At 38.2% G+C, this 119,127-nt stretch overlaps 6 protein-coding genes across 6 annotated transcripts; 4 read left to right on the forward strand and 2 right to left on the reverse strand.

The window, feature by feature from the left end:
• Nucleotides 1-28,720: 28,720 nt before the first annotated feature.
• On the forward strand, nt 28,721-60,609 carry LOC145788184 (beta-arrestin-1-like). The gene is made up of 13 exons (XM_082599872.1): nt 28,721-28,815; nt 31,633-31,663; nt 32,202-32,262; nt 36,548-36,592; nt 36,896-36,993; nt 37,621-37,722; nt 38,405-38,532; nt 44,629-44,764; nt 46,113-46,270; nt 46,790-47,014; nt 49,372-49,539; nt 50,116-50,183; nt 56,057-60,609. Exons 1-13 carry the CDS (start codon nt 28,799-28,801, stop codon nt 56,095-56,097), a joined length of 1,278 nt encoding a protein of 425 aa, XP_082455998.1. The 5' UTR covers nt 28,721-28,798; the 3' UTR covers nt 56,098-60,609.
• Nucleotides 60,610-67,023: 6,414 nt separating this feature from the next.
• On the forward strand, nt 67,024-68,427 carry LOC145764601 (proteasome subunit beta type-4-like). Its single transcript, XM_082576231.1, has one exon. It carries the CDS (start codon nt 67,112-67,114, stop codon nt 67,886-67,888), a length of 777 nt encoding a protein of 258 aa, XP_082432357.1. The 5' UTR covers nt 67,024-67,111; the 3' UTR covers nt 67,889-68,427.
• A 2,989-nt stretch (nt 68,428-71,416) lies between these two features.
• LOC145764798 (putative E3 ubiquitin-protein ligase HECTD2) lies at nt 71,417-92,338 on the reverse strand. Its single transcript, XM_082576475.1, has 19 exons — nt 92,199-92,338; nt 87,831-87,924; nt 87,088-87,356; nt 86,627-86,745; nt 85,467-85,577; nt 84,568-84,700; nt 83,686-83,750; nt 82,598-82,753; nt 81,900-82,048; nt 81,484-81,607; nt 81,076-81,198; nt 80,701-80,796; nt 80,082-80,187; nt 76,356-76,463; nt 75,442-75,723; nt 74,816-75,027; nt 74,277-74,421; nt 73,723-73,895; nt 71,417-73,383 (listed from the first exon to the last, which is right to left on the reverse strand). Exons 1-19 carry the CDS (start codon nt 92,238-92,240, stop codon nt 73,263-73,265), a joined length of 2,628 nt encoding a protein of 875 aa, XP_082432601.1. The 5' UTR covers nt 92,241-92,338; the 3' UTR covers nt 71,417-73,262.
• A 2,624-nt stretch (nt 92,339-94,962) lies between these two features.
• LOC145788402 (protein FAM200C-like) lies at nt 94,963-96,220 on the reverse strand. Its single transcript, XM_082600171.1, has 2 exons — nt 95,711-96,220; nt 94,963-95,163 (listed from the first exon to the last, which is right to left on the reverse strand). The coding sequence occupies exons 1-2, from the start codon at nt 96,218-96,220 to the stop codon at nt 94,963-94,965; spliced, it is 711 nt and encodes a 236-aa protein (XP_082456297.1).
• Nucleotides 96,221-98,151: 1,931 nt separating this feature from the next.
• Nucleotides 98,152-102,198, forward strand: LOC145785665 (methionine--tRNA ligase, cytoplasmic-like). Its single transcript, XM_082597354.1, has one exon. The coding sequence runs from the start codon at nt 98,202-98,204 to the stop codon at nt 100,878-100,880; it is 2,679 nt and encodes an 892-aa protein (XP_082453480.1). The 5' UTR covers nt 98,152-98,201; the 3' UTR covers nt 100,881-102,198.
• Nucleotides 102,199-102,202: 4 nt separating this feature from the next.
• On the forward strand, nt 102,203-114,471 carry LOC145785656 (pre-mRNA-processing factor 6-like). The gene is made up of 18 exons (XM_082597342.1): nt 102,203-102,358; nt 104,023-104,191; nt 104,428-104,640; nt 104,748-104,902; nt 105,509-105,668; nt 106,649-106,900; nt 107,460-107,622; nt 108,338-108,504; nt 108,968-109,122; nt 109,437-109,519; nt 109,802-109,925; nt 110,143-110,310; nt 110,677-110,833; nt 111,158-111,319; nt 111,687-111,823; nt 111,960-112,166; nt 113,417-113,543; nt 113,798-114,471. The coding sequence occupies exons 1-18, from the start codon at nt 102,261-102,263 to the stop codon at nt 113,948-113,950; spliced, it is 2,850 nt and encodes a 949-aa protein (XP_082453468.1). The 5' UTR covers nt 102,203-102,260; the 3' UTR covers nt 113,951-114,471.
• Nucleotides 114,472-119,127: the final 4,656 nt, after the last annotated feature.

Consider the following 119,127-nt stretch of genomic DNA (forward strand, 5'->3'; position numbering starts at 1 on the left):
AACATTTTTGGATCATATTATGCAAAAATTATGCTTTATTTAGTAATGTCCTTCACATCATTGAAATACTTATTTTATTACCTTGCCGTCATTGTCAACACATGTCGAAAGTTGTTTTTCGTTGCTAAAAAGAATTCTAGAGGAGTGGCGAACTTTAAAATCAGCCACATTGGAGACACTCGTGCGAGTGTCGTTAGATAGTCCCGCAGTACTGGATTACAATCTATTGCGTGGTGCAACGATTCTATTGTAGGACGTCGCCCAGGCCCAGACTTCAACAACGCTAAGTGATCATTTTAGCACTGTTGCAAGTTTAATTCTATTTACTTGTGCTATCGTTATTTTTTTTGTATTTTGGTCTCCAAGCACGCAGATTTGGCCGCCGAGAAGGAGCACCCGGTAGGCCACGATGGCTGCCGGTAAAAAAACGAGTTTTAAGGCCTGTAGCCTAGTGTGTTGCAAAATTTTGTGCCGTAAATATTATTTTGAAGCAAAAATGAAAGATTATAATTAGGCTAAAAGCGAATAGCAGAAATTGTTATAATGCAAAATGTGCAGTAGCTTACATGACTTTAAAAGGGCACCATTGCCCCCCCTGCCCCTCCATCTGTAGAAAAACTGAGGGCAGGGGCCCCGCCCCGCCCCCCTTCCCCCCCCCCCCCCCCGCTGCCGGCGCCCCTGACCCCACTGCGGTAAAATGCTGCAAACTATCACCTGCACAAACAAGTTTAGATTTAATTTGCTACGTAATCGTTCAAAGTAATTCGGGAAGTGATAAGATACATATTTGCATATTTGTAGGCCTACTCTGATAATTTCAAAGTAAAAAACTTGGCGTTTCATTGCTTATAACCCTCGACGAGTGGAAGGAAGCTGATTATGATGAACAAGAACGTTTATGTTTTAAACAAACTTGTAATGTTTCGTGCATCTACAGCAGGGGTGTCCAACCCGTGGCCCGCGTTGACTCGTCCGTTCACCTTTTTTTGTAGTCACACTAGTTATCTCCTTTACTCGTGGCCTGCGCAATCATTCATACTCAATCATAAACCACATGTGGCCCTTTGGCCAAAAAGGTTGGACACCCCTGATCTACAGTGATGAAAAAAGCTGTTTTTATCCTAGAAAAATTAAACGCCCTACTTGCAATAATAGAACGCTTATAGTCTTAGACTAAATGTTAGTCAAGTATTAGGTATTGTATATTGCCTGAAAATATTAAGGAACGAATGTCCTTTGGACCCTTGACACAAATACCACTCCATCAAAAAGAATATTTCATCGGATCGAGAGGTTTGACGTTAGTTTTATAAAAAGCGATTCCAGTTAACCTAGCTTTGCAAAAGGGTAGATGGTTTGAGCCGCTTTTACCAAATCCACAACATCTCGCTGGAAAGCGTCTTTGTCAAAGCTGCCATAGGAGAGGACATCGTTTGTACCTAACGCCAACATCACAACTGATACATTCCGGAATACATTTCCTTGCAGAATCTTTCTTGTTCCATCACACAATCTCCCACCAGGCAATGACATAGCCGATAGAACAAACGGGCTTGAAGCTGATGGACGAACGACCTGTTGTTGAAAAACATGCTTTACTTTTGGAAGGTCTAAATAAGACGTAGCCTATCTATGGCAATACATCAATCACGCATCATCGAAAAAGCAGTGGCGCCGCCAGACCTTCAACAATGGGGTAGGCAAAATATTGAGAGTACAAGACAGTAGCGTAGTCAGAAATTTTGAAAGGGAGGGTGTTGACGGCCGACGGGCAGTGGAGCGGAAACTATTTTTCTCTAGGCGGGGCCGAAGCTTCCGTAGTGTTGTCAGCTTCTGGGGGGCTTCGCCCCCCAGACTCCCCTTATGCAGGTGAACTTTAAGAGCGGGTTGTAAAAATTCGGTCTCTTCCTGTGCAAAAAACGACGCCAAATCACACACTTTGTTATTGTAACAAATGAAGAACGGTAACAACAAAGCAGCTGTTCAGGAAATCAATATGAAATACGCTTCCGAAGAGTGTTTTTTGCTCAAGTGTTTTTTCTATAAACTGTGTCATGAGTTCTTTGACATCCATAGTGTTTTAGTGGACATAATCATGCTTTTATTTGCGCCCATTGCGATAACATACAGTACACTGCGTTCACAGATGCGATACGACAGGAAGCAGCGAAGTGACATATAGTTTTCGAGTCAGCTGCTCCCCTTATTTTGGCTTGCCTTTAAGTGTCTTTCGCTGAGACATAGCCGCGTGCTCTGGAGCGGTGTCGAACCCACGTCCTTTCGAACGTCGCGCAGACGTTCTCACCACTCGGCTACGCAGCCGACGAATGCCGACGACTACGCAGCCGGACATGCATCAACGCAAGATGAGTAAGTCTTTTTTGTGTCATTGAGCTTCTCAAGCATGTTTTCAGGCGTTTAGAGCAGAAAAAGAACGTTCTGATGATGCAGCTGAAATCGGGAGGCAAACACAGAGCTCCACGAATTTCCGCGTTTTTTTGAAAAGATCTAGTGCTTGGAGGTTTAGTTGCGATAGTATCTCAGCAACCTTTTTAACGGAGTTTGCGATTTTTCCACTTACAACATCGCTGAGCAAGTTAGGCTAAGTTGCGTTTTTAGGAGATTATTCTGATGGCATCGGGTAAGCTGATCTCAGTATCAGACCTTTCGTCACCGTTTGCACAGCTCAGAAGGGCCTTCTCTCTGTTGGCTGCTGTAAGCAGATCCGCCTGGTTGAATCTTCGATCAAGCTCAGCTTGAACCAAATTAAGGGCTTTAGTGTATTGCCGTTTCCACGCTCCTTCTCCCGCAGACAACAAAGCATCCGATTCCTCTGTGTTTCGAAATTTTACTGGAGTTTTGCTCACTCCGGGATCTTTTGGCGTCTTTAGGTTATTAGCAGACGTAAAGACGTTCGCTGCTTCCATAGGCTTGTAAACGAATACATATTTTCTGAGATTTTTGATCCGTTTGTGGAGAATGGTGATGGATTCTAAAGCTGTAGAAGCAGAGATCTTCTTGTTTTGGAGCTACCTTGCGACGGCTTTTGCAGGCTGAAAAACTTTACCGCTGCAGGTAATCGCAAAATAAGGTCGCATCGTGCGTGCTTGTTTTACCAAGCCGAATATCTTTGTACGTGCGTCTCCTCTCATTGCACTATCTTCTGTCATGTCTGTCAGACATTGCAACAGGGTAGGGTAGCACTTAACAACACGAGCGAGGGCAGAAGCACGAACGCACCAACGAGTAAGACACAAACCCAGCAAATTGCAGGCAACTTCATCGGAACCAAAAAGCGACATGAATAAATATTTACGTTTAGACGATTCACGAATTACAACTGCAACTGTTTAAACGAAGTGGGCATCGGCAACAAGCCTTACCTCCTTTACAACGTTATGTACCTTAAATTGTCAGAATTTTCTAGGGGGGGCTGAAGCAATTATCGAAAATTCTAGGGGAAGCTGAATTAGCTCTAGGGGGGGCTGCAGCCCCTTGAGCACCCCTACTTCCCGCGCCCTTGCCGACGGGCGAAGCCCGATGGCGTGTTCGCTGAAGGGGCACTATCATAAGCGTAGGCTACTATAATTTTGTCGCATAAAAAAATGATAACTTTGGCAAAATTCTGAAAATTATTCCGGGAGAGTATTTTTATAAATGCTTAACTGAAGGCCTGTCAAAACGTCAAAATCTTTATTTTTAAATAGCCTAAAAAAAATAATTACCCATTTTCAAACCATTCTGCTCGCGTTTCCTTCGTCTGCCGCACCACGGGATAGCCACCCCTGGAAAGGAAATTTAATTCTGAACACGATTCAAAAATAAAATTCCGAAAAATATTTTGGGAAAATATTTTTATAGACGCTTAATCGAAGGCGTCTATAAACGTCAAAATCTCTATTTATTTTTAAATACGTAAGATATTTACCCATTTTCAGACCATTCTGCTCGCGTTTCCTTCGTCTTCCGCACCACGGGATTGCCACCCCTGGAAAGGAAATTTAATTCTGAACACGATTCAGGTATAAAATTCTGAAAAATATTTCGAGAAAATATTTTTATAGACGCTTAATCGAAGGCGTCTATAAACGTCAAAATCTCTATTTATTTTAAATACGTAAGATATTTACCCCATTTTCAAACCATTCTGCTCGCGTTTCCTTCGTCTGCCGCACCACGGGATTGCCACCCCTGGAAAGTAAATTTAATTCTGAACACGATTCAAAAATAAAATTCCGAAAAATATTTCGGAAAAATATTTTTATAGACGCTTAATCGAAGGCGTCTATAAACGTCAAAATCTCTAATTATTTTAAATACATAAGATATTTACCCATTTTCAAACCATTCTGCTCGCGTTTCTTTCGTTTGCCGCACCACGGGATTGCTAACCTTGGAAAGTAAATTTAATTCTCAACACGATTCAAAAATAAAATTCCGAAAAATATTTCGGGAAAGTATTTTTATAGACCCTCAATCGAAGGCGTCTATAAACGTCAAAATCTCTATTTATTTTTAAATACGTAAGATATTTACCCATTTTCAAACCATTCTGCTCGCGTTTCCTTCGTCTTCCGCACCACGGGATAGCCACTCCTGGAAAGTAAATTTAATTCTAAACACGATTCAAATATAAAATTCCGAAAAATATTTCGGGAAAATATTATTATAGACGCTTACTCGAAGGCGTCTATAAACGTCAAAATCTTTATTTATTTTTAAATACATAAGATATTTACCCCATTTTCAAACCATTCTGCTCGCGTTTCCTTCGTCTGCCGCACCACGGGATTGCCACCCCTAAAAAGTAAATTTAATTCTGAACACGATTCAAAAATAAAATTTTAAAAAATATTTCGGGAAAATATTTTTATAGACGCTTAATCGAAGGCGTCTATAAACGTCAAAATCTCTATTTATTTTTGAGTACTTAAGATATTTACCCCATTTTCAAACCATTCTGCTCGCGTTTCCTTCGTCTGCCGCACCACGGGATTGCCACCCCTAAAAAGTAAATTTAATTCTGAACACGATTCAAAAATAAAATTTTAAAAAATATTTCGGGAAAATATTTTTATAGACGCTTAATCGAAGGCGTCTATAAACGTCAAAATCTCTATTTATTTTTGAGTACTTAAGATATTTACCCCATTTTCAAACCATTCTGCTTGCGTTTCCTTCGTCTGCCGCACCACGGGATTGCCACCAGTGCCGGTCTTTGGGGTGTGCAAACCGTGCGATCGCACAGGGTCCGCAATTTACTCAGAAAATGCAGTAATTTTGTCATTTTCAATGGAAAAATTCAACAAGTGAATTCAACAAAGGAATTAGCAACAAAAATACATAGAGACTTAACGGGTTCAGCCTATTTTGTCCCCTGAACAATTCGTACCCTGAAAATATCGAAAAAAAAAACGACAGAGCCGAGGTCGCTGATTGGAGTTGCCACAAACATTTCAAAATTTCTCTCGATCTTTTCAGGGGACGAAATAGGTCGAAATTTGATTTTGTTCCTCCGATTTCAGGGTACGAATTTTTCAGGGGACGAAAAAGGTTGCATGCAAACTCAAGATAGAGACATAGCTTTATTTCCGAAAAATGCCAATGAAAGCATGATCTTATCCTTTTGCTATGCCACCGGACAGCACCATTTTACAGTAATATTCGTACCCAAACTTTTGTTGAACATGCTCTCAGAATGCCCCAAATTCAAAGTAATTTTTCAAAAATTTCTGGGGGAGCCCCCCCTCACCACTGGGTGTTCGACCGTCGACCTTCAAACTCCTCCCTCTCCTTTCAAAATACCTAGCCACGCTACTGAATTGGATCATTGTCATTGGGGCCCGCAAAGCATATTCCGCACAGGGCCCGAAAAACCGTAAGACCGGCACTGATTGCCACCCCTGGAAAGTAAATTTAATTCTGAACACTATTCAAAAATAAAATTCCGAAAAATATTTCGGGAAAATATTTTTATAGACGCTTAATTGAAGGCGTGTCAAAACGTCAAAATCTTTATTTTTAAATAGCCAACATAAGATAATTACCCATTTTCAAACCATTCTGCTCGCGTTTCCTTCGTCTGCCGCACCACGGGATTGCCACCCCTGGAAAGTAAATTTAATTCTGAACACGATTCAAAAATAAAATTCCAAAAACAAAATTCGGGAAATTATTTTTATAGACGCTTAATCGAAGGCGTCTATAAACGTCAAAATCTCTATTTATTTTAAGTATGTAAGATATTTACCCATTTTCAAACCATTCTGCTTGCGTTTCCTTCGTCTGCCGCACCACGGCATTGCCACCCTTTGAAAGTAAATTTAATTTTAAACACGATTCAAATATAAAATTCCGAAAAATATTTCGGGAAATTATTTTTATAGACGCTTAATCGAAGGCGTCTATAAACGTCAAAATCTCTATTTATTTTTAAATAGCCTAAAAAAAATAATTACCCATTTTCAAACCATTCTGCTCGCGTTTCCTTCGTCTTCCGCACCACGGGATTGCCACCCCTGGAAAGTAAATTTAATTCTGAACACGATTCAAAAATAAAATTCCGAAAAATATTTCGGGAAAATATTTTTATAGACGCTTAATCGAAGGCGTCTATAAACGTCAAAATCTCTATTTATTTTTAAATACGTAAGATATTTACCCATTTTCAAACCATTCTGCTTGCGTTTCCTTCGTCTGCCGCACCACGGGATTGCCACCCCTGGAAAGTAAATTTAATTCTAAACACGATTCAAATATAAAATTCCGAAAAATATTTTGGGAAAATATTTTTATAGACGCTTAATCGAAGGCGTCTATAAACGTCAAAATCTCTATTTATTTTTAAATACATAAGATATTTACCCATTTTCAAACCATTCTGCTCGCGTTTCCTTCGTCTGCCGCGCCACGGGATAGCCACTCCTGGAAAATAAATTTAATTCTGAGCACGATTCAAATATAAAATTCAGAACAATATTTCGGGAAAATATTTTTATAGACGCTTAATCGAAGGCGTCTATAAACGTCAAAATCTCTATTCTTCTTCTTCTTCATTTGAACCTTGTTCTTCGCCACTTCAAGGGTCGAGGGGTTCTGCCTTTTACCACCCTTGGGCAGTGGCGGCGACGCGGTTTAAAATCTAATTAAAATCTCTATTCATTTTTAAATACGTAAGATATTTACCCTCTTTTCAAACCATTCTGCTCGCGTTTCCTTCGTCTTCCGCACCACGGGATTGCCACCCCTGGAAAATAAATTTAATTCTGAACACGATTCAAAAATAAAATTCAGAAAAATATTTCGGGAAAATGTTTGTATAGACGCTTAATCGAAGGCGTCTATAAACGTCAAAATCTCTATTTATTTTAGATACATAAGATATTTACCCATTTTTAAACCATTCTGCTCGCGTTTCTTTCGTTTGCCGCACCACGGGATTGCCACCCCTGGAAAGTAAATTTAATTCTAAACACGATTCAAAAATAAATTTGGAAAAATATTTCGGGAAAATATTTTTATAGACGCTTAATCGAAGGCATCTATAAACGTCAAAATCTCTATTTATTATTAAATACATAAGATATTTACCCATTTTCAAACCATTCTGCTCGCGTTTCCTTCGTCTGCCGCACCACGGGATTGCCACCCCTGGAAATTAAATTTAATTCTGAACACGATTCAAAAATAAAATTCCGAAAAATATTTTGAGAAAATATTTTTATAGACGCTTAATCGAAGGCGTCTATAAACGTCAAAATCTCTATTTATTTTTAAATACGTAAGATATTTACCCATTTTCAAACCATTCTGCTCGCGTTTCCTTCGTCTTCCGCACCACGGGATAGCCACTCCTGGAAAGTAAATTTAATTCTAAACACGATTCAAATATAAAATTCCGAAAAATATTTCGGGAAAATATTATTATAGACGCTTACTCGAAGGCGTCTATAAACGTCAAAATCTTTATTTATTTTTAAATACATAAGATATTTACCCCATTTTCAAACCATTCTGCTCGCGTTTCCTTCGTCTGCCGCACCACGGGATTGCCACCCCTAAAAAGTAAATTTAATTCTGAACACGATTCAAAAATAAAATTTTAAAAAATATTTCGGGAAAATATTTTTATAGACGCTTAATCGAAGGCGTCTATAAACGTCAAAATCTCTATTTATTTTTGAGTACTTAAGATATTTACCCCATTTTCAAACCATTCTGCTCGCGTTTCCTTTGTCTGCCGCACCACGGGATTGCTACCCCTGGAAAGTAAATTTAATTCTAAACACGATTCAAAAATAAAATTCTGAAAAATATTTCGGGAAAATATTTTTATAGACGTTTTTGTGATGCTTACTTTTCTTGCCAAATTACATATAGCAGTCTTAATATACGATTTTATGTTTTACTTTTCGCAGTTGCACTTACTTTATCTTTGACAAGCCGACTTTTTTATTGAAATTTCTGTGTTCACTGTTCATTTGTCTATGAAACTAATATAAGATTTGCTTTGATGTGGTAACGAGAAGTGATTTTATCAGCTTCCGAGTGTTGCTACTTTCATCGCATTGTTTATCGCGCAAATTTTTACGGATCATTTTTTGAGGCGGATCGCGCAGAATTATTCTGCCAGAATGTCGGTGGTGGTCCCGGTACACCACCGTCATTCTGGCAGAATAATTCTGCGCGATCCGCCTAAAAAAATGATCCGTAAAAATTTGCGCGATAAACAATGCGATGAAAGTAGCAACACTCGGAAGATGATAAAATCACTTCTCGTTACCACATCAAAGCAAATCTTATATTTTTTCCATAGCCAAATGAACAGTGAACACAGAAATTTAAATAAAAAACTCGACTTGTCAAAGATAAAGCAACTGCAATTGCGAAAAGTTAGACAAAAAATCGTATCTATTAAGACTGCTATATGTAATTTGGCAAGAAAAGTAAGCATCACAAAAACGATTATAAAAATACTTTCCCGAAATATTTTTCGGAATTTTATTTTTGAATCGTGTTCAGAATTAAATTTCCTTTCCAGGGGTGGCAAGCTCGTGGTGGGGCAGACGAAGGAAACGCGAGCAGAATGGTTTAAAAATGGAAGAAATGTCTTACGTATTTAAAAACAAATAGAGATTTCAACGTTAAAAGACGCCTTCAATTAGGCGTCTATAAAAATACTTTCCCGAAATATTTTTCGGAATTTTATTTTTGAATCGTGTTCAGAATTAAATTTCCTTTCCAGGGATGGCAAGCTCGTGGTGGGGCAGACGAAGGAAACGCGAGCAGAATGGTTTAAAAATGGGGTAAATGTCTTACGTATTTAAAAATAAATAGAGTTTTTAACGTATATAGACGCCTTCAATTAGGCGCCTATAAAAATATTTTTCCGATATATTTTTCGGAATTTTATTTTTGAATCGTGTTCAGAATTAAATTTCCTTTCCAGGGGTGGCAAGCTCGTGGTGGGGCAGACGAAGGAAACGCGAGCAGAATGGTTTAAAAATGGAAGAAATGTCTTACGTATTTAAAAATAGAGATTTTAACGTTTATAGACGCCTTCAATCAAGCGCCTATAAAAATATTTTCCCGATATATTTTTCGGAATTTTATTTTTGAATCGTGTTCAGAATTAAATTTCCTTTCCAGGGGTGGCAAGCTCGTGGTGGGGCAGACAAAGGAAACGCGAGCAGAATGGTTTAAAAAGTGAGGTAAATGTCTTACGTATTTAAAAATAAATAGAGATTTTAACGTTTATAGACGCCTTCAATCAAGCGCCTATAAAAATATTTTCCCGAAATATTTTTCGGAATTTTATTTTTGAATCGTGTTCAGAATTAAATTTGCTTTCCAGGGATGGCAAGCTCGTGGTGGGGCAGACGAAGGAAACGCGAGCAGAATGGCTTAAAAATGGGGGAAATGTCTTACGTATTTAAAAATAAATAGAGTTTTTAACGTATATGCACGCCTTCAATTAAGCGTCTATAAAAATATTTTCCCGATATATTTTTCGGAATTTTATTTTTGAATCGTGTTCAGAATTAAATTTCCTTTCCAGGGGTGGCAAGCTCGTGGTGGGGCAGACGAAGGAAACGCGAGCAGAATGGTTTAAAAATGGAAGAAATGTCTTACGTATTTAAAACTAAATAGAGATTTTAACGTTTATAGACGCCTTCAATTGACCGTCTATAAAAATATTTTCCCGAAATATTTTTCGGAATTTTATTTTTGAATCGTGTTCAGAATTAAATTTCCTTTCCAGGGATGGCAAGTTCGTGGTGGGGCAGACGAAGGAAACGCGAGCAGAATGGTTTAAAAATGGAAGAAATGTCTTACGTATTTAAAAATAAATAGAGATTTTAACGTTGATAAACGCCTTCAAATAGGCGCCTATAAAAATATTTTCCCGAAATATTTTTCGGAATTTTATTTTTGAATCGTGTTCAGAATTAAATTTCCTTTCCAGGGGTGGCAAGCTCGTGGTGGGGCAGACGAAGAAAACGCGAGCAGAATGGTTTAAAAATGGAAGAAATGTCTTGCGTATTTAAAAATAAATAGAGATTTCAACGTTAAAAGACGCCTTCAATTAGGCGTCTATAAAAATACTTTCCCGAAATATTTTTCGGAATTTTATTTTTGAATCGTGTTCAGAATTAAATTTGCTTTCCAGGGGTGGCAAGCTCGTGGTGGGGCAGACGAAGGAAACGCGAGCAGAATGGTTTAAAAATGGAAGAAATGTCTTACGTATTTAAAAATAAATAGAGATTTTAACGTTTATAGACGCCTTCAATCAAGCGCCTATAAAAATATTTTCCCGATATATTTTTCGGAATTTTATTTTTGAATCGTGTTCAGAATTAAATTTCCTTTCCAGGGGTGGCAAGCTCGTGGTGGGGCGGACGAAGGAAACGCGAGCAGAATGGTTTAAAAATGGAAGAAATGTCTTACGTATTTAAAAATAAATAGAGATTTTAACGTTTATAGACGCCTTCAATTGACCGTCTATAAAAATATTTTCCCGAAATATTTTTCGGAATTTTATTTTTGAATCGTGTTCAGAATTAAATTTCCTTTCCAGGGGTGGCAATCCCGTGGTGCGGCAGACGAAGGAAACGCGAGCAGAATGGTTTAAAAATGGAAGAAATGTCTTACGTATTTAAAACTAAATAGAGATTTTAACGTTTATAGACGCCTTCAATTGACCGTCTATAAAAATATTTTCCCGAAATATTTTTCGGAATTTTATTTTTGAATCGTGTTCAGAATTAAATTTCCTTTCCAGGGGTGGCAAGCTCGTGGTGGGGCAGACGAAGGAAACGCGAGCAGAATGGTTTAAAAATGGAAGAAATGTCTTACGTATTTAAAAATAGAGATTTTAACGTTTATAGACGCCTTCAATCAAGCGCCTATAAAAATATTTTCCCGATATATTTTTCGGAATTTTATTTTTGAATCGTGTTCAGAATTAAATTTCCTTTCCAGGGGTGGCAAGCTCGTGGTGGGGCAGACAAAGGAAACGCGAGCAGAATGGTTTAAAAAGTGAGGTAAATGTCTTACGTATTTAAAAATAAATAGAGATTTTAACGTTTATAGACGCCTTCAATCAAGCGCCTATAAAAATATTTTCCCGAAATATTTTTCGGAATTTTATTTTTGAATCGTGTTCAGAATTAAATTTGCTTTCCAGGGATGGCAAGCTCGTGGTGGGGCAGACGAAGGAAACGCGAGCAGAATGGCTTAAAAATGGGGGAAATGTCTTACGTATTTAAAAATAAATAGAGTTTTTAACGTATATGCACGCCTTCAATTAAGCGTCTATAAAAATATTTTCCCGATATATTTTTCGGAATTTTATTTTTGAATCGTGTTCAGAATTAAATTTCCTTTCCAGGGGTGGCAAGCTCGTGGTGGGGCAGACGAAGGAAACGCGAGCAGAATGGTTTAAAAATGGGGTAAATGTCTTACGTATTTAAAACTAAATAGAGATTTTAACGTTTATAGACGCCTTCAATTGACCGTCTATAAAAATATTTTCCCGAAATATTTTTCGGAATTTTATTTTTGAATCGTGTTCAGAATTAAATTTCCTTTCCAGGGATGGCAAGTTCGTGGTGGGGCAGACGAAGGAAACGCGAGCAGAATGGTTTAAAAATGGAAGAAATGTCTTACGTATTTAAAAATAAATAGAGATTTTAACGTTGATAAACGCCTTCAAATAGGCGCCTATAAAAATATTTTCCCGAAATATTTTTCGGAATTTTATTTTTGAATCGTGTTTAGAATTAAATTTCCTTTCCAGGGGTGGCAAGCTCGTGGTGGGGCAGACGAAGAAAACGCGAGCAGAATGGTTTAAAAATGGAAGAAATGTCTTGCGTATTTAAAAATAAATAGAGATTTCAACGTTAAAAGACGCCTTCAATTAGGCGTCTATAAAAATACTTTCCCGAAATATTTTTCGGAATTTTATTTTTGAATCGTGTTCAGAATTAAATTTCCTTTCCAGGGGTGGCAAGCTCGTGGTGGGGCAGACGAAGGAAACGCGAGCAGAATGGTTTAAAAATGGAAGAAATGTCTTACGTATTTAAAAATAAATAGAGATTTTAACGTTTATAGACGCCTTCAATCAAGCGCCTATAAAAATATTTTCCCGATATATTTTTCGGAATTTTATTTTTGAATCGTGTTCAGAATTAAATTTCCTTTCCAGGGGTGGCAAGCTCGTGGTGGGGCAGACGAAGGAAACGCGAGCAGAATGGTTTAAAAATGGAAGAAATGTCTTACGTATTTAAAAATAAATAGAGATTTTAACGTTTATAGACGCCTTCAATTGACCGTCTATAAAAATATTTTCCCGAAATATTTTTCGGAATTTTATTTTTGAATCGTGTTCAGAATTAAATTTCCTTTCCAGGGATGGCAAGCTCGTGGTGGGGCAGACGAAGGAAACGCGAGCAGAATGGTTTAAAAATGGGGGAAATGTCTTACGTATTTAAAAATAGAGATTTTAACGTTGATAAACGCCTTCAATTAGGCGCCTATAAAAATATTTTCCCGAAATATTTTTCGGAATTTTATTTTTGAATCGTGTTCAGAATTAAATTTCCTTTCCAGGGATGGCAAGCTCGTGGTGGGGCAGACGAAGGAAACGCGAGCAGAATGGTTTAAAAATGGGGGAAATGTCTTACGTATTTAAAAATAAATAGAGAAAGGGCCACTCCACAAGTATTGTTGTCTGGTTGCATCAAGATGTGTTTAGTGTCTACGGCACAATCGTCCTTACATAGCCCGTAATCAACCAAGACATTTAATAAACAATCTACGCCGTCACGAAAGAACTTTGAAACATCACTGGACATGCCATTGTTTAATGAATCATAGCAATGTAACAACTCCTTTTGGATGGAAAAATGTAACAAACGAAAATGACCATTGCACAAGAAAGGCAGAAGAACGACGGGTCGCAGTTTGTCCTCGTTTTCTATCATGGCCGTTTTGAAAAATTTTATTGACTTTACGGGTGTTCCTTGAAGAAGCTTGCTTGTGGAATCGCAGTCTAAAGCTCCTATGGCGTTAATGTTGCTCGGTTCATTGACTTTTAGCAAAATGTAAGCGTCTACCAGACGTTTGCTTAGCCAACCAACGGCCGTTGGATTTGTATAGTGCTTTTCCAATTCGCTCTTGATTTTCCTACAGGGGTTATTACACGCCGTAAGTAAATCTAGCCAAGACACTTCGTGGTTTTTGTCTATTACGAGAGCGGCATCAGATAAACAGTTACGATTTATTGCCAAACCGTGCCACACCTTTGTTGAAAATTCTTTCATGTACTCGAAATCTTTTTTTATAGCAGTCCAAAAGTCATTTATCCGTTTGTCATCACACATAGAGGTTGCAAAAGCAGTGTTTTTATAAACAGCCGATGTGGACATGGAGTCACTTATGACATTGCCGTATCGAATATGCTTTTTTGATTCATTGTTAGTGTAAAACCCAGATGAACGACGTTTTTTTGGTTTTCTAAATTTAGAAACTACCAGACTAGTGCAATGGTTTGACTGATCTTTCAATGTTTGGTCGCTTTTGTTTTTGGAAGAAGTGTGAGGTTTTCTGTAACCTTGGTGTATATAATGTGCAGAGTATATTTTTTCACTAGTTCTGATTTCATTTTCATATTGTTCCACAAAATTATCGATACTTACAACTCGCTTTCCTTTTAAATAAATTTGTTTCAAATCCCAAAAATGCTGCTCAATGATTCCTTGAGTTAAGTTATCCTGAGAAATATTTCTTAATTCGGAAGAAATAACATTTTTAAACCAAGAGGAATACCGAAAGTAGAGTTGATCATTTGGGCATTGATGATGAGACGAATGCCGGGATAAGTCTCCCAGAATTAGCTGCGAAGTTGTACTAATTCGACTTAAAACAATTCGAATGAGTTGGGAACAAAAGGTTTTGTCCATATAAACATTTTCGTGCTTTAGCTTTGAATTGCAATGGTTAAGGTGATACGAAAAGTTATTAGAATCTAAAAAAGCGACAAGTCGGTTATGGTAGCGTAAGTAAAATGGAGATTTCAATTCTTGTTTTTGATCCTCACGCATGCTGGTATGAAAATTGTCAGTCAGGTCGTTTACATCGGTTTCTTCAATTTCATTTGTTACTTTTGATTTAGTTTCGTAAGGTTTAACGCCTTGATGCAGTCTGTTAAAATGATAGTCCACTTGAAAAGACGTTCGTTCGCAATTGGTTACCCAAATAATGCTTTCCATTATTTCGTCCAGTTCACGCAGGGTTGTACATGCAAATAACAACGAAATCCAATGCATTGCAGTCAATCTGTGTTGTTTATGTTTGTAATGTTTTTTTGCCATAACTTTAGCTGCACGCATGGCATGACTCAAGCAATTGTGAACAAACGTTTTTTCTAAGTCGTACGTTATTGCCTCGCCTGTAACTACTCTCCAGCATCTGTTGTAATAATCTAACCTTGTCTCATTGCACATAGCACTTAATACAGCATTCCACATAGCCATGGAACCGTCAATCATCATCAATGCCGGCTTTTTTACTTTCCCGCAAATTTTTACAGTGTCCATTAAAAATTTTCCCAGAAAACTCCGTATACTCTCAGAATTATGAGTTGTTGCGATGTTTGTTGCCACCGGGAGCGCTGGACCCCCGGCGTATGGGCTTCTCACTAAAAGCGAATAAATTTGAAAGTCTTTTTCACCTTCTTGTTTTCTGACTATACTTCCAGTTGCGTCGAAATAAACTACATCAATGGGGCATAAATCCCGATAAAGTTTCACTTGTGCATTTGAATACATTATAACGCCTGGTGGATGTGTAGTTATTTGTCTTATAAAGGTTCGATTTTTCTTTTCAAACTCGTATCTCAGGCGATTGATGTTATACATCCAATTTTTTGAGTATCTATTGCAAAGCTTACCTTCACTTTTTATATTTCTCAAAACAGACGAGGCAGGAGCAAAGTTATACGCTCCGTAAAATAGTTCATCTTCAGTTAAGTCATCTACCAACTTTCGGCCAACTTCGCTAGGATGTTTACATTGTAATTGTTCCATAAGTAATTTACGTTGTTCTCCTGCGACCGGCCTTCGTTTAACGCAATGCGATTCATGGCTACGCTTCCCCTTCACACTTACGACTATTTCAACTTTATCAACGTACGAAAATATACGAATGGTCCCCTTTACTGAGCATTCAAAACAACGCGAGTGCTTGCAATACATGTTAGCATGGCCATTGTAAAATTTTGTATCGCCGCTACTTAGAGATTCAACTGCTGCTGGTTCTACCAAATAATGATTTCTGAAACAAAAAACACATCTGTCATAAATTTTTCTAACTTTTTTGCATATAATATCGCGATATAAACCAGATGAAAATCTATGCGCAGTGCGACTGGGAGTCATTTCTTTCCATTCATCTAACGTGAGGAATAACGACTTACTATCTATGTTAACCAATTCACAACGTCGTTCACGCTTTTGCGATACTGGCTCTTTAAAATCCCCTAACTCCTTCAATGTTTCATCAGAAATCCAAGGTTTCTGATTTTGGGAGTATCCAAAAATGCTACCTTCATTATCATTTACTCCGTTTGGGTCATTATTTTTGTTTTTTACATCAGTAAATATTTTTTGGCGATCAACTTTTAGGCCTACATCATCTTCAGCTTTGCCATCAGGTTTTAGATTATCTATTTCATTTAAGGTTTCATCAACTTTGACTTTTACATCAATAAATTTTTTTTTATTATTATTAACTTTTGCTTTTAGATCATCAATTTCGATTATTTTGTCAGTTTCGGTTTTTAGGTGATTAGTTTCGGTCTTTACGAAATTGTTGTCGCAGTTAGATAGAAGTAAGTTTGATCTATTATTAGACAATTGTAAATCATCAGAATTAGTTGGAGAGGCAGATTTACTAACGTTACAAAGCAAATCAGATTTCTGCTGGAAAACTGGAGGTAAGACATTTAAATGTTGAATGGGTTTGTTGCTTACACCAACAAGTTTATGACAAAACACGGAATTTGAAGAATGCAACACTATCTGTTCACCTTCGCATACAAGATGACTATTAGCACAATTCCATTGTTTTTCTGTTATAGCTAATGCCGGACTATTTGGTGAGAATATGCAGCGAGGGTGAAACCATTTCAAGCAAGTTCCGCAGCACACATATAGGGATCCGTCATTAGGCTTGTTACATATGCAGTAGAGAGGATTGTCTTCATGATTTTGTAAAGAAATGTCACTTCGATAGGCAACAGAAACAATTGTTTCGTTTTGATCTGGGTTATTCTGTTGACCAACATCGCAAAACTTTTGCGCACCTAGCGTTGAGGAGATATGTTGAGATGTCACGCCTTTCGCTATATCTTTTTGTTTAGAAGAAACATAATAGTTTTACCGATTCCCTAAAAGAAGAATCACGACGCCATCTAGATTTAATTGTTCTCACTTCAGAGCGAAAAAAGGAAGCAGGCCAATGATTTTCCTTTAGCATTGCTGCGACACATGAACCAGGAAGGTAGTCATCGCGAGGGAAGTCGTCCATATGCTTGCTGATGGAATTTGCTAATTCAATATCTAACTGAGAGGGCACAGTTTGTGATACCGAAGCGGAATTTGTTTTGAAATGATCTATTAAGTTTTTATTTTTTCGACAAAACGTCAACAAATATTTCTCTCGTTTAGAAGCAGCACACTTTGCACGAAAACTCGAAGACGTTAAAAACTCTACACGGTTTGATTTGTTGCTCAGGGAATGCAAATTATTTTTCGCTAAATACCTACCAATTTCATTTGCTGTTTGACTTACTAAGTCATCAGAAGCACCTCCAAAGTTCATTGTCAACACTTTGCTGTTACGTTTCGGAAAGGTGCTCTCTTGGCAAAGTTCATCAAAATGAAATAACGTTTCAAGTGGAGAAAACCGATTTTGCGAAACAAAGCTTCGAGTAGGATTACAACTGGCATCACGCGTCCCTGTAGCAGACCTCACACCATAGGACCGGCACTATTCATGCTTTTAGCAGACCTCACAACAACAGGACCAGCACCACTCGTACGTGTGTCAGACTTCAAAATACGTGTCAGACTTTGTCAGACTTCAATTATTTTGTGTCAGACTTCAATTATTTTTAAATACGCAAGACATTTCTTCCATTTTTAAACCATTCTGCTCGCGTTTCCTTCGTCTGCCCCACCACGAGCTTGCCATCCCTGGAAAGGAAATTTAATTCTGAACACGATTCAAAAATAAAATTCCGAAAAATATTTCGGGAAAGTATTTTTATAGACGCCTAATTGAAGGCGTCTTTTAACGTTGAAATCTCTATTTGTTTTTAAATACGTAAGACATTTACCCCATTTTTAAACCATTCTGCTCGCGTTTCCTTCGTCTGCCCCACCACGGGCTTGCCACACCTGGAAAAGAAATTTAATTCTGAACACGATTCAAAAATAAAATTCCGAAAAATATTTCGGGAAAATATTTTTATAGACGGTCAATTGAAGGCGTCTATAAACGTTAAAATCTCTATTTATTTTTAAATACGTAAGACATTTCTTCCATTTTTAAACCATTCTGCTCGCGTTTCCTTCGTCTGCCCCACCACGAGCTTGCCACCCCTGGAAAGGAAATTTAATTCTGAACACGATTCAAAAATAAAATTCCGAAAAATATATCGGGAAAATATTTTTATAGACGCTTAATTGAAGGCGTGCATATACGTTAAAAACTCTATTTATTTTTAAATACGTAAGACATTTCCCCCATTTTTAAACCATTCTGCTCGCGTTTCCTTCGTCTGCCCCACCACGAGCTTGCCACCCCTGGAAAGGAAATTTAATTCTGAACACGATTCAAAAATAAAATTCCGAAAAATATATCGGGAAAATATTTTTATAGGCGCTTGATTGAAGGCGTCTATCAACGTTAAAATCTCTATTTATTTTTAAATACGTAAGACATTTCTTCAATTTTTAAACCATTCTGCTCGCGTTTCCTTCGTCTGCCCCACCACGAGCTTGCCACCCCTGGAAAGGAAATTTAATTCTGAACACGATTCAAAAATAAAATTCCGAAAAATATATCGGGAAAATATTTTTATAGGCGCTTGATTGAAGGCGTCTATAAACGTTAAAATCTCTATTTATTTTTAAATACGTAAGACATTTCCCCATTTTTAAACCATTCTGCTCGCGTTTCCTTCGTCTGCCCCACCACGAGCTTGCCACCCCTGGAAAGGAAATTTAATTCTGAACACGATTCAAAAATAAAATTCCGAAAAATATTTCGGGAAAATATTTTTATAGACGGTCAATTGAAGGCGTCTATAAACGTTAAAATCTCTATTTATTTTTAAATACGTAAGACATTTCTTCCATTTTTAAACCATTCTGCTCGCGTTTCCTTCGTCTGCCCCACCACGAGCTTGCCACCCCTGGAAAGGAAATTTAATTCTGAACACGATTCAAAAATAAAATTCCGAAAAATATATCGGGAAAATATTTTTATAGACGCTTAATTGAAGGCGTGCATATACGTTAAAAACTCTATTTATTTTTAAATACGTAAGACATTTACCCCATTTTTAAACCATTCTGCTCGCGTTTCCTTCGTCTGCCCCACCACGAGCTTGCCACCCATGGAAAGGAAATTTAATTCTGAACACGATTCAAAAATACAATTCCGAAAAATATATCGGGAAAATATTTTTATAGGCGCTTGATTGAAGGCGTCTATAAACGTTAAAATCTCTATTTTTAAATACGTAAGACATTTCTTCCATTTTTAAACCATTCTGCTCGCGTTTCCTTCGTCTGCCCCACCACGAGCTTGCCACCCCTGGAAAGGAAATTTAATTCTGAACACGATTCAAAAATAAAATTCCGAAAAATATTTCGGGAAAATATTTTTATAGGCGCCTAATTGAAGGCGTTTATCAACGTTAAAATCTCTATTTATTTTTAAATACGTAAGACATTTCCCCCATTTTTAAACCATTCTGCTCGCGTTTCCTTCGTCTGCCCCACCACGAGCTTGCCATCCCTGGAAAGGAAATTTAATTCTGAACACGATTCAAAAATAAAATTCCGAAAAATATTTCGGGAAAATATTTTTATAGACGGTCAATTGAAGGCGTCTATAAACGTTAAAATCTCTATTTATTTTTAAATACGTAAGACATTTCTTCCATTTTTAAACCATTCTGCTCGCGTTTCCTTCGTCTGCCCCACCACGAGCTTGCCACCCCTGGAAAGGAAATTTAATTCTGAACACGATTCAAAAATAAAATTCCGAAAAATATATCGGGAAAATATTTTTATAGACGCTTAATTGAAGGCGTGCATATACGTTAAAAACTCTATTTATTTTTAAATACGTAAGACATTTCCCCAATTTTTAAACCATTCTGCTCGCGTTTCCTTCGTCTGCCCCACCACGAGCTTGCCATCCCTGGAAAGCAAATTTAATTCTGAACACGATTCAAAAATAAAATTCCGAAAAATATTTCGGGAAAATATTTTTATAGGCGCTTGATTGAAGGCGTCTATAAACGTTAAAATCTCTATTTATTTTTAAATACGTAAGACATTTACCCCATTTCTAAACCATTCTGCTCGCGTTTCCTTCGTCTGCCCCACCACGAGCTTGCCACCCCTGGAAAGGAAATTTAATTCTGAACACGATTCAAAAATAAAATTCCGAAAAATATTTCGGGAAAATATTTTTATAGGCGCCTAATTGAAGGCGTCTATAAACGTTAAAATCTCTATTTATTTTTAAATACGTAAGACATTTCCCCCATTTTTAAACCATTCTGCTCGCGTTTCCTTCGTCTGCCCCACCACGAGCTTGCCACCCCTGGAAAGGAAATTTAATTCTGAACACGATTCAAAAATAAAATTCCGAAAAATACATCGGGAAAATATTTTTATAGGCGCCTAATTGAAGGCGTCTATATACGTTAAAAACTCTATTTATTTTTAAATACATAAGACATTTACCCCATTTTTAAACCATTCTGCTCGCGTTTCCTTCGTCTGCCCCACCACGAGCTTGCCATCCCTGGAAAGCAAATTTAATTCTGAACACGATTCAAAAATAAAATTCCGAAAAATATATCGGGAAAATATTTTTATAGGCGCTTGATTGAAGGCGTCTATAAACGTTAAAATCTCTATTTATTTTTAAATACGTAAGACATTTACCCCATTTCTAAACCATTCTGCTCGCGTTTCCTTCGTCTGCCCCACCACGAGCTTGCCACCCCTGGAAAGGAAATTTAATTCTGAACACGATTCAAAAATAAAATTCCGAAAAATATTTCGGGAAAATATTTTTATAGGCGCCTAATTGAAGGCGTCTATAAACGTTAAAATCTCTATTTATTTTTAAATACGTAAGACATTTCCCCCATTTTTAAACCATTCTGCTCGCGTTTCCTTCGTCTGCCCCACCACGAGCTTGCCACCCCTGGAAAGGAAATTTAATTCTGAACACGATTCAAAAATAAAATTCCAAAAAATACATCGGGAAAATATTTTTATAGGCGCCTAATTGAAGGCGTCTATATACGTTAAAAACTCTATTTATTTATAAATACATAAGACATTTACCCCATTTTTAAACCATTCTGCTCGCGTTTCCTTCGTCTGCCCCACCACGAGCTTGCCATCCCTGGAAAGGAAATTTAATTCTGAACACGATTCAAAAATAAAATTCCGAAAAATATTTCGGGAAAGTATTTTTATAGACGCCTAATTGAAGGCGTCTTTTAACGTTGAAATCTCTATTTGTTTTTAAATACGTAAGACATTTCCCCCATTTTTAAACCATTCTGCTCGCGTTTCCTTCGTCTGCCCCACCACGAGCTTGCCACCCCTGGAAAGGAAATTTAATTCTGAACACGATTCAAAAATAAAATCCGAAAAATATTTCGGGAAAGTATTTTTATAGTTGTTTTTGTGATGCTTACTTTTCTTGCCATATCACATATAGCAGTCTTAATAGATACGATTTTTTGTCTAACTTTTCGCAATTGCAGTTGCTTTATCTTTGACAAGTCGAGTTTTTTATTTAAATTTCTGTGTTCACTGTTCATTTGGCTATGGAAAAAATATAAGATTTGCTTTGATGTGGTAACGAGAAGTGATTTTATCAGCTTCCGAGTGTTGCTACTTTCATCGCATTGTTTATCGCGCAAATTTTTACGGATCATTTTTTTAGGCGGATCGCGCAGAATTATTCTGCCAGAATGACGGTGGTTCCCGGTACCATAGTTTTGCTTGTTGCAGGTTTACTGCATTATGTGTTGAAAATGTTTGATGTTAGAGAGAAAAACATGCATGGGTTACAAGGTAGGCTACTAGATCTCTATTAAGTTGACAAATGATGATAGATTTTATTTCAATATTAAGCTTACAGCCTATATTTTATATGGTATGGTACTGCAGTTATTGCTTTGCTCTGAATGGTTATTTCTTCCACCATAGTGATTGTATCATTTTATTGAGCAATTATGCTTTTTAATATAGAAGGATAACACATGGCAAGTCAGGTAACTATAGCTTATGCCTTGTTTATGAGATGCCAAGGCTATTTTTGCAACTTTTTTTACAGCTTCAAATGACTCCCCAAATGAACAAGACTTAGGTATAAGCCTACAGCAAGAGATTTTGAATAACATTACTCATATTAATTTTTTAGTGCAACTTTTTCTAAGTATGTCTTTATGTCAAAAGAAAAAGTAACAAAAAAATGTATTTTTTTACTTTACTGGTACCGTACTTTTGAAAAACTTTTGTTCTATTTTACCAGGCACAACACTTGTACCTGTAGCTGTATTAAAGATTATCATACTTTTTCTTAAGATGGCAAAAGCTTTTTAAATTGCCAACACACCTTGAAAATGCTATTGACTTTATTCTCTGGTTTACCGTACCTTCTGTCTCACATTGTGCTTTGCAAGATTTTGCAATTTTTCAATCTTTGTAATTTAATTATAATTTATAACAACTTCAAATTTCACCAAATTAATATTTGATCTCAAGAATTTTTATCGGTGCCAAATGTTCAAAATCTAATGACCCATTGCGCTGTCTGCCAACTCAGAATTGTTCACAATTCACCAACATGCATAGGCTATATCTTATGGGTTTGGTGGACCCAGTAGACCAGACCAGTGCTTCTCAACCGTTTGTGGTTCATGACCCCTTTTAGGTGTTTAATACAGCCTGCGACCCCCTTCCTGCTATGTTTTCTATAGATGTACAAATTAGCACAAAAATAGATTTCAATAACATTTAATTTCAAAGAACTGCTGAAAGTCACAATTCTTTTAATATATACGATGCAATCAACGACGTCAAATATTGGAATGGATGCCACCGATGTCGTCACCTGGACACGTCGTCCCCCGATATCGTTCCACGCCGATGTAGTCTCAGGTCGATGTCATCCCTTGAAAACAGTGTTGCCAGATGTTTAACTTCTTTTGTCTATTTAAATGTTGATAAAAATTAGAGTTTTTTGAAAGGAACTTTTCAAGTAGAAACAATATTTTTGCCACATTTTCCTTTCTTTTAGCAAACATGTGAAAAAAAAACAGTTAGCCTAGAAATTTATTTTTACTTTTGAGATGTAATCGAATAAAATCAGGGACTTTTAAAAATGGTAGCCTACCAAATTGATTGTTATCACGTGATGCAATCATAAGAGTGCTGACTTACGTAAACTTTCTTGCGCCAGGTAGGCTACTTCAAAGCAAGGTCTAAATGTGACGCTTCACACGAGAAACTCCCAAGGCGTCAGCGCCGCCATATTGAACACTGCGAGAGAATGCTTTGATCGAAGTTCCAACGCCTGGCATCAAACATTTCGCCACACACGTTTTGTGCTATTCGACACAACGGGTTTCTTTTATAGATAAAATAACCGAAGTAGGCTACTTTAATTGTCAACGTGTTTGCAAGTTTGTATTTATGTCTGACTTATGCACTTGTTGTTCCAAGCTTGCAGAAATGTTTTGCAATGTGAATAAGGAATAGTAGACAGATAAACACGGTTGCAACTTGACTTCCATCCACTAAAAGAGTTTCTGTGATTACGTAATGGGCGATTTTGCATTTGCATTCACAAAAGCACACAACCCAGCTGGCAAAACCCGTCGTTTTTACATTGATTCAACGTCTGCAGACGTTGAATCGAAAAAACGAGAAGCGAAAAATACACTAGAGTAGTCTATCACGAGTCACGACCGCACTGTTTGATTTGTAGTGATGTACCAAAAGTAGCGATACGCACGCTGTTACGTTAAATAACTCAGGGGGAAAAGTAAGTTAATTTTGAGTTGATTCAACGTTCGAGTCAGCACAAATCTATTTAATTTTCCTGGCGGGTTACATTGCGTACCCAGACAGCAAAAATCATCATTTTTGCATTGATTCAACGTCTACAGACGTGAAGTCAATGCAAAAATAACGAATTTTGCTGCCTGCGTAACAATGCCCAAGAAGAAATTTACGTTTGTTTTACATTAATTCGACATCTAGCGACTTTGAATTATCATAAAATAACGTTAATTGTTCAACCAGGTACCAGTAACAAATTAATATCTCACTGCGAGATGATTGCCTCGATTTACGTTTACACTAACATAATTTCGGCACAATTGAGATGCCGCGAGCAAACACGAGTCTGTTTGATAAAGAACCGGCTGTCAGAATCGGAATCTAAGACGCTGTATGGGAGGATGAGGTTGTCGCGTCATCACTGAAATACTTGAAGACGCAAAACTGCCCGTTCATGAACGCGCAATGCCATATGATCAGAATCATTATTTTTCTTTTCTGCCGAAGAACCGTTTATCTAATTTCGTATTACTTTTTTAACTTGACCCCGTAGCTTTTCTAATTCCGATTTGTTTCCGTCATAAAATTCTTTACAAATTTTGCAAAATACCACACTAACTTTTCCTTCTGTTTGATAATCTATAGCAGGTAAATTCCACTTTTTAACTGTATCTTCTTTCACGATGATTTATATTCACAACGACACCGGTAAACAATAACCATTCGATGAAAGAATAACATTTGCGTAACAATTAAGCCAGTATTCATAAGGTGGCAAACTTTTTACAGTTCACAAGAGCATTGTCAGCGCATAAAATAGCTTGCGTGATGCTCTGGGCTACCGCCGTGTGACACGCGATGAAGAAGCGCATACAATTTCGTTTGATTAAACATTAAAGCATACGGCAATTGTCGCAGCAATCTAAGGTGTGTTGATTTGGCGACGGCAATGTTTTTGCCGTCGTAGATGGAATCACTCAACCAGCGTGCGATTAAAAACAGTAAGTGACTCTGATACCACACAACTTGTGCGGTAACTCGCGGCCAAACGCTTATAATCTGACTCTTGTGACGTCATATTACTATTCGACAAACAAGCGTAGAATTTTTGGTCGTTCAACAAGAAAGAAAAAATCGCAGCCCTGACCACAATAATTAAAGTAACTTGTGTTCTTCTGGTGACACAGCAATTACATAGCTATTACCTTACTTTTGCAATTCTGCTTTTGTGGCCTACGCTTCAGCAAAAAAGCGTATTCCCAAGGAATATTAAGTCTTTTCGCGATATCGAATCGAAAACACATATGGGGTGAAACTACTTTGCCTTTGCTTTACTGTTCATACACTTATATTTTGGTCAATTCTATTCTTTGACGTGTAATTGCATCATAGCATTTATGACCAGCATGGAGGCTTGGACACAAGCTCCTAAATTTCATGATAGGTCCAATGGTCCATGTGTGTCTTTGCGACCATCGACATGACTAGCTCGAGTGAAGCTGAGCAGTGAGCACTTTGACAACAAGCACATGACACCATTTATTGGTTTACTGAAGGCAAAGTTTTGGATGCAAAAGTTTTGCGGTAAATAATGCCATGAATACTAGCACTAAATGGATTTTATTCTTTTTCAAATACATAACAAAGCCAAATTGCAGTGCAAGCGCAACAAAAGCTCCATCTACTTTTATGTATAACCCTACTAATGTTTCTTAGTTTATGTGAACTGCAATAAATAATGCAGGGCAATGAAACCACTCCACAAAATACTAAATATCATTATACAGCTTGCACCACCAGTGAAAAGTGGTTCATGCCCCCTAGGGGGTGGGCCCCCCTCGATTAAAACCACTGGTCTAATGTGTGCGTTAGGGTGGCTCATTTTCCTTGATGTTCTTTAAAATTTTTGTCAGTTTGGAATAATGTTCCATTTTGCTCACTGATATTTGTAAACCAAAAATTTTTGTTGGGTTTTGACCTTTGACCCTGGTTCACCCAAGGAGAAGTTCTGAATTTTTCTGAAAAATTAGTAAATTTCGAAGTGGTTTAGCAGTATTTGAAGAGAGGATTTCTCAAAATTTGACCACGTGATTTTGACGTCACTTCCTCTGTTAGCTTCCACGTGGAACATCTTCACCCTACTCCAAGTCTGAGAGTCACTAATAGTGCATGCTTTTAGTGTCATTTTAGTTGATTTTACAGCCTTTTCGCAGTCAGTGAATCTATAACATATAGACCAACAAAACAATTTTGGCACAAAAGATGAGAGTCATTTTAGAGTATTTCAGGGCCCCTGATTCCGAAAATGCACTTAGTTTTTTCGAATTGGCTCTAGTTTTCGAGATATTCGACAATGAACATATTTTTGAAATCGTTTCTCAAAAGATTTCAATTAGCAAATTACTTATTTTCAGCCCTGTTCACCATTATGATGTCATAATTGCACTTGTCTAGTTCAATTGGTTCATATTGCACGAAAGTTCAAACCGCAAGCAAAGGTTGAAATGAACTGTGTTTAACCTAAGGGAGACATAAATACTCAATGAAAACAGTTGTGAATCAGTAGGCCTACATCACAAGAAAAATATCCCGAAAGTCATGTGTTTATGAATGCAGCTTTATATTCTTCTTCTTCGTCGTATGAGCTGTTCTTCTGGACTATGTTTGGGCATGATGTCATCAGCCACTCGACAGTCTCGTCATCCAGGGCCTTCAGTCCAGGCGCTCCATGTGGTGGTTGATGGATTGGGCAGTCATGGACGACATGATCTACTGTCTGGTCTGTGGCGCCACACTCGCATCCCGGTGAGGAAGCCAGGCCTTATATTGAAAAGGTATAAGGCGTACTGAAATGGATACTTGTACAAATGAAGTTTTATTCTAAGCCTTTGCTAAGGCCAAGTCTTTGCTGCAAGAAGTTTTTTTCTGGTCTAGCCTATAGGCTAAATAAATGGCATATAGGCAAATATAATATGCCTTTGACAAGTAGGATGCTGTACAAACAACCCAGATGTATTTTGCTGCATGAGGCAACGCAGAGGACCAAGGCATTCTGCGATAGATACAGCGCTATATAAAAACAAGCATTATTATTATTACTTTGACATGAAGCTGGGTGATCAAGATGTCCTGGGTTCCTCCTAAAGTAGGCTATGCAAACATTGCACTCAAACCCGTTTCTGGGCTCAAGGCTAAGAAGTTCAGAGTGCCATGGCATAAAGAGAGCCGTGGAATCACCATGAAAATTGATACTTCTGCACGGTGAGGATGTTCGAAGGAAGTTGGAACATCATGTTTACATAGAGTGTGCAAGGCAGTCATTGCATGGACGTTGCTATTTCTGTTTTTTGTTTGCCCTCTCTAGTTTCAAGTGGTGATTTACTTGAAACAATAGGAAAACGGGCATGACTGAGAGTAACCTCAATACCTTCAGTAATGTTTTGGAGCAAGATCAAGTTTTTTTCTCAAAACCATTTCTACCACCTACTGTAGTAGTTAAAGATTTAGTTATCAAAAGTGGTAGCTGCAATCTTGGCTCCTCATCTCGATCAACATGGCATTCTTGACTCCAAGGCCAAGATTACGTTCTTCCGCAGCAAGGATAAAATTCTAAGCAGCTACTTTACTGAAGAACATAACTTTATATTCTGTAATTATATAAATGGCCTTCGTACCTTGATGGGTGTTGCTCAGTCGGCCAATCATAATAAAGAGTTGCGTTTGTTCATCGATAGCTTTGTTTTGCTTATTTGTCTAGTTTGTTAAGCAAAACAATGTATGCATTTTGTTTGTACTTTGTAGCTTACTTAGTAGCCTAAGTCTGAGACTGTTGAAATCAACAAATATATTAATGCAAAACGCAAGTTATATATTCTACATCTTGTATCCTCAGGCTTACTTCACATCATATTTTGATTGTTACTAAGCCAGTAAACGTTAAATAGCTGTTTGTTTGGGTTGTAATCAACGTGATTGGTTCCAAATAGCGTTTATACAACTCAGAAATGTGCCTGGGATTACTTCCAGTTTTGTTTATGTAGTAAACGACACGACGTTAAATCTATAGGAGCTCAAAATTGCGAAAAAAATATTTTTGCTGTAACTCAAAAATTAAAGCCAATTCGAGAAAACTTAGTGCATTTTCAGAATCAGGGGCCTCGAAATACCTTAAAATGACTCTCATATGTCCTGCCTTTATATAAAAAAAAGTTTTGTTGGCCTGTGAAAATCGATAAACATCGTCAAATGATTCAAGAAACTGAAAGCAGTAGATATTTACTACGTGAAGGGTGCACAAAGAAAATCATTACTGAAATGTGGTAGACTTCGACATTTTGAGAGTAATACATGTGTCAGTGTTCATGGAGTTGCTAATTAAACCACTTTGCTTGCTACAAGTTTGCGTTACTGCCTCTTATTGTGTCCATTAAGATGCTAGAGTGCATTAGAAGATAGCGGGTGACCAGTTTCAGGGATAAGCGAAAATTCGATATTTTGAAAAAATTCAAACCAGGTGAACCAGGGTCAAACGTTAATATTTTTTTGTGAAATTTGGTGTAGGAGATACATTTACCAAAAGGAACAATATTCCAAACTGACGAAAAATTTAAAAGAAAAAAATTTTTTTTTCGAGATTTTGCGCCAGCCTAGTCTGCGTGTTGTTGCACACAATTGATGATTTTGATAATTTCACGTGTAACAAACATTTTAAAACAGGCAGAAAAACAGATCATACAGGTTATCTCTATGAGGTTGAGGTAAAATTTCAGCAATAGAAGAACAAGCATTTTGGTTTTGTGTCAATTATTCTTGTATATTTCTTCAGATTATGCACTTGTCACATCGTAGCTTTACATGCAGAATTTGTAAACAATATTTTGAAGTTGATAAAGTATTTTTGGATTGAAATGTCGTCTGGAACAAAGTGAGTAGGCTATTAGTCTCCAGTACAATTCTCTTACTTGTGTAATAGTGTACCATGTTTTCTCTTCATTATATATATAATATATAATTAAAAAAGTAGTATGATACGGTACCATTTGTAACGTTTTTTTTGCACTGCATAAGTGCATATAATCATGCACTTAATTGTTAATGATGAAATCGCAGTGTTTTACTTGCTGTCTAACACTCATTTAGGTAAAACTGTGTGTTATAATTTTGCAGATTTTTGGAATGTTGTTGGGTCACATAGATACCAAGCCAGTAAAAGCTCAATGTTGCTGAGATTTAAAGTTGTGAACCTGTCTAAGACTTAGACTTACAGATATATTATAGACAAATTAGCCATACGCAATTTATATGGCCTTCTGTTTTCCTAACAGCAACATCCTGACAAGTGCATTTTAACGATTGCTCCGTGAAAGACCACCAGTTGTGGCATGTGTTCTTTCAGTATGATTTAGTGTTGGGCGACATATCGAATTTTCGATACGATATCTTTTCAATATCGTTCGATAACTCGTAACTGCAAACCCCTACAAAAACGTTGCCGAAGCCAAACGGCAAAAGTTGAAATTGCCTCGGCAATTGCTGTGAACGTTTATTACGAAAAAAATTGTACCAAACATGGAAAACGAGAAGCGAAAAACATGCTAGAGTAGTCTATCATGACCGCACTGTTTGATTTGTTGTGATGTATTAATACCAAAAGTAGCGGTAAAACGAGCAGCGCGATACGCACGCTGTTACGGTAATTCACGTTGAATAACTCACGGGGAAGAAAAGTAAGTTAATTATGGGTTGATTCAACGTTCGAGTCAGCACAAATCGATTTGATTTTCCCGGCTGTTTATATTGCATAACAACAATGCCCAATAAGAAATTTACGTTTGTTTTACATTAATTCGACATCTAGCGACGTTGAATTATCATAAAATAACGTTAATTGCTCAACCAAGTACCGATAACAAATTAATCGCTCCCTGCGAGAAGATTGCCTCGATTTAGGTATGCACTAACATAATTTCGGCACAGTTGGGATACTGCGAGCAACACAAAGTCTGTTTGATGAAGAACTAGATGTCAGAATCAGAATCATGAGATGCTGTATCGGAGGATGAGGTTGCCGTGTCATCACTAGAATCGGACACATCAAGAGGCTCATCGCTTGGCTGTAAATCTAGACTGTCCTCGCCGTTCGCAATGAAGCGTTCACGTTTTGCCGTTTTTGTGCTTTGATACCCATCCACACGCCTCTTTCGCAGAGCTCCATTGGGGTGTTGACTAAGGAGCAAATCTATGGCAGTGGCATAACGACTGGGAGGAATGTCTAACCCTAACCTTACAAGCGCTATTGTGGCCTCGGCATTTTTATTGCCGACGCTAATGCGCCATTCATGCATCTGCGTCGGCAATCACCTCGGCAATTGCCGACACTAATTTCGAAGACTGAGTAACTCTTTTCTTAATTATATACAGTAGTACAAAAATATCGAAAAGTATCGAAATACCGAGTATTTTTTCAAATATCGTATTGTTTTGTTTTTTTCAATATCGCCCAACACTAGTATGATTGCAAGACATAATGTAAAACTCACCTGCCTTAGAGTAAAAACATTGCAGATTTCATCGTTATCATATAATGCAGAATTGCAGATACTATAAAGTTAAAACATAAAACACACAATGACAGAGCTGTTGTCAGCTATTTGATGTGTTGATTTAAAAGTTCTAAAGAGACGTAAAACTACGCAATGGCCCGTTTCGGCTAGTCCGATTCGGCTAGTTCCCTATTCGGCTACAGTTTTGAATTGTATTTTGTATTTTATTCCACAATATCGTTTCTTTTATATTAGTTGAAATCATCGAAGCTTTAAATGAGTGGGGTTTAGGCCTAACCACTGAGATCTTAAATCATATTTATGACACCGGAAACATCCCTAGTGATATGGTACGTTCCATATTCATAACTTTACCAAAGAAAACCGCAGCAACAGAATGCTCACTCCACAGAACAATTAGCCTTGTGAATCATCTAACAAAGATCTTACTCCAAATCATGATGATGAGATTGAGACCAAAACAAAAATCGGAAATTTCAACAGCACAGTTTGGATTTGTTCCAGACAAAGGTACCACAAAAAGGAATTTTTACATTAAAAATGATAACAGAGAGATGTATGTCCGATTCTTCTGTTTATTTAGAGAATTTTGTATTTTATTCCAAAATCATTTTATTCCAGAATTTTGTTGTCTGGGTTCGTTCAAAATAAGTGTTTTGCATCAAAACAACATTTTTCATGATTAACAATAGAGGTTAATGAGATAAAGTCTCAGCGAAAACGTGTCAACCAAAAAAAGACAGTTGCCAAATAGCGTTTGACATAAAAGATGAAGTTAAAACCTAAGTGGCAGTTTAGAATAAACCTGGGTTTCGGCGTTGCATGTCGTAGTTGACCATTTAAATGCTTGCGTATGTTCGCAGGTTGTCCGTCAAAAAAGACTGTAGCCGAATAGGGAACTAGCCGAAAGTAGCAGATCCGTAAAACTAAGTATCAAGCTTAAGAAGAAGCTTTCTTCGCAAAAACTCCCGCATGCAATTGTGTAATGGAACGTTTGTGACTGTCTGATAAGTCAAACTAATGTTTTTTATAAAATACCAGTACTTGAAAATCGTACCTCATAGTAAAGTTTTCATCATGATGTTACTACCGTATCTATTTGTATATCCTTTTGCATTCCTTCTTACTTTGCCTATTTGCTATTTATCATTCAACTTATTCTTCTATTTGCTGTTTAGAGTTTTCAAGAAAAGCAGCACCAATGGAAAGGTTTGTAGTTATTTCTTGTTCTGAACTGTACAAGAAACGTTAATTATCAGTTACCTAATGATGCTTACAGTCCTTATTGCCAACAAACATAGCACCTTTGTTTGTTTGGAAATGTTCATTGTTCAGTGATTCTGAAACTGGAGCATGTCATTTAATTTTCCTAAAGCATTATACGAAACTTAGGGTTGGCCTAGTTTAAGACGGTCTCATTAATTGTGTAAATGAAAATTTTTCAATTTTATCTTATGAAACTAATATTATAGACTGTATATATATTGATTTTCTTTCTTAATTTGGTGTCAGTGAAGCATCGCAAGCTCTACAGATTGTGTTTAGCACTGAAATACTTTGAGAGCTGTTAGAGTAGCTGGGTAAGCTAGGAAGGCTTTGAAGCATTATGTTCGCTACACTACTTTCGTAGCGACCAGCTATAGTGAAACCGCTTTTGCTGTGTGCGTATGACAAATATGTTTAAAAATGTGCAATCAAAACCACTTCCATATATTTATGTCTAAACGTTGACTGCCATTCATCCCAGATAACCACGTACTTGGGGAAGCGTGACTTTATTGACCACATTACACATACTGATCCAATCGGTAAGCTGTTGATTTGATATTTTTTGTGTATATACTGTTAATACTGCGGCAAGATTGTGTTTCGTAAAGACCCAGACAGAAAATCAAGGTAAAAAATGACTGATTTGCTGTTTCGTAAAAGTTTGAAGTTACTCAACACCATAGGTTAAACTTCATTTAACTGTGTGGAAACATGAATCTGATCGTAAAAAACGTTTGAAGCCTGTTGCTTTGAAAATATTAATTACCATGGTAGTTTTCTGCTTGATCGGCTGTTGCTTGTACTATAAAATGTGGGTCTGCTACTATTCGGTGAGTCCGATTCGGTGAGTTCCTAACCTCTAACCCTTAACCCTAACCCCAAATCCTAAAACGGTAATGATAATTAGGCTACGGTACCCGATAATTTAAAAAAAAAATCCCTTTAAGGGATCGGACTCACCGAATCGGACTCACTGAAATGGGCCATTCCGATAAAATGTATATACTATGTACAATAGGGTGTACCATTTTGCAAAAAGTTTTTAAAAATTATTGCGGCTATGTAGTACGGGTTTCCACTTTTGTTAAAAAGTATTTTGGTAGAGTTTCAGAATTTTCCCGCCAAAACTGTGGTTCTGCCGCCATTTTGAAAAAATGGCGTCCAGATAAGATATTATGAAAGTCTACAGCCTTAAACTGGCGTAATGTGATCATATAATATGTCGATTACGAAGTTTTTGGGGTCGCAGAACTCGAATTTGGAGTTAAAAACACTCTACGGCAACAATTTTGCAAAGTGAATTTTGACATATAGATGTGACCACACTGTTTTGGACTGCAGATTTACATGAAAAGAGCATCTTATTGTCATTTTAACCTTGAAATGCATGTAGGCTATGCATAAACTTTTCTAGTCGGTGTGAATATATCAATCAGTATGAGGGAAAATTTAACATGTACTTTCTCGTGTACTTTCACATCCGATGAAAATCTACTGACTAGTCCACAGTATAGCCTATAGCCTGTACTTAGTTACTAATCTACCTGCTTATTAACTGATGGACGGCAACAGAGTACCCCACGGCAGACCAAAAAGTTCGAAAAGCCGAAGTGAACTCTCCCAACTGGGTAAATGCTTTACTTCTACACGATGAAGATCATCATTAGCTCAGTGACTCGAATAGTAGCTAGTGATCGTACGCAAGTTACAAGGTTCAGATCAGTAATGCCACTGAATGAGACGGCCGGTGAAGCACATCGCTCACTGGCACAAAAACCAAAAAGAAAGGTCTTCCTCATTGGGAACACTAGCGAAAGACTAGGTGTTCCAAAGCTTCCTAAAAGCTCTGACGTTCTTGCTAGGCTGCTGTTCCTCAGAGACGAAAGTCACAGAACGATCAACCAATCCATCGTGATAGCAAGGGAGGAAATTCCCCTGGTATGGAAACATCATTTTGGCGTGGGTTAGGTATTTGGTAAGAAAAACGAGAAACAATCTGGAACAGAGAAGTAATCGTGAAAGGTTATTGTTAAAAATGCGGATACTAGACCGGCATCTGAAGAATTTGTATGAAACTTGGTATCAACTAGAACTTGATTCTAGGCGTAAGAGGAATAATAGTGATTCATTAAAAAAACGTTTGCGTGATATGGAAGAAAAGCTCAAGGATCCTCTGAATATATGTAGCCTAAGACTACTTCGCGATCAATTCTCATGCATTCCGGTATTATTGACTGGGAGACAGATTTGATACATCTGAAAAATTAGCTCCAGAGAGATCAAGTAGGTTGTGCATTGGGCAGAGATGCTCTGTAGAAGAGACGGGACTGAGCTAGAAAAAAATGACACAGTGCAGCTGGTGAAAGGAAACAGAAAGAGGATGTTGCTGACAATCTGAAAACCGTGAAGTTGGACTTAAGTACAGATGAAGAAACAGAAAGTGACAGTGACAACTGGAAAACTCTTGAATGGAAAAGAAAATTGGTATTATGTCGCCTAGCCTATACCTTCAACATCTGATCGACTTGGATGAGCTATCGGCAAAGAACAATGTTCGCTATGTGGCTCAAGCATCCGGCATACAAGTCGAAGATACTAATATCAGTCACAACAGCTCATAGACTGGCTAATAAGACTATAGGTCCTCTCATTCCCAAATTAATTATCAGAGATAAGTTCCAGGCCCCTGATTTGGCAATAATTCACTGGGCCGGTAAGATTCTGAAAATGAGAGGAAATGTTTCATCAGAACAGTGCTGTGTATATGTATCTGGCGTTAGTTTTGATGATGAAGGTAATGCAGAAATAAAAGCTTCTGGGAGTGCATGAGATACCAGACGGCACCAGATCATCCCAGGAACAGGCCGTTATAAAATTGGTGGAAGACTGGAGAGAGAAAAGTGTCATTGATGGTAGGTATTTGATACAACTGCCGTCAATTCAGGGAAGTGGCAAGGTACTTGTAGGCTACATTGCTGGAGGCAACAATTGGGAAAGCAATTTGGAACTTATTGATCAAGAGTGGCAACAATATGCCAGTATCAGAATGGAAAAATTTCAGTGATTATAAGAAACTAAGCAAATTCGTTTTGAAGGTAAGGATGGTCAACGATATTGTGGAACGCGGGATTAAGCTAATCACTCATTTTATTGACAGGTGTTCTGACGAAAGCCACCGGCAAGCTCTCTTGCTTGTCGTGCAAAGGCACAGAGAACAGTTCTGAAATTACAAAAAAGCTACCTTAGCCAAACTCAATTGTTAAAGAAATTCGTCAAAAATTTAGTGAATTGAGTGTTTGCATAACTCTGATAGGCTATTGTGTTGATGAAATACTGGGAATTGAAATCAATCAGGACTGAAGCATAAGGAATAGCATGCAGAAGAAACAGCGATGGATCGTGTTTGAGAGTGATTAACTCAATTTGTTTGTAAATGAATCGTGTTGTTATTTCAACAGTTTGACAATATTTCAGGAATGCTCATTCTGGGGTGAGGTATTCTTGGTCAGGTTGTGTCCATGTCTGCAAAATTTCACCATAAATTTCAAGTGGTAAAATTTCACTTTGCAAAATTGTTGTCGTAGAGTGTTTTTGACTTCAGATTCGTGATCTGCGACCCCAAAAACCCCGTAATCGACATATTATATGATCACATTACGCCAGTTTAAGGCTGCAGATTTTCATAATATCTCATCTAGCCGCCATTTTGAAAAAATGGCGGCAGAACCACAGTTTTGGCGGGAAAATTCTGAAACTCTACCAAAATACTTTTTAAGAAAAGTGGAAACCCGTAATACATAGCCGCAATAATTTCTAAAAACTTTTTGCAAAATGGTACACCCTAATGTACAATCACATAACACAAAATTCCAGGAATCCATGAATAGTTGACAATGATACTGAATTTGCAATTCTCTCATGCTAAAATAGATTGTGGGTTATCTGGTATATATATACAGTAGGCTACTTTATAACTAGGTTCATCTATGGATGGTTATACATCTTTATGCTTTTGTATTTCCAACTCTTAAACAATTTATACGTGAATATATTTCCGCTTCCAAATGCGACATTGTCTAGACCAGGGTGTCTTAAACTTTTTACGCTGCGCCCCTTGATATCACCTTAAAACTTTATGCCCCCCCCCTCTTTTTTTCTAGTTTAAGTTATAAATCAAAGTCAAAGTATATAAGTTTTACATACTGTATTTTGAATTTTAAAGCAAATAAAGATAGATTATTTTTCATCATATGTCAATCAATAGATTAAGTGGAACATAATGTTCTTTTTCTCGCATTAATGAGAAGGATAAAGCTGATTTTTTGAAGCAATATAATTTAATTCGTGAATTATATACTGCAGTTGAAAATGCACATCGTATGTCAGGTTCACGGTCAACTTTGTTCCGAGCTTGTTTTTTAACAATATTACAGAGAAGCCCCTTTTACACAAAAAACGTCACAAACAGCCATTGTTACCGAACAGTGGATTTTAAACAACATCCGCAAAAATAGGAGCTGGGAACTAAAGTCAAAACCAGGTCATATTTCCACTTACCGACCGTCAATATAATCGTGACAAGGTAACTTGTTACCAACATTTCTGTTCTTGTCTTGTACAATACAGTGGCATGCCAGTACAAGCAGCCTACCACGTTCCCTCCCCCTTTGGAGAATCTTCACTCCCCCCAGTTTAAGAACCACTGGTCTAGGGCTTTAGGGCCTAGAGCCCTAGATTGCCTAGAGTCTAGGCAATCATTTTGTTAGCTGTGAGCATTAACTCCAGAGTTTCATGGTTTCAAAATATTCTTGTTTTTACGTCCAGATGGAGTCGTCCGTGTGGATCCTGAATATCTTAAAGAAAGGAAAGGTAATATCTTCCCATGATTATGTTGTTGAGTAACCCCATGTGTTATATTAGTGCACTGCACAATTGTTGAAACTGTGAGATGATAAACACATCTCATTTGTACGAAAATAAGGCAAGAAAGCACGACTAAGCTTATCGTCATGCTTGCTTTTTTCTATTTATTCTTTTAAATATTTGTCTGAACAAAAAAGGAAAATGTTTCAATTGCACGAGTTTATACTATAGACTTACAAAATGTGCAGCATACAGTTTCACATACAGCAGCAAATTTTTAATTTGTTACCATTTTTTTTTACTTTTTAGTGTATATGAAGTTACTGTGTGCTTTTCGATATGGTCGTGAGGATTTAGATGTTTTGGGCTTAACTTTCACAAAAGATTTCTGCACCACGACAATCCAGGTGAAAAACGCTTTTCTTTTCTTTTCTCAAAATACTTGGTCTATGTACAATATGAAATCAAAGAATGCTGTATATATCTACTTTTTGAGCTTTTGCTATTACTAGTAATAAAAGGTTTCTGCAGACTCTTAACCTCAGTTCTGGCTTCTCGGTGTTTTGGGAATTGCTAATCAAAAATAAAAATAATTGTAGGATCCATGTAAAAGGATTCAACCATAAACATTCATGGTTGAATCCTATTGATTACTACTTTGATTTTTTTCACCTGTGCACTTACTGTAGCTCTTTCAAACAATTCAACTTTACAAAGTCGATTTCATATTTTTACAGTATTTTATGGAACGAACGTAGTTTCAAGTCTAATTCGACGTTCAGCAACAAGGTGTGCTTGCAGTGGCATTACATCGTGCTGCATGCATGACATGATGACCTAACTACGTCATACTTTAATAAACCTGTGGTTAGTTCGGGTAGGCTGCGATCGCGTCAGTGTGTCGTGTGTTCGTATTAAAATTCACTTATTGATTTCGTTTTTAGTTTAACCTGCAAAAACTGACAATAGCAGTAAAATGACATCACTTATATCGATTGGAAATATTTCAGCTTGTAACTGTATTTAATTTGTAGGTTTACCCTCCTATTGACGAAGATGCAAAAAAGCCCAAAACAAAGCTACAAGAGCGACTTATAAAGAAGCTTGGGGAGCACGCTTACCCGTTTTTCTTTGAGGTAAATGACGAAATTTCCGAACTAAGCATCAAAGATTCCGATCATGCACTTTCTTTGGGGCGCATCGTTAGCGATTACTTAGACATGGCGAATGTTTGCCTTTAACTGTGAGAAAAGATCCAACAATATTGTCAAGTTTTGAGAAAAACTCTCCTTGCCCAGCCTCATGACGCCATGGCGTTTCGCCATGAGCCCAGCCTCATGGCGAAACACGTCTCTATCGCTGTCAATTCTTGCTACACTCGACTGCCGAGAAACACAAAAAGAAAGCATAGCCGTAAATATTATAAACCTAATTGCGGTCACGAGTATAGGCTATAGACTGCTGACTGACTGCAACCAAAAACGTGTATTATAAACGTCGTGACACTAACATTTTTGCAGTATATATATATTTGAAGTACAAATATATCATGTATCAATCGCTTTTCTCATCCCAAGAACCTTCATCACTGCCCCATATTATAAAAGCACAGACACTTCCTGACAAGGTTCCTTAAATCCTTAGAAAGTTTGACCTTTGATGGTGGATTTAAAGCTTAATGTCACGCTGTGCCGTCACAATGTGTTATTTCTTTCTGCTGCAACACGGCAATTACCATATAAGTGTTTCATAAACTTTTGGTAAGCTTGTTATAATTGTGCAGCGAAGCACCGATTTAACGATTACGTTATCTTGTAGATTCCAAAAGATTCCCCTTGCTCTGTTACCCTCCAACCCTCGCCTAACGACACTGGTAAGGCGTGTGGGGTTGATTACGAGTTGACCACCTACTGCGGCGACACAGCTGAAGAAAAGCCGCACAAAAGGTTAGCTTTTGTTTTCATATTCCAAAACGACTTTCCGTGTATTTCCTGCAGGATCTTGCATGAATCATATGAATGACGTCGACTGCAAAGCCGATCGATGTCGCGAATTCTTATCAATTGGTTTATTAGATTTTTAGCCGTAGGTTGTGCTTCATGATAAAACAATAAACTTTTTTGATGATCGTGCTATTTTTAGCTACTGCGTTACTGTAGTGTACGTTTCATTGTCAGCGCATTGGGTTGCCTATAACCGTATTGGCATGCGTGTCATCCTTTTTTCTTGCTAATTATGCGAGGGTTGTTGTAATTCACTTGGGAAATTTTCTTGTCGTGATTTTTAATGCATTCTTTGCAGCGAATGTATCGCTCTGTGCCAAAGCTGGGCAATCCGAACATGGTCTTGAACATTGACAAGTTGGTTTAACTATCACAAGCTTTATGCGTAACTTTTTATTGTAATCCCCTCTTCATTGGGTTTCTTTTCCTGAGCTACATCATTTCCTCTCTGCTCACATGTTGTACAAGATGTTTGATGGAGAGTCTACATTGATACTTTTTTTGAAACGGCGTTGTCTGTTGATCAAGTTCGCACGTGTGTGTCATAGCTCGATTATGTGTTTACTTCCTAAACACAAATGTGCAATAAGTCCAAATTGACTCAGCACACACACACACATACTTTTGCATAGCCTGGTGCACAGCTTGATTCTGTGCCAAGATCAAACAGTCTGGTCACATTCACGCCTCAAGTTCAACTTCAACAAGTCACGGGTCAAAAGCATTGAAGTAATTTTCTTCATAATTCAGCTTTTATAGATAAATTTTGCTTGTTTGTGCGTTGGTGCCTCCATTCTACGAATAAAGTAGAATATCCCAGCCAGCAAATGTTACGGTTTTATTACATCATTTTAATGTCTAGCGAAACGATATAAAAATGTGTCTGACTGAGATTACTTCAGTTTTTACATCACCTTGTACGCTTGTCCTGAGTGCAATTGCTCAGGGAAATAGAAAATATTTCTTATGCAATGCATCCAATACTTCCCACATGGCTTTAATAGTCTATTGATTCAAACAAGCGATGGTCTACGTCTGATTTACAATTAATGACGACCGAAAACTTTATCATGCAGTGCACACACTACACTTGGTCTATAACGAATAACACACACTTTATCATGAGACCTCTGATGGGAAATTGGTTTCAAAGTTTCAAAGCGGGTGTGTGGATCACGTCATTACTTCCCCAATCAATACTCTGTCTTTAATGGATTAGATATTGTAGCGTCTTGGCTTTTTAGAATAATCTTTTGGCATCGACTCTAATATGCCAGCACTGTGTAGCGTTTTCTAAAAAGGGAAAATACGTCGTTTCCACGCAACGAAACGTTACAAGAACTGATATGATCACGCTCTGCACTACTCGCATTCACTGTTTTTGCCTTTCAATGAAAACACTATGCGACTTGGTTGATATTTGCTTTTTAACACGAAATCCCGATTTCTTGTAGATCATCAATGACGCGGCATAGAATAGAATTTAGTTTTCAGCACAATACTATCGGGCTAATTTTTGTAACAATGGATTTAACTTTGATTGCTATGTAAAATACAAATGAGTAATTCTCTTGGCAATACGCACTATCGTTATACTACCTCACACCACACGTTTCGTTACACCTCGACCAGGAAAGGGTTACATGCACATTGTACATTTTATTCTTTACGTCAGTGACCAAACATGATTACTTAAAAGCACACTCAACCAACCTCAACTTATAAGTTTTCTCAACGTGAGAAAGAAAGCTAAACGCTATTAATAGAAATTTGACAGTGAGTTTCTTTTAGGTGTAACAACGACCAGGCTATATTTCAAGTGCTTTTGGGGAAAGCAATCAAATCCAAATTTGTATCACATAAGAACAAATACATTATCAGTGAAATTCAATACTAAGCACGCAGACGTATATGCATAAAATACATGTCTAAATAAATTTCTTTGCCATCAAACCTACTTCAGTAGCCTACTGTTGTTTACGGCTGGTCTTGATTTCGGATCAGTCAGTAGCATTTGTGAATAGCATGAATCCACAAATTTGTCTGCCATGCAGCGCACACATTTTCCTTGAAAATGTTGTTATAAAATAAAGAAATCTATGTTGAAGCACCACTCAGGTCACACTTATTTTGAGATTTTGGATTGTGTTAATTTTTTGTGTAATGGTCAAGACACGTCCCCGATTAAAAATTGATTTTGTTACACATTCCCAGATAATATCCTTCAAGGCGTGATTTGCTGTGGCTTTGCAAACATGTAACTTCATTGAAAGGGTTGCTTTCTGACTAACCAATTTGTATTGCTTTCAATGCTTGATCGCTTTGTTGTTATGAACAAAATTAGTTATAAAGTGGACTGATTTCTTCTTTTAGACACTTTGCCATCACCTTGCACTGCAGTTAAAATACATTGCAAATTTGCGTAAACTTTTTTTTCTAACTTCACATCTTGGAAGCGTTGTCATTTAAAAAAAAGTGTGAAGAATGCCTGGAAGGCGTTAGTGGTGTTTCTCATAAAGGAAAAACTCTTAACATTAAACAAAAAATAGGTTATCATTTTTTGGATATATATGTGACTAATATAATGTTGCTTTCTAAACTGTAAGTCAAAAGCTTAAGACGACTTTTAAACGTCTCAGCAAACGGCGAAGGGGCGATGCTTGTGTGCAGTGTGCACCGCTCTCACCCGATTGCAAAAATAGGTTGCAAAGTTTTAAATAAAACAAATTCATGAAAAAAGTTAGTAGACACTTTGCGACAATTACAGCTCTCAGAAAGAAATAGGTTGCAAAGTGATGTCGAAAACCAGCCTTGCAAAATTACCAAACTTTTTCACAAGATCTTATTTGAAATGGCTTATTGCCACCCAGCTGCTTTAGAAAGATCCGCCATGACATTACATTGGATTATAAACGCAGCATGCGAGGTTTCAGCAATATCCTTGGATAAACGAAAGCGATGTGGTTCCAATATATATTATATCTAAACTATGAATACTATACTATTACTACTACAATAAGTGTTCAATGCCAAGCAGAGCGAATCACATCAAATGCAGTTACTATTCACTAAAAACGTTAACCGGCCGTTTCACCCTTTTTTGGGATCATCAGAAGGTTCTTATTCAAATAGAATATTTGATACAATGATATCTATATTACTTTTTAAACATATTATGTGTGATGTTTATATTGAAATCTTATATCATGATTTCAATTTTTGCCTCTTATTTTCTGGCTAATTAAACACAATTTCTGCAAATTAACGAATATTTGAAATGAAGAATAATTCAACATATTGAGTATTGTCAATGTGATTTCTTATTATGTTAACTTACGGCTTTTCAGAATTTCCATACACTTGCAGACTTTGTTGTTGCTAATTAGTTTTTCTTTTCTTGTTTTTATGACTTTATGTCATTGCCACGTGTAAAACATGTAAAGCCCAATAAACAGAGAATATCTAGAATTCCGTATTTATATTCATATTTAGAGGGTTGATTTATCATCTTTTTGTGATACAAAGTGTCGATTTGTCTTTGTCTTGCCTGTGCATTGTTGTGTTGACAACCTTGTCAAATATGTACACAAAAATTATCGACTTTCCGCGTTTCCAAACTAATAAACAAACCTGTTTTCATTCCTTAAATGTAAAATTGACCGCTTCCAGATGAAACCGTTTGTTTGTTTGTTAGGGTTGTTTTGATGACATCCCAGACAGCAGAATGAGATAACAAGTCATGACAAACGAAATATTGAGAAAAAAATTCTGGAATCGATATTATTCGACTATCGCTATTCTGTCCAATATATTGGATAGCAAACAAAATAATGTGCACCGTATGGACTTCACATCACATCAACGTCGCTCTTTTAGGTAGATATTGATTTCGGTCTAACCCAGTGTTTCTCAACCTTTTTTGGCCAAACGCCCCCTTTATGAACTGGCAAAATGTTACCGCCCCCCCCCCACCAACAAAAACGATTAATTACGAAAAGCGAATATAAAACAATAAATACTATTAATACCACAAAAAGTGCTCAATGCCAAGCAGAGCAAATCACATTAAATATAGACCAGTGACTTCTATTTCTATTAGAAAAGGACCTTCCGATAATCCCCCTTTTAGGGTAAAACAGGCTGTAGGCTAAGGGTTTTAGAGACTAGTAACTATATTTGATGAAAAGCAAATATATATTTGCCAGCATGAAAACAGTAGGCCTACTGGTAGTCAGTGTGAACCTTGGGCTTGGTGAGAAAGTGCCAGTTTCTTCACATCCGGTGTAAAGCCAGTGAGAAACATTCGAAGATCACCTCTTATGGATAGGCTATGTCAGGTGGGGTTCGCTGTTTGGTATGTAGCAGAACAACACAGCTGAATCCCTTTTCGACCAGGTGTGAGGTAGGAAATGCTACCACAAAAATACAAGCTCTGACGAAATCGTTACGCTGGGCGGTAGATGGTTTAAACCAGAATGCCTCCTAATGATCAAAACGCCCCCCTTAAGCCGAGGTAATCAAAACGCCCCCCCCCCCTGCAAACTCAAAACGCCCCTTGGGGGGCGGTACCGCCCCCGTTGAGAACCACTGGTCTAACCAAAGGATCGTCATCAACTGAAAAAAAAACAGTAAGTAGCCAACACAATCGCTTCCAAGAAGTTGGCTCAAAGGCTCTTTCAGAGAGCACGTGACAAACGTCAAAAATTTAATGCTTTTTTTCTGCTGTCAGCCAAACTTTCTAAGGTAAAGCCGGGCTGATTTGAAAAGCGATTTAACTTGAACGAAGTTTCGAACACACAACATGTGGTGCAGTAGTTTTGTAAGCTCATGCTCGAGAAAGATGACGCAGTGTATCCAACCCTCAATATGAGGAAGGAACTTAATGATGATGATAAGTTTTGTAAAGGTCAATCGATTGCGCTTGTGCGATAGTTTCTAAGAGCCTTGGTCTTGTGTGGAATAATCATTTTTAACAAGCTCAAGTTTTCCCGTTAACAGTACATATATAATTTTCAGGCATTTTTTATTACTATTTTGTTACCGTATAACGTTGTGGGCCTGCAAATGATTTGCCAGTAGAAGTTAAAAAATCTCTTTGTATAGTCTCAAAACGGCTTGAAAACACTTTTATATTACGTTGTCGTGCTTTCAGCTTGACTGGTGATGGATCTTTGAATTACGTTTGATGTTCAGATAAATGAGTTTGAATTGCAAGACACCATTGGCAATAACTATTTTTATTGGATATTAACCGCGAAAGGTTAAAAGTGGAATAGATACTGAAAAGGTTTTGCCAAACCTCTGATATATGTTTAGTCAAAGATTTTAAACGAAGTTTTCAATGGCATTCAAAACCATGTGGTGTATCTCTTTGCAAAGAAAAATGTCAGTGATATCATGTAAAGTCAGTGTCGAATACTATTTGCAGTATACGGCTTGTGTATACTGTATTTTCTGCTTTAAGTCAAGTGTCATTTTCGTTTTTAAGTCAATTTCTTTCTAGGTTGTTTCTTGACGGAAGCAAACATCCGGTTCATCGTTAGCTTTGCTAATATTTTGCACCAAAGACATGCAAGACACAACAACACAACAGGAGCATAATGAGAATATATTTTACATATTTACAATTAGTTTTAACAGTCGAACGTTTTCAACTTAACTTAAACCCTCGTTAAAAAGGTAAAGGTGGTCCCATGCTTGGTTAAAGTGTCGGGTATGAGAAGATAAAGCTCTCATTGTACTAAGCCATTGGCACTAAGAAGAGTAGGGTGACCAGTTCCTTTCTCTCTGCCCCCTTTCCTTCAGCAATTATGCCCACCCCACCCTATTTATTACTCCCTAGGTAGAGGTGAGCGGTGGTTTTTAACAACTAGCTTAGCTGGGAGTCGATTAACCCTCGTTAGGAATCTGAAAATATTTGTTAGAAATGCAATAAATTTATACTTAAACGTAAATAGCTAACTGACTAAACAACAAAAAATATATAGGCTACTCAGCGTTTTTTTCGAAATTTTCCTGAACTGGCTCATGATATTCCAGGAATTCTGTTCGGTTGGCCATTAGAAAAGTCCAATTCGCCCCTGAGAAGAAAGGTCCACAGCCCAGTGCGGAGATACAGAAGCAGTTCATGCTCAGCGGGAAGCTGCTCTGCTTGGAAGCGACACTCGACAAGGACGTAAGGGGCTGCTTCAATAAATGTTCAATCTAGCGGTTATATCACATGTGCGTTCATTTTCCTTGATGGGCTACCCTCGACGTCCACACTGTTGTTTCACTGTCCGGCGTGACGAGTCGCATTTGTCACACCAATAAGCAGGTCCTCACTTACATAGCTTACTTGCTGAGTGGAGAAATGTGCACCCTTTAGGCCTTAGTATTGTTTTGGTTGAAGCAAAAAGAAAAGTGTTTTGCTGTAAATGCTTTGTTTTTGAGGAAAATCATTTCGCCCAACGTGGTTTGAAGGACAGTTTTCACCTATTTACACTGGTGTCGTAAAAGTTTTTTTGCCGATAAGCTTTTTTAGCTTGACACGTTGCTCACAGTGCGTACATGGAGCAGCCTCAGCTCTTGATCGTTGTGACGTACTTTACTTGCGGTTATGACGTAGCTTTGCTTCACCATGACGTAGGTTTTGCTTTACCATGACGTCAAATTGGAGCGATTGGGATCCGTCTGCTTCGATTGTTCAATGTTCATCTTCACGTGCTCTCGCTTGGACAATCCACCTGCCTCTTCCCAGCCATTAAAATCCGTCATTTTACATTGATTTAACATTAGTCAATGTGAAAAGAGCACGTGCTGTCAGCTGGGTTATGCTTGACAAAGGCTTGGGGGGTTTCTGTTAGTTGCTTGCTTGTGCAGAAAGATAACGAGATATTTGCAAAGTGTTGTAAAAATATATTCTTTGAAGTAGCGCACAGCTGTCACGAAAAGCTGTACCTTCAGTACACTGCAATGCCAAGTGCTATTTTTTCATGATGTGTAGCTCTCAAAGCATATACAGTATACACTCTTGTTGCTCTTCAAACACCACGCGTACGAACCGGCTTCGATGAAAGCGGGAAAGTCAACAGCAGGGCGTGTGTCTCACGTTGTGTGTGCCTTAATAAGATTCCTTTTAAATAGTTCCACGGGCATTTCAATCTTTCCAAACTCGAAAGGTAAACACACTTAGCCAAAAAAAATGTCACTAAAACTGTACTACAGAGCTGTGACAACTCTTCTGCACCGATAAGTGCTTGCCATTGTTCATTTGTGGGGTTGTCTGTTACTGTTAGACACCACTTTTACTTGCAACCCAGAATTCAAGACACTCAGCTGCCAATTTATTTTCTAAATAAAAAGTTTTTAAGTAAGTTCCAAAAAATTGCTTCTGATGCGTATCTGTCTGTTTTGTGCGTTTGTGGTTCAAATCCTTTCAAATGGCATGATTACATCACAAAAAAGGATATCAATTAGCAAATATCTTCGCTTGTGTGTCACATGTTGTTGAAACAATCCAACGAACTTGTCAACGTTTGCAGCTTTACTACCATGGCGAGACTATTAACGTCAACGTGCAAGTTACGAATAATTCTTCAAAACACGTCAAGAAGATCAAGATATCCGTGCGTCAGATTGCCGACATCTGTCTATTCTCAAACGCCCAATACAAGTGCCCGGTGGCTGTGTATGAGGCAGAGTAAGCAAGATCTCTAGTTTATGTTTACTGTAATGTTAGCAGAATTTAGCATATTTACTTTGGTTTTACGTTTGAAAACGTGTAATTTATGTGTAAATATGTTGCTTAATCAATGGTCATTGGTCATACATGTAAAAATTATCGTGCATTAAAAACTGTGTAGTAAAAACTGCTTTCGAATTATATCTTTTAGAATCTAGACGATACTTTAATCAATTATATTAAAATTTGTGAACATTTGTCGGGTGGGATGGCGCAGCGGATGAGCGCTCGTTTTCCAATCTACGTCGACTCCCAGCTTAAGCTGCTTGTTGAAAACCATTGCTCACTTCTACCCAGAGTGTAATCAATTGAGTGGGCGTAGTTGCTGAAGGAAAAGCTGCCGAGAGAAAGGAACTGGCCAGTGGCCACCCTACTCTCGTTATTGCCAAAGACTTAGTATAATGAGAACCTTATCTTCTCATCCCTTGATGCTTGGATCAAGTATGGGACTCATCTTTACCCACTCTATTTTGTTAGCGATCAAGTGGCTCCGAGTTCCACACTTTGTAAAGTCTATGAGATCTGCCCGATCCTGGCCAACAACAAAGAGAAGCGCGGGCTGGCCCTGGATGGGCAGTTGAAGCATGAAGACACCAACTTGGCATCCAGCACCATAGTGAAGGAAGGTGCCAACAAGGAAAACCTTGGAATTATTGTCCAATACAAAGTGAAAGTGAAACTATTGATGGGATCATTTTCAGGGTGAGCTTCATAATTCTGTTTAACTTTCCTGTTCCGGCTTTCACTCTTCTTGCATGCAAGTTATGATAAGGTTGTCAACTTAAAATCTCCAACCATGAAATCGGAAAGAATTGCCTTATCCACCATATTCAAATAGTTACCATTAGTGTTAGACTCAGACAAGTTGTTTCTCTATCACGTTTTTTTCCAGAGTTGTATTTTTAAGTTTTAGTTCCAATCTTATTAGCGACCTCACACTTCGTATTTATAGTCAGCCTACTCAGCCGTTTTTGATACTCGTCTCTCAACCCACATATGGAAGGCTAAATATCTCTGTTGTAAATGTACAGTTAGTGTATGATATATGATTGCACTGCGCACTCTGTCCTGTTGTGCATGATTAAATGTGTGCAAGCTTGTCAAGGTTATTTCACGTAGGCATTTACGATTTTACATGCTTTGTTTTTTGGTAATGAGATGGCTTGAACTTTTTTGTAGGACTTAGGTGACCTCGCTTTTAATTTTTGAGGTGGTAAGTAGTTACGTCTCTGCAGTCATGCTAATTCTGAAGGTTTTGATATTAAGATAAGGATTGAACCGAGCACTGGCCGGTGACGCTTGCTGTCTTTTCCACCATTCACTTTGCTTTTGCTGGTTGTTTCATTGAAGTGGAGTCTAAAAAGACTGGGCAATTGTTTGCCGCCAAGTTTCAGTCATCGCTTCAAGTCACGTTCCCACGACACGTATTACTTTTTAATGAATTGAAAAAGTTGGCTTGGTAGTCATTGAGTTGAAGACATTGACAGCTTGGTTGGCTGAGGTTGTGCAAACAGTATTGTGGCAATGGCTGCTTAATTTGCGCTAACTATTTTAGTGAAATCATGGTGCTTGCGTCTGGCCTATCAATGCAGAATAATTTTCAAACGTGTTTTTGCCACCAGCAATTCATCTCCCCAGGTTGTAAGTTCAGATCTTACTACCTCATATCGGTATTTTACACAAGTTACGATATGGTGCAGACCGAGCAGTGCAGCTATTGATTGAAGTATAAATTCTAAACAAATGCTTTGGTTTGAATCTCTCTCACTACTATAGAATATTTTTGTTGTCTGCCGCCGAGGGTTCTTTATTGAACTTGTCTTTGACCGTTGTCCTGATAGTTAGTAATTTGTATTTATTTACTATCCTTGGGTTTACCCCACAATGATGATGTGTGCAAATTTAAACCACCCTGGCCTACAGCTTTCGCTTAATTTTGTGTTGTGTTTATGTCAGTATATTTATCACGTTTGTGGTGTGTATTCAAAGGCAGCTCTTTTTTTTTATCATATAATTGCTCTGTCTTTCATTGTCGACATTTTACCACCTCCTTGCATGTTTCCAGCACCTTTCTCATGTCGACTTCAACATATTATGTTTGAGGTGGGCGAGTGAATGTGCCAGGGCATGCGCGCTTTGAACGCGTGCTAATGAAACAAACAAAACAATGAAAGTAATAACCATGCTTCAGCACCGCCGTATGTTGCACATTCACGACCACACTTCAAAGAATTGACAAGCCCCGTATTCATCGATTAAAGGAGTTTTTATGTGGTATCATAATAATGTGCTTTTTCTATGGCCAGTTGTCAGAATGTTTTGATTAGGCAACTTCATCAATCATCATTTAACTGATTTAAGGCTATTGTTAAATAATTTTCCACTGTATGCTGATAAGTAGTTTCTTAACTTCAAGGCAGGAGACTCACCTTGACTGTATCTTGACTTTACTATTCTGTCAGCAAACAAACCAAAAGATTGAAAAAAGCTGGTGCACTGGATAGGGATAACGTTCTTTAGATCGCCAGGTGCAGGTTCAATACCCGGTGTGGTCAAATATTTGTCAACATAACTCCTAGTTTCATTCAAAGTTGATGAAGAAATGTTAACATGCTCTTCCAGCCGCATTTCTTCATCGACAGAGCTATCTGTTGCGAGAGGCAACATGTAACATTTTTGTCCATTCTCAAGCATGTGATTAAGTGTCTTGAATTATGTAGATGCAGGGATTTCATTCGAATGAAAATTGAAGACGCCATACTCGAGTTTCACCCTTATTCGGATCATCACTTGTGCATATCCATGTTGTCTTGAGCGGGAATCGAACAACATGGATAATTGGATATGCATCACTGATGATCCCGAACTAGGGTGAAACTCGCATATAGCGTCTTCCATTTTCGATCTGAGTCTTAATGACTTGAGTATCTTGCCAAGATACACCATGTGTTCTTGGAGGACTCAAGGTGTGGCCTTGCGATCATTTTAGATCCTTGCAACTGTTCATTGTTGAGAACGTGGCTTCGAACAAAATATTCATTTCTGCTTGCTTCTTTCAGAGACACGGCTGTTGAACTTCCACTCACTCTGATGCATCCTATGCCGAAGGAAGATGACCCGACACCCTCTTCATCATCATCATCTGTACCAAAGGTGGAGAAGCCACCCAGCAATCAGGAAGTTAAGGATCAACCTCTGGACCTCAATTTGATCTCCTTTGAAACCAAGTATTGATTGTTGGATTCTTTATGTTAACAATCCTGGCAGCTTCACGTTAATTGCTGCGTTTGCATCGCAAAGAATTTCCACTTGTATCTTTAACTGACATTACATGCAACTGATGGGTGGTTGCTGAAGTAATGATACAAGAATAGAAGCATCCTAGATCACGGTGCACAGATAAATAAACAGGTTAGATTACCACGACATGGTTGTTGTTTCCTATGACGCTAAACACATATTTGATCACTTATCCACTTTATTTTTGCCAACCCTTGAGGTCATAATTGCATTTCATCGGGAAGTGGTCTGCAAGCAGAAGCCACATAGACCTGGTGTGCTTGCTAAACTATTTTCTCGTTTACCAGGGTTAATGATCGAGTTATTGGCCGCAAATTATTCCAATTTTCAGTGTCAGCCTCATACCAAGCTTGCGTCTATCGCTCACAGCTTCTAAATACACGAAAGACTTCTAGAATGACTTTTCAATGGAGACATGCTTAAATTAATGATAAACATTGCATCAGATGATCAAACTTGCATACCCTAGTGACATTCACCCTCTGCGTACTTCTTTGTTTCAGGAACGACGACGCTGTGACAGCCAATGACGACATCGTCTTTGAAGACTTCGCCCGTATGAGACTTCATGGTAAGATGTCTTGCAACTGCTATTTGCGATCTGTTTAAAGATCATTACAACATACGATGGCTGGGTTTTTGGAACGGTACCGCCATTTATACTGCTCATGTCATCAACTGAGCATATTTTCATAAATAAACAATAATATTCTTCCTCCCGTTTCTTCTTCCACAGCTTGTCCCGGTTGCATGTAAAAATGCCTTTGAACACTGGTTTAGCCTTCACTGATTCCTGTGATTGCAAAGAATTTTCAGTTATGCCATATACAAGTTTTATATTCTTTACCCATGCTGTATAAAGCCTAATTTGTAGTTACCTAGCCCTAGGAAACAGCCAAGTTAGATACTAGAACAATACTTAATATTTAGCTTACTTTAGTAGCTTACTTCACAATGTAGGTTTTAACGGCCTGTCTGTCATAATATTTTTGAATACACAATACATATTCAATGAACCGATGTCGGTTGCTTGACTGAATGGTTGGATACAGGACTTTGCCGCGGTCCGAATGACGCAAACACGAGTGACGCTATCCCTAGGCCGCAAGGGTCGCATGTGTAAGGCCTAAATGACCCGAGACTTGGTTATTTCTTACTAAAACTTTTTTAATAGGCTATGGCAGTAATTTTGCATTTAACAAAGCATAGATGAAGGTGCCACCAACTTATTTGTCGCTTTTTAATCTTAATCAACCCGTCTGCAGAAAAATCTTACTAATCAGAAACGTCTGACAAACTCAATGTGAAAGTCTTATTACCCTCCCAGTTAATACTCGTTCCTCGCTGATTTTTGAGGAAGATCGATTAGGTTCGGACGTGCTGTCAAACAGCGTTTCATGATTACAATATAACTCTCTGTGTGGAGACAGTATCGAAAGCCCACGATGGCATTTGGATAATTATATGGGTTATTTAGGTGAGTGCAGTGGCGTAGACCCATTGGAGATCACTCCAACAGCACAAATATTTAACTTCAGACACTAATGTTTAGTTATAGGCAATTTTTGGTTTATATCCCTTAAAGTTTTACCCATTCCCTATTACCCTTTTCTATTTTTAGATATTGTAAGCTAATGTCTGGGATAGTTGCATATATGTAAATTTTGCCATGTGAGTGAATCGTACTTGGTTGGTGCAAACCTCACGCATCCAACAAAAACAAAACAAAGTCTAGATCTACTACTCTACTTCTTTTTGCACGAAACCAAGCTGTGCACATGGTTTACTTGGCTTGTATTGATAGTCTCAAAGCAGTCATAAAAGAACTATTTAAAAAATAGCAACTGGTTTTATTAAAAAAATAATCAAGTCTCGCGTCATTCATGCGTTGCGGCATTTGTCCCTTGCGGCCCAGGGATGGCGTCATTCGTGTTTGCGTCTTTCGGACCACGGCATAAAGTCGTAGAACGCGAATGATGATACCAACTGATCGACACTCGAAAGGACATAGGTTTGATACCCACCATGAGCATCTGTTTGTGGCTTGAAATGACACGTCATTGCTTTAATCGGACCGTTTTTCGCTAATCTCGCATCTAATTCGATTTTTTTGTGCAGTTTTCCGTGCTTAATCGGACCACTATCCTGCTTAAGAAAACATCTATCACACCAAAAATAGGTTTATGGTTAATATGTATAAAATGGTTAACATATACGGTATTCCACCAGCGTTTTCCTAGATTACACATCAAAAGTTGATGTCGGGCGTTGTGCTATGCTCTCGTAGAGCTATTTGTGACAAGGTTACCAGATACTTCTTATATTTTCAGCCCAATTGCAACTAAAAAGTAGCCCAATCCATTCACAAGTGGAAAAAATCCCAAAAGTAGCCTGAATTTTGAAAGTTTGCACAAATTAAAGTAAAAACGAAACTTTTGGCTAGAAATGATATTTATTTTGTGAACTTTGGTTTGAAATGAAATGAAACCAAACGAAATCAACCACCACACAGCCCGCGACTGCTAAAATTTTCCAATCTGGCTAAACTTTGCTATTCACTTCCTTCTGCTTGAATCCTGATGAGGCTCCAACTCACTTGCAGTTAATTGAGCTTTACTGCGACGTTGAAGCCGACAGCAACATCTTTTTCTTTTGCCTTTTTATCAGCAGCTGGATAAAAACCAATTTCTAGAAATGCGAAAGTTTGTAAAGAAAGCTTTGAGCTTGTTTGATTTAACATTTCTGTATGAGCAGATGTTTTCTGTTATGAACTTGAACAGCTTGAGATCAAAGCTGAGCGACTCTCATCCATGTGATATTTTATGCTTGTTAACCACTAATCTGGAACCAGACTTGACCTAAGTATAGAAATCAAGAGTTTCATCCCTCACACTAGCACAGCTGTGCTTTACAAAGTTTCTGGGCGTGTTGATTTCGGATAGAATAGCTGATGACTTGTACACTGTACAGTAGGGTGTTTCATTTTTTCACCATTTTTGAAATTCAAAATGCCTGGTGTCCCATCTGGTGGTATTTGGGGAAAAAAGTTTACACCCCAATTTTTTTTCAATTATGACGTCATATTGAGGTGGTCCACGAGGTTTGAAATTTTTGGGCCTCAAAATCTCGAAATTTGGGCGTATCTCCGGAACCACACATCATAGATCGACAAAATTAGTATCAAAATGCGCAGAAGGGTCGGTTTCCTATACCTGATGTAGAGAATATTAAGGTCTATCTGCTTGAGAAAAAAAGTTATTTCAAAAAATCTGATTTTCGGTCTATTTTCTCCTGATGAACAGAGATCAGGTGATCAAGATAATAAGTTTTTCTGTATTTTTCCACTCTTGGAAGCTGCTATTGCGTAATAATAGTTCTTGTTCGTTTTGCAAGAGACGAAAGGGTTATAATTGAAGGTATTACTATTATAATGATGATGATGGCTATTATTCGTCGAGGATATTATAATGTAACCGTTGAGGAAGAGGTATGTTGCTCACCTGCTTTAGATTAAGTGTCATTATGGCATTAAGGTCAGGTATTAGTAAGTCGATGCAAAACTTCAAGGAATCGGAGAAAAATGTGCTTCCCCTTAATTCAGATATAATCATCACTATTTTTACTTGAGGAAGAGAGTACGGTAGCCGAAACTAATCCCAAGTTTTTGAAGAAAATACGGTACTTTATTTCAAAGATTTGAAAGATGAACTGCTGAAAGATGTAGTTGGAATATGGAACAAAACTGGTCTTCCAGTGCTTAGCAAACAGAGAATTGAAGCCAAGTTAAAAGACGTGATAGAGAAGTACAATACAGCAAGAAAGAAAGAAATGAAACGCAGAGATAATGAGGTTAATCAAGAATGGTTACAGAACTTGTTCGATATATGTGCATGTAAGTGAAGTGTTCGATCTCCGAAAATCTGGTTGTTTTTCAAAAGAAACTCTCTTGCAGCTGTGAACTCGAAAACCGAGTCCAGGAGAAAGAAATCGCTTTCTTGAAAGATCAGCAAAAAGATTGAAAAATGTTTATCGGTGGCGTAGATGTCAACCATGTAGAAAAGGCTTTAGAACGGGAAAATCATAAAAGGAGGTGGGAAACGAGCAGTGAAGTTGAACAACCGAGCACTTCTGGCATACAATCTGCCAAAGCATCGGCATTACTATGTTCAAAACAGAGAAAAAGAAATGAAGCAGTTAGATGTCTACACAGTAGCGAAAGCGACTCTGATGGGAATATGAATTGGGAAGATGATAGGGAATACGAGCCTCTGAAACCAGCTATTGGGGGAAAAGTGTACAAGAAAGTACATTCTTTTTCAATAAATGATAGAAGTTGTTTACTTGCTGATCGTAGGATGACTTCGGTACGCCAACAGTCAGATCTTATGAGGTCGGTTCTTGGAAAAGATCAAATAGCTGCAGCACCTTCGACAGTATACCGCCAACGACAAAAAACAAGAGAAAAATCTCTGATGGAAAGTGAGAACCTTCTCAACTCAGCTTCTGCCATGCAGTTATGTTATGATGGGCGAGTTGTCGATAAAATAGATCGATACGTTTTCTTGGGTCAACTTGTTGATGATAATGGCATGAAGCACGAAAGTGTGCTTGCTGTTAAATATTTTCCCAAAAGTGTGTCGGTCACTGCAGCACTGATTTTTGACACCATCATCCAGGAGGCTTGCAGAGTTCACCTATCCCAAGTATATTCAGTCATGGCTGATACGACTGCTCTCAATACAGGAAAAAAGTCCGGAGTCAATACTCGACTGTTCAATTATTTTAATGATGAAGTTGGTCATGATATTCATACCCTTAAATGTATGTCCCACATAAACGAAATATATCTTTCCCACGTCATTTCTTTTGTGGACGGCGCCAAGAAGGGTCCAGGAGCAATGCAAGATGGGGCTTTGCTTAACCAGATAGCAAGACTAGACAAGCCCAGTACTGAAACCTTAACACCAACTATTACTACGCAATAACAGCTTCCAAGAGTGGAAAAATACAGAAAAACTTATTATCTTGATCACCTGATCTCTGTTCATCAGGAGAAAATAGACCGAAAATCAGATTTTTTGAAATAACTTTTTTTCTCAAGCAGATAGACCTTAATATTCTCTACATCAGGTATAGGAAACCGACCCTTCTGCGCATTTTGATACTAATTTTGTCGATCTATGATGTGTGGTTCCGGAGATACGCCCAAATTTCGAGATTTTGAGGCCCAAAAATTTCAAACCTCGTGGACCACCTCAATATGACGTCATAATTGAAAAAAAATTGGGGTGTAAACTTTTTTCCCCAAATACCACCAGATGGGACCCCAGGCATTTTGAATTTCAAAAATGGTGAAAAAATGAAACACCCTACTGTACAGCCTAAGGGGCTGTCCATAAAAGACGTCTTCATAAAATTGCAAAAAAATACCCCCCCCCCCCTTTGACCTCGGACGTCTGTTATTGATACAGTACAGTAATGTTAGTTTTGCGTTATCGTTATTGCCGTAGTGCAAGTGCATTGCACCGAGTCACGTGTGCTTGATTACGTCGTACCGGCCTGTGGTTGTGAGTAGTTCGTAATTATTGCAGCAGAGCTAGGACTCTTGGTACCTACTACACTGTGATTTGCCACTTGTACACATAGCTCTACTCGTGTTGACCTCTTCAATTCCTGTGCGTTTGTGGGTTTCTGTAGCTATTCTGCCGTACCTACAAGCGTAACATTTATGAACAGTCCCTAACTCATCATATCCCGTGACACGTAGACGTAGGTTTATGGCTATAACAAAATACCTACGCCTGCATACTGCTTTGTTCTATGAAAATCTTTCTTCACGCAAAACAAGGTTTTCATAGCCTGTTTGGCGTTGGCCCACGGCCACTTCCGCCTCATCAAATATGGCCCACCTGAGAAAAAGTTGGAGCACCCTTAGGCTAAATAAATACCTTTGTACTGTATTGGGCTACAAGTTTTGAAATTTATGCTGCTTCAACTACAAAAATTCAAAAAAGTCCCATTCCAAGATTTACAACAACTAAGTTTTTTTTATCAATGGATATTTTTAAGTAGATTATGAGCCTATTCGGGGGCCGCAGATATTGTTCCTGTAGGCCGCACTCAAAGTACTAATCGCCTCTGAATCGGTAGGCATGGGTTCGAAATCTGAATGAAATGGTACTGAATCTAATTCCTGCTTGGCACTGAGCAATGGAGTGGATTCGGGTAATAATGTACTCAGTTGCGCCTCTATAAGGCTGCATTGACACTGTCTGCTTTGTAAAGCGCTGAGTAGCAACGCATTCTGCGATGGATACAGCGCTATTAAAAACAAACATTATTACATTATTATTATTATTATGAGCCTACCCGGGGCCGCAGATATTGTTCCTGCAGGCCGTACTCAACGTACTAATGGACCGCATTGTGTTATTTTTTTTGTAGGTGGTGCAGGTGCGACAACTCCCGATGGCAAGGTTGAATAAAAAGGTGTTTCCCCCGCTTCAACTTCTAACTATGAAACCGCTTCTAACCCCTCCCCATCTGCAGGGGGCACAGTGTACGCCAAGACCGATGTTTGAACGTATTAATTTATTGATCATAGCCGTCGTATTATTAGTGTTATATTTACCCAAGAAAAAATTTCGCTTGGGGTCTTTGTGGCCACAAAATCTTGTACGTAAATCATTTACGCTCAACTACTTTTTATATAAACTTGCAATGAACATAGCCAACCGAATTTGTCGGATTGAAGAAATTGTTGACGAATTGATGTCCATAAAACGGAAATATGTTTGTTTTCTTGCTCTGGGGGCGTTGCTTCGTGCATGATTGATTTATTGCGCTTGACTACGTCCGTAAATTATCTTATCAAAAGCATTTACTTTTAAGTAAAATTCAAAAGACAAGAATCTATTCTGCTTTTACCCTAAAATCACTGACGTGTTACATGTAACCGCTGCTGATAGTTTTTGAAGGTCATCTGTTGCATCACAGGCACACGAAGTTGAAAATTTCAACAAAATTAAATTCACAATTGTGACTGTTCATTGTTCAACCGTTGGCAAGACGGCATTTGTGCATTGTTTTGTGTGACTTCACCCTGTTGTACCTTCATTATTGTTCAATTGTTTGGCATTATGACGTCACTAATTTGTGGTTGTTGCGACGAGATTGTATTGCACTGGGTTGGTCAGAGGTCGGCGACCATCAGGCCACGTACCGGGATTGGCCCACGCATCATTGGATACCGGACCGCAAAGAAGAAAAAATAATTTATAGACGGTTTCTACAGAAAGTTTCATTTTATGATTTTTGTGAACGTCTTTGGCAGAATTGCACTGAAATTGCGTGCAATAACGTTTAAGGTTTTATTTCCTGCTTTATTAATCAACCACGCTTGGGTGGCCATTTCGTGGTGCAAAAAAGTGACTGCCCGCTCCTAAGTCAGTGATTTAAAAGTCATTCCAGGAAAAGGCTTAGTGCTTGCATTTACAACGTCCATTTGCATTATTAAGTCAAATGAAGAGTACCAATAACAACATCGACATTTTGCTGATATGAATAATTTCCTTTTTCGATGTGAACTTATGTATTATCACTGAAGAGTGAAGAGTAGTTGAACATTTTCCAAATGGAGGAGGCTGACAGTTGATTGTGGAAAGGATTCCATGGTGAACAAGTGGTCTGAGGTTCTGACTCGTTCCTTCCGCTCCTATAACGACCACCTCGGTCTTATTGCATTCTACAAACAATCCTTTTTCTCCAGTAAAGTGATTTTGTTGCTCTGTTATTACTATTATTATCGATGCTTAGATTCAATAATATGATGATGTCAGAACTAATAATAATTGATGTATTTTTGTCTTCATATCTGGTATACCTTAACATTAATTCGATATTGAATCAATGAAAAACTGATCAGCTTTGCGAGCTCAGGTTGTAGTCGAACTTCGATCGTTTCTCCATTTCTTGTAAAAATGACGTTTTTTGAATTCTAGCGAACCACGTTGTTGAACTGCTAACGACTGGACGAACAAGCGATACACGGGATGTTTTAACCAAACATAAAACCCAAAAGTAGTTTTGTCAACTGAAACAAACCTGCAGTACAATGGCTTTTAGCTAAACCGAAAGCGCAAACTCCTGACGTCAATTCAATGGTAGTGGTAACTATAATGTAACCATAATTGGTAACTATAATTTGATTTTTTCCAAGACAGCAAATTAGTCGTTTTTTACATTAATTCAACGTCTGCAGACGTTAAATCAATGTAAAAAACGACTGATTTGCTACCTGGGTTGTGGGTAGGGAGCTTTTCCACTTTGCGCTTTTCAGTATAATATGGAATCACGCCGAACTAACCAGATCGTATGTTTGCCATGTTTTTGTGTAAAAATATTGAACCGCCTAACCTGCTCTGATCTTGTTATCAAGAAAATAATTGATCGTGCTCACTAGAACTAAAGTGAAGAAGTTCCACGGGAACTTTGTTGTTTGTCGTTCAAAGCGTAACTCTGTTAACAAATTAACGTAGAAAATCAATTGATCATGTCGCAGCACTTTAGACAGAATGAACGTAACGTGGTGTAGCTTTGCGAAACCCAGTTATTTATCTTTGGTTTGAGTTCTTAGCAATGCATTTGCGTTTTTGCTTCAGAAATGCAAAATTTTGCATGATATAAATTTAGCAATGTTTGTTTCGTAAAAGACTCACAATTCAATGCGCTGTATCGGAAATTACATCGGTTGTTTTAAAGGGTTAATTTTTGGCTGTGTTTCCAAGTAAATGTTTTATTTTTTACACCTTCTTTCGTTATCACGTCACATCAATCATCAAGAGCTACTCAAAGTCATGATTTGTTTACGTTGTTTTAACATTTTATTCGTAATAAACAACGTTTGATTCCAAAGTTTTACATAAAGTTTATTTGAAGCAGCCGAACTATGAGACGTTGTTTATCATTTCAGCGTCACACGGAAGGCTTCCATTGCGTGTCTAACTACTATTAATTTTCTACATTGATTCTGCGTCGAGTATTAAGAAATGATGCAAAATAGTTTTTATTGTAGCGTCATAGAAATTATCGCCCTCGTTATCACAAATCCATGTCACCGTGAGCGTTACCGATGTTGCGGTGGCCTGGCAAAAATAGTGCGGGGGGGAGTCTTTGCTTGCTGTCGAACGATAAATTTATCAAAATCTTGTGTCAAAATTCGTGTTCATTCTGTCGTGTGCCGCCATTTCTTCTGATTGGAACCTCCCGTCTCTGTCTTGTCACTTTCGTCTTTGATCAACTTCAAGCTTGCACGCATCTCTCGAAAATTTATCAGCATCATTTTGTATTCCTCTGAGTGAGCGTTTCGTTTTTTCTGGTTGTATTTTACGTCATTATCAAGAATATTTATCCCAGAAGTCTGTAACACGATGCCGATTGAACTGTTCCCCTCTGTGACATGCTTTAAAAAATTAAATTTAAAAAAAATAATATATTTTTTTTAATTGCATTCAAAGTGAAACTATTCAACATGTAATATAATTAAATTCTGTTTATTGCTGCTGGAATGCGAAATTGAAAAGTTTCTTGTCATAAAATGTTTTTTGTCATGTCTTGACCAATTAGTGTCATTACCGGTCAATTACCTTCTTAACGCACCCAAAGAGTGGTCAGACCAGCCTTATCCAACCGAAATTGTTGTGAAAATATGAAAGATGCTTAGCGTTTTATTTGAGAGTTACACATTAAGAACGTTAAACAATAAAATACTAAACCAAATCTAACAAATATTTCACTGGCATTACTATATTTTGCTTTTGAAAATTTTCGTTTAACTTTTTCACAAATTTACAAAATTGCTGATAATTTTTTAAGAGCGTTTCGTGTGCTGTTGACAGAAAATGTCTGACAGGTTTGCATCAAGGCACGAAAAGGTTGAAATGGGCTCCATGCGACCCAATGGTTGTAGTTGGACAAGGCTTGAATACACAGTCAATAACCAATACAGTCAATGTTTTTTATTCATGTGCGAAACTTTATTTGTGGTTTTAATATCGTGTTCGTCACTTCGTTCATTTTTTCTGCCTGATTTAGCAAAACATACCACAGACGGTAACGTTGCCCTACCCTGATCGAGATTCAGCTTTCAGAACAGTTTTCTTTTGCTACTAAGCCACTATAAAAATAACGCAGTGAATTCTATCAATGAACACAAAGTTGTTTGCTTTCGTTTCTATAAATTGTATTTTGTAAAAATAAATTACCTCCACATTTTAGAATCTGGAATAAATTTCCAGATCGAAACGTTTTTCCATAAAAGATCATGATCACTTGGTTAAATGACAATGGAAACCACAGTGCCATCACGCAACGTGCGTCTGAACACAGGTTTTATTCGAATGTAATGTTCTTTCAAATTGTATTTGCAATGTATTGAAGTGGAAGCCCACCAGCTTCACCAGTGTTGCTGTATCGCAATCGCACTAACTTTGTTTTAGCAATTGGGGTCATGTAAGGTTACTTTGAGACCCCTTGGAATGTTTAAAACTTAATAGTTTGGTTTCGTACCACTTTTCTGCTTTGGGTGTAGTGCATGTGATACCATAGAAATCGTGTCTCTGTGTCTGATGAGTCTGTGCCGTGTTTGGCACGCTTTCAGCCAATGCTCGCTTTTCGTTCGTTTTCGCAAACACAATTGCAATGCCGATTAGATAGTTACATTGTACCCAGAAACAGATTTGGTTGATCTGTTTCGTTATAATTTCAAATATTCATGTTTTTGGGTTCAACTGCCAAAAGCTCCAGGATAATCAGATTTTGGTCTTTTTATGTCTCCACATTGAAATAATCAAAAAGATCCTCCAATCAACTACCCACGTGTAGCCATTACAAAGTCGTATTGTATTTGTAATCACACATTGTTGATATCTACTTATGTGCAGTACTTACGTTCGCCGATGTCTCACTGTTGTGTAATATATCAAGTTTGTATGATGTTGGTCGCGTGTCTAATCGATGTGAGGTCAGTGCTAAATGCAGCGGAATATGTTAGAACGACCGTTAAAAGAGGAAAAGGCTTGAAAGCAGGAACGTTGCCATGGGGGGAGTAATCGCCCCTCTCCGAAAACTTTTTTTGATGCTATTGCAACGTAATTGTAAATCATATAGAATGACGTTTGCCCCCAAAAAGTTCTTTTTGCCCCCTCTTTAAATTTTCTGGCTACGTCACTGCTTGAAACACAATACTGCTTTTTTATTACTACCAGCCGAGTCAGGTTTATCTTATGCGTTGCAACTTCTTTAATTCCTTTTCGCAGAGAGGTTTGAAAATTAAGCGGAATGTCGAATTTTATATAAACAAACAGATTATCCGCCTTTACGCAACAAATAGAAGTTCACCCACGTTACTATATCTATGTCGCCGTTTTCTTTCATTAGCAAGTTTTTCTTCGAATTCTCGATCTTTTTGTATAATGTGTTTATGCGACTACGTCGAGCTAATAGAATATGGGCTTCTTAATTTCGTATTGTCTTTAAACACCAGAGCACCCCTCAGGTAGCCTATACTATAGCCACTGCCTGGTGCCATCGTGAATGAACACTAGGTCCTCCACAATGGGTAGATCTGTGCAGCAAGCAGTTCTTGATTATATGTCACACCGCCTGCAAAACGCCTCACAGAGACTGACTGCGTACGCTATAACTTCCTTATCTAGTGTTTATTCTTTTGTAAAGTATTGCAAACTCAAACCAGAACTCTCATAAAAAGCATCATCAAGCGACAAACAAGTTTTTTGCCAGTCATGAGGAAGGAACAATTAGAACACATTGCTTTTTGTGAAAAGATTAAAAGAAAACGAGCTCGTGGAAAACAGCGCCTCACTTTTTTCAATAACCTCAAGAATCATCTTCACGTTACAACCATAACAATTAATGTACTGTAGTTACAGTAAATACCGGCATAACTGGAAAGAACCATGCATGAAGGCCTAAGCCTGGAGCAGGCATGGTACGGCAAGTATTTTTCACCTTGTTCGTGCTACTGTAATCGCGGCAATTGTGCTTTGTAAACTGTGACCGGATGCCCACATCCCACGCCTTCGAACAATTGTCCTATTCTTGCAGACATAAGCTACTTAACCTGCAGCTCACCTTGTGCAAAAAAGTCATTTTCTGAGGCAAATCATGTAGCCTACACCATACCGAACGGGCATTTTTGCGGTTTAAATCAAAATATCTAAAGGCTTACAGCATGATATGCTAAAAGGTTATGAAGCAGGGATAGGGCTATCAGGACAAATCTGTTATGAAATGAACAGTGCAAAAAGGGCTTGCTTGAAGTTCCCCTCTACGAATTGTAAACAACACACCCTTTTTCTAGAATCATTGAAATCTTTCCTTCATCATAAAAAAATAGTTTTAAACTTAGATAGCCTACTGTAGGCTATTTCATTTTAACCGTCATTTCCTGGTTATAGGTCATTCTTGTGTTGTGAATAGTTGGCATTGGCTTCAGAAGCTCACTTTTTATAATATCACAAGAAATGAGCCTGTAAAATGGACAGTTTGGTCTTTTCAGTCCTATTTTTTCCCGTTAGCATTGTGATTTCGCGCCCGACTCAAGATCACGTAAGTGCTCATACTGCAAGCAGTGAGCTTTGCGCAATGCACGGCAAGGTGCCTCCAGTAAAGTGCTCAATCGGCATAAGCCAAGAGTGTCCATAAATGCAGACAGTGCACACCGTTCCGGCCTCCTCAGTGCAATAAATACACTGGGTATGGCCACGGAGATATGTGTGACGTTTTCCCATTTGTGGAACCAATTAAAGCTCCAAAAATGATACTACCGCCTACCTTGCCAAAGTGCTCAAACTGTAAGCAGTGAGCTTTGCGCAATGCACAGCAAGGTGCCTCCAGTAAAGTGCTCAATCGGCATAAGCCAAGAGCGTCCGATTTAGGTATTGTTATGGGAAGATCTGTGGCTGACTAGGTGATCGCTCATGATCTTTCGGCATCCTAATCTTTGCTATAATCTAACCTACCCAGGGACGTGCAATCAGTGGAGGCAGTTGCCTCACCTGCCAACATCTGGCAAAGCAATAGTTATATCAAAGAAATGGTTATCACAGAATAAATATGATTTGTTAAAAAGTAGTAAATATTGCACGTTTTTAGGTGCTTTGATTTGTGTGAATCGCTGTAGTCGTGACTTCTTTCCTCCAAATTTTACGTTTCTACACCCATCATCATCAGTCGTTATCTCCGCCTGCGGCAGATTGCGCATCAACATGGCTTATTTGCTTCCAAGAGTGGCGATTTTGACCCAACTCGCCCAGTGTCTTCAAGTTGAGTCTGGTCCATGATTGAATGTTGTCTTGCCATCGTTTTAGTTGTCTGCCACGTTTTCTTTTTCCTTCTACTTTGCCGACGCGCAACTCCGTTGTTCCGCCAACATTAGAAGGGTCAATTGCCAATTTGACATTTTTTTCACGCTTTGTTGCTCGCTTGTTTTCAACTAAAAACCTTAAATTACTTTAAAACCAACTTCATTCTTCTTATATAACCTATAAAATGTACATTATTTTGTAAATCAGAAAAAATTGTAACCCTTCTAGTGTTGCGGATAAGCCAAAAGCGGATGTAGTTGCGCATCCCGATACTTTGCCTTCTGTGCAAACTTCTGCGCCTTCTGTGCAAATGTACACCCAAACTGTGCTTTAATTTTTTCTGTTTTTGTGGCGATATTCATATCGAGCGTTCACGTGGTCAAAATCGTTGAAATACGCGAGGAGAGGCAGCGTCAACCTGTGCCTCACTTCAGATCAGAAAACTTCCATACACTGCATTATGCGTGCCTTTTTCTTTCGCAAAGTCGCCCAGAAATCATCATAAACGATTTAGCTACGATTTGAGGCAGCCTCAAATGTGACGTCACAGCCATGAAACCTTTTTCGTCAAACTGAAATGCCCGCATAGTAGCCTACGTGGTATATGACTTCTTGCAGTGTAAAGGATTGTTTCTTATAAAATTTAACTAAAATGGAGGAAGATTTAGTATCAAATCAGAGAGATTTTTAAAAACTTTCAATTCAAAGTTGAAGTCATAAATAAAGGAAGACCTGTTTCAAATTCATAAGGTTTGCATCAGACGACTGAACAAAAAAAAACAAAAAAAAAGTCGCAACTTTCAAAGAGATTGGTACTCAAAAAAGAAGTGGCTGTGCTTTAAAAATCGCCTTTTCTTCTTTCCCTGTCTCTTGTTTTCAATATCTATAGTGATAATGTTTGGACTAAAGAAGGGTCTCTACAACAAAGTCACAGATATTTTAGTCCAAAAGGATAGGCGCATGGATTTTATTTTTAATAAATGTGAAAGCATGCTGCTAATTTTTTTGATTAGTATCATACCGCTTTTGTTGTTAAAAAATTTTATTGTAAAAGTGACTTGAAAAAATTAGTACCTCACCATCTAGGAACCTCACCGCACGTCACTGAACCTACCATAATTTAACTTGATTGCATCGTCATCTAAGCTCCAGTTGGTTATATAATGCAATCTTTTGATAATTTTGTTACACTTTGTGTGTTATGTGGTTCTGTCGAAACAAACGAATTGACTTGTTTGTTTCGTTTTTTCATATCTTTATCCTGCATTGCGGGAAAGCGGACTTGAGCGCTATGCATTGGTGTACGCCTTCCGACGTACACCTGACCCACGCTGCAGCCGACGGCAATATCTGTTTCCAGTTGTCTACTCTATTTATGACTTACATTTGGTACTACCCATTACATTACTCGAAATCGATCACTGGGTAGAGGCAATTATCGTAAAGTTTCTTGCCCAGAGAAACAACAGCAAGTGCGGGTGGGTGGAGTCGAACATGCAGGCTCTCAACTGCGAGGCCAACGCGCTAATCACTCGGCCACTTCTTGCCATTATTTCGAACTGTCCTACTACATTTCAATTCGATATTTTAATTTTACGTATAGGCCATAGTTAGAAAATAGCTCAGATATAACAATCAGCAAAACAAATAGAGCCTACACCTAATTCACAATGCTTTTTTAGTACACAAATGAACGGAAAAAAGCTAGTTGATTCCGTTATTCATCAACCGCTTTCCGAAAGAATAATCAGAGATCCGGAAAATGCGCTGTCATTCTGATTTCTGAAAATTGACTGGCTTTGGCTCAGCCTCAGTGTGAAACAATTTGCAAGACTCGTTAGTCCTTATCAAGATAGCTTTTAGACTAGTTTATTGCTTAAGATTTTGGCTTGTAGCTTATGATATGCAAAGGTTGGCTATGTGAAGACGAACCAAAAACAATTGGGGACTTGGTTGGTTTTGAATGTTTATCCTCGGACTGACAAAGCCTTAATAGGTTGTTCCTGGTAGTTTCGCATACCGTACTTGTAGACGTAGAGGCTTTTGACGCAGGGCCTATTACTGAGATTGACAGAGTAGAGTTTCCGATTGTTGATTGCCGAGGAATTATTCCATCCATCAGGTGCTATTGAATGGAGAGCAATCCTTAAAATGCGTTGCTCAAGCGCATACCCCGAGACTCGAACCAGCGCCGCTTGATCTTGAAGCTTTATGTTAAGACAAAAACTTTATATTGAGCATGAGTTCATTTGTGCACCTGCAGAGATTGTGGACAAAGTTAGTTTTTAAGGGTGCAACCTATTTCGTCCTCTGAAAAGATCGAGAAAAACATACAACAGAGCTGAAGTCGCTGATCGGAGTTGCTGCAAACAGTTTACAATTTTTCTCTTGGAAAGATCGAGAGAAAAAATACAGAAGCAGCACCAAAGTCGCTGATTGGAGTTGCCAAAACAGTTGACCCGCTAAGTAGCTTGAAATAATAATTGATAAACCAAACCTCACTTTCGGGTTAAGGTTATCGAATTATGATTGTAGCCCCTCCATTACAAATGATCACGAGCTGCCACACTGCAATATAATCTATTCACTTCCAAAATTTAAAAATGTTTGCGGAAACTCCGATCAGCGACTTTGGCTTTGTTCTTTTTTTTCTCTCAATCTTTTCAGGGGACGAAATTGGGGGACAAAATAGGTTGCATCCGTTTTTAAGCTGCTGACAGCAAAAGAAGGAATGCCGAAAGGATATCGCCCAGGACATGCTTCCATTGTGAGGACTGAACATGGTTTCTTGGTGCCAGTGACGATGGTCTTCATAAATTCCAGGTCATGGTTTGCACAATCCATCATGTCCTGGGCAGTTTCCTTTCAGCATTCCTTCTGTTGCTCTGTCAGCAGCTTGGGAACCAATTTCTTTGCAGGTGCAAATCCTTGGCCAAGATAGAAGAACTAAACTGCTCATTCCACATCTCATACTGTTAAATCTTCCAGTAGCTTGCTAACTGGCAAACCTTCTCAATCACCTTTTTGTTTTGGCTTGTGCATGGCATGCTTCTTTGATATTCGGCCATCTTAAAAGTGATTCAACCATTTCTTTATTTAAGTTGGACTTAAGGCCTCATCTCCAAAAACCTGCTAAATCTTTTGAATAGTATAGTTTCAGTTCGACTATCAGCAAGCTTTTGGTAAAAAAATATATGCAATACCTCTGTTTGGGTCTGTTCAGTTTGGCAGTATATTGCTTATTGAACTTCTTAATATGCACTACGTTTTTCCTGTAAGTAGGTTTTGTGGCTGTATATATAGACCTACCCATACTGATTTCTAAAAAATGATTTTATTGACCTAATCAAAAAATAAAGAGCCCAAAATGTAGATACCAAACTCATGTTCAGCAAACAAACGTTTCGAAAACTATACCGTACTGTCTTCATCTTCAGTGTTATAAATGTTTTGGTTTCTACATTTTGGGCTCTTTATTTTTTTATTTTATTGATGTATACATTTCTATTATTTTAGTTTTGTCATTTTTTTTCCTTCTGTTGGTAAGATTGATTACCATACGTACATGATCTTACATTTTGTGAAAATATAGCTTTTCTTGGTGCATTATGTTCTGCTTGAGTGTTATTTGATATATCCATAGCCTTATATTTTATGGTTGGTATATTATGTTAACTATTTCTACTTCCTGCAGTTTTCCCTTTTACTGTACTATTGAGTTGTGCAGGTCAATACTAGAAAGTTGCTAATACAATTAGCTTTGTTCAATTGCTTGTATTCTATCAGCAAATTCTTATGCTAAATATTGTCTTGCTTTTGCTGCGGTTAAGTCCCATTTTAAAACTGTTATTTCTTTAAAACTATTTTAAATTATTTAATAAACCATTGGCCTACCCACGTAGGTTTGAATGAAAACATATGACTGCATTCTGCATAATATAAACAATAAACAGACAAGTCTTTTGAATTTTAAGAAAACACATTATTATGTCCATGTTAAATTTTTGTTTATTGAATTTTAGAATTGTAAATTTGTTGGAGTTGTATAGATACAACATTGTTATTTTTTCGATAAGTGTCGCTATCACATAAGTTAATTAAAAAGTTTGTAAAAATGAATTTCCAAATTGAACCCTTCTGGCAAGGCGGACCAACTCCTGGTTCCCTGTACAGCTTTCCTGGTCTGAACCAATTGAATCAATCCAGCCCAGAAGATGCTCGTACGAGAACAATGCAGCCCACAGTCACCGGAACATCTGTTTTAGGGTTAAAGTTTGATGGTGGGGCAATTATTGCAGCTGATACTCTTGGTTCATATGGAAGCATGGCAAGGTTTCGTGACCTATCAAGGATTATGAAAGTGAATAACTGCACAGTGATGAGTGCAGCTGGAGACTATGCAGATTTCCAATACCTTAAAGCTGAAATTGAGCAAATGGTTATTGATGAAGAGATTTTAGCTGATGGCTTTTCAATGCCCCCAAGCGCTGTTCATTCGTGGATAACCAGGATTCTCTACCACCGGCGATCCAAATTCAATCCCTTATGGAACACTGTGACAGTGGCAGGTTACCAAAACGGGCAAGGCTATTTAGCGTCTGTAGATAAAATTGGAATTGCATTTGAAGCACCATCAGTGGCATCAGGATTTGGTGGCTACATAGCACAGCCTCTTATGCGAAAAGCCTTAGAAAACAACAACAATGTTTTAACTTTAAACCAAGCAAAGCAAGTCATTGAACAGTGTCTTCAAGTTCTCTATTATCGTGATGCAAGATCTTACAATCGTCATGAAATTGCGATCATCACAAAAGATGGAGTGATGGTGGAGAAACCAAGCTCCTCCCAAACGGACTGGAACATTGCTCACTTAGTGCGAGGATTTGAATAAAGGCCTAAAAATTTACAAACTCAGCACCAGCGTTTAAAAACTGTGCCACTGCATATAGATTCTCTCTCTAGGTTAACAAAACATACTATTTGTATTATTTTTATCAACAAATGTTGGTCAGTGGTATTGTTCCGTTTAGTAGTAACTGCTAGACATGTCTGTGGTTTAGATAAAACTACAAATCTAACCCCAGGCAACATGAACTTGAAACTTAAAATGTTTGATGTTGTAGTTGACAATAACCTGTTGTGCCGCATGTTTACACCGTGGTAGACGGTGTGTTTTACGAAAGTGTAACATTTTGCTGCAATACTTCAGCTGCTGATTGACAAACAATACAATTTCTTCCAACACTTAAGCTTTTATGTGGCAACACACGATTTTCAACTTTATTGTTTTTAATATAAGTTAGAAAAACTCATCAATATCAGGCAAAATGGAAACTGATTTTCTGCAAGTTGCTTTTTGCAAACAGTTTGAAATTTCAAAGTTTGTTACTAGTGCTATTTCATGGAGAATACAGTTTGTATGAAATAAGATTCATGTGGAGAATTGGATTCAAATGAGAATTTCTAGTTGTCTACTGTTTTTTAATGTATCATGAAGGCAGCGACCAGTTATCACCAGGTTTTAGCCACATATTTTTCAAACACAGCGGAATGCTGCAGTGTGCAAGCATCCCTCTCCACAAAAATGCTAAAAATCGTTAGTAGAAACTGAAGACCAACACCATTGCGTATACGTGGCGGAACTACAGTAGTAATGCTGGGAAATCATCCGAAGCAGCTAAGATGGTGGGGCACTAGATCAGGACTGGCCGACCTACTGCAGAAAACTCTCGGCCACATATACCTCGATGAAAAGTACACATGAAGAAACTGAATGTTTTCACAAAACGCGTTGGTCAGCAGTATGGGTAAAGTTGATCGCCCGGGGAACTCGCAATCATTTAGAAGAGAAAAAAATGCACATGCTGCCAAAAACAGTTTCGCTTTAGACATCTCGTTAAAACTGGCACAACTTCAGTCATTTATCGTGTAAAGATTGTTTCTCAAAAGTAGAGGTTAATAGTGTGGTGGGTTAAAGATATATTTATCCTCGAACTTAGTCTCTTTGGAAAGTTAATCCTGGCAGTTCATCTACCTGTAGATGATTTGAACCTCTGACGCAGACCCTGTCACCGAGTTCGACAGCCCGTTTTGTTGTCTACAAAACTTTCACCTCTAGGTGCCTCTGAATGAAGAAAGCTACCCCAGAGGTGTTTTATTCAGACACACAGAAAAACTAAACTGTCGCATGTTAAACTCATCAGGTGGTTTAGTAAAACTAAATCAATTATTTGAAGTATGTGGCCACGACCTACTAGAACACGGCCAAATATGTTGCTATTTGAGAAAATTTCTAAGAGTCTGAATTGTTACCTAATCATAGCTATGACAAACCTGTCATCTTCCCATTTCCAGAAGTAAGTAAAACAAGCAATATTTGCACCCAGACATATGTTTGGCTTGTTTAACCGGAGATTAGGTATTCTTCTATCTAGTCTTCTAAAGTTTGTTGATTCACCACAGATTAACACATTCTTCCGCAACGGAGCTATACACTGACAGATTAGGTATGAACGTTGAGCACAGTTTACACAATAATAATGTAAGACTTTTCAACTGCACCCTGGAGGTAATGTCGTTTGGTGTGTCACTTTTTGTGCAATTGCATGCAGAGGTGGGCAGTAGCGCGCTACTTTTTTGGTAAAAGTAGCGGTAGCGGCGCTACTTTTTAGCTGGAGTAGCGGCGCTATTTTTTCCAAAGTAGCGGGAGAGGCGCTACTTTTTTTCAGTTGCACTCTCGCTACCTGCTACTTTTTAATTTAAATTGAAAAAAATGCTTGTTTTTTTTGCAATACTGGCGTGGTCAAGCAGCTATATAATCGGCTTGGTTGCAAAGTTTCGGTCTTTTCTAGCTGACGTCAACTTCTTCGGCGAATATCTCCGTGTGATGAAGCCTATCTGCCAGACTTTAGACATTCTTCAGGGCGAGTCCAAGACATAGGTATTACGGAGTCTTGTTTCCAACCATCACAATTTGCGAGAAGAAGTTGACCGAGATCAGTGATCTTGTGACCTGTGAGGAGTTGAAAGCGAAAGTCCTTGAAGGGGTAAAAAAACGATTCAACAAGTACTTCAACAACATGAAATGCGTTATGGCATCATATCTTCATCCCTCCTTCAAGACGTCGTGGCTACAATTTCTGCACTACGTTTCCACGGATGATGCTGACGCACTGCGAGAAAAAGTCAAGACAAATGTAATTCGACTGTTGCGGGAGACATCCAGCCAGGTTGATACCGAGAAGAGTGACACCAACACCAGTCATGACTCCGAGGATGTATTTTTTGGAGTGTTTGCGCCATCCCGTGAAACGGCGGTGCAGAAGGAAGCAGCAATTGTGGACGCCTTTTTTTCGGACAAGAGCAAGTCCTTGAGCTTTTCGAATACCGAGTTAAAACGTATCTGTTCATTCATACAACACCCCCATTCCTTCCGGTGCTGCGGTGGAGAAACTTTTCTCTGTTGGAAAAGATGTGCTTAAGCGAAAGCGGGCAGGACTTAGTGACTCTCATTTTGAAATGCTCGTGTTTTTGAAAGATGCGTAACAATAAATTTCCCTTAGAATGTGTTTTCTATAACGACGTTAAAATGACAGTGTAAACTGTAAACGAATGATAACATTCGTTTTTAAGGTCATTTGCGTCACTAGGGACTTGAGTGTTTCCTAGTGTCATTTAGACAAAAGTAGCGGTAGCGCGCGCTACTTTGGCCCGAGTAGCGGTAGCGCGCTACTTTTGTAAATTGGTAGCGGGTAGCGCGCGCTACTTTGGCCCAAGTAGCGGTAGCGGGTAGCGCGCTACTTTAAAAGTAGCGGGTGCCCACCTCTGATTGCATGTTGCATTTAACGTACGATATCAAGGATTTTTTTTGGATTCTATGTTGTAAGCTTGTGCCAATTTAAATCTTAGTTCGTTTTGTTTTTCGTCAAGTTCAATTTTGAAAATAAAATATAGCTATCTATTGGCGAAAGATCCTGCAAAAAACCTAACGACTGTATTATGAGACTACCTCCAGGGTGCGGTTGGAAAGTATTTATATTACATATTTTACATTACTATTGCATAAATTGTGCTTAACATACATATCTAATCTCCGGCAAAACAAGCCAAAAATATGTAGATGCAAATAGCCTATTGCTTATTTTACATACTTTTGTAGGCTATCTGTAAGTGGGAAAATGACAGGTTTGTCATGGCTAGGATAGTAACAATATTAAGACTCTTAGAAATTTTCCAAAATAGCAACATATTTGGCCGTGTTCTAGTAGGCCGTGATGTGACAGTAACGTTTCCCTATTGGTAGAACACGGGTTGTCGATCAAGTTTACAGTCAGACTGATGGCAACAGTCCGCAAAATATGACTTATCTCTAACTCAAACTTCCACAAACAATTTTTACTCAGCTTTCTTGGTTTGTTTATTTTCAAAAGTCTCAGATTCCCGAAGAATGTATATATAGATGATTAAATGGGTATGATCTAACATTTTGATACCCATTAACTGCTAAAGGTGACCTTTTCACACAATACTCGACTTCAAGGCTACTCTATTGCCCACTCACAACGATGTATATTTCTACAACAAGATGGAAAACAGCATAGTGACGGATTTAGTCACAGTCAAGAGACAGTACACATAACAAAATCTAACATTCGAAAGCTTATCAAGAAATTTGTCATTTTCACAAAACGCGCATGCACCGAAACAAACACATAACAAAAGTACAATATTTTAATACAAAAGATAACAATATGAAATCAATTGGTAAAGTTTAATAGGTGTAGAAACAGTAAACGGATTGCATTGGTTGCAACGTCATTTTAACAACGAACTAACGTTTTAGCTTGTCCCATTCGATAAAACTTGCACCAATACGCTGGTATATAAAACTCGCACCTGAAAAGCAGTTCAGAGAAATCAACTTCCTGCTGATATGACGCGAGGAGCGTCAGGATGTTGGGCATTGTGACGCCGGTTCAAATTTCAACTTAGTCAACTCTTTTATGTCGTGAAGATAGAAACACAACTAGCGCGCATTCAACTTCAGGGCAGGATTTTCTACAAGCGTTTCGTTCAGGTAAGACTAATGCTTTCTTGCGTATGCCAAATTTCAATAAGAATTACTTTTTATTTGTATTGACATTTGTCAAATAACCCGACTTAGTTGCAATACGGTTTTCTCGTCAACCACAAGACCAATAAAAGTTTGGTTCGTCCAGGTTCGTTCAGGTTGTCTGCACTTATACTCTATCAAAACATCCCATGCCAAGCACTAAAACAGCTTGTGTAGCCTATTGATTCAGCGTCTGCAGACATTCAACCAATGTAAAAAGATCGATGTCATTGGTTGGGTTAAACGTTTTTGTGATGCAAAGTGGACATAGAAACGATAGAGTCTCCAACAAACTAGTTCAATCTATTTTCATTGTCTCGACGTCAGCAGAGAATGAAAAAAATACTTTTCGAACAGGAACAACAATGAAACATCAATTCAACCACCAATAATACAGCATTGAAATCTCACAAATTTCCACTAGTCAAGCAATATCAGCAATAAAAGAGTACGATGCCCCATGTGCTGTTCCGGTGTAAAATAACGTTGAAAGCAAGGATTTAAAGACAAAAACTTAAAAAAGTGCAAAGAAAGTGATCACAGTAAATAGGAACACAGTTAGCAAATCCGTCCTTTTGACATTGTCATTGATCCAACGTTTTCAGACAATGAATCAACGCAAAAAGGAACTCAATTGCTAGCTGGGAAACTGGGACAACTAGAGACTGCGCAGACACCAGAGATCTGGCAATAGTTACGGCTTAAACCAAGTTATCTTTACATAAATTAGTATGGAAATTCCATGGTAATAAAATTAGCGAGGGCAAGTACTACAGGCATCGGTTTTAATGTTTTCAACAGTGTAAAATCACATAGACAAACTTCATAGTGTGTCAATGGTGCTTTGACAGTACAAGTCTCCGTGGCAAATGTTTTTGCTTTTCGACGGATTGAATTTTGAACAAGATATACTTACACCAATCTACAGAGAAAATACAACCTAGCTGAAAAACTGGTTCTTTTTTGACATTGTTTCAATGTACGTTGTGTCAAATCAAAGAGAAAAAAATTGCTTGCTGCAAATAAATCCAACAGTTGGATACGAAGACTTCAAACAACTAAAATTAAACGTTGTATACACATAAAATAAACATTAGTTGGACGTAGAAACTCGAAGCCTATTGGAAACAGCAAATCCATGTTCACAATGTCATCACTCTAACCCAAACCCCTCGGCATTGCTGATTGCGATCACGAGTTTATTCTCCAGTTGTTGCTTGCTCTTGTAGGGAGGAAGAAGAAGCTGATTGAAGCACGTGTGCGCCATCGGGAGCCTGTGGAAAAATGGATTAATGAGAGGTGGTACAACCGCGGTAGCTACAAATCGAAACACCACTGCCGATTGATTGATCATTTACCGAATGCTTTGCCAAAAGTTACTAAAAACCTGCTTGAAAATGTAATACTCGAGCAAGTGTATCATGCACGTACAAACTGCTTCCAACACAAAGAACGGTCAGATTAATCATAAAAAAACAAAAATAAAACGCTTTCTATGTCTGTCGATACATGTCACATTCACAGAAAGTCAGTGAGATGCACTGGGATGCAAAATTTGTCGTTCCAGCATTGTTCGTATGCCTCTATCTAAACTAGCGATCGATGGCACTCACATGTTCTGCGCTGTGGGAGTCCGAATTATTTTGAAATTGAATTCTTGCATCCCGCCAACCGGAACCCTGTCGCTGCCGGTACAGAAGTGCAGGAACCTCTTCTGGAGGTCACGTGACAAAGAAAACAAAACTTCCCAGAAATGCACGATGGTCGGATCAGTTGCCGTGTAGCCCTGCCGGAAGTATATACGTCACTACCAGAGGAGTCACACCTCACATTTCCCGCCAGTAATACCAAATGTAGAAATTTATCACTCCCACCATCGATCGTATAAAAACATTCCCATCACCCCCTTTTAAGGAAAAGTTTTTTAAGTTAAGGGTTAAATCAAGATGTTTTCTTCAATGATGTTCCAAATAGAAACAAAAATAACTTAGATCAATGGGATAACTCTTCCGTGACAAAAATACTGCAGGTGGACTAAGAAACTACTTAATCTTAGATCTTCAAACGCTACACATCTCAACGTCACATATTTGATGCGTCAATACCAACGTCGCTTTAAACAAAGTGTCTTTGTTTCATGAACTCTTCAACATGACGCCACCCTTACCTGGTAGGTTGTGAACTTTTTCAAGTCCGCAAGATCGAATCCACTGCTCCCGCAGACGAGGATCTCCAGCTCTTCAGGACACAAAAACGACAGAGCCTTGGAGGAGCAGACCATGTGAAAGCCGTGGTAGAAGGCGAGGAATTGCCTGGAATGGAAATTGTATTGAAATATAGGCACACATAAGCTCCTTCTTGGTTGATTTTCGGTGTAGTCCAAGAAACATTGTCACTCTGTCTTGGCAAAATGGTAAACCATAGTCACAAAAGATTCCAACGAAGAAGATCCCACGACCAGAAGTAAGTAAACCACGTTTTCACAAAATTTTCACGCAGGTTTTGCAGAACCATACGTTATAAGACTTCACAAACTTCACCAAGTTCACAAAGTTTTAGTGATTCAATTTAAGATCTAACATCTAGCAGTGCAACACCCGTTACCCACCTATAGACCGACTGGTTGAGTCTAAGACTTCACAAACTTCACCAAGTTCACAAAGGTTTAGTGATTCAATTTAAGATATGACATCACCCGTTACCCACCTATAGACCGACTGGTTGAGTCTGTAATTCAGCAAACTGTGGACATATTCGCTCCTGTTCTCGTTCGTCACCGGAACTTTGTCTCCGCCAGGTTTGAGGGAAACAGTCTTCACTGTTCCAAAATTGTCCTGAGACGATTGGTAGGTCAAGCAAAAGTCTTCTTCGACGTTGCCTTCATAACTGAGAAGCTCTTGAAGACCATGCGCCAAGTCCTTAAGTGAAGACAGTTCAACAAATATAATCAGTGCAGTCGCCAGAAAACATTTGCTTGCTCACATCGTTTCAACTAGGTAGAAAATGTGTGCTTTTCGCTTTGAGCCAACACGTGCAGACGATGCATCCATGCAAAAAGACGTATTTTTGCTCGCTGGGAACTTATAAGCTCTCAATCATGTGGTCACTGATTCAATACTACCTGAAGGGAGATTGGTTTCAAAATCTCTTCAGGTTACCAGTAGGAGATATAAATAATGAATCAAAATGGAAAAGCCAAGATTAATATCAAATGCATAATTACATTAAACAAATGAAACATTAAAATTAATCCAGAAGCTTTTGCATATGAACTAACTTGCTGATCATGTTGATTTGATATAGTTAAACCAATGCATAAATAATTGACTTACCGGGTCTACACCTCTAAGGTCATCCAGTGTCACCGGTACAGTGCCCGGGGGCTGTCGGGGGTGAGGTGGGACAGGGGCAGTTTTAGGGGGTGGTTTGGATACCTTTGCGGAGGGTTTCGATTGGCTGGTGGCTGAGGAAGAGGAAGTTGGAGTGGAAAGGGTGTCAGCTGGGTGGGATGGTGATGGAATGGATGGAGGAGATGAGGAGAGCAACTTCCGATAGCAAACCAAGGGGAGTCTTATATCAAGAGTAGTGCAGTTGTACACTGCTAACCCCATGAGCTGCATTGGGTATCGGTTAAGAAACGCTTAACAATAACAAGACAATACAACAAAAGAGTTATTTTTACTATGTAATTTGTAAACACGTTATAATGTAAACAAAACAACAGTTTTGTTTGAAGGAGCCTTAAATTGCATCTGACTGATGCATGTATTTTACTATGAAATGCATCAACCATAACAATTTAAGGTTCCTCCGAACAAAACAGTTAACTGAAAGGTGAATGAATTTCTATTAGGATAAGCATTCAGTAAGCAAATATACAAAGTGTTGAAAGGTGGGCAAGGCTAGGTAGAGCAGAAAGCTGCCAGTGGAAGAAACCTTCGCGCCGATTGGCAATTGGCATCTATTTCTGCTGTCTCGCTATCAGTCTAATTGAGAATGGGATTTACAGTTAAAACTTGTGCAAGTGTAATCAGCGCGTGCATTTTAAGGCCAATACAACAATACAATACATCTGTCAACGGTACAGTATCACTGAGGTGAATTCGATCATTCGCTGCACCACAAATTGGACACAAGAGATCTACTTAAGTAAAAACATCATCAATGGGGTGTGATAGGTCTAAACTGCAGAAATTTAAAGAATAGTTTGTATCACAGATTGAGCAAACAACGTCACGAAGGATACCACACCAACAAGAAAGAGATCCGAAGAATTTTCACTGGCGTTGTCAGCAAACCAGTAGGTTCTTGACTTGTCATTGTAGACGAACGTGTTATAATCAGGTGATAACACCTAGTGACAAAATGCTTGTTATTAGAAGAAAAACCACGATATGTTGCAATCTCCAGCTTTGAATTTCATGGAGTCCAAATGCAATACAAGATTAACAACAAGTATTTGCAACGACTGTTTAATTTAAATTTTTGTTTTTTGTTGATGCACTGTTAAGTGAATACGACGGAATGGCTCGATTCGAGAAATTCCAATTAGGAGACAGACAGCTTTTTTCGGAGAAAACTAATTCGGGGATTAAATCTCTGTTTATTTAGAGGCTTTATAGGGATCATTTGAGTAAGCGGTTTTTGTGCTTACCTTCCCATACCGATGCAAACGACAAGTTATTGTTTCAGTGAGGTAGATGTAATAGTAAATTAGCTGATATCTTGTAGCGCTATCTAGAAATTTCAGTTGAGACTTTTTCGCTGAGACCTTATTTGATTAACGTCTATAATAAGCTAATTCCTTTGAATAAATAGATGCCGCTGTGAAATTTTAGAAATCTCCGAAAAAAGGCTGTCTCCGAATTGAGATTTCTGCGAATCGGATTCTCCGAATAGCAGCTGACCGTGAATACGATGCGGTACAAAAGAACACGTAGATTAATTAGACAATAATTATCCTTGCAGTTTTCGCATACGGTCACTGTATTGCCTGGTCACCGAGATCGACTGAGTGAAAATTCCGATTGTTGCTCCAGCGCACAAAACAACAGCACACTAACTTAGTAGCTTCCGATACCTAGTGACCTTTCTGATAATTCATATCATTGTTTTGTCCACCCGAGTTATGTAATAAGCCGACATACAATTTCCAATACCAGGTGGATATGACTGACGAGTATCTAACGCTTTTGTCAGTGTGCTGCCAACCAGAAAATTAAATGACGTTGCGATCATTTTTATTCGTTCAGTCAAGGCGGTCGTGCCAGTCATGAGAAATCAATAATGCATGAAAGTGTTATTAAGTCTAACCTGAAATATTCGCTTTCACTCATCAATTTTAAATGGTTATCCATGCATCGCAAGACTGCACAGACACGCCTTGTGGATTATCACCAACAACGTAAATGGACTATTAAGTATTTTCTACAATATTCTAATTTGAGACAATGTACTAAAACAAACACAAATAAAAAAAACAAACTCGGGAACATGACAATAAAGTAACAAAGTCGTGTATCGGAAAGCTAGTGAAACATCGCCCTCAGTGAAATGTACCATGTTAGTTGATTTTGTAACCAGACAAGTACTGAGACAAAAGTCTCGTTATTTTAACGATATTATAACTTAAATCAATGTTCTGATCTTTTTTTTATGTCAATATTTTGATCGCCAATAGCGTATTAATAAAACACGTTTCGCGAATTTACGAGACATGTCTTGTAATTATCATTTGGCAATTAAGTTTGTGGAAACGACTGAATACTACCTGCGTAAACCCTTCCTCCGATGTAATGAGGAGTGGTGGCTAGCAGCACTTAGAAATGTTAATTGCACCTACAAACTTTGATGTGTTATTAACGTAATGCCAAATCGCAGTTACGCCCACAGATGCGCCCTAATAGGTGAAAACACGTTTTCAAAATGCTGTAAATATTTCTAAAGATGATTTGTCAGCCTAAAAATACAAGTATTTCTCTAATCCAGTGGTTCCCAACCGGGGTGCCGCAGCACCTGGGATGACATTTATAATACTCTGGGATGACGCAAACTATTTCTCAAATCCATTTTTTATCTATCTTCAATATTTCCAAAACAAAAAACAAAGAAATCCTTCCATTAGTTACATAGCATTTCGAATCTTTGTTAAAAACGTTAAGAATTATTTTCCAAAGATGTGAACAGAAAATAATGCATGGCTAAGAGATTCATTTTCATCACCGGACTCATGTTATTTTGAACCTCAAAGAGGGAGACAAACTAACAGATATGCGTAACGACGGAAATATGAAGCTGATACACAGGAAGGTGCTTCATAAGTTCTGGATAAAAATTCGAAATAAATATCCTTGCATTGGAGACAAGGCGTTAGTGATTTCACTACAGTTTTCCACATTATACCAATAAGAAATTGGATTTTCATTTTGACAAACATCAAAACAGAAAAATTAAAAGGCTACAAGAAAGAAAGAAAGAAATGAGAGTAGCTTCATTGAATGTGCACCCAGATATATGTTAAATGGGATTTTAATGCAAAACTAAGAACAAATTTCACACTGACTTTGAAATAATTAAACTATAGCCTGCTTTGCTTTCTTTTCAAAATGCCGTTTCAGAGTGGCATTCATTTTCCAAGTAAAACTGCTGTGTTACTTCAGTTATATTGATTTCTGATCAGGGTTGAGAAAAACCAGGGTTTTTTTAAAAAAGCCCAACCCGCCCGGTTTTTTTTAAAAAAACCCGGGTTTTTTTGGGTTTTATTGGGTTTTTTTAAAAAAGATGCAAAAAAAGGAAGATTCATGCTTATTTCACTTCAAAACTACTTTTTACGAATGAAGTGCCTTTCACTCACAGTACATGCTTGCATAACTCAATAAAATAATGCACTAGGGCTGTTGTTGCTTGAATGTTGCATCATCCATTAATTTCAAGATCAAGTTGGATGTTGCATCATCCAATGATTTCTATACCAAGTTGATGCTACCGTGGTAGAAAATAGAAATCACATTATTGCATCATTTGCTTTAGATTTGAAGGCAAGGAGCATTTATGCCATCACGTTTAAATATTTTTTATCATTTATATATATATTTTATATAGTAATGACTAATGGATGAGCAATTGCGTGGCCAATGGCCATTTAGGCAAATGCTCTGAAACAGCCATGCGTTAGGATCCAGAATCTGTAATTGGTAAATAATACAATATAGAGTAGTACTTTCACCAGTTTACCTATAAGGCCTTCTTGCATAAATGAGTTTTAGCGTAGTATACACAAAGTGGCATTACTTGATTTTTGTGCACTGTACAATATCCACTGCGTTTTCAGTTTATTCTTGGAAATTTACTTCACAATCACATCCTTAAGTCCTAATTTAAAGTTTGTTTTAAGTGCCTTGTAGTGTTTTTGTTCATTTTTTTAATTTTCTATTAAAAACTGGACAAATATGATGCTCTGGGTTTTTTTATGGGTTTTTTTGGGTTTTTTTAAGTGGGCTTTTTTAAAAAAACCCACAAGGGTTTTTTTGGGTCGGGTAAAATACCGACAACCCTGTTTCTGATGTTGTTATTATTAATTTGCTTTCCTAAAGACATAACAAGCGAACGTGTCACTTTTCTCCACACTGCATTAGAGCTAAAAGTCAAGCAGAGAAGCTATGTGATGAATACCATTTTTCAAAGTGTTTGGTATGAAACGGTTAAAGTTTCTTCCAACAAACTGCTGCAAGGGTGCCACAAAGTATTTTTCTCTCCTCTAGGGTGCCGTAAGCTCAAAAAGGTTGGGAACTCTGCTCTAATTAGTCAGCAAGTTCCGAAAAAGCACGTAACATCTCATTAAAATAAAATACTCGGAGTCAATATCCAGACTGTCATGTTAATTCAACCAGTGATATCATGGCAACTAATAGTCTACGTAGATCAGTAGAGCAGACATAAACAATAACACGAGCTAGTTTCACAAAAAAGTTACCTTTCTCAAAAGAAGCAAGAACCATTCTTTTGTCAAGCCTCCCATGTCGTATCCGGGCTCGTCCACAAACTCAACACGTAGTTTCTTCTTCAGCTGGCTTCTGTTCCTGTTTCATCAATTATTTATCACATTTTCAGTAATTCGATTCGAAGGACATGTAGACAAGGGTAATCATATGTCGTACAATTTAATATCCAGTGCGAGTGAAAAAAACATGTTCAGTTCACGTGGCTTAACTTTTTAACCCAGTAATTGATTAGAATAAAAAAACATTATTATTCATGTAAGTTGAGTGCGGCAGAAACATGCCATCGATTACACCCGGAGAGCACACCTTTGTATTTATTGACAAATATGTCACTTTCTTCCATGCACCAAAGCCAAGCCGAACAACATTGTGGCAATGCGGTAGCAAGCATATAATGAATGAAGACAACGCGTATTGGACTTAGGTTTAGAGTTGGCATGGCACGTGAAGAAGTACAATGCCGCTGAAACACCGCATTGAATTATCATGTGCATTACCACGGCATGTTGATCAGATTAACATAACGCATACGACTCAATATAGATCAAATACAGATGTGATACAATATCAAGAAAATGCTTAACATCGTACCCGTATATTTGCTCCAGGGAATCTTGAAGCAGATGTTGTCTTCGCACAGATATGTTGAGAAATAACTGGTTGACGCTGGGTCTACGGGTAGGCCGTCTGCACAGGAAGGTGTAAAAGACAGATTGAATACACAGCAAAATGAGCCTTGCAGTTGGATTACCAGCAATTGTTTCGTTTTGTTTGGTTGGAATTTATCAGGCCTGGTAATTTTATAATAACCAACTGAGAAAATCATTTCTAAAACGTGAATGACGGTGAACTACAGAGTATTATGAAGCTGCCGTCCAAAGCTTGATAATGTGATATCTACGAAACGTTCCAATAAAGACTTGAGCACCGTCGAGCATGTTATTTCCTCACACACACGGCACTGACCTTCTTATGGAAGCAACAAGTTCATCTCTAGCGCATCTAATCATTTGCCTCTCCTGGTCGTGACGTAAGATTCGTAACTTCGACACTAGGCTCAGTGTGAATGGATACTGACAAAATGTGAACCTGAACAAAAAAGCTGTTAAGCACAAAACCAACTAGAGTAGTAAACACACAATCTCAAGCACAAGACAAAGATTTATTATTTTCCAGTTGCTATGACACAAATGTTGAAACAAAATTCGTACTTTTGCTTTTCTGAAATATTTAAGTTTTAGACAGATTGTTGGTGCAAAAATAAAAACAATCGTTTTTTTATTTTCATTTTTTTTAAATGTTTTTTTACACAAAAAAGACGACTCACATTTCTAGTAACACACCTAGTAATTACTAATAAAACACGTTTCTTACCCTGAATGTGAAGCGGGACTTTCCCACTGCCGGAATTCGGCCATGACGTCAATATGGTCGAGCGTGTGGTTGTAAAACTCACGGAAGGAGACCATGCGGGGCTTCATCAGGTTGTTTGCCTTGTCTGAACGGCAACAACAGACAACACGTTAGAAGCAAACACACATCATTTCGAACAGTAATTTTATCTCATCAATGCAAAGTAAAATGAAAAGCATTTACGAAAATGTATGCACCGGACTGATATGCACAGAGAATAAGAAGTTGCAGCCATGTCTGATCAACTGCGTATGTTCTGAAATATTTCGTTGAAGTACTTGACTGAACACAATTGATACAATCAGAATTGTATACAACCATAAACTTGTTAACGAATTAATTCAATAAAAGCTAACGCAATAAGTTATGGCGCTTACTGAACAAAGACAAGACTTTAACAGCAGAAGGAATCCACCAGCCGCAATCGCTCATCGGAGGAAGATCGTCTGATTGGCCAGGAAAGAGGCGAAGCGTCACAAATTGATGCAATCGACCAATCACATGACGAAACTTTTGAGTAGACAATCTACAAAAAATACGCCCTGCAGGATTCAAATCACCCGAAATCTAGGTTTCAGTCAGCCTGACACTAAAAAGATTTTACATGTGTTATAATATAAAAATAATAAAACAAACGTGATGTTGAGGATATTCAAAAATAGTTCAAGAGTTACCAATGGGTAAATAAGACCAAGCCACGCTTTAAGTTCAGTTCTCCTTATCCTTGTTCGCGTTTTACTTTAGGTCAAAGACAAGATTCGTGTTAGGTGCTACTATCCTTAAAATGCAAATTCATTAGAAACAAACTACCAAACTTCGTTTTATGCATAAGGTTCACTAATTCTTTACAAAAAAAAAACTTTTCATGCCTACAAGAGCTACCTAGCAACTGCTATGGTCAAAAGCTTGGGAAAAACTAATGCTATCAAGTTAAGTACAATTTCAAATTTAGAAACAAAGTCGAGGTTTTTTCGAGCCATTCTCAGGAATAAAAACAAAACTCGATATTCGCGACCCAACAAAACGCTGCATCAAATAGATAGAAGTTTGATTAACGGGCAAAAGCCAACATTACCTTCTTAACCAATGTGTCATTAAATATTGATCACGTTCGTTCAATGTCGCTACTTGTCGGAGCAAATGAGCATAGACCCGGTAGGCTTCCAATCGGCCGAATATTGGATTTTGCAGAAGAACAAAATATGCACGAAGGTCGGATTGCGACTTCTCTCTGGAGATCAAACAACAACATTGTACCAATATAGGTGGCACAAATGCACGTCCACAAACAACATATCGCTTCAGATATCCTCCTTCGAAGCAACACAAGCACGGAATAACCAAGTGGGTAAGGATGTGCTGGGGCTTCAACTCTCGTTCGACAGCTGGTAAGATTAGTTTAAAAAATACTTAAACCTAGAGTGGCACCGGATAGGCTAAGTTCAGATTCTCACACAAAACAGCCCATGAACAAAAACCTAGACATTCTCCTGTCATCAATGTTGTTGAGGCAACTAAAACAGAAATTCCCAAACCTCAAGTCTCAGTAGGGGGCATAGGACATAGGTTTGTGCCACAGTAAGTAAACCATACACATTGCGACATAAACACTATGCTTGAAGAAATTACCTAAACTAATAAATTGGTTTGTGTTTGAAAAATAAAAGACTTCGTATACAAAACGCCATAAACCGGCAATGATCCTGACAAAAACGAAAAAATTTCGTTACCGTAATACGTCACTGCTGAGTGCACAACACTCATTTACACACGCACACTGCCACCGTAGGTAAAATGTGTACGTCAAATTTGTCCGCGCCGATAGCTCAGTGGTTACGTGCCCGACTCCAGATCAAGCGGCGCTGGTTCGGCTTTCCGGGTGTGCGCTTGAGCAACGCATTTCAGGACTGATCCTCATTCAGCGGCACCTAGTGGATGGATTAATTCACAGACAACAAGTGGAAACTTCACTAGCTGTCAATCTTGGTGACCATGGTAACCGGCCTTGCGTCAGTGATTCAAAGCCTCTGCAAGTATGCGAAACTAAAATAATAAATAATAGCCTCAAACTAGAAGGAATAACTTTTCAGAGGCTTTCTCAGTCCGAAGATCAACATTCAAACCAACCAAGTACGATAACTGAACAATAGAATGTGTCCCTACCCTTTCCATTCATTCAGCAAGCAATTTATGATCCCTTTCAGCAACGTCATTTGGATTTCTTTTGGCTGAAAATAAATCAGGAGATGTCGAATTTTTATTTCAACAAATTATTCTCAATAAGCTGAATGCGATCAAACACAGAAACTGAAATCTCTGAAAATATTTTAATTTTTATGAACGGAGGGCTGATGGCCGTGACATTACCACATTCGATTACGTTATCAAAAGCATAACATCCTTGACTTTCTTCGCCGTCAAGGTCAATTATGTCTCATCTTGAAGAGCACACTTGGAACATTTTTTCTCCGTTTTAAATTCGGCTATGACGAAAAAGATATTTTAACAATATTAATATCCAAAACGTAAAGAAATAAGGCCAAATAAAATGAACAAAGATTGCAGTGCCACTGCCACTTGAAACTTTCGCTTCTGAAACTCACACATACACATGTCCGACTGTAAAAGGCACCAAAGACACAAAAATAGGAATAATTACAAAGTTCAACAAATTTCATTTCAAAACGGACACTGCAAAAATACACATTACTTTTCCTTGAAACAAATGTTTCATAACATAAATTAAACAAGATCACTATAAAAAGAAACTTGTAAAAAGCACAATAGCCGATCAAGAACTACTTGAAGAAATAAAACAATGAAAGAGAACTTGAGCTTTAGCTTGAAAGGGCCTCTTGAGTTCTTAACAGGGCACTCTGCAAGTCTGCTCACATTATCCACTAAGGTTTAGAAGTTGAGAACAGACTTTATATATAATGATTACAAAAAAGGGACGTTGGGTTTTGTTACGATTATTTGCTGCCTTTTGGCGTAGATAGTTTTTTTTAAAGTAAACTCAACCCTATTTTCTCACTTTTCACTTACCATTTCCAGCAATGTTTCATGAACAAATCCAACAAACTTCTGTTGTAAATTGATATCACACACATAGCTTGCTGCACTTGCAGCCTGGCGCAATTGATGGGGTTTTATTGGGCCTAAAGCAGTGCAGCTCGGTCTGAAGTATAAAAAAGTTCTCAAAACCAATTTAGTTAAAATATTATTCAATAAAGGCAAAACTGGATCTACGGTCAGTGAAGCTGACTGCTGCATCAAGCTGCTTAACAACAGTTCACAAAGGAAGACATTGATAAAAAAGTCATTTATTTGCCCAATCAAGAAAATGAACTTTCTTCGGACTGGTGTCAAACCTACAATACAACAATACTTGATATGAACGACTCGATTACATATCTTGTAATACAAACCAATTTATTTTCACACGGGTCAGTTCAATAATAAACAGGTAAAATGTTCATGATTGAACTGGTACGTGATTGAACGTACTTTAAACTAACACAAAAAATAACCTTGCTTAGCTTTTTACACCTCTTCTTTTTTGCTTAAGAGGCTGTTGTTGAATTGTCAAGATATGAGTAAATGACATAAAACAACTATATATAAACCCTACTTTACCTGGCCATTAAACAACTAATAAATTAAGAAACCAAGCCCGAATGAAAGAAAACAAGTCAGGTTATATATTTGCAATGTGGCGAGAGCTGCTGCCTGACAACAAGTGATGAGCAATCCTATGTTCTGCGAGGACACCTTGTACTCAACTGGCAACACATATCCTTTATATATGGATCAAAGTCTTCAAGGCCCAGTGTCTAGGAACTACGTAGACACTAGGTGATTTGCGTACCTACCACACCTCATGCTTTCTGTAAACAAAAACTACAATGATACGGTAAGCGAGTAAAAGATATGACAATACTGACTTTGATTTTTTAAAAGTTTCATTGATAGATTTAAAGGATTCAAATGCTGTTCGATAAAATTCCTTCAATCGATTTATTTTCTTGTTCTTTTTCCAACGTTCAACTTCAATTCTAAAAATAAACAAAACAACTGGAGCACAACCGAACCATGAAGTACTAGAAACTGATCACAAGCAGACAAGAAAAGTTTTCACTTTTTTTTTATATATTCAACCCGGTTTGGATGGATAGATGGTCATTTATTATTGTTTGGATGCGAAACAAATGTGCATAAAAAAACATACAGTGTGCAATTGTGCACCAACGAGGAGGTGCAAAACACTGTAGCCTTGAGAAAGCATAGGAGGTCATCGAGTCCGCACTCTCTCATTCAAACGGATACGAAAACAAGTACTGCGTTTTAAATGACAAATTGACACAATGAAGAAAAAAAAAGAATATGGACGCAAGAAATGCAAAAATAATAATAATGACATTGGAGGTGAAATCAGGTAGGTTATTGGTTGTCGCTTCAGCAGCTCTTGCTTATAATACTGAAGAAGTATTTTTGCAGGTTTTATTGAACAGTTTGTAGCCGTTTTTCATGTGTTTATATTTGCGGGTAAATTGTCCCATACCTTGATTTCCATGCATTGTAAACTTTTTTTGAAATAATTGGGCATTTGCTTGTTGGGTGTAAAGCGAATTGGAACTTGAGTGTCAGGTGTTATACGAATGTATAATTGTATATTGTATAGTTGTTGTTGTTGTGTTGTTGTTGTTGTGAATGAATTTTTGAAGTTCTCCGGTTATTTGTTATTATAAAATTTGAACAAATTCAATACACCGTTATCTTAATAGAGTGGCAGTAATTTCGTTTTTATTTCAAATGCTTCTGTAACAATTTTAATTACCTTATTTTGCTTAATTTGGATCCTACTCAAGTTTGGAAGCCTCTTGTGGCCAAAAAAAAAAGATTATTAAATCTCGGGAACTTAGGTTGTTTAGTAATACTCATCTGATATGGGAAAATTTAAAATTTAATTAGTCAATTCAAAAATTATTTGACATTGAGCACTAAAATGACATATATATAAGTATATAACTTTTAAAACAATGATCATTTTCTAAAAAATGGGCAATATAAATTTGAAATGACTTAATAGGCCTATACAAAATACCTAAACTGCTTGTATGTGAAGAGAACAAGCGGTTTGGTTGGAGTGGGTTGCTCACAGGAGGTGCATCGCTTCGATGATGCCTCCCCGGCACTTCGGCTTTTGCTCTCTGATCTTGGAGTCTGTTGATCATTTCGAGGAATAAGTTTTTAACTTTATACAGCAGTTTTCAAATAACCCATTTTATCTCTGTCACTCTTGAGACCATGCAGTAACTAATCTGCCTTTCAAAATATACCAAAGATAGCAAGAACACATTCTAAAGAAATTTCATTGACTGCTATGGTAAAATACAATCATTTTGCTTCGAAATTCTGAAGGTCTCAAAGTACCATTCACTTTGAACTTTTAATCATTAACAGTCATCTCTATAATTATTTAAAGGGATGACATTGACATGTCCAACAAAACAAGATAATCGCAGCTGTAGAGAATAAAAAATTCTTTATCACAATCCGAGTTACCGTTAGATGGAGACAGTTTGGAGATTGCTGAGGTCTTCTCAATTTGCCACTATTTCCAACTTGAGCTATGAGATCAAGTTTAGGAGGCGTAGGTGGGGGAATTGCATCATCAAAGTTATCAGTGCCTAATGAAGCTGATGAACTGAGTGCATCTTCTTCTGACAAGAAAGGAACATTTTCAAATTTGTTGCGTTTTTCAGAAGTTGGTCTGTTTGTAACTGCTTGCACATTTTCTTTGGTCGTAGACAAAGAAGGAAAACTTTCTAAACCTATAAAAAATAAATGATTGTGTATAATTAATTTGTGTTCTTTTTCATGATGCTACATGTCTTTGACAAAGACCTCAAGTGTCAAAAGTACAGAAACGAGGCAAAAAGAACAGCACAGTTTGTTTAACCAGCTTTCTGCCACAAAGTGTCAAAGTGGCAGTAAAGCCTTACAACAGTTTTCTTGATATTTTTAGTCACTTTTTGTCAAGTTTGCTTCTTTCACGGATCCTGCAAGATTAAGTTGCAATTATTCTTGTTATCTAAAGTGTAAAACTGATTATAAAGCAGTTGCAAAAACTTTGCACTTGACGAATACATTAATTACAACACAAATTCACCTCACATATTATACAATATGTTGCTGTTATATCATGTATGTACTAGATAGATTAAAACGTTACAAGCTAGGGTCAATTTTTCGAGTAGCATAATGTAACACTGATTGGCAACTACATTCCCAAAATATATACTTACCACTACCACCAGCAGTTGAAGCTACATTGGTTTCACTGCGCTGTTCCTGACTTGGTTGCTTTTCAGATACTAACAATTGTGGGACCAACTTTGCCTGAAAAATTAGCAGATTTAAATCTAAATGGCAAAAATGGACATGGAACACAAGCACCCCAACATTATGGCATTATTTCCTACCTCAACAGCAAATCAATCTACAAGGTGTGGCAAAAAAGTAACAGTACTTATGGTACTGTATCCGCCATGCTCTTGGATCAATGCTAATTGGTAAGTCACTTTTTCACTATGCAACACAACTTCTTAGCTATGTGGAGTGATAATTCATGGCTCCTTCACTATGACAATGCACCTGCCCACAACGCCATTAGTGAGGCAGCTCTTGGTCAAAAAACAAATATCATCTCTCGACCACCTTTCATATTCCCCATATCTGGCACCCTGCCATTTTAGGCTTTTTCCTAAACTGAAGAATTTTCTAAAAGGAACTAACTTCTCATCTCCAGTGACAAGGGACCTCAAGATCCTCTCAAAGAAGAGGAGTTTGTCAAGTGATTGCAGGATTGAATGCAAAAGTGCATTAACTTGGAAGGAAACTACTTTGAAGAGGCAATTTGCAATTCATGGAAAAATAGTGTTAAAATTAAATTATCACAGCAGTCCCATTACTTTTTTGTCATACCTTGTACAATGTACATGAAGATAACATGCAGCAAAAACAAATGCTTGAATCAAAGGTTTCGAGTTAAATGAAGTGACTATAGTATACGTTGTTTGTGCAATAGGCTACAGTACGTAAAGTGCAACTATATATTATTACAGTAATATCCCAATTAAGTTTGTAACTTGAATGTGAGCAGTTTGTGCAAACTTAGGTGGTAGCTGCAAACTTAGTAGTTATGCCTCACAGCGCGTTTAATAATTGTATTATGACGAACGTAATACACAGCTTAAATCAGCAAAGCTGGACACATTGATCATTAGGGCATTCCTCATCATCCAATTGGGCATACAGGCCTCGAAATTTGTACTTTTTTCCGGCGGTCATGCATGTCCTACCGGACTGGCCCTTTCAGCAGACATTTAATATCTCAACCGGACATATTTTTTACATGTAGATTTTGCACAAAATCACACTACAGTATTGTGTAATCGTGTTTGTAGAAGAAGATTTTCTACAACAGAATGACTCTGCAATGGTTGATGGCTTAATTAACCGACCCTGAAGTAAATGTACTGGAGCAGATTGCTTGCAAATAGATCAGTGCCTTAATGACAGTCGTGTAGTGTAATGACGCAATAAACACAATTGAAAACAACAATTCAAATTTCCTTATTACAAAAGCAACTACGATCACTTATTCCGTGGTTTTCGCATTATAGAATCGTTGTGCCAAGCGAGTATTGCCGGCGCGGGGTGGTAAATCTCCATGTCAGGACCGTAGAGACAATTGCGCATTAGTGGCTCAATAGTGTTAGCCCTCAGTAGTGTTAGTGTTTAACTAACTAACACAATAGTGTTAGTCTAACACCACCCTCCCTTCTGTGCAGAAATTCTATTTCTATCAGTATCAGGGTGAATAAGGTCACCACATTCGCCTTAGCACGTGCGGAACCCAGCTGAGACTTGCTTCTCTGTGACGTTTCTTTTTAACAAACGATCAATGTAACGCAATAATCCTTATTGTTAAAATTAGAATACATATCCTGCCGAAAAGTTCAGACAACTTTATTTCAAGGCAACATTGCAAGGCGTTGAAATGATGTAAAAATGGCTACTTTTGCCATCAACTCGTTAACCATGCCACTCTAATGTGATATTTTTGTCAAGAATGTTGCGGCGGTCATTTATGACCGACCAATGAGTTGGCCTCGGCAGACATTCAAGGTCATTCCGGAGGTCATGTCCGCCATGACCGCCGGAATTTCGAGGCCTGGCATACCAAACACCATCAACATAGTTTTTCCTAACATCCCTGAATTCCCTGTCCTCATCAAATTTAATAGTTCATGTTTCTGCACTCATGTTGTCTGTGTCTTGTTCTAGTTGGAGCTCGACTGATATATCGGTCAGTCGATATTTATCGGCCGATATCAGGGGTAGCCGATATATTGTATTGGCTATTTAGCAAAAGCACACTCAAAACTAGTCATACATGCCTTTAGAAGAAACACAACTTGCTCAAACGTGTTTGTAAAGATGTCAAATGTTTTCAAATGTCTTGTTTTGTGCACGTGGAAGGGAACTCTTCTAGCTACTTCTGTCCCTAGCAAATGAGTGTTCAACACTGCTGAACTGCTTTATGATGACAAAAGATGTTCTCTTCTTGGCGTGAATGCTGGGAAACTATGTTTTTTAAAACTACAATTTGAAACTGTTGAACTTTCATTATTGAATTGAACACAAAACAGTATTGCATTTAGTTGCTTCTTTCTTTTTTTTGTGATTAGTGTTAAGAATGATTTTTCCATTACAGCAACCAATGCATAAACTTTCTTGGACTGGTTTGTTGCTTAATAACTTTGTTGGGAACAAATTTTTCGTAGTTGATATATCAGTATCGGTCTAAAAATTTCATAAATATCGGTATCGGCCTGAAAAAGTGATATCGATCAAGCTTTAGTTCTAGTTGATGAAGGCTTAATGCCTGTAAACCCCTTTTCCTGCTGTCATAGTTAGAAACATAATTCCACCCAACAGCAAAAGTTGGAAACAGCCTTGTGACATGGAAATTATTGCAGTACTAAAATAAGATGTATATATATAAATATTTCAAGATGTGTTTGATTTTTACAAAATTGATGAAAAGATTAAGAACAAGCAAAAAGGCTTTGAAGAGGAGCAGCAGGTGTTGCTTATGGTAACCCTGCTCAATGCTCATATGCTACATGCAGCTCAATATATATATCAAGCTTTCCTGGGACGCCATATCGGATGCGACAATAAAGAATGCTTTCAACAAGGCTGAATTGCTAATATTGAGTGGTGGAGCTGATGAAGAAGTTGATTTGATGGCTAATCTATTGTGCAGCTTTAAAGCAGTAAATATTCCAATAGACGAAAGCACTATAGAAGAGTTAGTGCATGACAGGGTTGTTGGTATTTTACCGGACCCAAAACAACCCGGGTGGGTTTTTTTAATAAAACCTACTTAAAAAAACCAAAAAAAAAACATATAAAAACCTAGAGCATCATATTTGTCCAGTTTTTATAAGAAAATTAAAAAAATAAACAAAAACACTACAAAGCACTTAAAACAAACTTTAAATTAGGACTTAAGGATGTGATTGTGAAGTAAATTTCCAAGAATAAACTGAAAACGCAGTGGATATTATACAGTACACAAAAATCAAGTAATGTCACTTTGTGTATACTACACTAAAACTCATTTATGCAAGAAAGCCTTATAGTTAAACTGGTGAAAGTACTACTCTACTGTAGTCTGTATATATGATGTGTAATGCAATTTAGGAGGCTATTTACCAATTACAGATTCTGGATTCTAACGCATGGCTCTTTCAGAGCATTTAGTGGATTATTTTATTGAGTTATGCAAGCATGTACTGTGAGTGAAAGGCACTTCATTCGTAAAAAGTAGTTATGAGGTGAAATAAGCATGAACCTACCGTACTCTTTTTTTAAAAAAACCAATAAAACCAAAAAAAACCAAAAAAAACCAGGTTTTTTTAAAAAAACCCGGGCGGGTTGGGCTTTTTTAAAAAAACCCGGGTTTTTCTCAACCCTGGTGCATGATGATGATCAACACAACAAAAAGTTCTTGCTAAAAATTTTAAATGACATCAATGAGGTGTTGGAAACAATGCTAGCAACAAATGATGTGGTCAGAAGATGAGAGTGGTAATATGGTTACCGAAGCTTGCACAGATCGTCTGATCTACGAAGAATGATGTCATTTTTGATGGGTTTGTGCGTTACAACAAAGTTCCTGAAATTGAAGATCAATTGTTGTGTCTAGATGTGCAAACTCAAGCAGGAGATGATTATAACAAACTGAAAAGTTCCTTCGAACACTTTCAACGAAAATTAAGGCAGGTGGTTTTGGAAGCGTATCGCAAAAGAGAGTATGCCTAGCCTATAAAACACATCAGGTGACCATCCATGATATATTATGTTTAAATTGTGAATTTTAGCATTGCAATGTTGCTTCTTGCTTGTTTAACTCTCAGTTTGATAAAATGATTACTTGCACAATGCACATATCAATAAATTACTGAAAAAGTTGAACCTAGATTTTGTCATATTTTTGCAAACTTAAAAAATGGATGCGAACTTAACTGGGATGTTACTGTAAACATACAATTACTACCAAATATTGCAGCTTTATATATTGCTTGAACCAACATACGTACCTTTTCTGAAGCGTGCAATGGCGGTAGACGTGCAGGTTTCATATCCAAGAAACTCTCACAGTAAAACTGCTAACCACCAGTCATGGTCCTAAATTTATCATATGGTACCAGCAAACCATGACACAAAATCAACATTCACCTTAACATTGTTCAAGTTTAGAGGTTATAAATGCAGCTTTTTTGTTGTCGAGAGAAGAGGTGAGAAAATGTCATGCTTAAGTGAACAGGCGCATATAGTCTCTGAGGCTATATTCAAAATATATGGTAAAAATAGCCACTGTGACTTTTTTAAATGAAACCTCAAACTTTCATTACAAATCATCTGCCCAAAAACTCAGTTTGTCAAGCACTCAAGCTTATCAATAAACAAATGGTAAGATCAAGTATATAACTCTTAGGCTACAGTAATACCCTTACTTCTTACTACCACATTTACCATAAGCAACGCATTTCAAAGACAGCTTTCACTTCAAAATTTGGCAAGGTCACAACACCCCTATATATATAACTTTAATCAAACTGTTTTTAAAGTTGTCTCCTCTTCTACAATTTGTTTTATTTATTACATTGACAACATATCACAAAAGCGCCAAAGTCATCAATGCATGTGTAGCTTATTGCTTGCACTAATACCGTAAATAGTCATTCGAATTCTTTGCCCCGCCATCAATTGTTACAGCAATTAAGTCAGGTGGATTTCTGCTTAAGCTCATTAAAATAACATTTGTGCTGCACTAAAAAAATTGCAAATTTTGGTGGTTACCAATAGCAAGAGGTCTTCGTGCTCCAAGACTTCACAGCAATATAGGCCTGCGGACAATCGACCTGAAATTTTGTTATGTTTGTAGAAAAAAGTAAAAGCAACATATTTTTCTCACTTTTTGCTGCAGAGTTGCCATATAAAAACTAAAATTTCTGTCAAAGTCAAAACAATGCCATCTCAACTCAACGATATCAGTTCAATTGGTTTTGGTTTTGTTTTTTAAATTTTTACCCTCGAACGGACAAAGCCTTGATAGGTTATTCCTGGTAGTTTCACATACTTGTAGAGGCTTTTGACGCAGGGCCGCCACCGAGATTGGCAAAGTGAAGTTTTCTGATTGTTGAAGTGTTGTTGCGGAGGAATTATTCGATTCACCATGCAGACTTGGACAACTAGAATTTTTGTAGTCTTTCGAAATTAGATTAGAATTGTAATTAGAGTAATTTAAGCTTTTAAAAATTAGACTAGGATTAGAGCTACCCGGTACGCAATTTTTCACAAATTAGAATAGAATTTGAACTAGATTAGAATTAGTTGGACGCAGTTGTCACATATCTTACGGTATTTTAGTTGGATGAAAATGCCAATGGGGCCACTCGGGATCAAAGTGTCATTCCACCATCACAGCGAGAAAACTACTTACGTCATAATAGCCTATAAATTGTAACGTCAGTGAATTGATGAATTAATCACATTTTTCATGACTTTGCTGCTCCAGGGATGAAATGACACTTTGATCTTGATCGTTTGATTGCATTTTCTTTGCATAACGTTGATAATAAGAGCGCAGTATCTTTCCATTTGCCAAAAAATACTGTTGAAAACAAACCAAAACGTTTAAAAAAATTGGAGGTTAGATAATAACTACAATTAGAACAAACAAGTTTTTATCGAATTAGATTAGAATTAGAATTAGAATTACCGACGTTTTGCTCTAATTTATCGAATTAGACATCAAAAATTATCTAGTTGTCCAATTTTGCCACTAGGTGCCACTGCATGGAGAGCAGTCCTAAAGTACGTTGCTCAAGCGCACACCCCGGCAGGCGCGAATCTAAGAGTTTTTTTCGGGGGGGGGCCAGAAAATTTGAAAATCAATTAAAAAGAAAGAAAAAGCTAAACAGATATGAACAATGATACTACGACATATACGATATGCTAGAAAATAGACATTAAAACAACCATTTTCATCAATTGTGATGCCGAGGGACTAATATCAGCTGTTTAGAATCATATCAAACCATTTGATGCGGAAACATACAATTTTTCACAAAATTTCGGGGGGGGCCCGGCCCCCCCCCATAAATCCGCGCCTGCACCCCGGTCCCGTGAGCCAAACCAGCGCCAGGTCGGGCACGTAACCACTGAGCTAAGAGCTAACGGTGGGTGCGGACTTTCAGTTTTATTTTTCATTGCTTGCATTACCAAAAGTTGTATTTTTATGGTTGTTGCTTTGCGGTACAGGATGATGTACAGTGTAAAGTTATGGCTGAAACAAAGCGTTTTTTTCAAGGTAGCCTACAAGCAGGCGCGGATTTATGGGGGGGACCCGTGCCCCCCCGAAATTTTGTGAAAAATTGTATGTTTTCGCATCAAATGGTTTGATATGCTTCTAAACAGCTGATATTAGTCCCTCGGCATCACAATTGATGAAAATGGTTGTTTTAATGTCTATTTCAGTGGTTCTCAACCTTTTTGACCCACGGACTATTCTCAAGCTCGCGTATATATCCGCGGACTCAAGCTATATATTAACGAAAAATAGGTTTTTTGATTTCTATCCAAGAGAGTTTAATACGGTATCAACGAAAAAAGCAAGCACTGTTTTTCACTCAACACATACTCAATGAAAGCCTTGTCCTTGAACTTGCTTGACAAGTTTATCGAATTCTGGAATTATGGTTGTCAGTGCACATCTGATGTCATCTTCCGGTTGAAGTCTATTGCGATACTTCGTTTTGATCATCGTCAGAGTTGAAAAGCCAGATTCACACAGGTAGCCTATGTGGTTGGAAATGGCAAAAAAGCTGTTGCAGCTTGCTTGCAAAGATCTGAAAGACTAGGCTCCATCGGCTGCACATTTGCCCAAAATTGAGTCAAAGAAGCCTTTTTAAACTTGTCTTTCCACATCTGTCGGCTTTGCAATTCAAGCAACTGTTCAGCAATGCAGTCCATATCTGAATGAAGTTCTAGCGCTGACACCTGAAAAGGATTCCGAACCCAATTAAAAATCCTGCAATAATCGTTGCAAGGAATATAACGATCCAATTCAGAAAGAAATGTGTTGAGGTGCTCAAGAAAGATGGGAAGAATGACGCCCAAATTGATATCTTTCTCTTCCACAAATAAGTTCAATCCTGGGAAAGCAGCTAACCTCCCACTTTTCATTCGATGCATCCACAGCTTTATTTTACGTTTGAATGCATCAATACTTTCCAAAACATCAAAAAATAGTTTCTCTTTTCCTTGCATAGAACTATTCAGTTGGTTTACATGGCTGAAAACAAAAATAGCAACTTCGCAATCCATTCATCATCACGAAAGCGATCAGCAAGTTCATGATTTTGCTCTAGGGACTTTTAAAAAAGCATGGGTTTCCTCTTTAAGAGTAGCCACTCTCTCAAGCACCTTTCCTCGTGACAACCAACGAACAGTTGAATGGAACAGAAGCCCACTGAGTTCCGCTCCCATTTCGTCACACAAAGCACGAAATGCGAGTGTTCAAAGGACGAGATTTAATATAATTTACCACAGATACAACCTCTTTGAAAACTATGGCAAGATTTTCTTGTATTTTCTTTGTTGCCAAATTTTCTCTGTGGCGAAGACAATGAACAACCGAAATGTTATTGTTTTTCTTTTTCACAAAACTCATGAAGCCTTTCTTACTTCCCATCATGGCTGGAGCACCATCAGCCCAAACAGACATGCAATTAGACCACTCAAGCTGATGTTCTTCAAAGAAGTAATCCACTTTCTTGAATATTTCTTCTCCTGTGGTATTTTTAGCAAGTGGACAGCAAAACAGAAACTGCTCAACGAAATCATTTGTGTCAAAATATCGCACAATCACCATGAGCTGTGCATCACTTCCGATATCGGTTGTCTCATCCAGTTGCAAACTAAATCTTTCACAGCATCTTATGGCAGCAATTGTTTGTTGCAGAACATTTCTTGAGATTTCTTCGATACGCCTCTTCATGGTGTCGTTTGACAAAGGAACCATTTCCAGTTTGTTAGCAACAGCATCACTACACATTATCCTGGCCATTTCAACAGATGCTGGTTTAATCAAATTTTCTCCAGCTGTGTGAGGTGCTTTTGCACAAGCGATTTTCCATGCAACCGCAAAAGAAGCACGCACTGCATGACTGTGAGAATATACTATTCCTCCCCAGGCAGTTGGGCGATCAATGCGACTTCGCTTCACCTAATGCTCTCTTTCTTTAAATACTTCAAGAGATTTGTTAAAAAATTTCCATGGTTTGATTCTAGGTGCCGACGAAGTTTCGTGTCCTTTAAACAGCTGTGAGCTTTACGTTTTATTTGTAATACAATATGAACTGACTAGGCTACTAGCAAAAGCAACTGTGCTCGCGGACTCATCCAGGCCCTTCCGCGGACTCATTTGAGTCCGCGGACTCGGGGTTGAGAAACACTGGTCTATTTTTTAGCATATCATATATGTCGTACGTAGTATCATTGTTCATATCTGTTTTGCTTTTTCTTTCTTTTTAATTGATTTTCAAATTTTCTGGCCCCCCCCCGAAAAAAACTCTTAGATTCGCGCCTGCCTACAAGTGTGACTTGAAAATGTATTGCGGTGAGTTAAAGGTAGATTACGGTACTTCACAATGTAGATACCGTACTAAAGATCTGTTTTAGCCAGATGCTGCAAATTTGCTGTGGTAGTAGCGGTTTGTACTGGCTTTCAGAGGAATGGCCCGTTTCGGTGAGTCCGATCCCTTAACGGGAGATTTTTTCAATTTTTTTTTTAATTATTGGGTAGGCTACCATAGCCTAATTATCATTGCCGTTTTAGGATTAGAGGTTAGGAACTCACCGAATCGGACTCACCGAATAGTAGCAGACCCGGCTTTCAGAACACAGTTCCATAGTCATGTGCTTCTTAGCAGTGAGTCCTGGTAGGCTAATTGATTCTTGCAATCAAGCGAATCACAACAAATCGAGACAGGAATTGTAGCTCACAGAGCTCGCTTCAAGTTCATGCTGCTAAAAAGCGACTCAATCTGTTAAAAGGTTAAAGGTTAACACAATATAATGCAACAAAGATAAGAAGGGGGTTTCGAGGTGGAGAATCCACAAATGAAGTTCGTTTTCGAGTATCAAATCTGTTTTTAGCAGTGAAAAAAATGAGTGTTAAGTGAAGTGTTAAGTAAAGTCCACAAATGAAGTTCGTTTTCGAGTATCAAATCTGTTTTTTAGCAGTGAAAAAAATGATGTGCTTAAAAAGTTGTGGTATTGTTATTATTGAACAAAAGCAGAGGTGATGCTGCATAGTCTCTGCAGATGAAACAACACGACGCTAAAAGCACGAAACGATGCTAAAAGCATGCAGCATTTGTACAAATCAAATTGATTCCAGGATTCTGATGCGACGTCAGTGAAGGGAGCGCGTAACGTCAGAGAGAGCTCTCAAGCGCTATACCGTAGGTTCAAAGGGTAGGCTACTTTTAAACTCGGGTCCGGGATCATTTTAGGGGCCCGTAACCGTTTCAAGGGGCTTGGAAACTTGAAGAAGCCATCCAGCATCCTTATTGGATTTAAGAAAAGAAGTGGCCATTATTATAGCTTTCTAAATTAGCCTAGGTCACTTTAATGTTGTGCATAGTCAATAGTCATCCATCATACTAATGGTTTTATGATTTTGCACTGTCTCGTTTTTGGGTGTTTAAAAACTTTAGATCAGAAACTACTGTATAAGTAGCCTAAAGTTGCATTTTGTGAGTTCAGGAACTCAGTTTGCCTTTAACAGAGATTGAATCATGTTTACAGTTTGACTTTAGTTTTTAGTTGCGATTTTAAGCAAGAATAAAATGAAATGTCTTATCCCTAATTATATATATATATGATACCATATATAATTCAAGCCTTCTTAATATATATATATATGTTCCCTTCATGCGGAGAATGTATGTTTTTAGATTTGTTTTCTTGTTTCTAGCCAGGGAAAACTATTATTGTAATAAAATAGGAATACTGATACCTTGGAGGTTTTAATGATGAAACTTTTTGTCCAAAGTCCTAGAAGCCCTGAGTTATTGAAAGTTTTCTTTGCCAGTTATGAAAATGGGCTTCAATTAGATTTAAAAGATGATGCTTCTAACTTTGGTGTCATTTTGCCATCTGGAAATAAATTGACTTCATCAAACAGCGTCGTTCAATACATGTATCAGGTTAATGAAAATAAAGACTCTACTGATCATTTGGAATGGCTTGAGCTTGAATTCAACCAATTGCGGCCTTGTATTGAGAGAGAATTTTGTGCTGCAAAAGATGTCAATTTTACTTGGGATGCTCTCCTGCTTGAAACATTGAAACGGTTAGAGCAGAAGTTGAAGAAAAATAAGAGGATCATGAACAATGATATCGTTAGTTGTGTGATACCTTGCTGTTTGTCTGTATTGTTGCATGATCACATTAACCAGTTAGAAGAACTTCCTTTAATTTCAAAATGGTTTTCTATTGTATCAAGCAAGTCTTCTTTTAAGCAAGCATGGGAAGCAGTCACCTGTGGCAAAGGAACAAGTGTGTTTCAGTTATATTACTCATCATTGAAGAATCAAGCAAAGGTGCAAGGGAAAAGTGACATTCCTCAGGTCAAGGCATTAGCTGATAAGTCAAAAATTTCATCAGTTGAAAGAGAACCACCTGTTGTTTCAGAAGAAGAAGTAGCTGCTAGTAAAAGCTTGTGGGACGCGTTTTCTAAACTACCCTCATTAAGAAAACGTTCACATCCAATTTTACCAAAAGATGGAGAAAAAAATATTTTAATTACCAGTGCTTTGCCCTATGTTAATAATGTTCCTCATTTAGGAAACATCATTGGTTGTGTTCTCAGTGCTGATGTCTTTGCAAGATTCTGTCGTTTGCGTGGCTGGAACACATTATACATTTGTGGCACAGATGAATATGGCACAGCTACAGAAACTAAAGCAGCTCAAGAAGGTGTTTCCCCAAAAGAGATTTGTGACAAATACAACAAGATCCATACTGAAGTGTATGAATGGTTTCATGTAGGTTTTGATTACTTTGGAAGAACAACAACTGAACAACAAACTAAAATCTCACAAGATATTTTTTGGCATCTTTATCGCAACAAGTACTTATTGCAGAAAACTGTGGAGCAGCTTTATTGTCAGAATTGTCAACGTTTTCTGGCAGATAGATTTGTTGAAGGAACTTGTCCAATGTGCAACTTTGACGATGCCCGTGGTGATCAATGTGATAAATGTGGCAAGCTCATCAATGCTGTTGAATTAAAAAATCCCAAATGCAAGATTTGCAGTCACTCTCCAGTGCTAAAAAACTCTGAGCATTTGTTTGTAGATTTATCAAAGCTTGAGCCAAAACTTCGTGAAACTCTTGATGTGCTTTTCAAGGGTCAAGGATGGTCTACTAACGCTAAAACCATTACTGAAACGTGGCTTAGGGATGGTTTAAAGCCTCGGTGTATTACCAGAGATTTGAAATGGGGAACACCAGTGCCTTTGGAAGGGTTTACTGATAAGGTATTTTATGTTTGGTTTGATGCTCCTATTGGCTACTTGTCGATCACTGCAAATTATACTGACCAATGGGAAAAATGGTGGAAAAACCCAAATAATGTTCAGCTTTACAACTTCATGGCCAAAGACAATGTTCCTTTCCATAGTGTGGTGTTTCCATCATGTCTGCTTGGCACAGATGATTCATACACCCTAGTAAATCATTTAAATGCCACTGAGTATCTCAATTATGAAGATGGTAAGTTTTCCAAGAGTCGAAACGTTGGCGTATTTGGAAATCATGCTGCTCAGACAGACATTGAAGCAGACATTTGGAGGTTTTATCTGATTTACATGAGACCAGAAGGACAAGATACCCACTTCAGTTGGAGTGATTTCATGTTAAAAAACAATTCTGAGCTTTTGAATAATCTTGGAAACTTTATCAATCGATCTTTAAAATTTGTTTCCAAAACATATGAAGGAATTGTGCCGAAAGCAGAGCTAACGATTGCAGAATATCAGCTGATGGCCCTTGTCAATCAAGAACTGCGTTCTTATTCTGATGACATGATAAAAGTTAAATTGCGTGACAATTTGAAACGAATATTGAACATATCCAGGTTGGGAAATCAATATCTGCAAGAAAATCAGCCTTGGAAACTGATCAAAGGAAGTGATAGTGACAAAGTTAGAGCTTCCACTGTGACATTTCTTGCAGCAAACTTATCATGTGTTTTGTCTGTGCTTCTTCGTCCATACATGCCCGTTACCAGCCGTATCATTCAGGAACAACTAAATGCTCCAGAAGAGGTGAATTTTCTTTCTGATGATGCAGCTTTTGTATGTTTGATTCCATCGGGTCACAAGATCAATGTTCCATCACCGCTCTTCAGGAAGCTGGAAGAAAGTGAGATTGAGGGATATCGTGAAAAGTTTGGAGGAATAGCAGAAAAGAAACCAATGGAAGGTAAGAAAGTTGAAATTCCTGTTCCAAATGGAGATGTGGAACTAGAAAAAGAAGTTGCAAAGCAGGGCAATGTAGTTCGTCAATTAAAAGCAGACAAGGCTGATAAACCAGACATTGACCGAGAAGTTGCAAAATTGTTGGACCTCAAGAAAAAGTTAGCTCTAAGCAAAGGTGAATGTATTCAAACAAAGCAAAAGAAAAAACAGAAGAAAGCAAAATAAAATGTGTGAAAAAATAATTTATTTTTGGAAATTGATGGTGGTACAATTATAGAGACTATGGACTTAATGCCAAATAATTTTCCATATTTATTGGTTATATTGCATGTGCATTGTGCAAAAGTTAAATTTATTTGATATGCATATATGATTATTATCAATTTGTTGACTGTTTGAAAACTAGCTTTGATTTTAAGTAGATGTAGTTAAAATTTTAGGCAAGTTACTCACCGGTGTATCGATTAATGTTTCTGTTGAACAAAAGTTGCTCATGTTAACTGGTAGATTTTTTGTTAACATTCAATATTTATATTGATCTGATCACTTGCTGTTATGCTAGAAAATTTAAATTATTTATGGCTATATTTATAAATTTAGCAATATTTATGTCACTGGTATGTTGTTTTTCATTTGTTATGAGTTACAGAAATCTAAAACAAGATTGCATCAGTATATATATGGTCGTGAAGAATGAATCAAAATTCTATCTGTAAAAATGTTTAAATAGATTTTAGTAGTGCGTTGAATTGCAGTTAATTTACCTTCGATGATGTGTGTTTGATATATCATCAAGTGCTGCATTACTCTAAATTGCATTGAATAGGTCAAGTTATGCTGAGTTTAACATACTTTGTTTCTACACCATGCAAAGGTTTTCTCTTACTAGTGCATGAATTTATAAATTGAAGCTTGAAATAATGTTCCTTGTGACCTATGTATTCAGACACAGTCATTTGCTTTATCATTTGTTCTCTAATTTAACAGCTCAGCTCTTCAAAATTCAACATGTTCAACGATCTATGTGTTGACAGCAAGAAACACGCTTGTGGCTTCACCAGTATTACACCACTGTTTGATCTTTTATTTGCGTCAATTGCTTTAAATGTAAAACAACCAATGACACAAAATATTATAAGCCAGAAAGACCTCAAGCAACTGGCCCACAAATTCAGTGCATGACATGAGAGAACGGGTAACTTGTGCTCTGAAGTAGTTTTTGTACCAGCTAAGAACGTAGAGTCAGGGCTGGGAAGATATAGTTTCTGTAAGAAGAAAAATTGGTGGCAGAAATGCTGGTGGGACTGCGCATGTTTATTCTGAAGTTTTGGAAGAATTTGCTTGTTAAGTAATCATGTCGTATCTATCAATAACGTTGCTTTTTAAAATGTAAAACAAAGATTGTCACAAACTAATTTTAAGACACCGAATGAATTGCATAATTTTATTTCATAGATGTGGTGTTTGCATTTAGTGATGTGTTTTGCTTGTAGCAAAATTTCGATATTTTAAGTTGGGATATAATTGCAATTTTACATGACAGGATTGAGTGAGGAGTTAGTGTAATGCTAATATTGTAATTATCTGTTTTGTGATTAATAAGACATGGCTGAAATAACTGGAGTAATTCACTCCCAGAAAAAGAAAAAGCCATGGCTTGGACAGCCTGCCCCACCTGGTTATGTGCCTGGTTTGGGACGAGGGTAAGTGGCGTATTTGTAATCTGTAGATCGCTGCAGCAGACAGAGTATTTTGACTGGTAGACAGCATAACATAGGACAATTTTCTGTTTGGACCAGCTGACTGCAGCATTGTGAGCCTTCTAGCGCTCACTTAGGGATGGGCAAAATAGAAGAATAAGCTATTCTAGAATTATTCTAGAATAATTTTTAGAATTTCGAATACCTATTCTAGAATAATTTCTTTTAATGTCAGAAATTGTCAAAAAGCTTTGTTTTTATTCTGATTTTATTGAAGACACATACCGGTATTGAAAAAGTGGCAACGAAACGAAAAACAGCAGTAACTGCCGAGGAGAGCAAGTCTTTGTGACAGTGAAGAATGTTTAAAGCTTCTAAATGCTCTCCAGCGAGCCGCAATCGCAGTTTTTATGCTGTTAATCCAGCACTCGAGAAGGATCTTTCTGAGGATGCAGAAGTGGCTAAATACTTCCCCGCAAGATCAAACAACCGCGGGAACTTTTCTTGATTTTTGTTCCACCATTCAATTGCATCGCTGTATGGCACTTTTGCCTTAAGGTAGGATCGGTTATCTTCGGTAACTCAAAGCTGTTCGTTGTCGTCGTTAGTTGATGCTGAAGTATTCGTCGCTTCAAGACCGGAGCTCAACAGATCATCCATTTCATTGGATTGCTGCATTGTTGTGGAACTTACGTCACTAGGTGTAGCAGTAGCCTCACCCAGAGTTGAATTGTGTTCCATTCGTACGATGCAAATCCACAGCACAACGGTCTTCCGACGTTTACAAACCGCACTGGTAAAGAGCTGGCTAGCCGTTTTCGCTAGAGCAACTAGCTATCGCTGAGCCGAATGTAATTGATCGGCGAAAAATCGATGAAAAATTTGGTAGTCTGAAAAGTGGATATTTTAATTTCGGTTTGGAAAATTCGATTTGAAATGTCATTTCAATTCGAATAATTAGATATTCGGATTGCAACTATTCGAAATTCTATATTGCCCATCCCTACGCTCAGCCAGAGAGTTGATTCTTGCTTTGAACTTTGGTAATTACAAAAGAAAACAGAGTAATGGCAGGGGTGGGAATCGGACCTACGCCATCGAAATGACTATTTCTTAGCTCTAACCCTTAGGCCACGCTGGTGACGACGAAACGTTTATTTGATTTACTTTCTAACGTGCATGAGCCGTATGACTGCAATCAGCTGATTTAAATCTTGTCTTCTGATTGGTTAATAAACCTCATCTACTGCAGTGACTTTGAAATAACAAAGACACCTACGGTAGGCCACTGTGACTTGTTTAGTTCAATGTGTGAGGCAGATGTGTTGAAAGTTTCTCCATCCGATCAAACCTGGCCTCTCTTTGTTTAGTTAGTTGTGTAATATCGGTTTGATCATTTGAATTCAGCTCATTGTATTACTATTTCTTATAATTAATAAGATTGTGCAATGTGCATCCATTCAATGAAGAACCAAAAAATCCATTCGTTCAATTGCATACGATCAAAAGTTATTTTAAATTATGTCATGATTTAAACTCATACCTTTATTGTTTTATGGCAGTGGCAGAGTTTAAAAAAATAGCATTTACAATATAAGGAAAACCATCTGTCGTAATCCTTTTCCTCGAACTGTGTCACTTCATTAACACAGTTATTGCTGATACAGAGCTACAGGTTTCACCACACGTTCTGACATTGGTCCGGCTCGTGACATCAGTGATCCAACAGATGACAGACATGCTCCTCCGGGATTGCGGACGGTCGGGGATCAAATGAAAGCATCACGCAAGACAGAAGATGAAGAAGAAGATTTAAATGATGCTAATTATGATGAAGTAATTACGACAGTAGCCTAGTGACGCTCAGGGTTAAACAATATATTTAAAAAAAGACAGAGATAATAAATTAAACATCTATGTCTTTCATGGAGCAATTAGCTACATCACATTTCTATCTACATCAAACTTTGTGTTAATTTGAGTCATTTTAATTAATTCATTGTTTGGGATTGCCCTTGATTGCAAACATAAAATATATCTCGCAATGACAGCTCCATAATGGTCATGTTTAGTTTTCAGGCTATGCTGGGAATCTTTTCTCTTCTGGTCCGTACGAGAAAGATGACGAAGAAGCAGATCTTGTTTATGAAGGAGTGGACAGAAAGATGGATGAGAGGAGGAAGACTTATCGAGAACGAAGAGAGCGAGAAGAGCTGGAGAAGTTTCGTGAAGAGCGACCGAAGATTCAACAAATGTTTTCTGACCTCAAACGAAAACTCTCTGTTGTGAGTATCCTGGGTTGTGACGTTTTGTATTTGTAATAGCTATTTGGAACTACGTGAACGTCGGGTTACTTACGTTGTGACATATTGAGCAATTTCATCTTTGTTAGATATCAGAAGACGAATGGACTTCCATTCCAGGAGTAGGGGATGCAAGAAACAAGAAGCAGCGTAATCCCAGAATGGAGAAGATTACTCCAGTGCCTGACAGTTTCTTTGCAAGAGGTCTTGCTCAAAATGCCACAGTAAACAGCCTTGATGCCAGGTAATAAAAACAAAAATAATAAATGTTTATGTTAATATCGGTCGATATGTTTTAAACTTATCATTTGTAAATGAATAATGATTGCTCTATTTGCTTTCTTTAAGCATACATAGTGAAGATGGTGAAGTCTACGTGACGAATGCGGACACGAAATTTTCTCTTCATTTCCATTATAAAATTTAGCTTCTTCATATTTTATTGCTTGTTGAAATCATTAATGTAGAACTGACAAGAGAAGTTTACGATTTGATTTTCTTTTCTTAATTTCTAAAGTGTTGTTGGTTATAATTTTATCATCCATTTACTTGCCTTTGACACTAAAGCTATAGGTTTGGTGGTTGTAATTGTATTGGAATCACCCTTCACTTTCTATAGGAAATTGTCAGTAACTCAGTAGGCTACCTTGAACGTTTGCAGAACAAGAACAACTATCGCATTGCTATAGAAATATCGACACTTTACTGCAATATGTAAAGTGATTTAATGATATGGCAAAATGCAAGCCTGTAGCCCTGTAAGGCTGATATGTGCCAATCAGAAGTAAACCTTCCCTGTTGCCACATTCATATATGAAAGATCTTTTTTCTGACATTACTATTTTTCCAGACAGCAACAATATGGGGGTATCAACACTCCCTTTCCATCGGGTTTAAACACCCCTTTCCCTGGTACAGCTACTCCTGGTTGGAACACCCCTGCCGGTGAGCTTGATATGAGAAGGATTGGTCAGGCCCGGAACACCTTAATGGACATGAGATTAAGCCAGGTATGTCATGTTGCACATCAGGTTGCAATATGGGAAGGAAGTACTTCACTAATGTCATGCAGCACTTGTTTATGATGTTACTACGTAGAATAGACGAAACTCAATTTATGGATCATGACTGTTAGCTTCAGATTATTATTTTTCGGTATATAGAAATACAGTTCTTCTTCTCTCGTTTGACTTGTAGTAGCTTAGATTGGCAATGCCTCCTCGTGCAGCCAAGATACGGTAGTTGGGTCCAGTTGTCGAATACCAGTGATTCCACTTGGGGGTCGTAAGATGGAACATTCGTGGAGTATGTGTTGCATTGTTTGTTCTACCGCTCCGCAGACACATATCGGCGAATTATGCAACCCCCACCTAAACAGATTAGCTCCAGTACAGCCAACGTCACATCTGATCCTGTTCAATGTGACCCATGCCTTTCTTGAGAGGTTTGCTCCAGGAGGGATGGAAAGTGCTGGCATAACTGAAAACTGGGGAGGGATATGTGGCAGCTCGTTCCATTCTTGGGCCCATGTTTCCATGCAGCTGAAGTTCTTATCCACAAGTTGTGTAGCATATTGATGGAATGGGCGCCTTGATGATAGGCGTTGAGGTCTGACTGGTCCATTTGTTTGGGAGTGACTGTGGAGAAGGTGTTGAGGATCGAGTCTCGCATGTAGAGCCAGTTTGTGAGAACTGCTGTGTGGAACCGCAGCAGACACACAAAAAAGATAGATGTATGCATTAACGACACCTTGCGCATCATCACTGGCTGTCTCCGCCCCACACCTACTGCTTATCTGCCAACTTTGGCTGGCATTGCTCCTGCTCATGTCCGTAGGGAAGAAATACAGTAATAGTATGCTTTTGGAGTAGTAGTAAAACTTTTTCTCTATTATTAACAAATCTGGATAGTTTTGCTCGGTTTCTTAACGTTTGATTTAAAGGTATTGTTTCTCATCGTTTTTTTAACATTATTCCCGTGCATTGTGCAGGTATCCGACTCAGTGACCGGACAGACAGTTGTGGATCCAAAGGGATACCTCACTGACCTCCATTCCATGCTCCCCCAACACGGGGGAGATGTCGCTGATATCAAGAAGGCAAGATTACTCCTGAAGTCCGTGAGGGAGACCAACCCGAAGCACCCCCCTGCTTGGATTGCTTCAGCCAGGCTGGAGGAGGTCACTGGAAAGTTGCAGATTGCTCGAAATATCATCATGAAAGGAACAGAAATGTGTCCAAAGGTAAGGGTTTGATTGTTTGATGATGTGGCCAAAAAAGCCTCAAGCAAAAGAGTCGCATTATTTTCGTTTTGGCAACATACACGCGCAAGTAACATAATCTAAGTAACATAATAACAACATAATCTGTAACATAACATAATCTTGTCGGCAGCAGTGACCGAGTGGTTAGTGCGTTGGGCTCGCAGTCGAGAGCCTGCATGTTCTACTCCAGCCACCCGCACTTGCTGTTGTTTCTCTGGGCAAGAAACTTCGCGATAATTGCCTCTACCTAGTGATCGATTTCGAGTAATGGGTAGTACCAAATTTAAGTCATAAATAGAGTAGACAACCGGAAACAGACATTGCCGTCGGCTGCAGCGTGGGTCAGGTGTACGTCGGAAGGCGTACACCGATGCATAGCGCTCAAGTCCGCTTTCCCGCAATGCAGGATAAAGATATAAACAAAAAAAAATACATCTTATATGTAAATGTAATGTAATAACCGAATGGATGATTTCTAAAGTGCTCACAAATATTCTAATCCAGCCTCAAATAATACTTTCCTTAATTCATTACATAGAGTGAAGATGTTTGGCTTGAAGCAGCCCGGCTACAACCGGGCGATGCGGCCAAGGCAGTGTGTGCCAGTGCGATTGTGCAGTTACCTCAGTCAGTGAGAATATGGATCCGTGCCGCCTCACTGGAAACTGACAATAAAGCAAAGAAGAGAGTCTATCGTAAAGGTAAGTAGTACTGTAACTTTTGAATGGCAGAACGGACATTTACATTTTTGTAAAACAAAGTTTCTTAATGTTTATAACAAGCTCTCAACAAAAATTTTAATCTTTATCTAATTCATTCTACACTCATGCGTCATATTGTCAATGAATCTGCTATTGGATTGGATGGTAATGGCAGAATTGCTGTGCTGTGTAATTTCAGCGAATTCAAAGCTTTTTATTTGTCGGATTCTTTTCAGTTGTCGTGATTTGTGGTGCTGCATGCCATTACTACCCCAGAAAATTGAAAAAAAAATGTACCCCTTCCTGGAGAAAGACTTTGACCGAAACTGGTGTAGTTCACTTAATGTAATTTCAATGACGATTAGACAAAATTATGTTTATAATGGCCCTACTGTATAATTGTGGAGTAAGGCTTAGTAGCCATTATTTCTGACAGCAGTCCTGCGTGATACCATAACAAAGCGTTGAGCATTTCAGCTTGTGTTAGTGTTACTTTTGTCAAGCGACAAAGCAAAATAACAATACAACTTGCTCAATGAGCAATGCTCAATAATATGTAGTAGTTAAATTCGATCATGGCGTCTTTACAAATGGCAGTCACAGTTCGGATGTAAAAAAATTATGAAACATTTTCAATTTCAGTATTAGGATTGTAGGATTGCTAACCCTGGTTGGTGATTTTTGAATGTTCATGAGTTGTGTTGTTTTTCTTCAGCCTTGGAGCATGTTCCTAACTCAGTGCGCTTGTGGAAAGTAGCTGTCGAGCTGGAAGTAGCTGAAGACGCCAGGATAATGCTCTCTAGGGCAGTCGAGTGTTGCCCTCATAGTACCGAACTCTGGCTCGCCCTGGCCAAGCTAGAAGATTACCAGAATGCCAGAAAAGTTGGTTTATTTAACGTTGTTTCTTGTTTGTAGCTCTTACTGTTCTTACTTCACTTCGCCAAACGTGCTATTTGTTAGTACGATAGTCAACAGTGGCATGTTAACTTGTTCAGCTCAGGTGAAGTTACTTTCAATGCCCTTTAACGCGGACATCGCCGTGTAGATTAACAGAGGCAACTGTGTACATCAAATAGTGAGAGGGTTTTGTCTGGGTGAGACGATCGGTTTTGACCAAACGATCCCAGTTGGACACCCTGCCAGGTTGGATTGTAAAAAAACATTGCCCATTCTATCTGAAATTTAATACGTAAGTTAGCTTTGCGAAAAAAACGCCGAGAGAAGTGAAGTCTACTTCGCATTAATGCCGGGCACTTAGTAGAACCAATGCTCAAGATGCTTGATATGAGACGCAAGATGCAATAATTCAATATGAGATGACCGTCATCTTTTGTACTCTTGTCAGGTCCTGAACAAAGCCCGAGAGCACATTCCAACCGATCGCCACATTTGGATTACTGCTGCCAAGCTCGAAGAAGCGCATGACAATGTAAAGATGGTTGACAAGATCATCGAACGTTCTATCATATCCCTCAAAGCCAACATGGTGGACGTGAACAGGTGATGAACTGATGATGCTCCCTCGTGGGATCGTGTCTCGAACGAGCCACTTGCTTGTTTAAATTAGTTTTAAAATACCAACAGTTAGTCGTCGTAACTCGTAAATTGCGTGACAACAATTCGATGCTGTGGAAAGAATGAAGCTGCAGACTTGCCTGGTGCATATCCTATCTTAGCAATACAGTAGGCAGACACGTGACGTTATGCTGGAATTGAAATGGTGTTGAATTTTTCTTTACATGTGTTTGAATTTCCGTTCGATTTTCTTTTAAACCAGCTTCCCATCACTATTTTTTGATGTTTTACTTACGCAGGGATCAGTGGATACAAGATGCGGAGGATGCTGAGAAGTCTGAAAGTGTGAAGACATGCCAGTGTATAATAAAGCACGTCATTGGTGAGTGGCAAATAGTTCTCTTGCATCCTCTTTAGTGGCTCAGGAGAAAAAGTTAAATTTAATCTCATGGTCACGAGCAAGGGATGAAAGCCAAACTCAATGTGGATCATGGCCTGTGTGGATGTGGCAATACAGAATATCAAACATTTCAATACAGTGACGTCATCATTCTAGAACGTACATAGTTTAGCCTAATTCATTTCCCAACTAGTTTCTTGTCCTAACTTTTTATGGGGACTTTTTTGGTATGATTGTTTACGACAATTGTGCATCGCTCTCCAGGTATCGGAGTTGAAGATGAAGATCGTAAGCACACATGGATGGATGACGCAGAGAGCAGCATCTCCCACGGAGCATATGAATGCGCACGAGCCATCTATGCTCATGCACTCAACACATTACCTAGGTAAGCTTGTTTCTGCCTCTCTGGTACGCTGTTGTTGAGGTAGACATAAATCTACTATGAAAGATGCGTATGTTTGAACTGTTTGTGCAATGTATTATCATGCAGCACATGGCAGATTCTATCTCAAACTTTCGTACCTGTGACTTTTCCGTTTTATGCAATATTTGTCACCACTACAATTTAATAGCAGTGCAACTAAAACGATCTTTGTCATCAGTAAAAAGAGCATATGGTTACGAGCGGCATACCTTGAGAAGAACCACGGCACTCGGGAGTCATTAGAGGCCTTACTTCAGAGGGCCGTGGCGCATTGTCCGAAGGCCGAGGTCTTGTGGTTGATGGGAGCCAAGTCCAAGTGGATGGCAAACGACGTGGCGGCAGCAAGGTAACTCAAGATCTAAATGCGTTTGTTGCTTTGTCTGATGAGGTTTTAAAGACCGTGAGTCGTCCTTCTGTTGTTTACTTGCTTGTAATGCAACATGTAACGAGGTGGCGGTCTGATACGCGTTGTACTTGGTAGAAACAAGTTGTTTATAACAAACAAAAGCGAGCCCTTAACAGTTTCTTAAAAAACAGTACTACATTTAATGCTTTGTTTAAACTAATGTGTTAAGTTTTTGAAAAGTTTTGACACATTATCCTTCGTTTTTGTCTATTATGCATTATTGCTACATTTACATCATGTAATATTTTTACAAAAACGTGACACTTGAGTCATAGTAATAAACGTAATAAATATATTCTTTTTTAGATCCATCCTGGCGTTGGCTTTTCAAGCAAACCCCAATTCCGAAGACATATGGCTGGCTGCTGTCAAGCTCGAATCGGAGAATAACGAACACGACAGAGCGAGGAAGCTGCTAGCTAAGGCCCGAGCGAACGCATGCACAGCTAGGGTTATGATGAAGGTCCGGTTACTTGTATCTTGCCCACTGAGCAAAATGAATCCTTTTTACATTCATTTAACGTTTGCTCTCTTCCCAGATAGCAAAATTCTACATTTTACATTGATTCAACGTCTGCAGACTTTGCTGTCTGGGACTTTTCTATATGCCAGTGCTTATTGTTGAAGTGGGCCAGCATTTCGGTAAATTTTGATGTTTATTTTCTTCGATCTTGCGATAGCTTTATTTTTGGCTTCATTCAGACCCATTCACGTAGCCTTGTTCCCAATGTGCTGGGACGTTGGTTTGAACTTTCTCGCTGCATTTCTCATGGAAACTTTCTTGCAGTCCATCAAGCTTGAGTGGTGCCTCAACATGTTGGACGAGGCAAAGTCCCTGCTTAAGGAGGCCACCAGTCTTTACCCCGACTTCGCTAAGAATTGGATGATGCGTGGACAAATAGAAGAACAGCTGGGCAACATCAGCGGCGCCAGAGATGCTTATACTTCGGTAGGTTTCCATTAATTAGCGCAAACTAGAATGGATAAACTCAATCAAACAAGTCAGTTAAACTGCTTGCCATCGAAATCCGTGACGATCTGGAAAAAAAACACCCTGCTGAACGTCTTGTAATAACCATCTGCACTCTGATACTTTAAAGATTGATTGACATAGTTTAGCAGCTTTATTCTGCAGCATTTACTTTGAATAAAATTGTATCACCTAAAATAACTAGCTTGTTCCTGTAATAATGTCATAACTTAGTTACTTTTACGCTTTCTAAACACCTCAGAATATAACTGTATCTATACAAATTGTCCATGTATTGTGTGTGTTACGGTACATACCAATGTCTCACTTCCAAATAAATGACCAGGGGTTGGCAAAGTGTCCCCGTGCGATCCCACTGTGGAACCTGCTGAGCAGGTTGGAACAGGAGAAAGGAAACCTGACAAAAGCTCGAGCTGTCTTAGAAAAGGGACGACTCAAGAACCCGATGTGTCCGCAGCTTTGGTGGGTTTCATTTCTAAATGTATTGTTTGTTTACTAATACGCGTTTGTGACATTATTGTTATTTCTTTTTGGTCGTCACTTCCTTCTAAATCCTCTTTTCTTCCCCCTTCTTCATTGAGATTATCTTCTGTTCCAGGCTCTCCTCCATCAGGCTTGAATGGAACGCAGGGATCAAGAACATAGCCAGTAGCCTGATGGCACGCTCCCTGCAGGAGTGTCCTTCCTCAGGCATCCTCTGGGCGGAAGCGATATTCATCGAGGCTCGTCCACAGAGGAAGACGAAGAGCGTCGATGCGTTGAAGAAATGCGAGCACGACTCGTGCGTGTTGTTGGCAGTCGCACGGTTAGTTTTTTTTTCCTTTCTGAGTGCATGAGCTGTAAAATAACTCACTTTTTGCATATCCGTTAAAATTTTTATTTTGTTTAATATGTTTCATGTTGAATTGCGTTATTTTAAACTTTGTAGTTATTGAAGAGATAGTTAGTATTCGAATTCATTGATGCTACAGAACTTGCAAATTGTGAGTAGAATTTTGCTCATTGTAGCTCGAAGCTGCAGGTTTTCGTCTGACTCTCTTCAGGAGCTATCGTCAGAATAAAATAAGCCTAAAAGTGGTGAGGTATTTGTAGTGGAAGAAAAATGAAATGTAAATTTGGCTAATCAGAATAATACAAAATTAGCGAAGAAGTTTTAAGGCATAAAACGAATTATTTTTCTCGAACCAATCTTATGCCGTCAAAAAGAATTCGTTTTATACCTTAGAACTTCTTCGTTAATTTTGTATTATTCTGATTAGCCAAATTTACATTTCGTTTTTCTTCCACTATAAATAATTCACCACTTTTAGGTTTATTTTTTTCTGACGATTTTTAGCTCCTGAAGAGAGTCAGACGAAAACCTGCATCTTCGAGCTATCATGAGCAACATTCTACTCGCAATTTTCTAATAGTATTCCATACAACCGATGAATTAATGTAAGATCAACGTAACAAAGATATTCTACCTCTACCTCATTGATCTGTACTACCCCGTTCCGTAAGGAATAAATAATCTTTTTTTTTCTAAAATAAGAAAGGGAACGTTCAAATATTACGTAACGCCTTCGAGGGGGAGGGGGGGGTTTATGCAAAGCGTTACGTTAGCGTCACATCGGGGGGGAGGGGGTTCAAGCAAAACGTTACGTAACGCTTTCGAGTACGGAATGGTAGTTTTTTGTGCTGAATTCGTAGTGAAAAAGCGTTACATGGGGGAGGGGGGATTGAAAAATGCGTTACGTTGGCGTTACATGGGGGAGGGGGGGGTCAAAAATTCGGAAAAAAGCGTTACGTAATATTTGAACGTTCCCAAACACTAAGCCAAATGGTAATCACTGCATTCACCAGAAGTTTCATTTGTGTAGTTTCTAGCAAGTGGTTCAATGAAAACTGTTTTTTTTTGCTTTACGATCGCTTGATGACCTCATTGCAAAAATGAAATTCTTGGACGCTTCTTTTGATTGTTGTTTTATGTCGACGACTTACATTCTTCAAACAACACTTTCGTCTGCGAAATTATCCTAAAACTATCATCCTAACCACTGACCTGCATCCCAGGTTGTTTTGGAGTGAACGAAAACTGACCAAGGCCAGGGAGTGGTTCCTCCGGACTGTCAAGATCGACCAGGACTTCGGGGATGCTTGGGCTTACTTCTATAGGTTTGAACTCACCCACGGAAACGAGGTAAGGTCAAGGTCATACAATGAATGTCGATTTTCTAAGAGGAGAAATTCAAAATGATTTGTTTTTAGCAACTCTATTATTCATGTTAGCCATTGAAAGTAACAGCTTTGAAATAACGCTAACAACGTTTTTACATCGACCTATAGTCGCGTGTTTAAGTTCTTACGTTGACAAAGCCTGTGTATAAAGGTCGCTATGTGTTGTGCCTTGCTTTTACAGCTGTTAATGTTGAACCTTCTCTAATGTTTTGGCAGGAAAAGCAGAAAGAAGTCCTCAAGCGGTGCGTAAACGCTGAACCGAGGCATGGCGAGATGTGGCAATCCGTGTCGAAGGACATCGTGAACTGGAAGCTTAAAACGAAAGAATTACTTCCGCTAGTTAGCGCGAAAGTGTCGGTGGCATTCTAGAAAGTCCTTTCATCACTAAATCTTGCTTTTCTGTTTGGAACGACGAGATGTGCTTGGTGCGGGAGTGCTAAAGTTACTTCAACAAAAGGACGTCCATGGACAATAACTTGCTGAGCCCGTCAAGTAACGTTGGTAGCAATCACTGGTCTAGTGCACAAAGTATCTGACTCAGTGGGTAGATGTGTTCTGTTCATACCACATCAGTTCATACTGAACACTAGGCCTGAGTTGAATTTGTGGTGAACACCACTTTATTGCAAGATTGTAGTCTTTCCTAGGTTATCAATGCTTATTCGGACCACGAAAAATGAATATCAGGGGGGTTGTACCCTCTCCACTCCATGAGGGAACTTTCCGAGAGTGACGAGATACTCGAACTTGCATGGAGTCAACAGATGCAAATCTAAGTAGAAATAATGACTTCGACTCTGACGAAGTTCTTTTCTCGTATCTTTGTTTCTCGAATGGCTTTACAGAACCTTTTGTGAGCGTCGCCATCCTCTAATAAAACATAAGTTGCACGTAAATTGTGTTAGTTTCTCAGGCAATGTTTGTGAAATATTTTTTAGTCGATCTATCTTTTTGGTGTGTAGTAGTTTGTCACATGCAGCTAAAAGGCCCAAGTCTTAACCGGGAGTTCTCATGTTTTTCGACTCGAATCACTGTTTACTTTGTGCTACGATCTATAAACAAATCGTCTGATCTGGTACTTGAGGATCATTGTTAAACCCCTCTTGTCATTTAACATCCCTTTTTTTTCTTCTGCATATAGCGCTTATCCTTTACGCCTTGGGACAGGCGGACGAACCTCACGGTCTGTAGTTTATTCTTCGTATGAACCTTCGCTACTCAGGGTCTCGTGGGGCTGTGCCTTTTTCCACCCTTGAACAGTGGCGGTGACTCGGTCTAGCATAGACACTAAATTTATTCATCATCCTGTTCACGCAGACCACTCGCACCATTTGGCGCATAATGGATGGCGTGGTCTGCGGTTTGTTCCTTCTTGTCATACAGATCGCGGATGGAGCCTGATTTCTGCATGTTGGAGCGGTCTGTAGTTTGATGACCCTTGACTTACACGAAGGCAGACTTTCGTATATGATAACAAATTCACCGGGGTCCAGAGCACTGGCGAAGAAGCTTTAAACGTCATTAGATTTAGGACATCTCAAGAAATAAAGGTTGCGTAGTTTAGAAATATGCGATACTTATAAACTTTCACGGTACCGGTATATGCATTGTGCAGTGCACTGGTTAACTGATGAATAAAATAAAAAGGTTTAGGCTACTACAGACAAGCTTGTGTCTGATTGTAATCTCATCGCGGTAATTTCATCGCAGTAATTTCATCACATGGTAATTACATCGCATACATTGTCATCGCATTGTAATTACATCCCAAGACACCACATCGTCAGTAATTTAATCGTCAACGTCCACCCTAACCCTAACTTCGGGGGAACCAGCTACTAGACGGTTCGATTAGTCTTTCGCCCCTACGCCCAGGTCGGACGATCGATTTGCACGTCAGAATCGCTACGGCCCTCCACCAGAGTTTCCTCCGGCTTCGGCCTGCCCAGGCGTAGTTCACCATCTTTCGGGTCCCGACGATCGTGCTCTTGCCGGAGCCGGCCCTTTCAGGGCGCGGCCCCGCCGGCGGTGCTCCCGTCGCCCCGCAGCTCTCATACTGCGATGTAATTACCTGACGATGTGATATACTGCGATGTAATTACCATGCGATGAAATTACCACGATGATATTACAGTAGAACTTGGATAACTCGTCATCCCAGGGGGAACAGAAAAAGTGACGACTTACGCGAACTGACGACCAATGCAAACAGCTAAATTTTGCCATTGTTTCGCGTCGCATTAATTTCATGGTGCTCCGCGACCTAATTAAATTTGATAGTGGTAAAGTGAGACAATGAAAAAAGTTTCAGCACTTTAACTTTCTCTTCGACATCCTGCGTTGCTGCAACTTTTGTTTACACGAAACAGTATTGTCGCAAATGAACCACGCACCGCACATGCTGAACAGCGCTTTTCTTATTGGCAACAGAGATTGTGCGCGCACACCCGCAATCGACCAGACCAACATACTCCACGCATGTGCGTCTGGCCCGATAGACAGAGTGTGTGCGTGCACACGTGTTAGCGCAGTAATTTTTCTCGAAAGAGTCTGTAAATGCACGTCAGCCAGGGGCGCAACTAGGGGGGTCGGCATGACAGCCCCCTTTAAAATTTGCAACTTCAAGAAGACGGACGACTAACTAGACTGAGACTTACCTACTACTTAAGGTGTGTCAGTTCAAGCTACGTTCTATGCATACCAAACTTGTTTCACGCTCAAGTCGCATAAACCGCAATACAAAATATTAACAGACCGTCGTTTATTCACGCAATATGATGTCATAAAAACAAAATGGCTGACTTTCCAGGGTAGTAAAACTTGAAGTGCGGGAAACCGGCTCAGCTTTACGCTTACAACGGCATGAAAAGAAGCTTTACAAAGCCATCATTTTAACAAGTTCTCATTCTCAAGTTCAATCGTTTTCTTCTGCTGCCTTTGTTCTCTCAAAACAACACACACGTAAGGGACCTCTGTTTATCACATGCAAAAACGGATTGGCATGCACGACGCAGTACGTGACTTGCAGGCGTTTTGCGGACAGCAGAGCATTTTTTTTCTTTTTTTTATAATTTTTTTTCCTTTTTTTGTATTATTTCCGAATCCAATTACCCGATAAAAAAGCCGTTTTTAGATTCGAAATTCTACTTTGGGCATCCCTGCTTAGGATGCAACCTTATTAACCCACAAAACGAAACTACAGCTGGCTTTTGGCTAGTCTGATTTGTAATATTCGTATGGTCGCAACTTCACACATTTTTAAACCAATTTTATAATTTTGGTATCCAAAAGACGGCAATTAAATTTTCTTTATAATCTTGTCAAACTTGACGTGTATCCAGGCCCTAAGCTTGTGTGGACTACTTTTTAAAATGTGGGCCTGGAGAGCAAACAATTTACTGCCTACTTTCGAAAGCGCGGGAAACTTTTTTTGAGAGTGAGTAGCAAGCGCAGACAGAGCGAAAAAGGTCGCTTTGCACGTCACATAATTGGATCATTACGCTGTCAATTTACACTAGGCTAATACTCTAACAATCTTACTGTGATATATCCACTTCTACAAATAATTGTTAGTTTTCTTTCTCGTTGCCGACCCCCTGTGATTTTTTCTAGTTGCGCCGCTGACGTCAGCATTTGGCTGGATGAGTGAAAAACCCTACAACAACTTAGACGAATTTTACGTCCCAGGGGAAGAAAAACAGTGACGACATAATCGAATTGACGAATTATGCGATGACCATTTAACCGAACTTGATTGTGTACAAAAGATAGGCTTTCTGCCGGGACCTGGCAATCATTGACGACTTGGGCAAACTGACGAGTTTTCCTAAGACGAGTTATCCAAGTTCTACTGTACCACGATGAAATTACCAGTGGCGTATATTCAGGGTGTGCAAGGTGTGCACTGCACACCCCAAGAAATCCAGAAAAAAAGAAAATTTCCATCGGTTGTCGATGTTCTTTACTTTTCTGATATTCTAACATCTTGCTGCATGCTGATTGCTTTCTTTTCAATTGCAAAACTCGTCCCCTTCTAATTTTAATACTCCAACGTTTGAGGTCATTGCCTTTAATTTTTTTTCGGTCATTACCTTTAAGCTTTAAGCTGGGTGTGCACTGACACCTTGGCGAGTGCTATTTAAAATAAACAATTAAGAAAAATGACGTCACAAGGCAGCTAAAACAGCAATGGTTTTAGTTCAGCTAGGGTGTGCACTAGGGTGATGACTAAATTTTTTTTTGAGGAAATCGAAAATGCCTGCTATGGGAAACGATGAACTTTTTTATGTGTACCAAGAATGTGAAATTTTTTTTTGAACATTTTTCAAAAACCTCCCCCACCAATTGATATTTCTGACGTCACTTGGGTACATTTTTCTCCTTTTTTACTCCTCATGCATTGTTTAAACTTGTTACAGACTCCTTACCATACTAAAAAGGTGGCCCACAGTATGGTGCAGATTTAAAAAAAAAAATTGTCGAAAAAAGTCAAGGGGGTCCAGAGATTTTACCCTTTTTGTCATTATTTTTCGCAACAGCGCCTCTAGCGGAAAATTTTTAATTAGTGTAACTTCAAGAATTCTTAAGCGATTTCGACAAATTTTTTTGTCAGATGGTTTATTTTTGATACTGGGTGACTTGGTAGTTTGTTAGTTGTTGCATTTTTATCACTAGATGGCAGTAATTTGTTTTTTTTTGTGTAAAACTTGCAAAATCCTCAAATCGACTGCATGATACCCAAATTTATTGTATATTTCCAAGTTCTTTTGCAATGTTTCAATATAATCAGTAAAAATTACTCTACTTATTTTCCTAATGTACTACACATGACTCACAATCAGTTACTTAGTAATATGAATGGCAAATTGTATTATTGTGACAAAATCATTTAGATGCAGTACAGGTGCACAAAGTATTAATACACACAATACTTTGTCCTTAACAGCTTTACAATTTGTTGCATGCAACAAATTTCACACTCAAATATTTTTCTTTGGTGCACTTATGGAGTTCTTCTATCAGCTTAACAGCTCTTTCAGCAATCATATTCGAGCGAAGGATGTCGAGAACAGAGCAATCCTGGTTCCAATGTGTTTTCAAGCATTTCAGTGCACCGTTACACTTAACATAAAACATATTTGTTAAAGCCTAATTTACTGTTGGTATTGGTAGTCCGGTATAACCTTGAACTATTTCATAAACATTGTTTTGGCTATTCAAGAGTACGGTAGGCTACAAATTTGACGAGGATGATGCTTTTATGATATAAATAGTACCGGTACCACAAAGTTACTTCAAAATATCACGGTTCAATAAGGTTAAACACTAGTTTTACCTACTTTGATTCCTTCAACAGCCAATAACAATTTTGGGTATGCCTCCTCTGAGTATCTTTGGTTAGAAAACCATTGCTCTTGCCATCCATTAACAATAAAGTGACATGGGATTTCTAATTTTCCTCTCCATTGTGGAATCAAGAAGTATGCAATTAAAGTATAAATTGCTCGTGAATTCCATCTAGCATTGTGCAAAGAAGATAGTTTTCT

Source organism: Aplidium turbinatum, chromosome 2 (genome assembly GCF_918807975.1).
Source record: "Aplidium turbinatum chromosome 2, kaAplTurb1.1, whole genome shotgun sequence".
In the NCBI taxonomy this organism is placed as follows: domain Eukaryota; kingdom Metazoa; phylum Chordata; class Ascidiacea; order Aplousobranchia; family Polyclinidae; genus Aplidium; species Aplidium turbinatum.

Bases quoted from the DNA above. Each gene is read 5' to 3' on its own strand.
- LOC145788184 (XM_082599872.1), top strand. The intron at 36,593-36,895 runs GTAATATCTTCC...TTTACTTTTTAG, and splicing joins ATATCTTAAAGAAAGGAAAG to TGTATATGAAGTTACTGTGT. The intron at 49,540-50,115 runs GTATTGATTGTT...TCTTTGTTTCAG, and splicing joins TTGATCTCCTTTGAAACCAA to GAACGACGACGCTGTGACAG.
- LOC145764601 (XM_082576231.1), top strand. From the start codon at position 67,112: ATGAATTTCCAAATTGAACCCTTCTGGCAAGGCGGACCAACTCCTGGT.
- LOC145764798 (XM_082576475.1), bottom strand. From the start codon at position 92,240: ATGAAACCTGCACGTCTACCGCCATTGCACGCTTCAGAAAAG. The intron at 82,049-82,597 runs GTAATGTTGGCT...TATTTTTTGTAG, and splicing joins ATGACACATTGGTTAAGAAG to ATTGTCTACTCAAAAGTTTC. The intron at 80,188-80,700 runs GTACGATGTTAA...TTGATGAAACAG, and splicing joins TCCCTGGAGCAAATATACGG to GAACAGAAGCCAGCTGAAGA.
- LOC145788402 (XM_082600171.1), bottom strand. From the start codon at position 96,220: ATGTGTAGTGATGCTGTTGCTAACAAACTGGAAATGGTTCCTTTGTCA. The intron at 95,164-95,710 runs GTAAATTATATT...AATCCTTTTCAG, and splicing joins TCAAAGAGGTTGTATCTGTG to GTGTCAGCGCTAGAACTTCA.
- LOC145785665 (XM_082597354.1), top strand. From the start codon at position 98,202: ATGATGAAACTTTTTGTCCAAAGTCCTAGAAGCCCTGAGTTATTGAAA.
- LOC145785656 (XM_082597342.1), top strand. From the start codon at position 102,261: ATGGCTGAAATAACTGGAGTAATTCACTCCCAGAAAAAGAAAAAGCCA. The intron at 104,192-104,427 runs GTAATTACGACA...GGTCATGTTTAG, and splicing joins ATGATGCTAATTATGATGAA to TTTTCAGGCTATGCTGGGAA. The intron at 106,901-107,459 runs GTAAGGGTTTGA...TTCATTACATAG, and splicing joins GAACAGAAATGTGTCCAAAG to AGTGAAGATGTTTGGCTTGA.